Below are 144,179 nucleotides of genomic sequence, written 5' to 3' on the forward strand. Positions count from 1 at the left end.
TTTGCCATTAAAGATGTCTTGAAAAGCCTAATGCAACTGTTTCCAACTGTGCAGATTAATGTGTAGATATATAGCAACTTTCAAATCTGGGAAATTCTCATTGTCAGTAAAAACAAAAAAAACTAGCCTAATCATGTCAGTAAACAAAAACAAGCGGTCCAGATATGTGATGTCATCAGTGATGTCATCAATGACATTTGTGATGTCATCTTTCATGTCCTGGGTGCTAGTCTTTCTGATGTTTTTCGGTTTTACTTGTAACCATAACGTCCCTTGAACAAAGTTTTTTAATTGAATTTCATAGGGTTTTACCACTGTACCCTTAATTTCCTACAACTTACTAAAATCATACTTACCCCAATATAGCAAACTTTTTGTCCAATTTACAAAGTTTCACCTTAAAACGTTGCCATTCTGTACCTTCTAGCATCATTTTAAACATTTCTATACACTTTTTGCAACTTTTTCTGTGTTTGTCGATGTTTTCAAACATCTGACGTCATTGCAGACTTTCCGGACAGGGTAACGGGACCACGCACCTGTGTGCGGCATGATGACGTGTCTGCAAATGCACCCTGACTTCATGAGCAGGTCCCTGCTTTGCGTACAGTTCAGAACTGCATTTCCTGTGATTTAGGAACTTTCAAGCTCAAAATGTACCCTTGCACAGTTCCTACACCTTTTCTTACTCATTATCCATTAATAATCTAGCACAGAGTACATACTTGGCATCAGCTATTACCATCCCTTCCCCTTCTGCGGACCAAACCCAGATATCACTATTTTGTGTACCTACTTTTTGGTCATTTAAAAAATAACTGGACAGATGTACACCAAATATACAAAAGCACGCTTTCCGGACCATGCTGCCACTGCTGCCGCAAATTTGGTGAAAATCCATCCAGCGGTTTGGGCTGTAGGCATGAGCACCAAAAAAATTGTTCCATTGGGTCTATGGTATGAATCAAAAATGTTGGGTATCCACCCTATAACTTTGCCCCACCCTCTTGACGAAACCTCACCAGACTTTGCAGAATCAGTCTGACGGGACCATATACTTCTTTTTGAAAAGTTTCAACTTACAACTTTGCCCCCCCGCCCCAGGACGCATCCTAACCAAACTTTGCAAAATAAGTACATGGCGCTCTCAGAATGATTTTGTGAAGTTTGATGCAGTTTCGTCCAGCGGGGGCAAAGTTATAGTGATCGTGTTAACATTTGGGAAATCCTCATAGACACAGTGGAATCATATTTGCTTGCCCCTACAGCCTAAACTGCTGAATGGGTTTTCACCAAACATGCGTGAGGATCAGCAGTTTGATCCCAAGAGCATACTTTTGCAAATTTGGTGCAAATCAGTCCAGCATTTTTTTTACAAATGTTCTAAAAAAGGTCCCACAAAATTGGTGATATCTGGTTGCGTTATGTGGACTCATTACCTGATTCAAAGTCCATGGGCACCCCTGGGCCAATCAAGGGGTTCTTGGTGTCCATAGAATTTGGCAGGTAAGCATAACACCTTGCCCCTTACCCCGGTAAGCCTTGCTAGCAGAAGGTTCACTCCATATTGGAAAACTTCAATTTCGGTAAGTATGCGCCTGTTGTCCTGAGATTGCCAATATACATTCTCTTGGAATCATACAATGAATCCCTGGAGTAGAACACACTATTGCCTGGACTGCGAATGAGATGGTCATGTTAAGCTGATTCATCATGTCCCTCCCCATGATTTTAACGGGTGTTTTATGGGAGCATAACTGTGGCAAGGACAGGTTGTGTTTTCCGATAGTGATAGGTAAATCATCAGTAAATGGAACCAAATTTATAGCTCCAGAAATTCCTTTGCATTCAAAGCATTGTCTGACATTGGAAATCTCTCCTCCCTAACACAGGACTTGATCACCCCTGTATCTACAAGGAAGGTAAATGTCTTGTCACCTATTGTTACCCTGACTTGTGCTTCCTCTTTTGAGTCAGGTGTAACAGATAGGATTGAACACTTCATGTCAGTCCGTAGGCTCTCCTATTGTGGGTAGAGGCTCATCCCCATCCCTATAAAGGGTTTCCCCCCACTACAGTCCCACTCCCTATTCTAGTCACGGGTGCCTGTACTCCTGCATTGGTATTCCAGGTTGTCATGGAAGTATTCTGTTGTATTGACATATGCAGTTGATTCTGACATTGCTGTGATCGTATGAGTATTTGCTGGGCCTGTGCCGGTGGTGGTTGTGCTTGAATTGGCGGCTGCTATATGGTTTGCATTCGCTGTGTGTGAGTCATCTGATAATGTGTGTAATCTTGGGCTCTACACTGTATGGTGGTGCATATGCTATCCCCCTCATGGACCCTGCCAACTCTGATGCATCCTTCCTCTGCTTCTACACACTTGGGCAATTCGTCACATTTTCTCACATGTCCAACCCTGCTGACATGCTCCCCCAAATCTAGGGGTTCCCCCATTGAATCCTGCTCCTTGTGAGGCCTGAACCCTAACCCCTCTACATTGTTGAACAGCCCCCTTACTTATGGCCAATAATTATATTCACCCCTTCCTGCCCAATTACCTCCTGCCATTATATGTCCTTGCTGTGAATCTTGTGCAACTCCTCCCTCTCGAGTTTCAACAAAGCGCCTTCCATGGAAAACTTTGATTGCTTTTTCTGAACTAGCTTAGCTTCTTCTTTTCTTCTCTGCTTAATCTTCTTTCTCACCTTTTCTTTCACTAGTCAACAATCGTGAACTATTGTCAGTTGAATCTCTGGCCACGGTTTTGCCTCCATCCCCTCTAGTTTCTTCAATTGTCTGTGCATTTGCTCGGGTAACCCTTGACAAACTATGTGATAATAAATAGCTATGGTTTTGTCCCACGGCTCTCAAATTTTGAGACACCAACACTCTTGAATCTTCTGAATATACGCAACTGGGTCCTAATCGTCACACAGCTTGCGTGTCATTATTGCACTCATGTCTGATGTGTCTGAGTGCTTTTCATACAGCCGTCCTGCAGTTGTTAAACAGGGCTCCATCATGTGCAGTGTTTTTCGCAGTCACTCCGGGATACCCGACTCGTCTCCAAATATTGTCAATATTGTTCCCCAATGGTGGCTGCAAGGGGACGTTTGCTATCGGCCACTGCCAGTGTCATCCCTGAAGTCCTTCTTTCTAATTCATAAATCCTCGTTCCCACCCCCGATGTCAACGTTGACAACTTACATCTTAAGTTATCTTTGTCCATTTGTGGCCACGGTATATGTATTGTGGATGCCCTTCACTAATAATCGGAATTGTGTCACTCGTATTTTATCTCAGGGTTCAGTAAAACTCTTTATTTTGATAAATGAGCCTGCCAGGCTCACTTTCCTGCATCCTCGAATGAGCCTGTCGTGCTCACTTTCCTGCATCCTGGCAGCGTCCTTAATCTATTTGCACAAGGGGTCATTTCTTCTACACTATGCAATTGTTTCTTCGGCCACTTGGGGTGAGCCTAGGGTTCGGCTGGCTCTACTTCTGGTTCTTCTATATCCAACCAGTCTATTCCTCTTTATAAATGTGCTCCCTCTCCTGCCTCATACTCACTTCCATGTCTGAACATATTGTTCCACAGTTGGAATCACTTTCTTTGTCCTCTCTATTCTCAAAGACTAGTTGTTTCGGAGGGTTTGTTCAATCTAGTCCCCTCAGCGCCAGTTCCAATAGACTCAGCTCTCTAGCTGGAGATCTTACTATGCTACCTGTCACCCTATGGTTGTCTCCACTGTCCCTTCAGTCCCTATATAGCTTGCCAATCCTCCTGCGCATTGCCATTCCTTCATCTTCACCCGGAAGAGTAGTATTCCGCATTTTGTATTCTGCCTCTCAAGTGTGCCACTCTAAACTTCTCTCGTCTGCCCAATCCTGTCCCATACCTTTTACTCTCCCTAGAAATATGCGCTCCTTAACGAGCCTTCACACTTCTTTCCACCATCTTACTCGTCTCTGCTCTATCTTCCTTTCACTGTCTTCTCCTATCTTCTTTGCTTTCTCTTCTTCTACTTCCCTTTGCCTTCTCACTCTCTCTCTATCTTCCCTCTCCCTCTCCTTTTTGCTTTCTTCGACTTCCCTCCTTATTCCTTCCTATCATTTCTTCTCTCTTTCTTGGTTCAACATATGCTGTCTTTCCCCATCTTACACTTCTTCCATTATTCTGCCCCATTGCCTCTTCCTCTTTCAATTTCCTTCTCTGCTGTCCCTCTGATTTTCCCTTTTCCCTTCGTCTCTTAGCTTCTCCATTTTCATCCTTTGGGTCTTCCACATCTCTTTCATCCAGTTTGAGCAATATTTATCCTCCCACCCACTTATTTGGTGTTATAACTGCTTCCCCTATTTCCTTCAGCTTGCATTTGTTTCTCTGCATTTTTTGCTCTGCCTCAGTTAACGTCACCTGAATCTCGGAGCGTTTGCTGTATTCATTGCGCATGAGTACATTCTTTTGACATCTTCATTACAATAAACTGGTGGCACACATTTGGGGTTAGTATACCCTGCCGCTGCTTTTAAGTCTTTGATTGGTTAGAATCCCTGCCCTTTGTTCGACCGATCAATGCTCTTTGTTAAGCATCCGCCCTTTTTGGGGTTGCTCTTCCACCTCATCCCCAAACTTTTTCCATAACTCTAAAATTGGCAATTTCTTCTGCAATTGTATTTTCCTTATATGCAGCATGTAAGAATGTGGTCATGTTTTGCAGCAGTGCTTTCGAAAGACTGCCCTCTTGGGGGCAGGGCAAGAACATCTTATCTTCTGTCGCCCTGACCCACTGGGCATGATACTTTTAGATTCTGCCCTTATACCCTGGCAGAGAGAGATGTTCACAAATGTACAAGAGGATTGTCTACACCTATAATGGCATTTCATGCTCTTGTCAGCCGATACTTACTGTAAAGAATCCCTCTTAGCTTCTCATACCTCACGCTTTCTTCACTCTCTTTTTTTCACCACTATTGTCCTCAATTCTAACCACTGTCTGCAGCTTTCAGCTTCAACACCACCAGTTCAGGCATGTCCTCCGAACGCCGCCCCTACTCAGAACTCCTCTCCTTGGGTCCGGTCCAAAACTCCATGCTCTAGAATATAAACCACCTATCCACAAAAGTCTTGTTTTTCCAACTGAACCCACCTTTCACCTTCTCTGCTGGCGCCAGCAATCCTTATACATATGGGTGCATCCCACAGGACAACACAACAATATTCCATACCCAAGGTGCACGGCTCTCTTCACACTCTCATAGCAAGGTAACCTCCTGTATTTTTTCTACCCCACCACTGTGGTTTATCAAGTAGTTTTCCTTAGCCTTTGCCAGAGGATAACCAATAATCAAAAATCAATACCCTGTACCAAGGTTTACTCAAATATCCCCCAGAACCCTTGTCTTGGGCTATCCTAATCTTCAATTTTCCCCATATGTATATCATCAAGAACCCACCCTCATTTGTCAGATCAATGCTCTATACTTACTTTCTGTAGATTGGCTGAGGTCTCCGATATCATTCTTCCCCCAACTAGCCACTCACTGTCTGGTCTGCGGGCGCCCCCCCCCCCGCGGGCATCAGGCAGGATTTTCTCCCAGGGAGCTCCAGTAGACCGTCTTTTATTGATGCGTGATTTTCTTCAGTCTCCACGGGTCACCACCTCAGTCTTCAGGCTTGTGATAGGAAGATACAACAATTCCGGGGATCCTGGCCAACCATCCAGCTCTGCCATATGTAATGGCAGGCTGGGAATTCCAACCCCTTAAGTAGACCAGGTAGGCCAGAAAATCCCACACCCAATAAACGGAAGAGTCAAAGCAAATGACAAAGGCCTGTTTTATTTGTCAGTAATATAAAACAGGGACAGCCATATGTATCAATCCTCAGAGCTCTCAGCTTTGTCGAGCATGACAATGGTTTAGAAAAAAACAGAACATTCGTCATCATTGATCACATCACGATCTTGGTTACAAGAACCTATGAGGTGCGGGCATTCGTTAAGGGAATTGTTTACATATGGAAGCTATAGAGGTTAGTCTTTTCATTGGCTATACTTTATCTGATGGCTCCATCTGAGAACACTCACTAATAATGTGTCACCTAACTTCATATAGGTCCATATGTCATGACTTTAACGTCAGGTTGTAGACAGTGTTTTAGCCTTTATAATGATGCAGCGAAAGTAATTAGACTTTCTTTTTTACTACATGAATTGTGTTTTTGTCTAACAAATTGTTATTAATAAAATTGTATTTTTTGATTATGTGACAACTGTAGTTTTGATCTAATTATTACTGTAAGCTGTTGGTATATGCTAACTATCTCTATTGTCAAAATAATTAGAATTGAATAGGACAGGTGTTAGGCGGAAACCTGTGCAGTTCCCTCTGGGACCACTGCAAAAGATTTAGGACTACAGGTGTTTGGCAGTAAACCCACTTGTTAGCAGTCTGTACCACACAGATTCACTTGGTAGCTGTGGCTGAGCAGTCATACTTCCCTCAAGAAGAGTTAGGCAGTATGTGGAGTATACAAAATAGGGCAATCTACACGGTAGAACAAGCAAACACGGAACAAGGCTTCGGTGTAAAGATATAAAGGTATTTATTTATAACAGCACATCTATAGAAAACACTCTGGCACTAATACGGTAAACAACTTCAATTACAATTACTATACGAAGAAAAAGATCAATCCCCCTAACAATAGTTCGACAAGTCTAGGTTTACCAGCATCACTTATTTGCAGACAGAGGTGTATGCGTTACCCTATATGGCACTCTAGTATTCGTTAGGACGAAAGAGAAAAATAAGGCAGGTTATGAAATCAACTCGGCACCAATACTTTACGGACAAATGCAAGGCAAGAAGACAAGAACCACTGTAGAGTCCAAAGTTCAGAGGCCAGGCCCACTCGGAGAGAGGCAAGGCGATATGTCCCAAAAAGTATCTTAGTGGAAATGCGTTCGAGTCTTTGTAGCAAATTGTTATCGGCAGATTGGGCCAGTTCAGAACAACACGCTAGAGAAAGCTTGGAGGCGACCCTATGGATAGGCGAGGATTAAGACACCTCACTCTATCCGGCAACAAGGGAAGCCAGGCGGACACAGTACCTTGATTGTGGAGAGACAGCTCCGGCGGGGGCAGTTGTTCCTGGTGGTGGATGCACGTCCGGTCTTTGCCAAGAGAAGAGATGATCTTGTCATCGAAGGAAAGTTGAAGATCGTTGCACCACCAGGGAAGAGACCAGCCGCGGAGTGCACCTTCACAAGGCACCACCTTTTTGTCGTGGTACAGGGGTAGTGGCTATCCCGTTGCCGAGGTGCTCTGCATGGGCAATTCGACCACTGCGTCTTGAGGCGAAGAAAAAGCAAAGGGGACTGGTTGTTCCCACCAGTCAGGGGAAGAGACTCTCCGGCGGGGAGATCTCCTCTGTCATCGGGAAGTGGTGAGTCGGTTCCGCAGGGCCCGACCGGAGGTGTCGTTGTTGCAGGTCGGCTCAGCTTTACCCTTGTCGGATTCTTAGGTCCTGTGGCGACTTCTGAAGATCCAGTCCCAAAAGCCCTGCTTTTATGCAGAAAACCCCCATTCATTCAGCCTAGCTGTCACTCATAACACGCTAAGTGGTGAGCGGGGAGGCTCACCACTTGGGCCAATCACACCAGAGTGCGACCGGAGTTGGCAAGGCAACTCGGTCCAGGGTGCCTAAACCCCCTCCCACACCCCTGTGGTAACCCAGACAGAATGGCACCACTTTGGAGGGTCTCTGTACAGAAGCCCGCCAAAAGTGGAACAAAGGGCTCAACCTTTGGTTTAGGAGTCACAGAGACGAACACAGACGCCATTTTAAAAACCGAGTTCTGGCAGAAAATACCATCCGATAGACTTATTTAAGATAAGTAAGCCGGTGGTATGTTACAGATTAACGAGGAAAAAGTATCAATCTCCAACAATGGGAAGAATCCCATAGGGTTGCATTCGGGGTCGAATATAACAAATAGTTTCCACTGCCACCAGCCAAAACTCGATGAGGGGGGACGGGACAGTGCCCCCTCGAATAACAGACCCAGGAGTAATCGAATTACCCCTACTAGTACGTCCACAATAGGATGGTTTGTACTAGTTCTGTTAGTAAATTTAGTTCTAGTAAAGCCAATGGTGACTTTACCTGCCCGGGGAGACAGTAGTCAGTCCCCGGGGATGGAGTCTATGATGAAGGTCCGCTAGGACGTCCCAGTGCTACGGCACGGAGGGTGCGGTGTAACACACATAGCAAAACATATGAGACCGTATGGAGTAAAAGACCCCATAGCCCATAGAACACATTGACATTCAAAGGAATTACACACATTCATGTCCAAGAGTGGGAGAAAAAGAGTCTCACTCTTGGCAGGATGGAAAAAACAAACTCCAGAAATCCAGCAAAGCTGCTGGGGGGCTCACTAGGTTAGGAAATTCAGCCTAAACAGAGAATTCTCCCTAACAACAGGATGGACCGTCTGACAATAATTTGCATAAATACCTTACTGAATGGATAATTAGTTCCACTCCGGCGCCTTGACCCCCATGCAAAATTCTGTCACAAACACTGGATGTTATGCTTTGACTCTGGGCGTATATGACCGCCAAACACTGCCACCAAACTGCCCCGAAAAGCATTGGCAACCTTAGCCAGTGGTGGGATTTTCCAGCCAGGGTACAGAAATCAGCATTTATCCTTTACACCTGGAAAGGGGGGGTGGCCTCCAACGTTGTGTACCAAATCCCACCATACATTTTTAGATTTTTAAATATGCGTTCTATGTGTTTTCCCACTAGAATCCACTTAGAACTTCTGAAAATGACCTCTATTTACAAAAAAAGTGAACAAAAGAGTTAAAACTGAAGAATCTCTCATGTCCCATTTCGATTCCTATTTAAGGTAAGCTCTAAAACAATCAATAGTACTGCCTAAGTTATTCATAGTAATTCGGTTTTATCTGACAGCAGTTTGTCTAAAAAATGCAAATTTGCATTGCAGGTCGCACAAGACTAAAATGTTAGTCTAAAGCAGACCCCTAGGATCAACCCCTACTTGACTCAGGAATACACCCCCTTGGACAAACTCTAAACTATTGGACTAGGTAATTAATTTGCCCAGACTAAATCAATATAAAATAAGATTATTGTGATAACACAGGCAATAATAGCTGACTTTCACTGTTTTTATCTTTAATACCAACAGCTACAGTTTGAATGTGACAAATCTGATGTTGGAAACGCCACACAAGATTAAAGATTCAAAATGACTACTGTTTTTATAATATTCTCTGTCTTCACTGTATTATCTTTAATAACAGCGACATACCACCTGAAGAAAGTTCCTTATTAGTGCATGAGAACTGAAACATGTTGAGTTCCTACTTCTAGATAAGAAATTTCTAGTTGTAAATACACTCTAAGAATAAAAGCTGAGAGAGGGAAATATCGGCCAACTATCCCTATACCCCTCTATAGATTCCCTCGACACTCACTAATAATGTGTCATCTAACTTCATATAGGTCCATATGTCACGACTATAATGTCGGGTGGTAGACAATGTTTTAGCCTTTATAATGATGCAGCAAAAGTAATGAGACTTTCTTTTTTACTACATGAATTGTATTTTTGTCTAACAAATTGTTATTAAGAAAATTTTATTTATTCATTATGTGACAACCATAGTTTTGATCTAATTATTACTGTAAGCTGTTGGTATATGCTAACTATCTCTATTGTCAAAATACTTACCTTACCCAATAAAAGGTAGAGCAACTACTTAAGTAGTACCATTTGGATTCCCTCCTTTTTGTTAAATGGTTCATAGTGGCTAACGGTCACGGGATACCTTCATAGAGTAAAACTGCTGTTAAAAGACTGGACCTTCTTTCTTGAATGCACTGAGAGTAATTTTACAACCTCAATCTTACAATCCGAGTATAGTTTACACTATGCAGGTCGGAATTCTAAAATATAAATATGGCTGAAGATAAAACTCTGGGCTACAGTGACAATTATGCGACGGCACTTATGAATGCCATCTCCATTATTAACAACAGCGAGTTAGAACAAAATAAAGGCTAAAGTAATGAATGGGATGAAATCTTACAATTAAGAAAAAGACTGATAAGAACAGAACTCCACGGAGCAATAATGCTCAAATACTTAAAAAATAAGACCTTACCACAAGGCCTAACAGTCCTCAATGAACCCTGTTTGTTCCTCGACAACCCTAAATTCAAGCTTCAATGGAGCTATATAGCTAATCGCTGTGGCCGAGATTGGCTCATTCTTGTTATAGATAATGCCAAGAAGTAGCTGAAAAAATAGAAATAGACCTGACCAAAATGGAAGTAGAAATTAAAAAGACCATATCATTGGATAATGTAATAAAAAAGGCTAGAAGAAATCGAACAAGAGATGAAAGAATTCAAACAAAACAATACCTTAGAACGGATACAACGCCTAAAAAAAGAACTTACTAGATACACCCACGAGAGAGCCTATCCCTGTACCCAAGAAGGTTATAAAACTGCAGGACAGCAGAGTAAGAGACCTCAAAACTCCAACCGTAATCTCCGAGTCCATTTTCGAGTGACCTCTTTTAGCTCAAGCAACATCAGCAGTGATCCTGATGATGAAACCGCAAATAACACCACACCACAAAGAGGACAAGGCAATACAAAAAGAGGACATGGCAATCGTGGGAAAAAATCAAGTAGTTTTTTACAACAAGGCTGCAATCGGGGCAACTGGACCAACAATCAGCGACAGACACGGAGCGGCAATTGTTCCTAGTGAACCTTTCCAAGTACAAACTCACGGCAACAGAAGAACTAGTCCTTAATGAAGGTTGGCTATGTTATCACTAAAAAGCAAGACCCGTTCCTTTTTCGTAACGACTTTTTCAAGCTAATGGGGAAAATTCATCTGAAAGAATTTTTTGCTGACACTACCAATGAATTGACTACTACATCTATAAAAACTATACAGGTTTCAAAAAATCCCTCCCAATTTTGTCCTCCGAGTTATACAAACTCTCCTGAGTCTATACTTTTTGAAACACGAGTGCTAAAAGAAGTTGAACTATTAGGAAGTAAAAACCAATCCAATATTTCATAATCTGAGTCGCGATGAACAAGAAGCACTCAATAATCTTTCCAAAAATGAAAACATTATAATCAAGAGGGCAGACAAAGGAGGAGGTATAGTTATACTAGATAAAGATTACTATATAAATGAATGCCTTAGTCAGTTGAATAACAGTAAGTACTATAAAAAACTAGCCTCAGATCCTACTACTGAACTTCGAAAAATGATTGAAACAAAAGTTGGAAAAGCTAAAGAACGTGGATGGATCAGTCGACAAGAAAGCACATTTCTTACTAATCCAGATCCCTCCATTCCAACTTTTTATTGTCTCCCAAAGATTTATAAGACCTTAATCAAACCACCCGGAGACCTATTGTAGCTGGAATTAATTCGATTCTTGAGCCTTTGTCTAAATATGCCGATTTTTACCTTAAAATGATGTCACCCAAATTAAATCATACTTAAAAGACACGAAGGAAGTGATCAATAGATTCAAAAATCTCCCTTATGATACTAATACACAGTTCCTTATAACCCTTGACATAGTTGCATTATATACTAAAATACCGCAACATGAAACCATTGAAACTCTAGAGGAAATACTCCTCACACGCCTTGATAACAATCCAGTTCCAACCTCATTCATACTTTGGTGTATAGAAATATACACCAAAGTATGGCATTTGGCAAGACTCAGAAATTCAAGCTAACCTGTTTTTGACATGGCTAAATCAATGCAACCGTCATCTGCAATTCACTATGACGATACATAATTAAAAAATAAACTTTCTAGATATAACTATCTTTCACAAAGAAGGGTCATTATTAGTAAAGCCTTATCATAAAGAAACTGACAAAGACTTGCTTCTGCACTAACAAAGTCATCATGTTAAACACCTTAAAGATAATTTACCTTACGGACAATTTCTTCGTTTAAAAAGAAATAGCAGTACAAGGGATGCATATGAGGAAGAAGCACGAATACTTTCAAAAAAACTTCGGGATAGGAAATATCCCAAGATACTGATAAAAAAGGCAGCAATAAGAGCATATAATAAAAATCGCAAAGCCTTACTAGAGAAAAAATTAAGAAACCACTAGACGAAAGAATAGTGAGCGTTAATATTTTTACCAATCTAAGTCTCTCAATCACGAATATTGTTCGAAAACAATGGAAGATCTTCCAACAATCTACCACCAAATTACTGTGCCCCCTTTTCGCATATAGGAAATCCACCACAATAGGTAATTGGGTAAGTAGTAGCAAACTCAGAGTTAAACCACCTAGAGTTGAAAGAATTACAGAAACATGGGGACTTGCCCCCATTCTAGGTCACCACCCCTGTGGACATAGTTCAGTCTTTAAGTACACTACAAAGTCAAAGGAAGTTGACACTGGTCTAAAGACTCCCTGGTATCAGTCTAATTTCACTAATTGTAACACGGAATATGTTATATACATGATAACATGCCCATGCCAGCGTAAGTACATTGGAAAAACGATACGTAAGGTAAAAACTCGCATTATAGAACACAAGAGTTGTATAAAAAACAAAACCCTATTAGCCCCAATGGTTAAGCATTTCTTGGAATGTAACCATACCGGTGAAGATCTACGCTGGACTGTTCTCCTAACTATATCAAGGAACAACATTAACAAGAAGAAAAAGATGTTGCTAGAACAAAGACTCATCTTTTTAACAAAAAGCGATCAATTAGGGCTTTATGAAGCCATTGAATGGAATAAAATTTAAACCTATTTTCAGCAGCCACTCTTTATATATATAATAAGTAGTGACATCGCAATCCTTGCACTAACCAGATGCAGTATTTAACCTAGAAGGGCTTTATTCAACATCTAGTACAACTACGTCCTATTAAGTTCAATATCCTAAAGTTTGTTGGTTTTTTTATACTTGCCATTAAATATGGCATTTAAAGACAGCAGACTAAATACCATTTAGAGTCAACATGGGTACCAGAGTCATTATGGCTTTATAAAAAAGGCGGCTTATTAAAACTAGACCAATAAGGCACTATGAATCTAAATTAAAACATAGATTATCGACATAATTTGGTTCTAAACATGTCGCAAAAGCGCAAGAATTAATTACAGCCCATTTAAAAACACAAAAATCTGTGCGTGTCAACCACCATCCTATTCATAAAATATCTGCAAGTAAATGCGATACACTGTATAGACACACTGTCTGCGAATACAGAGAGCTCTTAATACGTGAGAACGGCACTCTAAGCCCAATAGACACTGATGAACACGCCCCCACTATGAGAAACCAGCTCTTAGAAACCCGTAGAAAACTATGAACACAAAGAAAGGACACTCACCACTATAAATATGACCATTTCAATATGGCGGCCGCGACCCGAATTGGATTAGACACGAGCCGGGCACTCGCGTGTACAGTTTTAAACTTGCAATGGTGATAACAAGCCTTTTCCGGACACAGGTAAGCGACTCCTCGGCATAGCCCATAAGGGGCCTAATCTCTGTAATTAAACGCCGCAATGGATCACTATCAGAGCTTTAAGCCGCTGAATTAGATAAACCAGCTATAGTTTAATGTAAAGTCAAAATAAACTTTCGAATGTTGTCTACTCTTTAGATTCGATTGTGACCTGGTACCAGACCAAAGATTTAAATAAAAACTTTGATGCCCGAATTAGAAGATACATTGACTAATACACGGGACTATAACGGAAGTGATTAAAAGCCAACTCCTACCCGACAGGTAGGTGCGGCTCAATAAGAGAAAATAGACTAGACAACTGTCTACGTTGTGTACCAAATCCCACCATACATTTTTAGATTTTTAAATATGTATTCTATGTGTTTTCCCACTAGAATCCACTTAGAACTTCTGAAAATGACCTCTATTTACAAAACAAGTGAACAAAAGAGTTAAAACTGAAGAATCTCTCATGTCCCATTTCGACTCCTATTTAAGGTAAGCTCTAAAACAATCAATAGTATTGCCTAAGTTATTCATAGTAATGAAGTCCAGTTCTGTCTGACAGCAGTTCGTCTAAAAAATTCACATTTACATTGCAGGTCGCACAAGACTAAAATGTTAGTCTAAAGCAGACCCCAAGGATCAACCCGTACTTGACTCAGGAATAGACCCCGTTGGACATACTCTAAACCATTGGACTAGGTAATTAATTTGCCTAGACTAAATCAAAATAAAATAAGATTATTGTGATAATACAGGCAATAATAGCTGACTTTCACTGTTTTTATCTTCAACAGCTACAGTTTGAATGTGACAAATCTGATGTTGGAAACGCCACACAAGATTAAAGATTCAAAACGACTACTGTTTTTATAATATTCTCTGTCTTCACTGTATTATCTTTAATAACATCGACATACCTCCTGAAGAAAGTTCCTTATTAGTACATGAGAACTGAAACATGTCGAGTTCCTACTTCTAGATAAGACATTTCTAGACTGTAAATACACTCTAAGAATAAGAGCTGAGAGAGGGAAATATCCGCTAAATATCCCTATACCCCTCTATAGATTCCCTCGACACTCACTAATAATGTGTCACCTAACTTCATATAGGTCCATATGTCACGAATATAATGTCGGGTGGTAGACAGTGTTTTAGCCTTTATAATGATGCAGAGAAAGTAATGAGACTTTCTTTTTTACTACATGAATTGTGTTTTTGTCTAACAAATTGTTATTAATAAAATTGTATTTTTTGATTATCTGACAACCATAGTTTTGATCTAATTATTACTGTAAGCTGTAGGTATATGCTAACTATCTCCATTGTCAAAATACTTACCGTACCCGATAAAAGGTAGAGCAACTACTTAAGTAGTACCATTGGGATTCCCTCCTTTTTGTTAATCTATTCAATTCTAATACATTGGCTTTCCGGAATTACAAAAGTAATACCAAGTAGTACTGATATATCACTCTGGCATTTTAGCATTAGGTGTATTTTTTATTATATATCTTTGCTCTTGTACAAGCACAAGGGAGCTTAGAGATGAGAGAACACCTGATATGGAATGTATAAGGTTATAAGTGTATATGGTTAGAGGGGGGAGGAAGACTCACATTGATCCCCTAGCTGCCGAGGTGTGCCCCGCACCAGTCAATATACCTCACCCTACTAAGACCATTCACCAACACCCTCTACCTCACCCAACATCTGCACCCTTCCTTTCGGCTGGTCGACAAACCGCACATTTGCAGATTGGTAAATCTTGCAAAAGCTCGGGCATCACCAGCCCACCTGACTCTTACCCCATGCTGTCATCTTAAGTATTGCCCTGCGCACATCTGAGAAGGTGACATGGGAAAACGGAAAGCAAACTCCATGGTAGAGGACGTCTACTGCAAATGGGCAAAAAAATACACTAAGCGGCATACAACAAGGAAATACAGTCTCTCCTTCATTCCTACCTAGAGGAAATATCTGGAAAACTGGAGGAAAAGATACAAGACTTTGAATAAGAAATAAGAGTCACTCATAAGGGCCACTTTTGCATCTACATCCCCCAAACCGGCCGATTCTGAATTCCCACCGACATTAGGCTCTGACAAGGGAGATCGAGTGAAAACACCCAAAGCAATTGGCTTGGCACTGGCCACAACAACTAACAACACGGTACTAGCTTGCACAGATTGCCCAAGATCACCTGCAACCTGTCAACCAAATCAAAAGGATAACTCAGTACATGAAACAACCCACAATTCGTCATTGCCAAATCAATCAGGGAATCATGATCGAGTGGGCATAAAAACCATGTTGGCACAGCAGGCAATAGTCCTGTCTCCAAGGGAGGCTACACAGGGTATAATTGCATCCTCCATGCATCGTGATCAGATGAGAGGCATTGATCCACCAGTGCAGCAGAGAGAAACTTTATCGAACTTAACACATCGCATGGCGAGACATTCAGAAGATGTTCCAGCACTTTTTAAAGATCCATTACAAGCCCTGAGATTTTTAATTTCCTAAAATGTAATGGAAAAAACAATAAGACTAACGAAAAAAAGATGCCTCTAATACAAAATAATTGCTTGAAACCCAAGAAGAGCACATGTCACAACTCAATGCCCAGCCACTTCAACTTATAGGAGAGACAAAGCTAGCAACACCAGCAAGCAATGGCCCAAAAATAATAATAGTGGGACAGTGTTAAGAACCCAATAGTGCTGCTAACATCCCTGTCATTAGAGGAGGAATGGTTTTAGATCAAACAGAAGGCTCGACTCACACAAAGATATGTCGTTTGGAATGTTAAACCTGCTAACGTTCAAGTCAAATGAGGTCAACACAATACATTTATCATCAGCGGCATCCCCCCCTCGTAGAAATCATAGTGGGTTTTGAACCTTTAACAAAGGAAAGACAAGAATCGACCACTGCTCTATAAACAAATCAATTCACTGTATGAACACGAGATTATGCAGCACTTATATCAACCCCCAATCCATACTCATGGCCAGTAGAGTAAATTGGGTTGGCACAACTAACAAGACGATAAAGGGGCATTGCATACTACTAACATTTGCCTCTAGGACTGTTGCTACTTATGTGTTCCATTCTAATCTGGGAACATCACGCCTACCAAATAGACCATGCATTGTACCGTTGGCTTCGTTTTATCCACTCAGCCCTGAGCTTTAATACAAGCTAAATACAGTTCGATTTACCACTAACCACCTTCACAGAATAGACATGAACAAGAAAGGAATTGCCCCTACCCCCTAAGCATTATTGCCCACTTCTGATCAAGTGCAAATGAACTTATAATCTTTACAGTACTTGGGAGGAAATGTAGGGAATATGCAAGGTGAGGGGGAGGATCTGATCCAGGGTCAGCTAACCACCAAAAGGAACAATAGTTCCCAGGCGGAATAATTACTTAGAACTGATTGAACCTCTCACAACATTAGAGGAAATAGATTGACTATCACCACTAATATTAAATGATGGCCCCGAAATAGAAAGGAATGCCTTAACAGACACACTGGGCCCTGCTTTAAATTCATTCGCAAAATAACAGAAATTACGTCAACAGAGATATAAATGGCTTATCACACATCTCTACCTTCTCTATTTTGCCCTGGATCATAGCAGGTGCATGGGGAAAACTAACTAACAACTCAAACAAATCACTTCTCATTAGAGATGAGATTATACTACTACAGGAGAAATGGGCACGAGAGTACCTGGTGTTGGACGGTTACTTTTTCACCAAATCTGGGCAAAAAAAAGGCCTATTGGTAATACCATGGAGGCATGGCCACCTTCTTCAAGGCATCTCTAGGCTGCAATGTAGTAAATCATGCAAGAAATTATTTTTGTTGCATACAAATGTTTGAATTAACTCCCCCATATGGCAAACCATTGTATCTAATAAACATGAATAATAGCCTGCAAAAGACTTAGAAGGATAACTTGTTATCCATAATTAAAAATGAAATGAAACAATTATTTTTACAAACAATGCTGAAACAATGTACCATTATATTCAGTGTGACCTAAACATAAATCCAGGTAATGGGCCCCAGCTGACCTGTACGACACAGCAGAACACATAGCGATGGGAATACCAGAACCCCAAATGACTGTCTCCAGTGTATGTGGTGAGGGCTTAAACTTCTATAACTGCCTTATAGATAAAAGGATGCGATCAATTGACAGCCAAACACGTGATGACTTTCCAGGTGCCCTCATGTTTCGGAGTCAAAGAGGCAGCTCAACTATTGATTACTTTTTAATTTCAGATAATCTCTGGAGGACCTTTTTAGTGATCATCATGCCTTAAATTTGAAGTTGTTGTGGCACTCCAGTAACCCTTATAACATAATACCCCATGTAACGGGTTTGGCGTCCATGGGTTCTACAACTATAAGACTTAAATGGGAAGCAATTGAATCTATTATGCATGAGAACATAATAACTGCAAATATTCCCTCATTTTTAATTCTATTAAAAGAAGATTTGGGCGTGGATGAAATTGCATCCACCTTTGCGACACTCTTAGCAAATATCACTCTACGATCTCTTGATCATTGGACCCCAAACAGAAATAATACCAGGGTTGTTTCAATGATCAATGTAGGGCAACCAAAACAGGTCCATTGCAAAAAACAAGGATTCTATCCATATTAAAAAAAGAATCGTCTAGAGCCATGCATAAAAGAGCCATCCTAAATAGAAAAATAGAGTTACAAAAGTAAGCCTGGAATGAAGTAGAAACAGCAGCAACAGAGGAAAACTCTAAACAATTGGAAGCTATTACTAAAGGCCCTTTACACAATCCGAAGACAACAGGCCTGGATGTCATGATTACTGATCAATTGTGCCTGAATCATTATCTAGAATTATATAAAAACATAGGACACACAGCGGATCCCCGTGGTTGTCTAGCAGGGTACAAACAACTAATATTAGGAGCACCTTGTTTTAACCCCCTTTACAGGTAAAATTCACAATTAAAGAGGTGAAAAAGGCATTAATTCTTCAAGCCCATATTAGGTCCCCAGGGCCTGATGGAATATTTGCAGACTATTACTAGGACATGATAGACCAATGGGGACCATTATTAACAATCCTTTTCAAAGCAATATTAACCAATAATTCTATTCCAGATACTTGGAGAAGGGCGATAATCATATCAATAACTAAAAAAGGTAACAGAGGCTGTCCAAAAACATATAGACCCATTTTCCTTTTAAACACCAGTTTTAAGATCTTTGGAAGGTGTCTCCTAAACACCTTGGAAAATTGGTTCACAGACAACCTAATTCTATCACCAATACTACTGAGAGTTTGTGAAACATGGTCTAAATCTACACCTATTGAGAAACTTTTTCTACCTTATTACGAAAGTCATGCGCAAATTTAGTAATGGCAGCACTGTAGCAGTTGAGTGTGATATCTGCTTTGGAAACTTGGAGGATCCACTTGCATTTTTCTGTGAAACGAACACCCAGATATTCCTCATTACGACCCCGGTGGTAGACGTGCCAGTAAAAATGGCATGGCTGCCGCTGGAGTTGTGTTTTTTTCCGCCATAAAAAGTGACTCCCCATTCCCATTCGAGTCCCATAGGACTCAATGGGAATGGGGAGGATGGTAGCACCAGCCCAATTCATAATGGTGCCGGTGGTGCTGTCAAAGGCTGTGAGTGGGTGCCTAAACGTCCGCCAGGTTACAAGGCACCTGGCCCACAAACTTGTACTCTGCCGGTCCGGTAACAACCGTGTCGGTAAGCTTACCGGCACCGTTGTCACCGGACCGGCAGGGTTGTAATGAAGCCCATAGTCTTTTACCTGTTCAGTAGGCTCACCCTTCAGTTTTAAACTAATTCTATTGGGCCCCTTTGTTATGTTTAGGAGAATGATTTTTAGTCCACATAAGGAATTATCAATTTTTTTCAGAAGTTTCAGATTAAAAATAACGGCAAGGCCACATGAAACAAAATGTACACTGTAATGAAATGTATAATCAGAAGTTTCATCTTTTTAATGTTTGCTGCAAACTTTTCCAAAACTCTCTGTATCTGCTGTTATTTTACCTTTTATTTTTCTCCTTTTCTCTTCATTTATTTTTCTTTTTCTTTTTTTTGGACTTAACATGTTTTTATTTATGATGTGATTGTTTTATGGAAATTGAATTCCTAATAAAGACAATTGAGGGACTGATAGCATATCTCCTATAAACAAGAACACCCACCTTAAGAAAAGTCTGCCTTCCAGACATGCCCATACTAGAATTTTTTGCAGCTCAAAGCTGGAGATTAAAATGTAAAAAAACACCAACATCATACAAATCTGCAACTGTTGAACTAGTGCTGGTGAGTTGCGCTTCGCCTTAAAGAAATCAATTCTCTTATGTCATTCTAATGGAACAATATGTGTCTATTTTTGTTGTCCTTTATTTGTTTTGGTTTATATAAACCTTTACAAACAGAATAGATAATAATACAGCAATTTAACAATTCCATAAAATACAGAAAAAGAAGGCAAAGCACATTCATAATATATACTTTCACATAAAACAAAGCTCTCCTAAGGCAAAATTCCTTTACAAATATCTCATCAAACAAAGCTCTCCTAGGGCAAAATTTATTTTGCTCAATATAATCACAACCCGAATTTAGCATTAACTTTGCCTTTTAGAGTTCATAAAAAGTTCATAAAAGCAGTACATGAAGAGATCTATTCAAGTGCACAAGCATTTTTAAGAAAAGCAGAAATTCTCCTTTTCTGCACCATTTTCAGCACCATTGATCTTCCTTGGAGCATTTCATAATACAATATTTCACAATTTACTTGCGATGTATCAGTTACAAATTGTTTGAAATATTCTTTTCTTTTTTACATTAATTTCGAGCACTTTAGTACAAGAAGATAAAGGGTTTCCTTTTCACCATCCATACAGCAATGCCTACAAAATGTATATTCAAATGTATATTCATCCATTATGGGATAACACATGTTTCTTATTTCCTGAGTATTTAGGACATTTGATCTAAATCTCATTAGGAAATTAGCTAATTGATCGGTCAGGATATTTCAAAATATACGTTTCGGGATCAGGGTACCACTTCCAAAGGGACACAGACTGTAAATATAAGCATGAATTTAGTAGTATAGCATTTTTCCCATCCAATCCCAGGCTTTTACCAGGGCTTTGACTTTAAAGGGTGTATCCAGCAGTTTTTGTAACAATAAGCCCATTCGGAATAATGTTCGCTCTACACTTTCATTCAAATTTATCATGAAATTCCCTTTTATATTGTCTTCTAGATAACTATATAACTGTTTCCGATTACCAAGCAAGCATTTCCTTAGTAAAGAAGCCTTTTTCCATATCATGCAACTTTGAAGAGAGGAAAGCCCATATCATACTATTTCAAAGGGAATACATTTTGGCAAAAAGTACAGGACATTTCTCCATATAATGCCTTCAATAGTCTTTAATTAAGGAATTAAAGAATCCGATAAAAGTAAAGTACAGGACATTTCTCCATATAATGCCTTCAATAGTCTTTAATTAAGGAATTAAAGAATCCGATAAAAGTTCCAAACCATAGCTGATACGTGGAATTATTTTCTTCCTATAAAGTTCTATGCAAGCATACAGAGAATATTTACCATATTTTCTTTCGATCATTTTTTACTGTTTGGCAGCATCCATTGCTTTCAATTTCAAACAATTTTTAATACATTTCTGAGATGGAACACTTGAGAACACATACCCCATAAATGCCAATGATTTCTGCATTTTAATTCTAGTGCCATTACAGTCCCACGAACATCCTTGAGATTTCCTATTGCCTTGCCCCAGATTGATTATTACTGTTTCCAATGCATTTATTTTCAATTTCAAACCCTTTATGCACAGAACAAATGCATTTATCAGGGGCTGTAGCCCTATTTTGGTGCTATCGAATAGCAGGAAATCATCTGCATAAGCACACCATGGCACAGTTAACTGACCCAAATTAGGAGAAACTAGACATTTCACATCCAAGAACTGCCCAACAGAAGCAACATAAGGATTAAATAATATGGCAGCAAGTGCACATCCCTGCTTTATACCATTACTTACTTTGAATGGAATTTGTCATACGTCCCTCATTATTTAGCCTAACACTAATCATGTATTTGAACACAGGCTAACCAGCATCGCAAGTAGGTCTGCATCTATACAGAGATTGAACAATCTTCTCCAAAGCGTGGACCTATCCACCATATCAAAAGCTGCAGACAGGTCCATTGATGCAACATACAAAGGGCCTTTCTTATTTATCTGGGCATTATTTTGTAGCTGTGTGACTAGCATCCCTCCATCGTCGGTTCCTATGTTTTTTTCTGAAGCCAATTTGCCTAACATCTAATAAATCATTGTTCTCAATCCACAGGAGTAATCTATCCAGTACAATGGAAGAAAAAATCTTGGCCTCAATATTCATCAGGAAAATTGGGCGATAGTTTGTAACACATATTCTGTTACCCTTCTTGAATATTGGCAGTATATAAGACAGGAGCCAAGCCTTAGGGATCGTCTCCTTTTCTATAACATCACTATAGAGAATATGAAGTATTCTAGCCCACAAATCCGGATTGTTTTTTAAGGTCATAAACAAAAGAATATTTGGGCTTGGTGTTTTAGACGCTTAAGCCTTCAGTATAAATCTCTTAACATTCTCTATAGATACATCTAGCTTCCATTTATGTAGATTAATCCTATCCGATTAAAAAAACATTGAGGTGGATTCACTGTATATAATCATAAAATGTTTAGACCAATCATCCACACTCAATTGGGTTCAGAGCCAATTGTAATTGGGTTTTTTCGGTACTATTTATTCGAGAACAAAAGGATCTCAAATTTGTATTTTGTATAGCTTTAAACAAAAGTTTGGCATCTTTCTGTTGTATACTTGCCCAATGATTTATTGACCAATTTCTATAGCCCTGTCTGCATTTTTTAATTCAAATCTTGATTGACTCTGTATCACAATTTAATTTCTTTACTAAGCGGATTTCTCTATTCAAAATTGCTTTGCTTTGTTTGGTAGCTAAGTCAAAATGTATGCTTATGAGGATGCAGCCATTGTCCTGCTATGCAATTCTTCAGGCAATGCTTCCCCAATAATTCTTCCAAATGTTCCAAAAACTGCTCAACATAATAGATCCCTTGTTTTCCCTCCATTGTTCTGGACTCATACTCCACTAACATTTGCTCATTGAATTTGTTGATTTTCCCAAGGTTCTATTTGATTCTAGATCCCCGAATATTGATCTCAACATTCTCGCAATTTCCAGTCAATTTGTCATCATTTTTTTTGTCCATGGCAGGTTACATGTTAACATAGTATGATCACTAAAATGTGTCTGTAAAACTTCCATATTTTCCATACATAGATAGATTTCTGTACTTGCAAATATAAAGTCTATTATTGAGGACTGGCCTCTTTCATTCCATGTTGGTTTTTCATTAAACATGGGATTTAGCCCCAACTTTTTGCAAATACCTTCCACATACTTCCTCTATATTTTTTACATTTATCATTAGATTTTCTGTCGTCTTGGGAGGTCGTTGCCCAAACCATGGAACTGTTGAATACATTGCAATTTGCACTTAGGTCCCCCTCCAAGACAATAGAACCACTCGGTATTTGCCCAAGCCAATCTTCAATTAGTCTATCCAATTTCATGATATGACTTTCAAGGGCACTATCATTGTACTCTAAGGCATTCCAGTAAATATTTACAATCATCAGATATACAGGACACCTTTCTGTGTATATTCTACATGTGACCACCAAAATGTAATCTTGAATATATGAATCCAATTCAAGGTGTATGGATTCATCATTTCTCAAGACCAAAGCAAGACCTCCTTTCGGACGACTCTTACTCCTTGCCTTGGCTTTAATGCATCAAATATCGAATCCATCCCACAAAATTGGCCCTGTGGCCCATGTTTCCTGTAGTAATATTAGGTCAAAGCATGCCAGTGACTGACAAACCTTCCTATTTACTGCTAGATGGGTGCTGCCCCTTGAATTCCATGATACCAGTCTAAAGTTAGCCTTTGAGCTAAAGGGGCTGCCCCAAAGCTTTCAACTGCGTAATTGAATCGCCAAGTCTCGCCATTCATTCATGTCTTTAAGTAGACCTTATCACTATCTTTGTTTTTCGTCAGGCAAATAATTTCTTTACATTCCATGTGTACCTGCATCTACAGTCTGTGTATTACTTCGAAAGTTAAAAATATCAAAGCCTATCCTTTGTAAGGCTCTCGCTTCTTTTAATACCAAGGCCCTAACAAGAGGTGAGGGAATCAGCAATCTTACATAGTCAAGTGAAGTCGATCCGTTTTATATCGGCTGATGTTATCAAAATTAGTTCAGGTATATCTGAAAACAGACTTAATATGTATGGTCTATTCAAGGACCTTGGTCCATCCCCTTCAAAAACATGTTGCATAATCAGACTAGGCTCATTTGGAAATACGGGTTTTCTTAAATAACTTGATCGTTCGGAGAATAATGATCATCCCACCTATTGCTAGTAGCTCTGTATCTTTGGCCTTCCCCCAATGTGTCCCCGTATAGCGAGGATCTTTGGTCTTGTGATTTCACAAGAGTGCTCAAGATTGATGATTGAATATTCTTATTTTCCACCGGGGGTTGCCCTTCAAGATTATTTTTAGTCAATATGTCCGCAATGATCTTTCTCAGTTCCATCTCTGATAACTGACTTTTTTCTTCAGACATGGTGTTAATCGATAGTGTATTCTTTACATTTGGGGGGTCACCTAATTCATGATTCCTTTCCATGCCGCCAGCAACTATACGCACCACTCCTGAAGATATTTCAATCTTACCATTTCATATCGGGGGTTGCCCTTCTGGGTTCTTTTTAGTCAATATGTTCTCGATGATCTTCCTAACTTCCATCTCAGATAGCTGAGTTTTTTCTTCAGACCTTGTATTAATAGATAGTGTATTCTTCACTTTTGGGGGGGATCAGCTAACTCATGACTCCTTTCAATGCCGCCAGCAACTATACTGGCCACTACAAAGGTGTTTAAGACCTGATATTTCCATTGGGTACCGATATGGATACTTGTCCCAATGTTGCCTCATTCAGAATCACATTGGATACTACAGGACATACGGCATAAACATTACTCAAGGCTGATTGCATAGTGGCACTCCAACATGGAGCTGGAGTAGAAAAATCTTGGCCCGCAGAGGTTGGTGTATTAAAACGTGAAATAGCGGTAGGGTTCTTAAAGATGTCAAAAATATCCTGTATCTTAAGTTCTTAGCAATTCTACCTGACATCTCTTTATTCTTAAGTGCATCAGATAGAGTGTTAGAGCTACATACATAGCCAGACTCAGTATCTCTTGTTACTGCTTCACCTCCTACCGATTGTGCAGATATTTCTTTCAATTCGTTCAATGGATCATTTACCAGTATCACATCAGTACTAAGCTGAGGACCAATTAACGCATCCCCCACCTTCAGATTCCTTAGGGATTTCCTAGGTTAGGTATTCAATACCTTTTGAGGCATGGCATTTTTACGTTGCATTTTTTGTTTTCTTTTTTGTACATTTTCACAGTAAAGTCACAAGCCATTTTACCTCCTTCAGAGTCTAATTCAGGTGGCCTATCAGTTGTGTCGGCATCCCTGCCTGCAGCTTCAAAAACCCGGGCAAATCGAATTTCTGGCACCTTTATATTTATATTATGCTGCTTCTCAGGTTCAACTATAACGGTATCAATAACAATAGACTTCTTGTCAGAGACTTCCTTGTCATTATCAAGTTCATCAACATTTCTAGTTTTCATGGGGGACATACTTAATCATGCGTTACAACACACTTCCTGCATGGAAGTTAACACCAGAAAGATCTCATTGAAGAGACGTAAGTGTGTAGGGTGTCCTGACCCACGTTTAAGCTACCCTGCTACAACATTTGGTGCTGTGGGCTTAGGAAATTCAAGATGGCGGAAAACCCACATGTGCGCCGAAATCCAGGAAAGCTGCGCAGTTGTGCGCACACCAAAATGGTTACCTAACTTGCCACCCACCAGCGTAAAGAAAGGTCTTTGTTAACAAAATCCACTGTTACTGATGTCAAAAAGTTGCTGAAATCGTGACTCATTGGACCACTTTAAAGATTCAACCCTTTTTGTGGGGTTCCACATAACCATCTTACTGTAAGGAGCCCCATCAAAACAATGTTAAGCCAGGATTTACTACCATGTAAGAACCATTCCTGTTTAGAATGCATTAATCCAAGAAAATCCCAAAAATGGGTGCAGTACCAGTACTCACCACTATCCAAAAGCCGGCGTTTTAAAACCCACTGTGTGTTTTTCTGAAGGCAAGCCAAAATGCCTATTTCAAACCTTGCAACATGTGCAAAATATTCACTGAACACCAGCAGACATTTGGCAGAATGGAGTTTTGTGTGCCTACAAAATCTGGGAAATGAAGAGCCCAAAAACAATGCTTATAACAAAAATGCTATGGAGTCAGCAGCTTAAGCCTAACTGAAACTGGATTTAAAACCACCAAAATCGAAAATGTTAAATTAAATGAGTGACCTATGCTTGGTGTCACATGCCTTTGTAACTGTTGAAATGTCCTAGTTTTGCACTTAGAATCAGCATTCTAGCTGCATGTGTAAAATTACAAGTTATTTTAAAAGCAACAAAAAGTTAGCTGAAGGTCTGGCTTAAGGAACTTGATTTTGCCTAGCAACGGATCCCATCAGGAGTGAAACTTGAGTCACAACTATGTTCCCAGGCCAATGTTCCTTTTGCTGCCCACACTAAGGATATGCCACCTATCTGATAATGGAATTTCCTGTGCTCTGCCAGAGAGTGAACAAAGCCCTCTCCACTCAGGCAAAGGTTTTTATTACAGACGTCGTAAAAAGTGGCTTCCTCCTGGAGAAGCTGGGAGGGGCACTGCCTGTGAGAAGCAAGCTGGCTTGGCAGAAACTGGAAAGACTGGTTTCTGTACCATGTGACCTGAAAAGACACACCCCTGCAGCAAGGATATGGTTTTATAAAAAGGGGGATAATTCATAGTGCGGACATGTGAAAATTTTATAAATGATACCATAATTCTTGTGATTTTTCTGCCCACAGTTTAAGACGTGGTAGGAACCGGTGGTATGTTCAGGGGGGTTTTAGCGGAAAAGTGGATATTACTCTAAATGTGTGCATGTTAAAAATCTGAAACTTCATCAGTTAATGTCCCTACCCCCTGCACACATGTATGTAAAGTTGGGTCCATGTCGGAAATTGAAAAAGCAGTTAAAAAGTCAATTATGTACACTCTTTGAATGCAAGCTCCGAGAATGAGCAGATTTGGACATAGACATGGCTAAATTCAGCCACACCATGTATATGTAATTTCAAACAACTGTGTAACTCTGAAGTATGGATTTTGATCATATATATATTTGGGTGCACAGATGATAAGGGAGGTTGTTTCAAGAGATCATAAAATGACATCAATCTGACTCACAGTTCAGTTTGCCAATCAAGCGGAGGAATGGAAGCCTGACCAATGACGAATGAGAGGGGCAAGTCTAGTGATGCAACACACACACCCATTCTCAAGAAACAGATAAAAGCAGAGAGTCAGGACACATAGAGACATTCAATTTCATCTGCCGCTGGAAGCCCTGCCGGAAAAATCCATACTTACCTCCATCAAACTCCAGAAAGCCAAACTAGAGACTTCAATCTATCCAGAGCAGAGACCAGACCAGAGAGAAAGCAGTGCTGTGCCTAGCAGAGACCAGACCAGAGAGAAAGCAGTGCTGTGCCTAGCAGAGACCAGACCAGAGAGAAAGCAGTGCTGTGCCTAGCCGAGACCAGACCAGGCGCTGTGAGCAGAATCCGGAAAGACCTGACCAGACTGAAGATCGTGACCAAGTCGCTTTCCTGTTCAAAATCTCTTGTGAGTACTTAGCAAAACTCAGAACACATCTCTTAGTTTAAATTCATCTAATTCAATCTATTTAACCTAAGTAGAACTGCCTCCTATCTGTCACCTGTCATTTCTAGTAAAATTTGTCATTTTGAAAAAGTGTGCGTTTAAAATTTACAAAACCAAAAACGACCTTTACTAAATTACTCATATCTCCGCAACCGTTTGGGCTAGAGACTTGCAATAACTTTCATTTGGAAGCTGAGATCCCAGGCTTTCCTAGGACCCCAAAACGGTAGAGATAGTCCTTGCGGTTCCTTTGTAATAGCGCTCGGCGCATCCGCGAATTTTGCCGCGATTTGCAATTTCTTCACATGTAAAAAAACTGCTGCTGCCTGATTTCATTTGCCAGAAATTCGTTTAACCTGCTAACTATCCCTGCATCATTGCTAGTGTGAGCCTGGACTAATATTAACTAGATACCACTCATCCTGAACCTCTAAAAGGGAATTAAAAGCGTTTAGCATATTTTTTTTAATTCATTGCCAGCACATATCAAAGCAATTTGGGCTTGTGATTTCAAAACTCCTATCTGTTTTCTGTTGTCTAAGCTTGCTGGATTGAACTGATTACATTGATTGCATTTTTGAGAGCTGTGTGCTTTCCTCCCATTTCCTTGCATTGCATAAAGAGGGGGGGAGTGAATAGCCAGAGAAAAGTGATTACATTGTTTTGTTGAAATCATATTGAGTATTTCTATACTGCATTTCATTCATTCAACCTTGCATCCATTTGAACTCTAGAAAGCATTTTGTACCACTTTCTTCTTTTGTTCCTATTTACCAGTGTGCTACCTTATCCATTTCATGTCAACTCATTAGTGATTATAAGAAGTGTGCTAGTGCCAGATTCTCCGTTGTTGATCTTTATCATATCAGATTAAGTGTGCTATTCAATTATTAATTTATTATAAAGTATCATATATATAGCTATTGTTTAAGTTATCAAATAAACCTTTTAAACTTGCAAAACAGAACTACTTCTTGGCTCAGTGGGGTCAGGGGGATTCCAAGAGAGGGGTGTTATATAGGGGTAGTCATCCAGAACGCATGAACTGGACCTAAAGATATCTCAATAAGGGTTTTCATTCAGTATTATAGACTAGGCGCTGACTTAGCTGTAGTGTTGAATTGAAGCCTCTTACAAAGTGGGGGCTCGAGCCGAGACGTTGGGTTAGATTTACCAGTTGTGCAGCTTAATACAGTGTGCTAACTGACGGGATACATACACCCGGTCGGATCACCACGCTGCATTACGCTGTGAAGCATTCCTCAAAAGGGACACTCCAAGAAAAGTTCTGTTCTGCAAAAATAAAATACTAACTTCTGTAAGTCAGGACAGAGACCAATCTCTAGAATGACGACCTTAGTAGACATGAAAATAGCCAGAGAGCACCTCTTGCATAAGCTATTTGTGAGAGGTGAATGGACCGAACAGGGCCAGGATGTGTGGTTGCAGGCCATCACACAACAGGTCACTGAAACAGGGTCAGATATATATAGAGATCAGGGTCCCTTACATGTGGCCCTGAGTGAACTATATATGGCTCCTAAAGCCAAAGAGGAACACAATAAGATCGCCAGGATAGCAGCATACCTGTACCTATATATGGGAGACATGCAGGATAGATGTGCTGAAAGCCAAAATCTGGCAAATAGGCAACAGATGGCATTACAGAAGGTCCAATCTGATCTGGACTCTTCTGAGCAGAGGCTGCAGAGGAGCCAGGAGTCAGAAAATGACAGCAGACTGTACATTACTAAAATAAAGGAGGATATGGATGTGCTGCAAAAGGAAAAGTCAGAACAGGATACTAGATTTCTGGCCCTGCAGAAGGAGCACCAAGACAGTTTGGACTCCTTACTGCAGAGCCAGAAAAAGCTGGAGCAACAGATCAATTTCAACAGGGCATGCACAGAGCAGGTAGCCACCCTGCAAATCCAACTAGACAGAGAGAAAGAGGAGAGCAATAAACTGATCCTGAAAGACCTGGATACCCAGGCAGAGTTTGATCAGGAGCGCCAGAAAGCTGGTGCCTTCCAAAGGCAAAGGGACGACCTGGCGGCACAAATGCAGGCTCTTAGTCAGGAAAGAGACGCCTTAGGCCAGGAAGTCTGCCATTTAAAAAGGAAAATGGAAGAAAATCACCTGGCCCACCAGGGACTGGGTGACCTCCAAAAAGAAAACCAGAACTTGCTAGAGCACACCAGGAGGGTGGAGGATGCTCTAGCAAGAAAGGAGCAGGCCAATAGGGACACAGCTCAGGAGGTAACCCTCCTGCAGCAAAGACTGGCCCAGTTCTCCAGGACCAACCAGGAAGCACAGAGGGAAAATGAGGCCCTCTGTCAACACAATGATAGGCTCCAACAGCAGGTAGCGATGCAGGAGAGACTGATAGAGTCGAGTAAGGCCTTAACTGAGGAACTGAAGGCACAAATGCAGGCTCTTGCATTGCAACAGGGAGCAGGGGCGGATAGAGATGAGGTTCGCTGGGAAATGGAAACTCCGGAGCATAACCTCAGGAGCCCTAGTACCAGAGGCCCTCATACCTCTCAGTCCCTGGACTCTGCCACCCCCATGTCCCCTGGCGCACATGAGCACAGGGCCACAGGGATGGCAGATTACTATCCAGCCAGAAGCATGGGGCTCATAGGCCAGTACCATCCAGGAATGGAGGGGTGGGCATCCGGGTATGGGCACCCAAGTACAATACAGTTCAGTGGGGAACCCCAGGAGAGTAGGCCCATTAAGGGCATCCTGAAAACCTCTGCCCAGTTAGGTCAGTGGAGGGGGTACCCATCAAATCCTGACAGCAAGGAGGAATCTGAAGACTCCTCTGAACTGCGCAGGACACAGGAGACCAGGTCCCCACATTCTGCCAGCCATTCCCAGGCTCGCAGAATCCGGGAAAACCTGGAAGAACAGACGGGAACCTCTGGGAGCAGTGCCTCTGAGTCCGACGAAGAATGGACAAGGGTTACCCGAACCAAAAAGGCCAATAAGGCAAAAAGGGCCTTGCTCAAGGACCCCTTAAAGCAGATTAAGGCGATCAGGAGCGTCATCACGCCTTACCATAAGAACGCTAAGTATTCTGTTTGGGAGCACTTAGAGTTGTTTGAACAAATGATGGAGACTTTCCATTTGAAGGACAGCCAAAGCTGCATTCAATATGTAAAGTGGACCTTCTCCCCGGAATACTCCAGTTTCTTTGCGGGGCTGGAGGACCAAAATCATTTAAGATGGTCCACCTATAAGGCGGCCATCCTGAAACATTTTTCTGTTCACAGAAATCCTCAAGAGGCTCGCAAGGCAGCCTACAATTTGCAATGTGGGGAGGATCAGGCCCCACAAGAATTTGTGCAGGAGTTAAAGCGGGCTTTTGCACAGACCACAAGAAGGGTGCGCACGGATAGCCGTGAATTTATAAACATGTTTTTCCATGCCTTGCCCAAATATATCATGACCCAGCTCGTGAGGGATTTTCACGAGAAAAGATCTTTAGACTGGGTCATTGAACAGGCTACCCGCATCTATGAGGTGCAGAAGCCCATAGAAAATAAAAGCAATGCCCAGAAAAACCCCAAAGCCAACAGCACCCCTGCTGCTGCCAAGGTGGCAGAGGTAAAGGTCACCCCCGTTTTGGATTTGGAGATGGGGGGGCCTAAAAACCTACCTGCACCTAATAATGCTAGGCCCAGAAGGTCCTCGGGCCAGTCGCAGACAGGGAGCCAGGGAGGCAGCCCCACAAATGGGGTCCCTCGCTCTCCTGACTATGTAAGTCCTCGCTACAAAGGTAACAGACCCATCCTGGGTTATGTGTGGACTCCTCCAGCCCAAGGGGGGGATCCAGCCAAGCACCTAACCCAGGGAACTTCCCTCCAAACTTCCCACAGGAGGGCAGAAATTTACCAAACCCTGGGCAGAACTTTTTCCCCAGATATCCACCCGACTTCCAACCCCAAAATCATCCATCCTTCTTTCCTCAATTCCCTGAGCCCAGACCACTGAATCCGGGAGAGGGGAGGCCAAGGGTGGAGGGGTACCAAAATCTTCCCAACCAGGGGTACTACCAGAGGAGGGACAGCTACCCTTCCCGGGATCAGCCCAGGGGAGAAAACAGGGCCCCGTATCAGCCTGAGCGGGTTTCCCAGTTAGAGCGCCAGGTTCAAAACATGGCGCGGGATATGGGTCATATACTGAGGGCACAGCAGAACCCTCAGATCAGCATGCCGGCGCAGAACGCACCCAACTCTGGACCTGGTGCTCCAGAACAATGACGGGGGCAGCACCCCGATAAATCACCGGTTCCCAGGGAGGAGGCACAAAGGGAAGGGGGGTGTAAAGCCTTGGAGGAAGCTTCCTTCCTCACTTGTAAACAGCCCCTGGAAACCCAGGAACCGGAAACAAAATCTCTTGCCCCTGAAAGTCTGCCTCCTAAGGAGCAGAGGGGGGGTAGGAGAAACAAAAGACCCAAACAGACTCAGTTTGAGGAGGAGGTACAGATCTTCCAATTTGAGGGAGAGGGATCCTCAGAGGATCCTGGGAAAAGGATCTTCTCCTTCAGAGAGGGGGGAACTCCTCCCAAAGAAAAATGGGTCCCTAGGGATGCAAATCCAGACTGGGGAGATGTGGAGACTGAGCTACCGCCGCCCACCATCTCATCCCAGAACCAACAGCAAGAAAATCCCCTGGTTCAAACCCATCCTGGCGACTGCCTCCAAAAAGGGGGGGGCGGCCCAGAAACTGAGCCAGGGGAACCCACAATGGCTCTGATCTCCAGTTGCAAATTTTTTCTTTCAGATTCCCAAGACTCTCCACAGAATTCTGCCCAAATCTCCTCGCTAGCGATGTCCAAAACCAGAAAATTAGCCCACCAGTTGTCCAAAAATGTACATTATCTGTGCCCCCTTGAGGAGAAGGAGGGAAGATATTATGCCCCGGTACAAGTACAGGGGCAGGGTACAATCTCAGCACTGGTGGACACTGGATCTCAAGCTACCCTTCTGTCCAGAAGGGCCTTTGACGAACTGAATGCAGGAAGGGGAGAGAATTACCAAATTCCTCTCACCTCTCTTCCTGGACAACTGCAGAACTTTGACGGGAAGGAAATTCCCGTCGAGGGGACGGCAGACTTGGACATTAAGATCGGGCGACATAAGTTGAAACACCCGGTCATAGTTGTGACCCCAGAGGGCACCCCTTGTTTACTAGGGAATGACCTCCTGAGAAGGTTGTCACCCCTAATAGATTGCGTAAACAAGGTCCTCTGGACTCAGACTAGCCGACCCATAAAATTAAAACAGAGTGTCAACCATGTTAGTTTAAACGGCACATGCCACATGGTTGAACAAAAATCTGACCAAGTAGAATTTCACTTCCAGAACAACCAAATTCCAGACGTGACGGTAATAGCAGTAGGACAACAGACTGGTGATGGGGGGTCCTCTCTATTTCTGAAAATCAACCTTCCTTCCAGTCTAAAGTGGTATTCCACGCTGGAAGGAAACACTCTGAAATTCTATACTAATCCACAATCAGAAACCCCCACTCCTATAGTCCAGAAAGATGTGAAATCAGCTCAAAGCCTGGCTGATATTCAGCAAATTGGAGAGCAGTTGTTCATCCCTGTTCAGTTAAATGATGGGAAGGACTCTGTTCTCGCTCGAGTGTGTGTGAACAACGGTAAGAGCTTCATCAGCGAAGCCATGTTCCGCCAACTCCCAAAAGATCCAGCCATTCCCACCTTCAAACTGATAGACAAATGGGAAATGGACCTGGAAGCACCTGACTCCAAACATCTCCTGCCAAGCAGGTGTATGCTCAAAATCTCCATTGGCAACAAGAGCATAGTCCATAATTGTTGGGTCGTGCGAGACGTCACTGCCGCCTTTTACTTAGGCAGTGACATTCTCAATCGCTTTGCCATTAGTTTGGACCTAATAAACTTCAAAGCTTGGTCCCGATTAGCGGATAATCCCATGGGCTTTGATGATCCAGAAAAAGCATTTAGGTCAGCTCAATTGCTACCTTATGCAGTTGAAATTCAGGTTAAAGAGGAAGTCACCATCCCAGAAAGGACCCGACAATTCTCCCTGGAAGTGAAAGTTAAAAGGGGACAAGAGTTGAAAAACCCTGATGCTTACATACATCTAAATGCTTCTCTCCAACAGCAAGGGTTGGGGGTAAACCCGACTCCATTAGTCAACATAGAACATGACCCCATTCTAATAGAGGTGGATAACAGCGACTTAAAGAGTATTACTCTAGCCGCAGGCACCATTATTGGAATGGCGGTTGATGACCGACATTTCTCCATTGATCTTGTAAATGAACTGTTAGGACCCATCCCCAAGGACTGTTTTGACAGTGACAGTGATGACAACGCAACACCAGACAGGATTTTTACCCGGCATGGGGGGAACTTCCTGGTGTACACTTCCTGCCCCTATGGTAAGGAAGATGTGACCTGTGACTTCAGGAGGGATGAGGTGATTTTCCAGGTCCATGAGGGCTGCCTTTCCCACCTGAAGCCTCCGGTCCAAATCAGCACTCTGACCAGGGACTTCTCCACCCAGCTGGAGGAGGCCGCGGAGATAGCCAAACCAGAAGTCTTTCCAGGCTTCAGGCAGATGGTGGAAGAGAGAGTCAACCTAGCTGATGCCTGTGTGACTCTGGAACAAAAGCAAAAGTTGAAACAAGTTTTCTTGGATTTCCAAGATCTCTTTGCGGTAGACTCATATGACTGTGGTCGCACCGACATCCACACCACAACAATCCCCATGGACCCTGGCATGACTCCAGTGTTTGTGAAGCAATATCGCTTGCCTCTCGCATCAATGGAGTCCCTTACTGAAATAATTAAGAACCTTGAGTCCCGGGGAATAATCCGTCCAGTCCACAGCACCTTCAATAATCCGGTGCTGGGAATATTGAAGCCAAACGGCCAGTGGAGACTCTGCGCTGACCTCAGGGAGCTCAACAAACGGGTCCACACTTCCCGATGGCCTCTTCCCTACATTGACCAAGGGCTGGCCCAGATTCAGGGGTCACAGGTATTCACTGCAATAGACCTGACCAATGGATACTGGACCGTGCCTGTCAGTAGGGAGGACCAATACAAGCTGGCTTTTACCTTTGGGGGCCAGCAGTACACATGGACCCGGACTCCCTTCGGATACCTTAACTCCGGTAATGAGTTCAATATTTTCCTACATAAGGCCATGCCCGACCTGGGTACGAGGGGTAACCTGGCTTATGTAGATGATGTCCTCATCAAAAGTTCATCTGTGGAGGAACACATAGCAGAGATCCGTTATGTTCTGACACAGTTGAGGGCCGCCGGAGCAAAACTTTCCTTTCAGAAAGCACAGTGGTGTAGAACCCGTGTTAATTTCTTGGGGCATGAGATTACTCCTCAGGGTCTCTGTCCCCAGGAAAAGAAAGTGGAAGCACTTCAGAAACTGAAAGACCCCACAACTCTGCGGGAACTAAGGAGCCTCCTTGGACTGACTAATTACAGCAGAAAGTTCATTGAGGGCTACGCAGAGATCACCAGACCCCTGATTCATCTCCTGAAGGGGGGGGTCAAGTGGGAATGGGGTCCAGAACAAGCCGAGGCAGTAAAACAACTCAAAAGAAGCCTCTCACAAGCGCCTTGCCTAGCTTACCCTGTCAGAAACAAGGAGTTCTTCCTGGAGACGGGGTTCTCTAATACGTGCTTGACGGCAGTATTATATCAAAAGCATGACAAGGTCAATAAAGTAATCTCCTATGCGAGCAAAACTTTATCCTCTGTGGAGGAAAAATTCAACGATTGTGAGAAGGCACTCCTGGCAACGGTGTGGGCATTGAAGAATTACCGCCCGTTTATCCAGGGGGAACACATCATAGTGGAGACTCCACACCAGCCTCTGCAATATCTCCAAAGTGACAGAATCCGGGCCGGAAATGTGAGTAATTCCCGAATTACTTCCTGGATTCTGTCAATGCAAGGCTTTCCTGTGGAGGTCAGATATGGCCAAAACAAGAAGAGTCCCCTCGCGCAAGGTCTGGCTGACTTGCATGATTGTGCCAGAGAAAACTGTCTCGAGGACGAAAGTCTAAAAATAAAGGACAACATGGAGGCATACCTTAATTCCCCCCACAAAGTCTTTGAAGAAGACAAGTGTGAGGGAATGCCCACTGTGTATGTGGATGGATGCTCTTACCATGTCGACAACAACGGGGAGAAAGAACTGGTGGCCGGCGTAGGGAATGCATGGGTGAATGAGTCCCCAGAACCCTCCGCTGGATACAAAATTGGTCCCCGAAGTAGTCAGGTGGCAGAATTGATGGCTGTGCATCAGGCCATCCTCACTGCTGTCCAGCATCAACTCCACGAACTGGTCATAATCACAGATTCGGATTATGTACGGAACGGGTTCGTGGAGCACCTGGTTAATTGGAAAACCAGAGGCATGTTATGTGCTAACAACAAACCCTTGAAACATGGGAAGTTGATCCAAAACATTGATGATCTGGTCACCTCGAATGAGATGACCATCTATTGGAAAAAGATCAAGGGTCATTCCAAAGTAGAGGGACCAGACAAAACTGGAAATGACTTAGCTGATCAGCTGGCCAAAACCGGGGCCATCCAAGGGGGTCTAATTGAGATTGAGTCCCTGTTGGGGGAAATCCAGGTCACTGCCATCACTAGGTCCCAGACAAATGCTCACAACGACCTCTCAATTGCACAATGGAGTAAGGAGACCCCTGATGCTGATTTGATTACTGCTCAGAAGGGGGATCGAATAATTGGTAAATTTTACCAGCACCTTGAGGACCCTGAGAACTTTCCCCTGACGGATACCGATTACATTGGGAAAGAGGACCTAAGAGTGTTGATGAAATGTCCCAAAATGTTCCGGATCCAAGACGGTTTGTTGGTAAGGAAATCCAAAGCTGGCCACGATCAGTGGGTGGTTCCTACCTCATTCCGAAGCCTGATGTTAAGTCACGCCCATGATGCGGCCACTGCCGGTCATAGGGGGTTTCACACAACATTGGAAATCTTAAGAGAGGTTGCATACTGGCCACACATGGGGCAGGACCTCGACCAGTACCTGAAGGGTTGCCTTGTGTGTGCACAATTTCAGCCATCATCCCTCACACACCGGGCGCCTTTACAAAAGAGGGGAATGACACTGCCATGGTCAGATTTACAAATCGACTTTGTAGGCCCTGTGATTCGCTCGGCTAGGGGGAATAAGTACATGTTGACCGTGACATGCTTGTTTACCAAGTGGGTGGAATGTCTCCCAGCCCCAAATTGCAAGGCAGAAACTGCAGCGGCCTTGATGATTAACCACATCTTTTCCCGTTTTGGTCTACCTCAAAGGATTGAGTCAGACAGAGGTAGCCACTTCATCAGTGAAGTAATGACAAAGATGTGGGAGATACTGGGGGTCAAGAGAAAGCTGCATATTGCTTATAGACCAGCTTCTTCTGGGGCAGTAGAGAGATATAACCGGACAATTGTGAGCATATTAAAGAAGTTTGTGGCAGATTCTGGGCCAAGTTGGGATATCCGATTACCTCTGGTCCTAATGGTCATCAGATCTACCCCTTCATCTGCAACCAAAATGTCACCATTTGAGTTGATGACTGGGCGCAAGATGGTGCTTCCGCAGCATTTGCTCTACAGGACCCAAGAGCAGACACTGATAAATGCCTCCACTACTCATGAGTATGTAGAGAATTTAAGGAAACACCTCCAACATGCTTTTGCTTATGCTCAGCGGAATCTAGAAAGATCGACTGATAGCATGAAGACCCATTATGACCTGAAAACTTCCAGGAAGGAATATCAGGTGGGAGACCGGGTCTATCTATACAACTTCCAAAGGAACCAGGCCAAGCAGCGCACATTTTTGCCTACATGGAAGGGACCCTTTGAGATCGTCGATAAGATCTCCCCTGTGGCCTACAAGATCCGCATCCCCAAAGGTGGTTCGGCAGAGGGGGAAGACAAGTGGGTCCACATAAACCAGTTGAAATGTTGCCATCCCAGGCACACTCTGCAACAACTGGAGGAATCCTCTGGAATCCTAGCGGGTACTGTATCAGACTAATTCAGTTCCAATCATAAAACCTACCACATCTAGTCTCTAAAATATTGTGATTTACATGAAACTGTCTCTAGTGATGCTGTTTTTTTTTTTCAAAATAAGAATGTAATATTTCGTTACGATGAAATGCATATGCTGCCCCACTATCTCAACAGTGGTGGAAAAAAAAATCGTCTATGAGTAGATATTGCCGCTCTTCCTTTATCATCCTAGGAGAGATGAAACCATGAAGGATGACCAAGAAGGACGATCCGGAGACCGGGAGCAAAGACACAACGGGCCCGGGGTACCGCCCAATCTTCCCATCAGGACCGGCGAGGAGAACTGATCGATCTGACCGGATGGAGAAGAAGATGCTGAACTGTGCCATCTACAGAAGAGGAAGAAGATTATGCGGACAGACCGGTGCGTGGGTCAAAACCCTTGGGCACGCGACTCCCCATCGACCCAAACTCAAAGTGCAGTCACGTGGGGGGGCTTGTAGGGTGTCCTGACCCACGTTTAAGCTACCCTGCTACAACATTTGGTGCTGTGGGCTTAGGAAATTCAAGATGGCGGAAAACCCACATGTGCGCCGAAATCCAGGAAAGCTGCGCAGTTGTGCGCACACCAAAATGGTTACCTAACTTGCCACCCACCAGCGTAAAGAAAGGTCTTTGTTAACAAAATCCACTGTTACTGATGTCAAAAAGTTGCTGAAATCGTGACTCATTGGACCACTTTAAAGATTCAACCCTTTTTGTGGGGTTCCACATAACCATCTTACTGTAAGGAGCCCCATCAAAACAATGTTAAGCCAGGATTTACTACCATGTAAGAACCATTCCTGTTTAGAATGCATTAATCCAAGAAAATCCCAAAAATGGGTGCAGTACCAGTACTCACCACTATCCAAAAGCCGGCGTTTTAAAACCCACTGTGTGTTTTTCTGAAGGCAAGCCAAAATGCCTATTTCAAACCTTGCAACATGTGCAAAATATTCACTGAACACCAGCAGACATTTGGCAGAATGGAGTTTTGTGTGCCTACAAAATCTGGGAAATGAAGAGCCCAAAAACAATGCTTATAACAAAAATGCTATGGAGTCAGCAGCTTAAGCCTAACTGAAACTGGATTTAAAACCACCAAAATCGAAAATGTTAAATTAAATGAGTGACCTATGCTTGGTGTCACATGCCTTTGTAACTGTTGAAATGTCCTAGTTTTGCACTTAGAATCAGCATTCTAGCTGCATGTGTAAAATTACAAGTTATTTTAAAAGCAACAAAAAGTTAGCTGAAGGTCTGGCTTAAGGAACTTGATTTTGCCTAGCAACGGATCCCATCAGGAGTGAAACTTGAGTCACAACTATGTTCCCAGGCCAATGTTCCTTTTGCTGCCCACACTAAGGATATGCCACCTATCTGATAATGGAATTTCCTGTGCTCTGCCAGAGAGTGAACAAAGCCCTCTCCACTCAGGCAAAGGTTTTTATTACAGACGTCGTAAAAAGTGGCTTCCTCCTGGAGAAGCTGGGAGGGGAACTGCCTGTGAGAAGCAAGCTGGCTTGGCAGAAACTGGAAAGACTGGTTTCTGTACCATGTGACCTGAAAAGACACACCCCTGCAGCAAGGATATGGTTTTATAAAAAGGGGGATAATTCATAGTGCGGACATGTGAAAATTTTATAAATGATACCATAATTCTTGTGATTTTTCTGCCCACAGTTTAAGACGTGGTAGGAACCGGTGGTATGTTCAGGGGGGTTTTAGCGGAAAAGTGGATATTACTCTAAATGTGTGCATGTTAAAAATCTGAAACTTCATCAGTTAATGTCCCTACCCCCTGCACACATGTATGTAAAGTTGGGTCCATGTCGGAAATTGAAAAAGCAGTTAAAAAGTCAATTATGTACACTCTTTGAATGCAAGCTCCGAGAATGAGCAGATTTGGACATAGACATGGCTAAATTCAGCCACACCATGTATATGTAATTTCAAACAACTGTGTAACTCTGAAGTATGGATTTTGATCATATATATATTTGGGTGCACAGATGATAAGGGAGGTTGTTTCAAGAGATCATAAAATGACATCAATCTGACTCACAGTTCAGTTTGCCAATCAAGCGGAGGAATGGAAGCCTGACCAATGACGAATGAGAGGGGCAAGTCTAGTGATGCAACACACACACCCATTCTCAAGAAACAGATAAAAGCAGAGAGTCAGGACACATAGAGACATTCAATTTCATCTGCCGCTGGAAGCCCTGCCGGAAAAATCCATACTTACCTCCATCAAACTCCAGAAAGCCAAACTAGAGACTTCAATCTATCCAGAGCAGAGACCAGACCAGAGAGAAAGCAGTGCTGTGCCTAGCAGAGACCAGACCAGAGAGAAAGCAGTGCTGTGCCTAGCAGAGACCAGACCAGAGAGAAAGCAGTGCTGTGCCTAGCCGAGACCAGACCAGGCGCTGTGAGCAGAATCCGGAAAGACCTGACCAGACTGAAGATCGTGACCAAGTCGCTTTCCTGTTCAAAATCTCTTGTGAGTACTTAGCAAAACTCAGAACACATCTCTTAGTTTAAATTCATCTAATTCAATCTATTTAACCTAAGTAGAACTGCCTCCTATCTGTCACCTGTCATTTCTAGTAAAATTTGTCATTTTGAAAAAGTGTGCGTTTAAAATTTACAAAACCAAAAACGACCTTTACTAAATTACTCATATCTCCGCAACCGTTTGGGCTAGAGACTTGCAATAACTTTCATTTGGAAGCTGAGATCCCAGGCTTTCCTAGGACCCCAAAACGGTAGAGATAGTCCTTGCGGTTCCTTTGTAATAGCGCTCGGCGCATCCGCGAATTTTGCCGCGATTTGCAATTTCTTCACATGTAAAAAAACTGCTGCTGCCTGATTTCATTTGCCAGAAATTCGTTTAACCTGCTAACTATCCCTGCATCATTGCTAGTGTGAGCCTGGACTAATATTAACTAGATACCACTCATCCTGAACCTCTAAAAGGGAATTAAAAGCGTTTAGCATATTTTTTTTAATTCATTGCCAGCACATATCAAAGCAATTTGGGCTTGTGATTTCAAAACTCCTATCTGTTTTCTGTTGTCTAAGCTTGCTGGATTGAACTGATTACATTGATTGCATTTTTGAGAGCTGTGTGCTTTCCTCCCATTTCCTTGCATTGCATAAAGAGGGGGGGGTGAATAGCCAGAGAAAAGTGATTACATTGTTTTGTTGAAATCATATTGAGTATTTCTATACTGCATTTCATTCATTCAACCTTGCATCCATTTGAACTCTATAAAGCATTTTGTACCACTTTCTTCTTTTGTTCCTATTTACCAGTGTGCTACCTTATCCATTTCATGTCAACTCATTAGTGATTATAAGAAGTGTGCTAGTGCCAGATTCTCCGTTGTTGATCTTTATCATATCAGAGTAAGTGTGCTATTCAATTATTAATTTATTATAAAGTATCATATATATAGCTATTGTTTAAGTTATCAAATAAACCTTTTAAACTTGCAAAACAGAACTACTTCTAGGCTCAGTGGGGTCAGGGGGATTCAAAGAGAGGGGTGTTATATAGGGGTAGTCATCCAGAACGCATGAACTGGACCTAAAGATATATCAATAAGGGTTTTCATTCAGTATTATAGACTAGGCGCTGACTTAGCTGTAGTGTTGAATTGAAGCCTCTTACAAGTGCTTCTTTAGCTCTTCCATAATCTGGGTATTTACATTTATGTCAGCTCCAATGATGACATCATCCTCCTTTATAGGGCTTAATTTTGTAGTTGCGAGTCCCTGCTCGCAAGTTTCTAAATGCTCTGATAAGCATAATAGTGAGATTTCTCTTGTCGAGAATATAGGTGGTGTCGAGAAAAGAGTGATTGGTATCACATAAGTGTTTGGTTGGTGAAATGGGCTTTGCATAATCGCTATTTTTGCTAACAACAGAATCCCCACCTCTTTCCTCAACATACAATGATTGCGAGGACTCATTTATGTCCTCCATGTTGTTCCCAGCCACTTCAGCGCTACGTACTCCACTATCTAAGGAACATTGTTGTGCGATTATCGTCAGTGTCGGAGGAGCCTGGCAGTGGTAACATCAATGCCTGTGCCATACTCATGAGTCTTGTTTTAGGCCCTACAGTAGTATACTTTCTCTCAATTCTTGACTGTAATATTCTTTGTTTCATTTCAAAATATCCCTCATAAGATAATTACTCATAGAGCAAATGAGCACAATATGACTTAAGTGCAGCAATAGTGTTGAGCACAGAGAAACAATGCTATGCACAGAAATACATTTTATCCCATGCCATTGCTATTATTTTGCCACAAGTACACATTCCGCTAAATACAGACAGAGGTATATTTACCAGACATCTCCATATGAGGATACAACTTTCCTGCGTCCCACACCCCCGCTGCACGCCGAACAGCCAAACAGCCTACTTGCGGGCCACTTTCAGGTGCAGGTCCGCGGTGCGCGAGCGCAACCCAGAAGTAGAGGGCTGCAGTGATGCGGCGCAGTCAAGGGGCAGAGATAAAATTGAGAAAGAGAAGTTGATTACACAACGCTACCTCCAGTAAACAAAACAGCAAGTAATCCAGGTACTCCTGCGTGAGACAAGGAATATAATCTAGGGTCATTACTTTGAGCACATAGTATTTCCTGAATCAGGTTTCGGACCCAATGCGACTTCAACACGCTGACGGACACAGTCCAGATTCACTCCCAACTGAAAAGAGTAGACAGCCAAACAGCCCACTTACGTAATGTTCAAATTACCTGTTGTAATTACTATGACCTTTCATAATAACTGAATATCCTTTGACACAATATATGTAACACCCCTGAGGACGACCAAGTGTTGAAACACGTGTCGGCTGTGAATTACAAAGCAAAATAAAGCTCAACTTTAACATATAGACATTGTAAGCAACTGTATGACATAGGAGAATTGGTTTATTTAAGGCTAAACTCAACTCACCGGCACTAGTTCAACAGTTGTAGACATTGGAAGGAGAGGTTAAGGGGAATTCCTCTAGGTGCTGGCGTTGCAGCTAACTAACGCAATACATAAACGGCAAAAGCGCACCAAAACTACTGTTACACCCCAACTTAATCCTGTCATACACATCTGTATTCCCTTATGTGTAGGAGTACCCTAATGCATATGCTCGATCATTTCATCACATAAGAGACCGGGGTCTGAAATCGAGGCACTCCTTGAGGGAGTGGACATGTGGGCACAGACATGATTCACAAAAGCATATTTCCTCCACCTTCTGCGCATTTGCACAGAAGGTGGTATAATAGCAGTGTGACCCATAGCCAAATTCGTCCTGCCAACAAGCATTTTTCTTCAATTGTAAAAGCATGACTGCAAAGGTTATGAATACTGCATTCAGTATTTTAGAGAATCTACAGGATTTAGAGCGCGTAGAATGATAAAAGACCGCTATGTCAAACACTGTTGAATTATTGCATAATGGTGTAATATCTGCATGTGCTATGTTGAGGGACAATGCATGAGAACTCCCAATGATTCCGAAAGAGTCCATGGAATTTCAGTTCATTGTTTACTCTCAAACATAAGTACTTTTATGCAAATGAATTTGTGGTTAAAAAACGAGAAACTCAATGCATCCGTTGGCAGTCCTAGTACAAACGAAAAAATGCAAAATACTGCTTATTTTCTGAAAAAATAACTATCAGTCCTCCTTCATTTGTGCAACTGAATCTTCGTGTGGGAGGAAAATGCAGTATGGTTCTTCTTTCTGCACACCATGACACAGAGGTCAAGCTTTGCTTTGAGCACTTTGCACAGAAGCACAACCCTAGGGCCTGGTGAAGTAGGCCTGCTCAAGTAGAAAATCCTTGTGATAACCATGACACATAATGCAGGTGGGATTCATAAACGATAGGCTGTTGGAGGGTAATATCATTGTCGAGTTAATCTTGTCTTTAAGGGGGATTCTTCCTCACCCCTTGTTGGAGATGTTGACTAAATTAAATGGTTAGAACAAAGAACAGATACGTTCTTCCTTAAATGCGTAGTTAATGGATGTTGTTGTCATTTGGAAACGGAATAGACATTAATGAGAAGGAAACTCACCTTGCGATTGATTTCTGTCTGGTCTGGAAGATGTTGCTGTTGTGTATCTAGTGTGTGTTGAGTTTATCCTTCTGAAGGCTATACAGGTTCCCCTTAGACATGTAATTGTACTCTTAGCTTGAATAGCTAGTGGGCTGAGCTGTTTGGTTAAGAATGCTATTTTGTTAAATTGCAGTGATTTATACCTAAATCATGGCTTAAAGAACATCATTTTACTGGGCACATGGCCATGATGCTCCCTCTTCCGCTCCCCACCACTCACCCAATGTTCTCTCCGGATATGCCTCTATACACATGGAACTCTTGGTGCCAGCCGGCTTGGCAAACCCAGTGTGCTCTCTTGATATAGGGATTGTTTCATGAAAACGAATCTGATGAAAGCCTCCACATCACTAGAGCCTGCTTGAACATCTCTCAAGTCTATCACACAACCACTCACCATCTAACTTCATCTATTACCATGCATTGTCAGTTCTAGATATTTCCATAACAATACAACTCTGCTATAAACCCATCTGTACTCCTCCGAGACCTACAATTGTGCTTACCACACTTGAGAAACATGCATCCATACCTCAACAACCATATGCCCTCCCACTGAACCCAATAGTTTTTCGACTGTGTTTTGGATAATTCTGTTTTTCTTGTTTTTCTTTTGTATCATCACCTCCCCAAACCTCCCCTTCCTTTCAACATTCTAAGGTCTAGCGACAACCTGGCAGGATCAAAATATGCCACCCTTCCTATAAGGTAAGGCACTGTGAGACCACCTTTGGGCCAGTCAAGTAAAGGGTCCCATAATGCCCCTCCCTGTCTCCGCTCCTCTTCAACTTATATGTTGAATTGCTAGGCCGGATCCTTAGCAAACATAACATCCATTTCCACCAATACGCAAATGATCTGCAAATATATTTCGAAATCTCATCCCTCTCACAACACCACATCCCCAAATGCTGTCTCTCCATCCCTTCCAAAATGGAACACCTCATCTGCCCACCAGACGCAAACCACCTGAGTTCACCCCTGGGCCAAAGAACCTGCCACAGACAACCTAGACATATCCCTATCCACACCTGTGAATTCCCTTGGCTTTACCACTGACCGCCACCTTTCCTTCACACCCCACATAACTGCTGTCATCAAAATCAACAACTACACCTTCTTAGAAAGATCAGAGACACCCTTCCTCCTGATGAAGTACACACCACAGTCCAAGCTGGACCATGCAAAGCTCTTCTTACTGGAATCCTCAGCAGCACCCTTGCCCCTGGAAGCCACACAAAACGCAACACATAACCCTTCACCTCCATCTCCCCTGCTACCACTTGTCTATCCTTCTCTTTCTATCCTATCCTGAAAACATTTTGTAACTTCTGAATCACCTCCCAACTTTGAACCTTCTAAGGCACTATGATACCCTCTGGGTAGAGCTTGCCATCACCAGAAATTCGAATAAAATACTGTGGAGATGGGCGCATTATTAATATTAAATAACATAGCATACATCACCAGATGCTAATTAACACCTAAAACAAGGTTAACATTTTCACAGACAACACAACACACCTGTCATGTATGGCTTCCATAGGAAGCAACTATATCCGTTGTGGCATGCTGTGATCGATGTGATACTGCTGTCATATTGCAGCATGGTTGTGCAGCATTGTCTCTGCCAGGTATTTGTTTGCCGTTTTGGGTTGCTGTGAGTCAAGTAATGGGAACCTACTGCTTGTTTTGTTGTATATGGCTGCGCATGCCTACCTCTCTATGCACATAGACAGTGTGTGTCTACGGGGGCAGCGCAGAGGGTGGACAAGGGAAGTAGGAAAGGTGCATAAACAACGTAAAATGGACGATGGGAATCGAGTGAGCTCATAGGGCCTCATTACGACCCTGGCGCTAAGTGTTTAACAGCGCCGTAAAAGGCTGTGGCGCCGTTAAACACTTGGCGCCTTACTACGAGGTCCCTTTGCGGGACCCGACCTTAACGGCTGGTCTACACCAGCCGTTAAAGTAGGGACCCGCAAAGGGACCTTGGTGCTAAGTACGGTACCGCAATTTGCGGTACCGTACTTAGCGCCTTCCCCATTCCCATAGAGCCCTATGGGGCGAAAATGGGGAAGGACCATGCTTCAATGGGGAATTACCGCCCCGCCAACCTTGGAATGGGGTGGTAATTCCCCATTGAACCATGGCGGCCCCGTTACAACACCGGCACCAACCATGGTGCTAATAGCGCCATGGTTTAGCGCCGGTGTTGTAATGAGGGCCATTGACTACTTGATGGGACTCAGAGCTCCTTGAATAACACTTTGCCCCTAGTTGACATCCACTTTGCTCATATTCTACATATTTACATTCTTGCATAAATCTTTTGAAGAGTGCTGTGCAATATTTACAAAAATATCCAATGGCAAAGATAACAGAGCTCCAGTGCTTTGTTTGAAAATCATTTATCATAACCGCAAGAAGGGGGGACTGATAATTCAAGGTATTTAATTGCCTGTCTTTGCTAACACATGCTGGGGCTCATTGCAAGTATGGATATGTGGTAAAAAAATAATATGTTCCCGTAATAAGAATGTATGCAACTTTTACCACATTTCCAGCCTGCAGATATGAAGTGATGTGGAGGAGATACCTGCAACACCTGTCTGATTGCATTGTTCTATGATGGTGCTAAAAACTGGAGGAAGCACTTAGCGTCATTTTGCAACATGTAATTAGGCGGATTTAGCCCGATTACCATTGGTGTTAACGGTAATTGAGTTTGGTGGTAATTACTTGGGAGATACTGCCAAACTTGCAGTAAGGCTTACTATCATCAGATTGACTGTGGGCAAGTGCCGATCATCCCGCAATGGCTTGCAACTCTGCATCAATGCCGTCACCTATAGTGCTGGCGTGCTATGCCAAAGCATCTCCCATGAATTCGATGATGCAGCGGGAAATCCAGGGTACTGCCGCCGTAACGTCCAAACAATATTTGCGGTAATCTGCAAAATATTATAATGGCATCGGAGATCCTTTCACCATCTGTCCTGCAGAAAACATTGCACTATTGTGGCACGCCATCATTACTGGAACCTGAGAACATGCATAAAACGCACAACGCTGTAGTAGGCGGAAGCCCTGACTCTCCTATTCCGATTCCGTTTCTTTCCACCCAACTCCATTAACGACCTTGTATAAAAGGAGGGGTTCCCCACACTCCCTATTTTACCTTCACTCTTCCCCTGTTCCCCGACACACGGTACACCTTTCCCACAAAAATCCATAGATGCCTTTAGCAGGCATTTCTTTATGTTAATGAAATGCACATTTTTGGTAACACGTACCTTAAAATACAAATGGTTAACAATGCAGTAAAAATTAAGCAAACCACGCGGTGGGCGTCATTATGAGTTTGGCGGTAATTCAGCAGTAAATTCTCAGAAGTACTACCAACTTGAGTAACATTACTGCCACTCACTCCTGTGGAATCATCACAGGGTTATGAGTGGTGGCTATATGGTGTAATTCCCCATTTTTGAAGTCCACGTGGTGATTTTTTGGAAAATACCGCCGGCGGCAATTCTGTCCTGGTAATTCTGGTAATGTTTGTTATTAAGGTGGATGATTTACCTCGAAATTTTGCTGGACCAACATCCCCCACTTTACCACCAAAACTCGAATTACGTTGTTATGGTATTATGGCAGTAAAGTAGCGGTAATCGAATTGCCACTACTTTAACAAAACATATTTACCAGGAACTCACTACTCGTGCATTTCAACCGCTCACTTGATATGGTACATGAAAGCAGGTTGCTTCTCATGGACTATTCTTTTTCTGCACACGTGCCTCGGTATGTGTGTTATGTCCCTTTGCAGTCTATAATGCATAACTACCACCTTCGAAATGGTGGAATATTCCATCTTTCATGCAGTGACCTCGTGCCGATGTTATGGAGGCGTCAGCTTTCCTACTAATTTAAGGTTACTGTCTCCCTAACAGCATCTTATTAATTCTTTCGCCGCTACACAAATAATAGTAAGAGAAAGCAAAAGGCCTTGTGGTCACAGGAGAAAAAGTCTGGCTCTAAACTATAGCAATTTGCACCCTGAACCCAGCTCATAATTCTCTGCATGGGCTGCTTCCACACCCGTTGATTTATATCAGACAGCGCCAAAGTGGTTTTGAAATGGCACAGCACCGAGACCTTGTGGTAAAGGCTAAATGAGGTTTAAAAAAACAAAAATGAACCCATTGATGGTAGAACTTCTTTGGACTGCCATTCTGGGAGAACAGCGCTAGTGGAAAAGCGTTGCAGGCACCCGGATTTGTTCCACATTCTGCCATTCGAACCTCTCTACCTCTCTCTCTCTACCGCTACTCTCTTTATTTCTATATCTCTCTCTCGTTATCTCGTCTCCTTCCTCACTATGACTATCCCTTTCTCTTTCACTTCCCTTTTTTCATTCTCCACAGTTTATAATTCTAGATATGAAGCTGTAGACTCAAGGACGTTCACGCCCACATGAACTCTTTTTGCATTTAACCTTTTCGCTCTTGCTTCACTCGCTTTCACTGTGTGTAAGTGGTTTATGTTTTGAATGTAAGTGTACATTAAAAAAATCTGGTATAATTAAGTTTGACACTCAGAGACACTTTAGACAGAGAAGTTGATAGCAACAATAACAGTCTTTGGGCCCAATTCATGGAATACTTTTCAGGGAAAGCAGGGAGTTTGCGGGCTATTCTGCACGCAAAATGTCCCCCTTTGCCGATTCATATAATCGACTTTGCAGGACTTTTCTGGACCTTGCAGGGACTGTGCGCTGCCCCAGCACATCTCTGATTGCATTTGAGCGCATTGCGTGAGACTTCTCGCAGAGCGCGGTTGGTGCCTGCGCAGAGATAAAAATATGGGCTGGAATATGCATACACCCCATTTTTCATGCAGAATGAGGAATAATGTGGGTGTGTTGAGGGAAGGAACACGCAAAGCAATGGCACGTCCAATCCACCGCAAACCCAACCAAATTCATGGATTCCAATGCGCAAACTCACGTAGGGAAAAGCCACACACACCTCTTTGATCCAACTGCCACATGATAGCAGGTGTAAAGTTCAACTCGCAAAGGATCCAATGCATTTAAAGCACGCAATACACACCACACAAATGTCTCACAGCCACAATCAATGCTGCAATAGTGGGAGCCATTGTATGGACACAGAAGGAGGAGGAGCATGCCCATGCCCCGCGTTTTTACGGCACGCACCACGCTCTTTGGGATGCCTGACAACCAGGTGCATGTCACGTACTGGTTCCCACCCCATGTCATCCTAGACCTTGTTAGGGAGTGGGAGCAAGATCTATCATCACCAACCATCTTCTCCAAGGCCCCTACCCACCCTAAAAAGGTTCTGCCAGCACTACCTTTCATTGCACAGGCTCCTTGCAGAGCACCACTGCCATAGTTGGTGGGATATCACAGGCCACACAATGCCACTGTCTCCACCAGGCTTTGCCCTGTATAACATCATGTGGGTGTCTGTGTAGGCACATGTATATGCCGAGAACACTGGAGGAAAGGCAGAGATTGTGCCAGGATATCTATGCGGTTGCAGAATTTCCACATGCATTTGGCGCCATCGACTGTACACATGTTGCGCTATGGCCCACCCGAATGATGGAGCACAAGTACCGCAATCGCAAGCACTGGCATTCCATCAACATACATGTTGTCTACAATGCAAATGGAGTGATCATGCAAATCAATAACAATTTCCCTTGCAGTATGCATGAAAACTACATTTACTACCAGTCACCACTCTACCGGGCCCTGACATCGGGAAAATCTGGCAACACATGGCTCATTGGTGAGTATGAACTGGCACACACATGCACGCATGCATGCACTGCTCCCTCCCTCCCTCCCCTCTCCCCTGCTGACCTAACTGTCTGCTGTACCGACTGGTTGCTTGGCTACCCTCATAGTCTCTCTGAGTCCAGGCTCTTTCTTGATCGGTCACCCTTGCACTGCCTCTGGACCTACCATGCACTAAGGGGCTGTAAGTGTAACCCTGCAGTCCCTTGTTCTCCTTGCACTACCCATAGCCGCGCTGCCCTGGCTGCACTCACTCAGAGCATTGCTGCCCTGTTTTCCCCTCCCCTCTCCCTTGCACTTCCCCCCTCCCTTTCCACTTGCACTTCTTGTTCTCGCACTTGCACGATCTGAATGACAATAGGCCTAGTAAGATCGGTCTTGTCCACCCTCTATCGTCCGTCCATTGTCTTGTTGTGCCTAGAATCACTTGTGTACCGGCACGTTATAAATGACTTATATCATATCATATAATTTTATCACAGATGCCCAGAAAATGTACAGTGCTGCAGTAAGAAATGGCTAGACTGGCAGCACCCAAAGTCCAATCTTGCCAGGTAGCAGGACTGCTTTATCAGACATGCCCAGTTAAAGATAGTCATACTAAACTGAGGAATGACTAGACTTGCTGCACCAAAATGACTCTCTAGCCACTAATACCACATATCATGCCTGCTTAGCCTGGACATAGACAACCATTATGATTTATGGCACAATCCTGCCCCCCACACATCCCCTCTCCCTCCCACCCCCTATCCCAACCTCCAGAATCAGCTCCTTGGCCCAGAATTACCTCCACTTCCCTCTTACTTATCCCAGAGCTTACGTATGAGGCTCCTTGCATCGTAGGTAGGTACTGGGATGAGGAAGAGTGGACTAGGAGTAATGAAGAGTACAGGTAGGTAAGTCAGGCTTTACCTCCATGTACCTCTACCTCATCCTAGTACTTGTGTATGAGGCATAATGCCTCATACACAAGTACTGCCGCATACATAAGTACTGAGACGAGGAAGAATAGGGCTAGGAGTAATGAAGATTACCAATAAGTAATCAAGGCATTAAATACAAGTAGAGGCGCAACACCATTGAGTGTGACTGGGCTTCAGCACTCCTCCCAGTGAAATTTTGGGCTATGTTGACTCGACTTGGCTGACCTTTAGAGCAGTTGCCGGAGAGAACAGGGCACATATGTTAAATGGCACCTGGGTTTCGCTGTTAACAAGGGCCAATCAATTACCAACATAAAGCATTTCACTGTTGGTACCTGCATGCAAATACCACATTTTTTAGGCAGTTGAAATTGTGATGTGGGATTGGTACTTGCATACAGGGGAGTGATTGGAAGGGTAGAGAGTGAACAGGAGACCACTCATTCTCACAGCAGTCCATAAGTCGGTGCTTTCAGACTTAAGGAGAGAGTTAACTGCTTGTAACATTGAAGCTGCACTAGAATAGTCTCATTAATATGCATAAAGAAGTTAGATGCCGCACACAAATAAGATTGCCCCTCCCCACCGCCCGTGAAGTTAGCGCCTCTCCCAACATTTGAAGGGTTAGCCCCCCCCCGAAATGTTGGTTTTGTTGCGCCCCTGAACACAAGCACACACACCATTCACCATATGCAGACACGTGTGCAAAGTCTAACCAGCCTTTTGAACAGTGTTGGCGCACTCCTGACAGTATTTTATTCCAAAGTTAGTGAGAAAAAGAAAGAAAAGGCTGCAACCTGGGCTAACTCAGAGGCTGGCCTGAGTCTTAATACTTGGAAAAAATACAAAGTCCTTGGTTGCGCTTTTGCTTAAAGAATGCAATAGAATACGTTGTTGTGTTTCTTCAATTTTGTTTATTTTTAGTATATTGTGTCAAACAAATAAAGGAAAAATTATGGTATATAGAAATCAGGTACGGTACATTGGTCTAACGAAAATTTCTTTGACAATCTAGTTCAGAATCACTGGTTGTCAATATTTATAATTCATAATTCCAAATCAATTCAAATCCACCGGATTTAATACAAATTGTAGCATGTACCTTGTTATTCACTGTTTGCCGATGGTTATTGGTGTTTCAAAATCTGATTTAGTTTCTCAGAGTCTCTAAAGGTTTGTTGCATGTACCTTGCACTGAGTTGCTAAGGAATATTGTGTGTACCCTCAACACGTTTTTCCCCGCTCTGTGTTGCAAGCGGTTCCTCAGGAGGTAAGTTGTCAATAGTATTCCTCAAAGTCAGAGAATATATTATCAATAAATGCTCAAATTTGATGATAAGTTTTGATAAACTCTTGATAAAGCTTCTTATATTGGATAACAATTCAAAAAGCCCCTTGCATCAATTTGCGTGAATTGCAACCTACAATAAAAAACAGAGCATACAGTTGTAGACCATATGCAGACTCAAATGACGGTGGGTTAAATAGTGAAAGGTTATACTCACTTGTTGCAAACATCTGAAAATTTGTAATTAACTGATGGAGTTCAGTCAGAAGATAATGGGGCTTAGCTCTTGGTCTCCTTTTCTAAATTCCTGGTAGTGAGACACTGTGGGCCTCATTACACGGTAGGCGGTGAGCCATGGCGCTATTAGCGCCATGGCTCATGCCGGTAAAATACCGGCACCGCCTTGGCGGAAAGGGGATTTACCGCCCCATTCCAAGGTTGGAGGGGCGGTAAATCCCCCTTCCGCCATTGCCCTTCCCCATTCCCATTTCTGCACCATAGGGCTCTATGGGAACGGGGAAGGCGCTAATTACGGCACCGCAATTTTGCGGTGCCGTAATTAGCTCCGAGGCCCCTTAGCGGGTTGGATTTTAACGCCTGCAAAAAGCAGGCGTTAAATCCCCCAACCCGCAAAGGGACCTCGTAGTAAGGCGGTAGGGATTTACCGGTACCGGTATTTTACCGGTACCGGCAAATCCCTACCGCCATCCGTGTAATGAGGCCCTGTGTGTCTATAAGGTAAAGGAATAGCTTAAGGTAATCCTGAAAAAAATCCATATTGGATAGTAACAGTGGACATTCTTGTTGATACATTCAAAATGCCCCAAAGTAAAAGGAAAGAAATGTGCCCAAAACCTTACTGTGAAAGCTTACCTGTTTAGGAGAATGGGTCTGCTGGGGAACATGTAGATGGTTCGATTGCCATTAATTTAGGTTCTAAAATGGCCGCTTTATATAATGCGCAATGACGCCATTGCGTCAAAATTTCACGATTATGTCATCGCGTCCACCATATGCACACATGCACACTCAGCCATCCATACCTTTAAGTGTGTACTCTTTCACTATACAGGCACACCCAGGCAGCCATGCATATATTTAAGTGTGGCACCCTCAGGCAGCCACCCATGCATTTAAGTGTGCACCTTTTCACCATACATTCACACAGGCAGCCACCCATACATGTAGGTGCGCACCCTTTCACCGTGCACGCACACACGCACAACCAGCAACCCATACATGTGTGGCACCCTTTCACCATGCACTCACACAGGCAGCCACCTATACATTTAAGTGTGCACCCTTTCACCATACACTCAGACACGCACACGTCATGGGGTTCAGGGGAGCCTTATTACTTCAAAAGGAAATTGGAGCTCATTACGGGTCCAGCGGTAACCGTGCCGGTTCTACTGGCGTGTTGCCACCGGAACTGTGAAAAATTACCGGCACCTGACTTCCCAGTCCCACCAGGGTATTCAAATCTGGCTGCCGGGAAGACAGGCATTGGTAATTTCATTAATCCCCATTCCCGTGGAGTCCCATAGCACTCCACGGGAATGGGGAAACGGAAGCACTGGTGCCGTTGTTAACAGTGCTGGTGCTTCCGTGATGGGTCTGCCTACCGTGGCCACTGTGCCCGGCAGGGTCAGACCTGTTGGGCACGGCGGACCCGGCAGGCAGATCTGTAATATGCCGGTCCGGAGACAATGGTGCCGGTAAGTTTACAGGCACTGTTGTATCCGGACCGGCATGGTCAGAATGAGCCCCATTGTTTCTTTTTGAAGTCACTCTGACTTCATTAAGAAATAATTTCCGTTAAGGACCGAACCATAACAGAAACTATTTATTTTTGAAGTCATAGGGCTACCCTCCACCCCATGGTATGGAGGCCTCCAGGGCAGGGTCTTCCATGTCATGGGGTGGGGGGACCCCTCTGACTTCAAAAAGAAAGTTTCTTTTTGTAATCCCTCTGCCTTCATAAGGAAATTATTTCTGTTACAGAAATGGTTTCTTTATGAATGCAGAGTGAATTACTTGGAGTACTTGGTACTATTAGAGTGGGCCAAATCTCAAAAAAACCTAAAGTAAACCACCATATCACATCTCCACGCTTACTCTCTTCTTTACACCACCACTCAACTAGAACACAGCGATGTTATGACACCATTCGGTATAGCTGTTCTCATACCATCATCTGCCTCATACTCCCCATCACCCTAATTAAGCACTGCTGGTTATACACCCCTTAGCCTAGGCGTTCTCCTCAGGCCTAACACAGCCAGAATCGGTCTGGATAAAAGCTGCCAGAACAAACACATGCTCTTGATCTCTCAACCACTACATCTACCGCTAGAAAGCAGCTATCACATGAATGCCACACCAGTTGCACACATATCCGGTGCTCACACGCACCATTTGACTCTCTCTATTCTCTCTACTGACTTGAACTTCGGTTCCCGAGGGCGTTCAACCTACCAGCGCCTTGAGACTATACCAATGGTACATAACGCGCTATATAAATGCAAAATAACATAACATAACATAACATGACATAACGTCACACACTGAACAACGGACCATGACAATAAGTGCCAATAACAACCATGCAAACATTTTTGGGGTTCAGTGCCTACCCGCTATCAACATTCATGATGACGCCATACAGGAATCCTGCCACACCAGCTGAGGTACGATATAATGCAGCACATGTGACCACACAGGGCATAGTGGAGAACCCTAGACCACTATGGTAGGGTATTGCTATATGCCCCACTAGTAGTCTGTAAAATCATTTTTGCAGCATGTATCCTCATATGGTATGATATGGCATTTATAATGCCCCTATAAACAAGTGTTTCAAAGCACAGAATGAAGCCACACAGCATGGCATACCAGTTGATATGCAGGTGGGACATCATCCACAAGCACAGGCACCCCCATTGCCCTTGGATGGCCAAAGGGCACAGTGAGAGGCTGCTCATAACCTTCTGGTGCAAACATACTTTACCTGAAAACCTACCCCTCTGGAGCACACAGAGTGAAGCCACAGCCGTGGTGCCATTCATTGATGATTTGGGGAATATCCTCTAAGTCCATAACAATACTCTTAGAATGTGTGTCTATGAGAGACAAACGTGTGTGTCCACTAGACATCATATAACATGCACCAAACACCATCACAGCAAATGGAAACACCATTATCCATTTTGTTGTCAGAAAAACATTTCAGATCTCAGCCCCTCCCAAATTATTCACATTGAGGAATGAACACCAACATGCGGGGAGTGCATAGGGCTGGACATAAGAGGGAGGGGAGAATCTTGTGAGTAGATGTGACTGGCAGGAGACACATGCATTGTAGAAGCATATAGTCAAGTGAAAAGAGCCTCTTACTTTGCAGAAGTGTCACGTACAATCCATTGCATAGGCATAATATACAGAACATGAACTAACATTGTATTCAACATTAGGCCTCAATCCTCAAAGGCTGTTTTGGAAACAAAGAACAATGAGGCCTCTTCTCTTGCTTGACTATCACTTTCCAACCCCCAAGCAAGGCAGGGAACACACACATACACATATATCAAGTTATAAATTTGTACAATTAGACAAGAATGTGTGCAGTCAAATGGGAGTAGGGCTGTGGCCAATTGTGAGGGTAGTACCCATGGGTGCCAGGACAGAGGTCCTCAGCTGGCAAAATATGAGCTCAGATTTAGGAAACCAATGCCCCACAGGATAATGGTCATCCCATCTTAATCACCTGATGCCCAGGGATAAAGCCCCTAAATTCTTCATGAATCAGATGGATCAGTGGGATATGCAGGAACCCTAGGCCTACCCCTTGGAAGGAGTGCCTGACAAAGGGGGCAACAGAATTTAGCAATGTACCAGGGAGAGCAAAGGGTGATGCCAAAGTCAATTAGATTGCAGCTGTGAGGCCTGAGGGGGTGCCTACGTGTCTGGGATGAAAAACAGTCGCCTTGTTTGCAAGGACTAGGCTGACCTTGAAGTTGTCTTGTGAGCTCATGTTGATGTCCAGTGCACATCATGTGGTTAGACCCCAAGATAGGGTGGTGTAATTTAAAGCCTAACCAATCATTTTACAGTGACCCAAGATGAAGAGACCATCACCCATGTGTCAAGAAGTCGGAGGATAAGATCAAACGACCAGTGGAAGACTGCACAATATGTGAATATAAGCATGTAAATAGGTGGTAGTCAATGAGAGTGATGGTAGAACACTGACATAAAATGTGTCACACATGACGATTTACATGGTTATAACTTGCTGCTTGCTTTGATTAAGAGTGAGAGCTCTGTGGCAGTGGACTAGTAATACCCTGTCGGCATTTTCCTTTTTGTACACAAAATAAAGCTCTTGTTCTTTCCCAAAAAGTGTCGCATAGCCTTTTTCCCTTGTGGGTTGTTAATTCAATGTCTGTCTGTTGTGAGAGTACCCAACATTATCCACAACAAAGCATACAACACAAGCAACAAAGTCCCTGACCACTGTCACATGGACATCACCAACTATTGTGCATGTAGACCCCCAACAACACACAGGCAAACACAAGTAGGAAGGCAGCACAAAATGGAAAACAGCAAGTAACACATATCAGCAATGCCCTGGCAATACTATGCATGTACCAATATACAGGTTGAGTGATCACCCCATTCTGTGACAAGTATGCTCAAAATACACATCGACATACAAGTAGTAATGCCAACTTTGAGAAATTCAAGTGCACTGCAAGAACGATGCACATCCCACCTCACATCTTCCCCATTCTGAACCTGCACCAATGGTACCGTCCAATGAATCAATGTTCCCTGCGTAGGTCTGCATACCACCCAACTCTGCTGATATGTCATATGCACACATTGTAAGAAGATTCAATTCAACACTACAGCTAAGTCAATGCCTAGTCTGGGATACTGAATGGAAACCCTTATTGATATATCTTTATGTCCAGTTCATGAGTTCTGGATGACTACCCCTATATAACACCCCTCTCTTAGAATCCCCCTGACCCCACTGAGCCAAGAAGTAGTTCTGTTTTGCAAGTTTAAACGGTTTATTTGAGAAATAAAACAAAATATAGATACCACGCTTTTATAATAAATTAATAATCGATATTGCCCTTATAAATATAATGTTAATCAACAATGGGTAATCTGACACTAGCACACTTCTTTATAATCAATGAGGAGTTGGTGTAGGATGGATAAAGTAGCAAAAATGCTTTTATGATTTCAAGGGAAAAGCAATGAGGAATAAAATGCAGTACAGAAATACTTGATATGATTTTAGCAAAAGATAAGATAATCACTTTTTCTCTGGAAATTCACCTCCCTCCCCTATGCAATGTAAGAAATGGAAGGAGATGGAAAGAGGAGCACACAGTTCTCAGGAATGCAATCAAATACTATACGAAATTCAGTTCCCCCCCAGCAAGCTTAGAGAAAACCGATATGAGTTTAAAAACACAGGCCCAAGTGCTTTTAATGTGGTGGCAATGAAGTGAGAAATATGCTGAAAATGCTTTTAATTCCCTTTAGGAGGTTCAGGGTGAGTGAGAGATACTTGGGATGAGTTCAGGCTCACCTTAGCAATGATTCAGAGATGGTGATTAAGAGGCAAACAAAATTTTAGCAAGGAAAGAAATGACTGCTGATGGTTACACGTGGCTGGATTTTTAACCAAATCGCAAAATGCGGTAAAATTCACAAGTGCGTGAATCGTGATTGCGGAAAAAGTATAAGGAGTAGGAAGTTCTAGGCTTGTTGGAAAGCTTAGATTCTAAGCTTTCAGAGGAAAGTTAAACCAAGTTCGTAGCCCAAACGGTTCCAGAGATATGAACGATTTTGTAAAGGTCATTTTTTGGATTTAAAGTAAACTCAAAATGGCAGGTGACAGCTTTGCAGCTGCAGAATTGACAAGTGACAACTTCTAGGAGGCAGTTCTGGTTAGATTAAAATAGTTTGAATTATATTACTTTAAACTAAGAGATTTAGTTTTGCTCCGTCCTAGCTGTACTCACAATATATTTGGAAGGTCTGGGTTGCGCCACGGATCTGTCAGGTTTTGGACTTCGGTTCCGGTCTCGCCATGGAAGGTCTCTGCGCACAGCGTCTGGTCTCTGCTCTGCTGGTCTGGTCTGGCACTGGTCTGGTCTGTCCGGATACAGCGGTCTCTGCACGGCTCCTGGATCTCTGCACTGGTCCTAGCAAAAGTTCTTGGCAAGGGATTCAAGCAGCTCGCCCGGCTGTGAGTAGCTTGCAATGATTTGAGGCCTGCTGCAGAGAACTCAGCCTGTGGTTTTAGGCCTCTGATTTAGGTTCTAAAGTATAAGTTCTAGGTTCTGGAGTATGTAGCTGGAGTCAGTCTGGAACTGGTATTTTCTGGATGTTGTGTGGTCCGGCAAAACGCTCCGCAGCAACTGGATTTGAATGTCCTCTCTAGCTTCCAGTGGCTCTTTTTATGTCTTTTGAAAGTGGGTGTGTGCGCAGCATCACTAAGCCAGCCCCTCTCTCAACTGATCATTGGTCAAGCTTTCCTCTCTTCCTGGATAGGGGAAAGGAAATGTGAGTCATGGTGATGCTGATTTATGGCCTGCAGAAAGGACACTCCCCTGTCAAATTGCACATACATCTATATTTGACCCAAATACATATTGCACAGATACACAGTTGTTTAAAATTACATGCACCCATCACATATCACATGAGGTATACTCTGTTCAAACTCTGCTCTTCCTGGGGGCTTGCATTCAGAAATGGCAACATTTTGCGCTTTTTAGTAGCTTTCCCCATATCGGATTTTTCTCCAAATTTATACAATTGTGTGCAAGGCATGTGGGCATTTAGATATGGAAGTGTCAGATTTTTAACCTGCATACATTTAGAGTAACAACATCTTTTCCGCTCGTAAACCCCCAGATCATACCACCCGGTCCTAAAACCTCTTAAAATGTGGGCAGAAAAATCACAAGAATTATGGTATCATTTAGATAATTTTGACAAGTCCGCACCATGAGTTATACATCTTTCTTAAAATCATATTCTGGCCAACAGGGGTGTGTCTTCCCAGGTCACATGTTTGAGAAACCAGTTTGCCCACTTTCTTTAAGCTCAGCCTGTTCTCAGAGGGGGCTGCCCCTCCTCGTTTCTGCCAAGAGGAAGCCACTTTTACGATGCCCCCAATATAACTTCTGCCTGAGTCAAGGAAGGGCTTTGTTCAAAAGGAAGCCATTTACGATCCCCCCAATAAACCATCTGCCTGGGCCCTTTGTTTAGTTTCTTGCAATCCCCTGGAAATTCAATCAGAGAGTGTGTGACCTCCTTTTGGCAGGAGCAACAGAATACAGCCAGGCCTTGGAATGCATTTGTTGGACAAGCCCCCACTCCTGTCGGGCAGAATTGGAATCTCTTTAAGCCAGTTTTTAGCTACATGTCATTTTTGTTCCCCAGTTTAAGTCAATACAATTTTTACATATGCAGCTAGAATGCTGATTCTAAGTTCAAAACTATGACATTTTCACAGTTACAAACTATGTGACACTCAAAAGTAGGTCACTCAGTTAATTTAAACATTTCGATTTTGGTGGTTTTAATCCAGTTTCAGTTAGGCTGCTGACATGCATAGCTCAGCCAGTTTTGTTATGAACATTGTTTTGGGCTCTTCATCTTCCCAGATTTTGTATGCACACATACTTCATTCTGCCAGATGTCCACTGGTGTTCAGTGAGATTTTTGTATGTGTTGCAATGTTTGAAAATAGGCATTTTGAGCTGGCATTCAGAGAAACCAAAGGTAATTTTAAAGCGTTTTTGAGCTAACAGGCGCTGCTGTTTTACCTTTGGCACCCATTCCACTCATGGCACCCTGGCCCATCATGCTTGCACTGGTGGGTGGTGAGTTAGGCAGCCATTTTGGTGTACGCGCAAACTGCGTGGTTCTCCTGGATTCTGGCGCACATGTGGGCTTTTTTGCCATCTTGGATTTTCTAAGCCCACAGCACCAAATGTTGCAGCATGATAGCTCAAACATGGGTCAGGACACCCAACAAGGCCCCCCCATGCGCTGCACTTTGAATTTGAGTCGATGTGGAGTCGAGTGCACAGAAGGTTTTGACCCACGCACTGGTATGTCCGCATAATCTTCTTCCAATTCTGCAAATGGCACAGTTCAGCATCTTTTCCTCCATCCGGTACTGATCGATCGGTTCTCCTCGCCGGTCCTGATGGGAATATTTGGAGGTACCCCGGGCCCCTCGGGTCTCTGCTCCCGGTCTCCGGATCGTCCTCCTTGGCCAGTCTCCACGTTTTCTTTCTCCTAGGACGACAAAGGAAAAGCGGCAATACCTATTCATGGACATTTCTCCCCCACCATTGATATAGTGGGGTGGCATATATATTTTAGAACTCAACAGATATGAACATGCACATTTTTTAAAATTAAGCGACAGGAACACATAAACTTGAGAAACACAGAATTTGATAGGCTATATGTAGGATAGTTTAGGGTTGGAATTGAATTACTCTGGAGCGGTACCCTCTGGGATTACAGAGGACTCCTCCAGTTGCTGCAAAGTGTGCCTGGGATGGCAACACTTCAACTGGTTTATGTGGACCCACTTGTCTTCCCCCTCTGCCAAACCGCCTTTGGGGATGCGGATCTTGTAGGCCACAGGGGAGATCTTGTCTATAATCTCAAAGGGTCCCATCCATGTAGGCAAAAATTTGTGCTCTCTTGCCTGGTTTCTTTGGAAGTTGTATAAATAGACCCGGTCCCCCATCTGATATTCCTTCCTGGAAGTTTTCAGGTCATAGTGGGTCTTCATACTCTCAGCTGATCTTTCTAGATTCCGCTGAGCATAGGCAAAAGCATGTTGAAGGTGTTTCCTTAAATTCTCCACATACTCATGAGTTGTGGAGGCATTTAATAAACGTTTGCTCTTGGGTTCTGTAGAGCAAATGCTGGGGAAGCACCATCTTGCGTCCAGTCATCAACTTAAATGGTGACATTTTGGTTGCAGATGAAGGGGTAGATCTGATGGCCATTAGGACCAGAGGTAATCGGATATCCCAACTTGGCCCAGAATCTGCCACAAGCTTATTTAATATGCTCACAATGGTTCGGTTGTATCTCTCCACTGCTCTAGAAGAAGCTGGCCTGTAAGCAATGTGTAGCTTCCTTTTAACACCCAGTATCTCCCACATCTTTGTCATTACTTCACTGGTGAAGTGGCTACCCCTGTCTGACTCAATCCTTTGAGGTAGACCAAAACGGGAAAAGATGTGGTTAATCATCAGCGCAGCTGCTGTTTCTGCTTTGCAGTTTGGGGCTGGGAGACATTCCACCCACTTGGTAAACAAGCATGTAACGGTCAACATGTACTTGTTTCCTCTAGACGAGCGAATCACAGGGCCTACAAAGTCGATTTGCAAATCTGACCATGGCAGTGTCATCCCCCTCTTTTGGAGAGGCGCACGGTGTGTGAGGGATGATGGCTGAAATTGTGCACACACAAGACACCCCTTCAAGTATTGGTCGAGGTTCTGCCCCATGTGTGGCCAGTATGCAACCTCTCTTAAGATTTCCAGTGTTGTCTGAAACCCCCTATGACCGGCGGTGGCCGCATCATGGGCGTGACTTAACATCAGGCTTCGGAATGAGGTAGGAACCACCCACTGATCATGGCCAGCGTGGGATTTCCTTACCAACAAACCGTCTTGGATTCGGAACATTTTTGGACATTTCATCAACACTCTTAGGTCCTCTTTCCCAATGTAATAGGTATCCGTGAGGGGAGAGTTCTCAGGGTCCTCAAGGTGTTGTTAAAACTTACCAATAATTGGATCCCCCTTCTGAGCTGTAATCAAATCAGCATCAGGGGTCTCCTTGCTCCATTGTGCAGTTGAAAGATCATTGTGAGCATTTGTCTGGGACCTAGTGATAGCAGTGACCTGGATTTCCCCCAACAGGGACTCTATTTCGATTAGATGCCCTTGGATGGCCCCGGTTTTGGCCAGCTGATCAGCTAAGTCATTTCCAGTTTTTTCTGGTCCCTCTACTTTGGAATGACCCTTGATCTTTTTCCAGTAGATGGTCATCCCATTCGATGTGACCAGATCATCAATGTTTTGGATTAACTTCCCATGTTTCAAGGGTTTGTTATTAGCAGATAACATGCCTCTGGTTTTCCAATTAACCAGGTGCTTCACGAACCCGTTCCGTACATAATCCGAATCGGTGATTATGACCAGTTCGTGGTGGTGATGTTGGACAGCAGTGAGGATGGCCTGATGCACAGCCATCAATTCTGCCACCTGACTACTTCGGGGACCAATTTTGTATCCAGCGGAGGGTTCTGGGAACTCCTTCACCCAGGCATTCCCTACGCCGGCCACCAGTTCTTTCTCCCCGTTGTTGTCAACATGGTAAGAGCATCCATCCACTTAGACAGTGGGCATTCCCTCACACTTGTCTTCTTCAAAGACTTTGTGCGGGGAATTAAGGTATGCCTCCATGTTGTCCTTGATTTTTAGACTATCGTCCTCGAGACAGTTTTCTCTGGCACAATCATGCAAGTCAGCCAGACCTTGCGCGAGGGGACTCTTCTTGTTTTGGCCATATCTGACCTCCACAGGAAAGTCTTGCATTGACAGAATCCAGGAAGTAATTCGGGAATTACTCACATTTCCGGCCCGGATTCTGTCACTTTGGAGATATTGCAGAGGCTGGTGTGGAGTCTCCACTATGATGTGTTCCCCCTGGATAAACGGGCGGTAATTCTTCAATGCCCACACCGTTGCCAGGAGTGCCTTCTCACAATCGTTGAATTTTTCCTCTACAGAGGATAAAGTTTTGCTCGCATAGGAGATTACTTTATTGACCTTGTCATGCTTTTGGTATAATATTGCCGTCAAGCACGTATTAGAGAACCCTGTCTCCAGGAAGAATTCCTTGTTTCTGACAGGGTAAGCTAGGCAAGGCACTTGTGAGAGGCTTCTTTTGAGTTGTCTTACTGTCTCGGCTTGTTCTGGACCCCATTCCCACTTGACCGCCCCTTCAAGAGATGAATCGGGGGTCTAGTGATCTCTGAGTAGCCTTCAATGAACTTCCTGCTGTAATTAGTCAGTCCAAGGAGGCTTATCAGTTCCCGCAGAGTTGTCGGGTCTTCAGTTTCTGGAGTGCTTCCACTTTCTTTTCTTGGGGACAGAGACCCTGAGGAGTAATCTCATGCCCTAAGAAATTAACACAGGTTCTACACCACTGTGCTTTCTGAAAGGAAAGTTTTGCTCTGGCGGCCCTCAACTGCATCAGAACATAAAAGATCTCCGCTATGTGTTCCTCCACAGATGAACTTTTGATGAGGACATCATCTACATAAGCCAGGTTACCCCTTGCACCCAGGTCGGGCATGGCCTTGTGTAGGAAAATGTTGAATTCATTGCCGGAGTTGAGGTATCCGAAGGGAGTCCGGGTCCAGGTGTATTGCAGGCCCCCAAAGGTAAAAGCCAGTTTGTATTGGTCCTCCCTACTGACAGGCACGGTCCAGTATCCATTGGTCAGGTCTATTGCAGTGAATACCTGTGACCCCTGGATCTGGGCCAGCCCTTGGTCAATGTAGGGCAGAGGCCATCGGGAAGTATGGACCCGTTTGTTGAGCTCCCTGAGGTCGGCGCAGAGTCTCCACTGGCCGTTTGGCTTCAATATTCCCAGCACCGGGGTATTGAAGGTGCTGTGAACTGGACAGATTATTCCCCGGGACTCAAGGTTCTTAATTATTTCAGTAAGGGACTCCATGGATGCAAGAGGCAAGCGATATTGTTTCACAAACACTGGAGTCATTCCAGGGTCCGTGGGGATTGTTGTTGTGTGGATGTCGGTGCGGCCATAGTCATATGAGTCTACCGCAAAGAGATCTTGGAAATCCAAGAAAACTTGTTTCAACTTTTGCTTTTGTTCCAGAGTCATACAGGCATCAGCTAGGTTGACTCTCCCTTCGACCATCTGCCTGAAGCCTGGAAAGACTTCTGGTTTGGCTATCTCAGCGGCCTCCTCCAGCTGGGTGGAGAAGTCCCTGGTCAGAGTGCTGATTTGGACTGGAGGCCTCAGGTGGGAAAGGCAACCCTCATGGACCTGGAAAATCACCTCATCCCTCCTGAAGTCATAAGTCACATCTTCCTTACCATAAGGGCAGGAAGTGTACACCAGGAAGTTCCCCCCATGCCGGGTAAAAATCCTGTCTGGTGTTATATTGTCATCACTGTCACTGTCAAAACAGTCCTTGGGGATTGGTCCTAACAGTTCATTTCCTAAATCAATGGAGAAATGTCGGTCATCAATCGCCATTCCAATAATGGTGCCTGCGGCTAGAGTAATACTCTTTAAGTCGCTGTTATCCACCTCTATTGGAATGGTGTCATGTTCTATGTTGACTAATGGTGTTGGGTTTACCCCCAACCCTTGCTGTTGGAGAGAAGCATTTAGATGTATATAAGCATCAGGGTTTTGCAATTTTTGTCCTCTTTTAACTTTCACTTCCAGGGAGAATTTTCGGGTCCTTTCTGGGATGGTGACTTCCTCTTTGATCTGAATTTCAACTGCATAAGGTAGCAATTGAGCTGACCTAAATGCTTTTTCTGGATCATCAAAGCTCATGTGATTATCCGCTAATCAGGACCAAGCTCTGAAGTTTATTAGGTCCAAACTAATGGCAAAGCGATTGAGAATGTCACTGCCTAAGTAAAAGGCGGCAGTGACGTCTCGCACGACCCAACAATTATGGACTATGCTCTTGTTGGCAATGGAGATTTTGAGTATACACCTGCTTGGCAGGAGATGTTTGGAATTAGGTGCTTCCAGGTCCATTTCCCATTTGTCTATCAGTTTGAATGTGGGAATGGTTGGATCTTTTGGGAGTTGGCGGAACATGGTTTCACTGACGAAGCTCTTACCGTTGTTCACGCACACTCGAGCGAGAACAGTCCTTCCCATCACTTAACTGAACAGGGATGAACAACTGCTCTCCAATTTGCTGAATATCAGCCAGGCTCTGAGCTGATTTCACATCTTTTGGACTATAGGAGTGGGAGTTTCTGATATTGGATTAGTAAAGAATTTCAGGGTGTTTCCTTCCAGTGTGAAATACCACGTTAAACTGGAAGGAAGATTGATTTTCATAAATAGAGAGGACCCCCCATCACCAGTCTGTTGTCCTACTGCAATTACTGTCACGTCTGGAGTTTGGTTGTACTGGAAGTGAAATTCTACTTGGTCAGATTTTTGTTCAACCATGTGGCAGGTGCCGTTTAAACTAACATGGTTGACACTCTGTTTTAATTTTATTGGTCGGCTAGTCTGGGTCCAGAGGACCTTGTTTACACAATCTATTAGGGATGATAACCTTCTCAGGAGTTCATTCCCTAGTAAACAAGGGGTGCCCTCTGGAGTCACTACTATGACTGGGTGTTTCACCTTGTGTCGCCCAATTTTAAAGTCCAAGTCTGCAGTCCCCTCAACGGGAATTTCCTTCCTGTCAAAGTTCTGCAGTTGTCCAGGAAGAGAGGTGAGAGGAATACGGGAATTCTCCCCCCTTCCTGCATTTAGTTCCTCAAAGGCCCTTTTGGACAGAAGGGTAGCTTGGGATCCAGTGTCCACCAGTGCCAAAATTGTACCCTGCCCCTGTACTTGTACCGGGGCATAGTATCATTCCCTCCTTCTTCTCAAGGGGGCACAGATAATGCACATTTTTGGACAACTGGTGGGCTAACTTTCTGGTTTTGGACATTGCTAGCGAAGAGATTTGGGCAGAATTCTGTGGAGAGCCTTGGGAATCTGAAAGAAAAATTTGGCAACTGGAGATCAGAGCCATTGTGGGTTCCCCTGGTTCCGGTTCTGGGCCGCCCGCCCTTTTTGGAGGCAGTCATCAGGATGGGTTTGAACCAGGGGATTTCGGTATTGTGGTTTCTGGGATGAGATGATGGACGGTGGTAGCTCAGTCTCCATATCTCCCCCGTCTGAATTGGCATCCCTTGGGACCCATTTTTCCTTGGGAGGAGTTCCCCCATCTCTAAAGGAGAAGATCATTTCCCCAGGATCCTCTGAGGATCCCTCTCCCTCAAATTGGAAGACCTGTACCTCCTCCACAAAGGGGGTCTGTTTGGGTCCTTTGTTTCTCCTACCCCCACTCTGCTCCTTGGGAGGCAGGCTTTCAGGGGTAGGAGATTTTGTTTGCGGTTCCTAGTTTTCCAGGGGCTGTTTACAAGTTGGGAAGGAAGCTTCCTCCAAGGCTTTACACCCCCCTTCCCCTTGTGCCTCCTCCCTGGGAACCGGTGTGTTATCCGGGTGCTGCCCCCCTCATTGTTCTGGAGCACCAGGTCCAGAGTTTGGGGCATTCTGCGGTGGCATGCTCATCTGAGGGTTCTGTTGAGCCCTCAGTATGTGACCCAGAACTCGTGCCATATTTTGGACCTGGCGCTCAAGTTGTGAAACCCGCTCAGGCTGATACGGGGCTCTATTTTCTCCCCTGGGCTGATCCCGGGAAGGGTAGCTATCCCTTCTCTGGTAGTACCCCTGGTTCGGAAGATTTTGGTACCCCTCCACCCTTGGCCTCCCCTCTCCCGGATTAGGTTGTCTGGGCTCAGGGAATTGGGGAAAGAAAGATGGATGATTTTGGGGCTGGAAATTGGGTGGATACCTGGGGAAAAAGTTCTGCCAAGGATTTGGAGAATTTCTGCCCTCCTGTGGGAAGTTGGGAGGGAAGTTCCCTGGGTTAGGTGCTTGGCTGGATCCCCCCCCTTGGGCTGGAGGAGTCCACACATAACACAGGATTGGTCGGTTTCCCTTGTAGTGGGGACTTACATAGTCAGGGGAGCGGGGGACCCCATTTGTGGGACTACCTCCTTGACTCCCTGTCTGTGACTGGCCCGAGGGCCTTCTGGGCTGTGACTTATTTGGTGCAGGCAGGTTTTTAGGCCCCCCCATCTCCAAATCTAAAACGGGGGCAACCTTTACCTCTGCCACCTTGGCAGCAGCAGTGGTGCTGTTGGTTTTGGGGTTTTTCGGCGCGTTATTTTTATTTTCGATAGGCTTCTGCACCTCATAGATCCGGGTAGCCTGTTCAATGACCCAGTCTAAAGATCTTTTCTCATGAAAATCTCTCATGAGCTGGGTCATTATGTATTTGGGTAAGGCATGGAAAAACGTATTGATACATTCTCTGCTATCCGTGCGCGCCCTTCTGGTGGTCTGCGCAAAAGCACGTTTTAATTCTTACACAAACTCTTGTGGGGCCTGATCCTCCCCACATTGCAAATTGTAGGCTGCCTTGCGAGCCTCTTGAGGATTTCTGTGAACAGAAAAATGCTTCAAGATGGCCGCCTTATAGGTGGACCATCTTAAATGATTTTGGTCCTCCAGCCCCGCAAAGAAACTGGAGTATTCTGGGGAGAATGTCCATTTGACGTACTGGATGCAGCTACTGCTGTCCTTCAAATGGAAAGTCTCCATCATTTGCTCATAGAGCTCCAAGTGTTCCCAAACGGAATACTTGGCGTTCTTATGATAAGGCGTGATGACACTCCTTATTGCCTTTATTTGCTTCAATGGGTCCTTAAGCAAGGCCCTTTTTGCCTTATTGGCCTTTTTGGTTCGGGTAACCCTGGTCCATTCATCCTCTGACTCAGAGGCACTGCTCCCAGAGGTTCCTGTCTGATCTTCCAGGTTTTTCCGGATGATTCTGCGAGCCTGGGAATGGCTGGCAGAATGTGGGGACCTGGTCTCCTGTGTCCTGCGCCGTTCAGAGCAGTCTTCAGATTCCTCCTTGCTGCCAGGATTTGATGGGTACCCCCCCACTGACCTAACTGGGCAGAAGTTTTCAGGATGCCCTTATTGGGCCTACTCTCCTGGGGTTCCCCACTAAATTGCACTGTGCTTGGCTGCCCATACCCGGATGCCCGCCCATCCATTCCTGGGAGGTACTGGCCTATGAGCCCCATACTTCTAGCTGGATAGTAATCTGCCATCCCCGTGGCCCTGGGCACATGTGAGCGAGGGGACATAGGGGTGGCAGAGTCCAGGGACTGGGAGAGATGAAGGCCTCTGGTACTAGGGCTCCTGAGGTTATGCTCAGGAGTTTCTATTTCCCAGCAAACCTCATCTCTATCCGCCCCTGCTTCCTGTTGCAATGCAAGAGCCTGCGCTTTCAGTTCCTCAGTTAAGGCCTTACTCAACTCTATCAGTCTCTCCTGCATCGCTACCTGTTGCTGGAGCCTATCATTGTGCTGACAGAGAGCCTCATTTTCTCTCTGTGCCTCCTGATTCGTCCTGGAGTACTGGGCCATTCTCTGCTGGAGGAGGGTTACCTCCTGAGCTGTGTCCCTATTTGCCTGCTCCTTTCTTGCCAGAGCATCCTCCACCCTCCTGGTGTGCTCTAACAAGTTCTGGTGTTCTTTTTGGAGGTCACCCAGTCCCTGGAGGGTCAGGTGATTTTCTTCCATTTTCCTTTTTAAGTGGCAGACTTCCTGACCTAAGGTGTCCCTTTCCTGACTAAGAGCCTGCATCTGTGCCGCCTGGTCATCCCTTTGCCTTTGGAAGGCACCAGCTTTCTGGTGCTCCTGATCAAACTCTGCCTGGGTATCCAGGTCTTTCAGAATCAATTTATTGCTTTCTTCTTTCTCTCTGTCTAATCGAATTTGCAGGGTGGCTACCTGTTCTGTGCATGCCCTGTTGAAGTCCAGTTGTTGTTCCAGCTTTTTCTGGCTCTGCAGAAGGGAGTCCAAACCTTCTTGGTACTCCTTCTGCAAGGCCAGAAATCTGGTATCCTGGTCAGCCTTCTCCTGTTGCAGTCTATCCATGTCCTCTTTTATTTTAATGATATACTGCCTACTATCATTTTCTGACTCCTGGCTCCTCTGCAGCCTCTGCTCAGAAGAGACCAGGTCAGATTGGGCCTTTTCTAACGCCAGCTGTTGCCTATTTGCCAGATCTTGGCCTTGAGCACATTTGTCCTGCATGGCTCCCATATATAGATACAAATATGCTGCTATCCTGGCAATCTTATTATGTTCATCTTTAGCTTTAGGGGCCATATATAGTTCACTCAGGGCCACATGAAGGGACCCTGATCTCCCCATGTATCATTATGTATTTGGGTAAGGCATGGAAAAACGTATTGATACATTCTCTGCTATCCGTGCGCGCCCTTCTGGTGGTCTGCGCAAAAGCACGTTTTAATTCTTACACAAACTCTTGTGGGGCCTGATCCTCCCCACATTGCAAATTGTAGGCTGCCTTGCGAGCCTCTTGAGGATTTCTGTGAACAGAAAAATGCTTCAAGATGGCCGCCTTATAGGTGGACCATCTTAAATGATTTTGGTCCTCCAGCCCCGCAAAGAAACTGGAGTATTCTGGGGAGAATGTCCATTTGACGTACTGGATGCAGCTACTGCTGTCCTTCAAATGGAAAGTCTCCATCATTTGCTCATAGAGCTCCAAGTGTTCCCAAACGGAATACTTGGCGTTCTTATAATAAGGCGTGATGACACTCCTTATTGCCTTTATTTGCTTCAATGGGTCCTTAAGCAAGGCCCTTTTTGCCTTATTGGCCTTTTTGGTTCGGGTAACCCTGGTCCATTCATCCTCTGACTCAGAGGCACTGCTCCCAGAGGTTCCTGTCTGATCTTCCAGGTTTTTCCGGATGATTCTGCGAGCCTGGGAATGGCTGGCAGAATGTGGGGACCTGGTCTCCTGTGTCCTGCGCCGTTCAGAGCAGTCTTCAGATTCCTCCTTGCTGCCAGGATTTGATGGGTACCCCCCCACTGACCTAACTGGGCAGAAGTTTTCAGGATGCCCTTATTGGGCCTACTCTCCTGGGGTTCCCCACTAAATTGCACTGTGCTTGGCTGCCCATACCCGGATGCCCGCCCATCCATTCCTGGGAGGTACTGGCCTATGAGCCCCATACTTCTAGCTGGATAGTAATCTGCCATCCCCGTGGCCCTGGGCACATGTGAGCGAGGGGACATGGGGGTGGCAGAGTCCAGGGACTGGGAGAGATGAAGGCCTCTGGTACTAGGGCTCCTGAGGTTATGCTCAGGAGTTTCTATTTCCCAGCAAACCTCATCTCTATCCGCCCCTGCTTCCTGTTGCAATGCAAGAGCCTGCGCTTTCAGTTCCTCAGTTAAGGCCTTACTCGACTCTATCAGTCTCTCCTGCATCGCTACCTGTTGCTGGAGCCTATCATTGTGCTGACAGAGAGCCTCATTTTCTCTCTGTGCCTCCTGATTGGTCCTGGAGTACTGGGCCATTCTCTGCTGGAGGAGGGTTACCTCCTGAGCTGTGTCCCTATTTGCCTGCTCCTTTCTTGCCAGAGCATCCTCCACCCTCCTGGTGTGCTCTAACAAGTTCTGGTGTTCTTTTTGGAGGTCACCCAGTCCCTGGAGGGTCAGGTGATTTTATTCCATTTTCCTTTTTAAGTGGCAGACTTCCTGACCTAAGGTGTCCCTTTCCTGACTAAGAGCCTGCATCTGTGCCGCCTGGTCATCCCTTTGCCTTTGGAAGGCACCAGCTTTCTGGTGCTCCTGATCAAACTCTGCCTGGGTATCCAGGTCTTTCAGAATCAATTTATTGCTTTCTTCTTTCTCTCTGTCTAATCGAATTTGCAGGGTGGCTACCTGTTCTGTGCATGCCCTGTTGAAGTCCAGTTGTTGTTCCAGCTTTTTCTGGCTCTGCAGAAGGGAGTCCAAACCTTCTTGGTACTCCTTCTGCAAGGCCAGAAATCTGGTATCCTGGTCAGCCTTCTCCTGTTGCAGTCTATCCATGTCCTCTTTTATTTTAATGATATACTGCCAACTATCATTTTCTGACTCCTGGCTCCTCTGCAGCCTCTGCTCAGAAGAGACCAGGTCAGATTGGGCCTTTTCTAACGCCAGCTGTTGCCTATTTGCCAGATCTTGGCCTTGAGCACATTTGTCCTGCATGGCTCCCATATATAGATACAAATATGCTGCTATCCTGGCAATCTTATTATGTTCATCTTTAGCTTTAGGGGCCATATATAGTTCACTCAGGGCCACATGAAGGGACCCTGATCTCCCCATGTATCTGACCCTGTTTCAGTGACCTGTTGCGCAATTGCCTGCAACCAGACCGTTTGTTCCTGAGGAGTCCACTCACCTCTCACAAATAGCTTATGTAAGAAGTGCTCTCTGGCTATTTTGATGTCTACCAGTGTCGTCATTCTGAAATTTGAGTTCCTTCCTGACTTACAGAAGTTTGTATTTTATTTTTGCAAAACAGACCGTTTCCTTAGAGCGTTCCTTTGAGGAGTACTTTACAGCGTAACACAGCGTGGTGATCCGACCGGATATGTGTATCTGGTCAGCTGGCACACTGTATTAATCTGCACAAATGGTAAATCTAACCCAGAATATCCCGGACGAGCCCCAGCTTTGTAAGAAGATTCAATTCAACACTACAGCTAAGTCAATGCCTAGTCTGGGATACTGAATGGAAACCCTTATTGATATATCTTTATGTCCAGTTCATGAGTTCTGGATGACTACCCCTATATAACACCCCTCCCTTAGAATCCCCCTGACCCCCCTGAGCCAAGAAGTAGTTCTGTTTTGCAAGTTTAAAAGGTTTATTTGAGAAATAAAACAAAATATAGATACCACACTTTTATAATAAATTAATAATCGATATCGCCCTTATAAATATAATGTTAATCAACAATGGGTAATCTGACACTAGCACACTTCTTTATAATCAATGAGGAGTTGGTGTAGGATGGATAAAGTAGCAAAAATACTTTTATGATTTCAAGGGAAAAGCAATGAGGAATAAAATGCAGTACAGAAATACTTGATATGATTTTAGCAAAAGATAAGATAATCACTTTTTCTCTGGCAATTCACCCCCCTCCCCTATGCAATGTAAGAAATGGAAGGAGATGGAAAGAGGAGCACACAGTTCTCAGGAATGTAATCAATCAAATACAATACAAAATTCAGTTCCCCCCCCCAGCAAGCTTAGAGAAAACCGATATGAGTTTTAAAACACAGGCCCAAGTGCTTTTAATGTGGTGGCAATGAAGTGAGAAATATGCTGAAAATGCTTTTAATTCCCTTTAGGAGGTTCAGGGTGAGTGAGAGATACTTGGGATGAGTTCAGGCTGACCTTAGCAATGATTCAGAGATGGTGATTAAGAGGCAAACAAAATTTTAGCAAGGAAAGAAATGACTGCTGATGGTTACACGTGGCTGGATTTTTAACCAAATCGCAAATCGCGGTAAAATTTGCGAGTGCGTGAATCGTGATTGCGGAAAAAGTATAAGGAGTAGGGCTTGTTGGAAAGCTTAGATTCTAAGCTTTCAGAGGAAAGTTAAACCAAGTTCGTAGCCCAAACGGTTCCAGAGATATGAACGATTTTGTAAAGGTCGTTTTTCGGATTTAAAGTAAACTCAAAATGACAGGTGACAGCTTTGCAGCTGCAGAATTGACAAGTGACAACTTCTAGGAGGCAGTTCTGGTTAGATTAAAATAGTTTGAATTATATTACTTTAAACTAAGAGATTTAGTTTTGCCCCGTCCTAGCTGTGCTCACAATATATTTCGAAGGTCTTGGTCACGCCACGGATCTGTCAGGTTTTGGACTTCGGTTCCGGTCTCACCATGGACGGTCTCTGCGCACAGCGTCTGGTCTCTGCTCTGCTGGTCTGGTCTGGCACTGGTCTGGTCTGTCCGGATACAGCGGTCTCTGCACGGCTCCTGGATCTCTGCATTGGTCCTAGCAAAAGTTCTTGGCAAGGGATTCAAGCAGCTCGCCCGGCTGTGAGTAGCTTGCAATGATTTGAGGCCTGCTGCAGAGAACTCAGCTTGTGGTTTTAGGCCTCTGATTTAGGTTCTAAAGTATAAGTTCTAGGTTCTGGAGTATGTAGCTGGAGTCAGTCTGGAACTGGTATCTTCTGGATGTTGTGTGGTCCGGCAAAACGCTCCGCAGCAACTGGATTTGAATGTCCTCTCTAGCTTCCAGTGGCTCTTTTTATGTCTTTTGAAAGTGGGTGTGTGCGCAGCATCACTAAGCCAGCCCCTTTCTCAACTGATCATTGGTCAAGCTTTTCTCTCTTCCTAGATAGGGGAAAGGAAATGTGAGTCATGGTGATGCTGTTTTATGGCCTGCAGAAAGGACACTCCCCTGTCAAATTACACATAAATCTATATTTGACCCAAATACATATTGCACAGATACACAGTTGTTTAAAATTACATGCACCCATCACATATCACATGAGGTATACTCTGTTCAAACTCTGCTCTTCCTGGGGGCTTGCATTCAGAAATGGCAACATTTTGCGCTTTTTAGTAGCTTTCCCCATATCGGATTTTTCTCCAAATTTATACAATTGTGTGCAAGGCATGTGGGCATTTAGATACGGAAGTGTCAGATTTTTAACCTGCATACATTTAGAGTAACAACATCTTTTCCGCTCGTAAACCCCCAGATCATACCACCGTGTCCTAAAACCTCTTAAAATGTGGGCAGAAAAATCACAAGAATTATGGTATCATTTAGATAATTTTGACAAGTCCGCACCATGAGTTATACATCTTTCTTAAAATCATATTCTGGCCAACAGGGGTGTGTCTTCCCAGGTCACATGGTTGAGAAACCAGTTTGCCCACTTTCTTTAAGCTCAGCCTGTTCTCAGAGGGGGCTGCCCCTCCCCGTTTCTGCCAAGAGGAAGCCACTTTTACGACGCCCCCAATATAACTTCTGCCTGAGTCAAGGAAGGGCTTTGTTCAAAAGGAAGCCATTTACGATCCCCCCAATAAACCATCTGCCTGGGCCCTTTGTTTAGTTTCTTGCAATCCCCTGGAAATTCAATCAGAGAGTGTGTGACCTCCTTTTGGCAGGAGCAACAGAATGCAGCCAGGCCTTGGAATGCATTTGTTGGGCAAGCCCCCACTCCTGTCGGGCAGAATTGGAATCTCTTTAAGCCAGTTTTTAGCTACATGTCATTTTTGTTCCCCAGTTTAAGTCAATACAATTTTTACATATGCAGCTAGAATGCTGATTCTAAGGTCAAAACTATGACATTTTAACAGTTACAAACTATGTGACACTCAAAAGTAGGTCACTCAGTTAATTTAAACATTTCGATTTTGGTGGTTTTAATCCAGTTTCAGTTAGGCTGCTGACATGCATAGCTCAGCCAGTTTTGTTATGAACATTGTTTTGGGCTCTTCATCTTCCCAGATTTTGTATGCACACATACTTCTTTCTGCCAGATGTCCGCTGGTGTTCAGTGAGATTTTTGTTATGTGTTGCAATGTTTGAAAATAGGCATTTTGAGCTGGCATTCAGAGAAACCAAAGGTAATTTTAAAGCGTTTTTGAGCTAACAGGCGCTGCTGTTTTACCTTTGGCACCCATTCCACTCATGGCACCCTGGCCCATCATGCTCGCACTGGTGGGTGGCGAGGTAGGCAGCCATTTTGGTGTACACGTAAACTGCGTGGTTCTCCTGGATTCTGGCGCACATGTGGGCTTTTTGGCTATCTTGGATTTTCTAAGCCCACAGCACCAAATGTTGCAGCATGATAGCTCAAACGTGGGTCAGGACACCCAACAACATCCAACAGCAATGTCCCCTTCAATTGCAGCAACCAGTCTCCCCTGCAGAATGCCTCAGTATGGAAAAAACACAAGGTCAGGGCAGGTAAAACATCCATACACCCAATTACACTGTAAAATGTGCCTGGCTGAGTTTCATGCACAAATGTAAATGATAACTCCCCTGCCACCCATCACCATGTGTCCCTGCACCCATGCAGTCAGACCCACACACCTCAGGCAAATGCAATTCAATCACCCAACACACAGACACCTTCCCCACCCACAACACCTACACTGCCTGACCCCCATGCATTGAAGTACCAGGTACTACTTACCCCTTGTCCTAGTGAGGGGATATTGTGAACACACTGATCTGGCTTGAGTCAAAATGACACTGAGAGGACTCATAAATAGAGATCACTGAGAGTTTGGAAACCCAGGATCCCCTTGGAAGCACTCCCAATGCCACAAAATGGCATACCATGATTAATGTGGCATCGGGACAGTGCAGTAAATACTGGCAGGGGTGCCAATGATGGAAAGTCCAAGACAACGGAATGCAAATATCTCATCAATTGCAGTGAAGACAGGATCTGGCACAAGGCAGCTGGTCAAAAAGGCTGCAGTCATACAGGGTTGCAGGGCACAGAAGTAACTAGCATAAAAGAGACAAGCAAACAAGAGAAAGGAACGAGAAAGAGTTCAAAGGGACAGGATTGAATGGGGACCAATGTACGGGGAACTGAAGGGACCGTTGAGATGCACCAAGCAGCAGTCAACATGCAGCAAAATATATGCTGGTGTGCCGTGCATTGAACATGTCCCCATGGTAAACAACACCACCCGGACAATGGCATGTGCTGGTATCTGTGGTGAACATCGCATCCTGAAAATGGCCTCAAATAATTTGCTGTATGTGGATTTGTCTCGAAACACCATCCCAGAATGGGCAGAAGTACCAAGAGTGGACTGCCAGCGTGAGTAGACATGACATGAACAGCTGAGTGAATAGGAAGCCACATAGCAGGTAACACACATGCAGAAACTGCAAGCAATCACTCGCTAGACTCCTATCACTATGTGCCCCAACAACCATGAAATCGGACTGGCCACACTCATGACAACACACCAATATACATCCTACAGTGACAGCCAGCCTCACAACAATCCCCCTGCAAGCATTACCCCCTGATTGCCATGCAAAAATAGCAAGCATACAACCACCAGTCTACCATCAACATGTGTTACCGCATCCATGAAGCCAGACCTGCTCACTTCAGTGAAAGGAAAGAAAATGCCAGACTCCCTGCCACAAACAACACCACAAGTGCCACCATGAGTGCCTTTGATTTACCTGCACAAGGTACCAACCTGTCTGGCACCCACAGTATCCCACATGAAAAAACAGTCTGAACTTGTGAAGACATGCGTTGCATCAATGTAAAGATACTGGACAGCCATGTCAATTCCCATATCGAACAAGGAAATAGCCATTGACAATCCGGTGTCAACGTCTAGAAGTACAAAAAACCAAGCCTCCTCAACTATCAACATACCAATAGCAAAACTCCCTAACAGAGAAATCACTGGCAGCGAAACAAACAGATTCTATGTCAAGACTGGATGCTCGGATTATGCTTCTCTTCCATATTTACTGTGCAGCAGCAAAGTACAAACCAATAAAACATGAAACACAAAACTCAATAAAAACTACGATAACCATGGTTTTAGAGTCTTTGTAGTTCTGTTCTTATTGGTCCTCAAACTTACCATGTGATAATCTCAACCAATCATCGTGTTCCTTGTCCAGAGAGAGATCTGCCACCAAGTGGTTGTTTCGAAAAGCGGATGACCCTCGAGGAGTTGGAGGTGGAGGACTGAAGAGCTTGAGAAGGAAGATATTTCTGAAAAGAAAGCTGGAGATATTTTGGTCCCAGGCCACAGAAGGCCATGAGGACAATGCAAAGGGTCTTGAATTTAATCCTTGCAGCCACTGGGAGCCAATGGAGAGATTTCAATGCTGGAGTGATACGATACCTGGGCTAGAGGCCAAGGACAAGTCTTACAGTACTGTTCTGGATGAGTTACAGAGAATGGAGAGTAGAGGCAGGTAGATTTAAAAATAGGCTGTTACAGTAGTCAATCCTGTAGAGAACCAGAGCCCTGGAGACAGTGAGCTTCTGGGGGAAGGAAAGGAAAGGAAGAATACCTCTGAAGAGGTGCAGTTGGTAATTTGACTTCTTAGAGACGTCAGAAATGTGAGGATGGGTGTCTGATGGGACAATGTTTGAAGGACTGGGTTTTTGAGGATGTGGCAGAGTAGAGGGTTCTAATGGTGATCTACATTTAGGGGTCTGTGCATTGGGCTATAGGGAAGAATGTATTGGCTCTGCATATCTGATGCAGTAACCGGGTGTCTGGTCATTAGATGATGTGGTTTGGTTATCTGACACAGTGATTGTCTGTCTTAGTGTGTCTGATGTGATGTGAGCCAAATGGATGTGGTTGTAGGTGTCCAGTTGAGTTTGACTGATGGGGTGAGATGAGAAGGTGCCTGTAATGGAGTTGTTTGGTTGGAGTGTGTTGAAGTCTGGTGAGGGAAAGTGGCATGTGCTGTGAGGGTTGCGACTATGTAAGTGTCCCGATGTCTTATAAGAAATTGGGTTTCTGATGGGATGCCTGGCTAGTGTAATGATGAGGTTGTATAATTGCTAGGATGGCCTAATGTCTGAAGTAATCTCAGCTTTGGCAGGCAAGGAAAGCCTAAATATTATGTTCAAAAACCAACACCATTTGGGAGGTTCTCAGTGAGTCATGTTTCTTTGCATCTGAGCCTTGAGGTTTTGAACATTCCGAATGCTCTCAAGGACACTGCACTGTAGAGAGAGCAGTGGACAACACCACCATGTGGAAAGGCAAGCAACAACAAAAATAATAAGTGTATGTGTAATGGTTTGTTTTGAATGCATGTGTGTGCGTGTGTATGTGTGTGTGTGTGTGTGTGTATGTGTTTGGGCAAGAGATTTTAAATGAGTGTACATGTGTGTGTGATTTTGTTAATACAATGGTTTCAAGTCTTTTTAGTGGGATAGGGGGAAGCACCTTTGGTAAGAAGAGGTTTTCAATCGTTATTCTGCCACTGTGGTCATCATCAGGAAAGTGGAATATACAGATATTCTATGATAATGCTGCTTGACATTGAACATTTTACAGCATAAAAATCAATTGCGGCACAACCATGTATTTATTGCTGCATTTTTGCAGCACAATTTATATTGTCTGAAGCTGATAGAGATCCAGGGTGTAACAAACCCAGGTTTCTAGAAAGAGGCAGTGTGCATGAGGCTGCAGGAGAGCCATGTTGTAATTTTGTGCACCTTTTGTATGTGGGCTCTGCTATCAATTTAATAGTAAGTTTCCAGATGTCCCTGGCTTGATAGAACAGTGTTTTTTAAAACGTTTTTTGTTTAATGTGCAGGCCTTTTTTGTACTGTTAATTGTATTGATCGTTATCAGTTGTAATATTGCAAATGTTCCCCTTATATATTCTCCAGTCGCACTTAGAACCTAAACCCTACACTCACCAATGCTTCATCATAACTTACGCTCACAACACTCGCAATCTGTCAATCAAGTGCACACTCACTTGATATGTTCTGACTCAATCTCCCAGCCATGCTCTCAACTCACATTTTATGCGCTCATATTCCTCCTGCAGGCCAAGAGTCCTTCATTTTATTTACTGCTTCTACACCTCACATTCTTTCTCAAAGTCCATTGAGCTATCGCCCATAGCTTCTCCCAATCTGCACCTCACTCCCCCTTTCTGAGGCAGTGTTCCCCTCTAGCCCACCACCCTATACCACCACCCCTCCCTGCTTTCTTGCTGACTGATTCACCTCTTTCTCCACTGCTTTTCCTTTGGTGCACCACTCCCTTTCTCTCTCCTCCTTCCCCTTCATATTATTACTATGCAGATTTATTTTTATTTTAAAAAAGGTTGTTTTTTTACAAAAATGGCTGATTTTGCGTTCTTTTGAAACATAGTAAATGTTGCTGTATTTATGATACACGATGGAAGATGTGATTATAATGGTAATATTGGCATAGAACTGAGCACAGCCAGCATGATCAAATATTAAAGAGAGCCTTGCTACCATATACTGTGGACAGAGACTGCATCAATATAAGCTTGCCACAGATTACTATTGGGGACCAAGTGATATGTCAAGATCAATGCCTCAAAGTTTAAGAATTTGATTAGGGATTGTATACATGGGTGGGCACATCTAAATATAGCCAGGATCTTCCCCCAAAGAAACTGCAAAACAGATGATGGCCTTCTTACACAACTCTCTTACACTGTCTTTCCAATTCTCATTGTAAGTGGCCAGGTGTCAGTCATCATCATTCCAAAGCCCCAGATAAGTTGCCTCACTCCTCTTTAAGGATACATCCTCCATGATATCCTGCGTACTTCTGCTCTTTAAATCCAGGGTGTGGGCTGTCCTAGGTCTCATACCTAAGGACTAAACTAGTTGTGGATGTTCTGAAGAACCGTTTGATAGCCACACTATACTGCACTGATGATTCCCTAATAAGAGTGAAACATGTGTGCAGTCTTAAGAGCTGTCTATCTTGGGTTGAAGAAGCTATGTAAAAAATAGCTTTGCCCTGTAAGACAAAGACAATTTTCTGAGCTAAAGTCGTGCATTTGTCTGATTTGCATTGGCATAGTGCTGTGTTCATGTGGAGGTCAGCTTCCAGTGACGGCTACTGGGTGGCAGTGTGGCATGCATAAATGGCTTATTCTGCATATTGAGTAGAAAGTTAAGTTAAGACAGAATTAAAATGACTCACGAAATTGCGCGGGTGTGGTTAGTGACAACAATGTCTCCATGGAGTCTTCCCCCATAGTTGCCCCTGATGATATACATTTTTGTTGCTTTGTTTATTCCTGTTATAATATCATGTATCTGCTCATGAACTGTGAATGTAGCGAACTCTGAGTTAGGTTTCTATCAATTCCCCCACCCCGCTACCCCTGAATTTCCTGAGTTTTATTGTGATGAATCGGACCATTTTAACAAAACTTTCATCATGTATTTCTAAGATGTTGGTATGCTATATCTTCTCTAGGGCCCACTAGCCATTGCCTTTGGCCAATTAGTAAAAATGATCATGTCCAGTTTCTCCAGCCTATGGTCGGGGAACATAACTCCCTAACTTATAAATAGCCAGACCCAACCGTCCCTGGCCAATGGCACTGACCTTCAGCCATGTCCACTTTCCACATTGAAACAATTAGTCAAAAAGACTGTGGCCCACTGTCACAGTCTACATCTGTTGCCCTTATCTACCTTATTAATAAGCATATCCCTCTGGCCATGGCCTGTAGCCATGCCACTATACATGATGAGCCAATTAGACAAAAAGTGCCTCATCCGTTTGGCCACGGCCTTCGGAAAAGGCAAGCAACCCAGCATACAGTCATGGCCCATATCCCTTTCACTAGTAAATAATCTGACCCCCTCCCCCAGAAAATACGCATACTTTTATTCTCCTCTGTTCTTTTTCGTGGTAGTTTCCCTAACAAATTAGCTCAGTCATCATGAAGACTCCTTGTATTACCTGGGTAATCTTTCCCGCGTGTATCCAGTGTTTGATGTTTATCGCTGCAATGAAAAAATGCTTGCAAATGTAATAGTCTTCCCCATACCAACAACTACCCTCCCTGTGTACCACTCCCACTTTCTAGGTCCACTGACATCACCCTATGTTAATTGAGAGTCATACAGAAGGGCCGCTAAGGAGTCCCAAACCATTAGCCAAATGGTATGGTGGAGAGAATGGTGTATGGGATGGATGGTTCTGAAATGCTTCTCCTTGGTCTAACTTTTGCTTTTCCGTGTTTGTATCATGATGTTTCATGGCCATCTTAGTTCTGTGGTCTTCTTTTCGTTTGTTAACCGTTATTATTGGCTTACAAGTGGGAACTTGTTTCATACTTCTTTTTTAATTAAGCAGTAGTCCCAAACAGGGGGCTTTAATTATCTGGCAGCCATTGCCTCCCACACATCAAGGGATTTACATCTTAGCAGCCCAGAATAGATACAGATTTGAAACTTTAAGTTGAGAAACGAAGCAAATGCTCGAATTTTGATTTAAAAAATACAAAATTAAATGTTGACCATGGACGCAGGGGGGAGGGAACTATATATACACCCTTCTCCATTTTTAGGTTGGCATTGTTGCAGAGGCTTGGACAGTCGGACTGGTCGTGAGAGGATGGTGTTCGGCGGGTACAGGTGAGCGGAAAGCTTGTGGGATGACAGATGAACATAAGCCTTTGCTCCTGGAGGCAAGATGTTGTACTCCCACTGATTGGGGCTAAGGCAGATAAAATATTGATGTAAAGCCCAAATTCTGAGCTCCCTATTTGGGTGGGTGGTGCAATTATGTCAACTTCCGGCTGCTAATATTCTTTACTCATTATGATTTAGCAATTAACCTTTTCTCCATGTTGACTTAACTTATATCAGCCAAATGCAATAAACAATAGAGAGATTGAAAAAACAATCGTGGTACGAATTGAACTTATCATAGATATTAAAGTTCACATCTACTTCATCCTCACCATCAGCAATTCCCCTCAACTTAGCTTGTGATGTATTGCATAGTTATTGACGCAAAAAAGTAAACAAATAAATACATAATGTTCTTGTGTTCCACAATATAATTGAAGTGTAATTATTTTGCGGAGTAACTTTGAGTAAATCAGACATTCACAGTACTCTGATAATTATTTACATTAATAAACATAAGAAACTAGAGTTTTCAGATAAACTATGCACTAATAGACCATCATCACCTTTTAAAATAAACAACCTATTTTGGTGTTTTATATACACTGGAATCCTATTGAATCCACCTGCGTTTTTACACTTGCTAAAAGCAAGCACGTTCCATAGGAAGCCATTTTAAATGCTGCTTGCCATGAGAAAATGGTAGGCTGCAGTTAATGAATGTGTACTATAAAGTGCAAATAGTAGGCATAGCTGCATTTCCACCTGGTTTATATTCCTTTTTTTAACTTCATAGTGCAAGTATCAACGATGACAATGGGTTGCTCCTTTCTGTATGATTTACTAGGTCCTGGAAAAGAACATCCACTGCCTCCTTCTGTGTGTCAAAAGGGCTGGGATGCAGTTTCCTGCTATCAGAAAAGGATGTGAGACATGTCTAGGGCTGGGTGTAAAGCTGGGAGATAGAAGCACTATCACCTCTCCCTCTGGGTGTGAAGAGGGCTATCAGTACTTGGAAGGATACGGTGCTACTTTCATGAGCGAGAATACACATATAACCCTTTTCTCTGCTATCACTCTGATGACACCCGCCCTTTCTCTGACAGAGCTTCCTTGCTGGCACAGAGAAATCAAGTCTTAAATGCCAAGAAAAAATGGGCGCTAGAAATATTAGATTCTAACATAAATGCTTGTGTTTACTTCAATAATAAGGGCGGCCCTATTAATAGTTAAACATATAATACCAAGTTGAAGTACTTTGGTAACTTAGAAGCACTCATTAGAATTCGTCCCAATGACTTCAAGAATACACGCAGTGAGAAAAGTGCCATCCTGTAGGGGTTCAGAGATGTAAGTGACACAGCAAGCAGAGTAGTCAGAGTCCAACAGTTTTGATTCATGCATCATACATGTTCTGAGTGTTTGGTCCTGCTCAGTTGTAGCACAGAGCATAACCTGTATATGACAAAATGGTTACTGCTCTGTAGGAGTACTGGGATGACTAGTGGTTGCTAAAATCCTACTCAGCTCCACCCTACTAGTAAAGTAACAGTGACATCAATCATAAAGATGAAACAAGGACACCATGAATGGTATTCCTCCGTCACCTCTTTAAAGTAGTATGGGCTGAGGGCAGGCTTTACTCTTCAAGCAGGGTTTGAGCCGGTGAGGAAGCATCTAATATAATAATAGTACTATGGCAGCAAAATAAAAGAAATTCCCAAAGAAGGTTCTATAAAAATAGAAAATGTTAATCAAATTAAAAGGAAAGATAAACGAATAAAAACAATAACAACCACAAGCAGCTAGTGTATAAAAGGTGATGGGGTGCCGACCCACTACTGTTGCCCACTTTGGACGAACGGAGGCCAGCCCAGTGAAAAGAGTGAGTGCTCCCAGACATTCCTGGCCTTGCTTCAATTGACATGCTTTCCCTATGACAGTTTGTTCCTTCGTATGCATGCTGCATGAGCCATGCAAGGCAGGGGGCAGGTTTTCCCCCAGCCTTGGACAACCCTTTAAGAATGCATGCTGGGAAACTACTCATCTAAATGGTGCTTAGGTGGCATGCCTGCACCTCCCCATACATTTAGGTCCTCCACTGCTTATTTCCTCAAGAAGCAGGATGCTCTTTATGCTTCCTGGTTCCAGTGTGGGAGCTGGAGGGTCTTCTCGGTCGGGGGTGTCCAGACCGGGTATGCAGGTCAGAAAAAGCTCAATGTATGTATGTATGTTTGTATGTATGCATGTGTGTATGCATGCCTGTGTGTGAGTGTCTCTGTGTGTAAGTGTGCGTGTGGATGATAGAGTGTCTGTGTGCATGCAAGTAAAAGAGACAATGTGTAAATGCAACAATGTGCATGCACCATTGGTTGAGCCTCTGATTGTGGCTGTGAGGATGGAGGGTTGAGCGGCTGCCAGGACATTTTTTTCGTTTTAACCGTGACATGCCATCTTTATTTGGAAGCAAAGGTAAAGTAAACATCATAATGTTATTACATGGCAAAAATCTATTTATGGGAATCAAGGGTAAAGAAACATTATGAGTGATATTAACTGGCAAAAAGGGCCTATATTGGTACTACTTGATATATTCTATTTTGTTACTGTCAGATGGCATTTTTTAATGGACATCAAGACTAAAGCAAACATGATAAGCATTATGACGTGGCACAACTGGTATACTTTGGTGTAGCCACTTAAGCCACATATTCTTCCTCACCGTGGGGCGAGGGCAGGAGCCCCCCCAGCACCCCAGCCCAGCAGAGAAGCCACGAGACCACGAGCAACACGGACAGGGCCTGTCTGACCCTGTCCCCACACGCCGCCTGACCCACGCATGCCGGGCGCAGCGCGGGCTGAAACCGAGGCTGAGCCTCGTGAAAATCAGCTGTAACCGCCGGCAGGCGGATCACGCCGGCGGCCAGCGCAAAGGCCACTCTAAGGCCTGTTGAGAGCCTGCTCACCCCCTCATTCACTCTTCCTCACCGTGGGGCGAGGGCAGGAGCCCCCCCAGCACCCCAGCCCAGCAGAGAAGCCACGAGACCACGAGCAACACGGACAGGGCCTGCCTGACCCTGTCCCCACACGCCGCCTGACCCACGCATGCCGGGCGCAGCGCGGGCTGAAACCGAGGCTGAGCCTCGTGAAAATCAGCTGTAACCGCCGGCAGGCGGATCACGCCGGCGGCCAGCGCAAAGGCCACTCTAAGGCCTGTTGAGAGCCTGCTCACCCCCTCATTCACTCTTCCTCACCGTGGGGCGAGGGCAGGAGCCCCCCCAGCACCCCAGCCCAGCAGAGAAGCCACGAGACCACGAGCAACACGGACAGGGCCTGCCTGACCCTGTCCCCACACGCCGCCTGACCCACGCATGCCGGGCGCAGCGCGGGCTGAAACCGAGGCTGAGCCTCGTGAAAATCAGCTGTAACCGCCGGCAGGCGGATCACGCCGGCGGCCAGCGCAAAGGCCACTCTAAGGCCTGTTGAGAGCCTGCTCACCCCCTCATTCACTCTTCCTCACCGTGGGGCGAGGGCAGGAGCCCCCCCAGCACCCCAGCCCAGCAGAGAAGCCACGAGACCACGAGCAACACGGACAGGGCCTGCCTGACCCTGTCCCCACACGCCGCCTGACCCACGCATGCCGGGCGCAGCGCGGGCTGAAACCGAGGCTGAGCCTCGTGAAAATCAGCTGTAACCGCCGGCAGGCGGATCACGCCGGCGGCCAGCGCAAAGGCCACTCTAAGGCCTGTTGAGAGCCTGCTCACCCCCTCATTCACTCTTCCTCACCGTGGGGCGAGGGCAGGAGCCCCCCCAGCACCCCAGCCCAGCAGAGAAGCCACGAGACCACGAGCAACACGGACAGGGCCTGCCTGACCCTGTCCCCACACGCCGCCTGACCCACGCATGCCGGGCGCAGCGCGGGCTGAAACCGAGGCTGAGCCTCGTGAAAATCAGCTGTAACCGCCGGCAGGCGGATCACGCCGGCGGCCAGCGCAAAGGCCACTCTAAGGCCTGTTGAGAGCCTGCTCACCCCCTCATTCACTCTTCCTCACCGTGGGGCGAGGGCAGGAGCCCCCCCAGCACCCCAGCCCAGCAGAGAAGCCACGAGACCACGAGCAACACGGACAGGGCCTGCCTGACCCTGTCCCCACACGCCGCCTGACCCACGCATGCCGGGCGCAGCGCGGGCTGAAACCGAGGCTGAGCCTCGTGAAAATCAGCTGTAACCGCCGGCAGGCGGATCACGCCGGCGGCCAGCGCAAAGGCCACTCTAAGGCCTGTTGAGAGCCTGTTAGGAGCCAGGGGCCACGGACCCTGCCCTCACCATTCCGGCCGCAACAGCACACAACGGACTAGCCCCTGAGCCGAGGAGCATCTTCTGCTACACACGGTTCGGCCGTGCTTAGATCACCCTGCCTCATCGAACTCCCTCAAAGGCGAGGGTTGACATCTTTTCACAGCCAGGTATGCCCATCGTGCACACTCATTATTGCCAGCTGTACGGTGAGTTCTGAGGCGTAACGCTTCTTGAGTCTCGCCCGACCTCGTCAGATTCTTCCGCCTGGCCCAGCAATGGCGGGCGCATAGCGGCACCAGAGCGAGGCTCTGGCGCCCAGAGACCACTGTATTATTGCGTAGTGCCTTATGGTCGCCCAGAGACCACTGTATTATTGCGTAGTGCCTTATGGTCGCCCAGAGACCACTGTATTATTGCGTAGTGCCTTATGGTCGCCCAGAGACCACTGTATTATTGCGTAGTGCCTCATGGTCGCCCAGAGACCACTGTATTATTGCGTAGTGCCTTATGGTCGCCCAGAGACCACTGTATTATTGCGTAGTGCCTTATGGTCGCCCAGAGACCACTGTAGTATTGTGTAGTGCCTTATGGTCGCCCAGAGACCACTGTATTATTGCGTAGTGCCTTATGGTCGCCCAGAGACCACTGTAGTATTGTGTAGTGCCTTATGGTCGCCCATAGACCACTGTATTATTGCGTAGTGCCTTTATGGTCGCCCAGAGACCACTATATTCTGACATCCTCTAGGCAACTAGCGCCTTGCACTACTAGAACCATCGCTGCTCAGTCTCGCCTCCTTCCACGTGCACTACAGAGTATTCCAGCATGCTACCAGGGCTGCACCACCAGATTAGCACACTACTACTCATAGGCGCACTCCTCGCCAATGCAATATATGAACGACACTATCTACACTCGTGCTTACCTAGCTCCAGCATCATGATGCAGTCCAACACAAATTCGACACCTCACCCCAGCCCCAACACCGCGCATCCTCACACCTCTACACCTAATAGCTGCACCAGACTGTGCAGACTGAGGACACGCACACTACCTAGGTCCTTCTCATCGCAACACATCCCAGCATCACTCAGAAACTATAGATTAGGTTCTCGCACATCTGTCTCTCACAACTTTGTGGGTAGGATTCCCCACATCCCCACACCGTGTTCCAACCTCACACCCACCACTATACCATCCACCCCACCCAACTTCAAGCTGAAAAAACAAACGAAACAGCGGCCTCCCAACAGAAGTCAGGTAGCACCTACACTCAAATGCGCATTACTTAACACTCGATCGCTCACTGCCCATGCCTTAGAAATCAACGAGCTCATCTCCAGCTTCGACCTAGATCTGCTAGCCATCACAGAGACTTGGCTGCATGAAGCCTCAGGCCCCGCCATTACCCTAGCTGTACCAGTAGGCTACTCCATCCTTAGACAAGACAGATCTACAAAATCAGGGGGAGGGGTTGCCATAATCTATAAAGACATCCACCATATCAGGCCCACACCCCACACATGGGAAGGGAATGCAGACATACTATCGGCCAAACTATCCCTCTCTCACAACAACACCATTAACATTCACGTCATCTACCGGCCTCCAGGACTCCCAACCGATTTTCAAGGGCAAATTACGCATATTCTCAGCGAAAACCTAAAAAAATCCACCAAAACCTTACTCCTAGGTGATCTTAACCTAGGCTATAATGACCCAAAGGACAAAACAGCAACCTCCTTCCTCAAGGACCTCTCCAACCTAGACTTCACACAAAAAATCCTGACACCCACCCACTCCAAAGGCAGAACTCTTGACTGGCTGGCCGACCATAACTGTAACTCCTCTATCACATCCAACACATTCCTCCCTTGGACAGATCACAGCTGCATACAATTCTCTATCCCTACGTTACCTACCAGAAAAACACCAGTACATAAATCCGCCACCCTAGCCAGAAGCTCCAAAAAGTTAACTGCAGACAATCTACTCCCCCTTCTCAACACCCCATGCCTCGCCCCTCCTTTCCCTCAAGATCCTAACATCCTAGCAGACATACTCAAGGATACGCTCACCAATGCTATAAACTCCATCGCTCCTCTAGAAGAGAAAAAAGAAAAAAAATCCTTCCACTCAAACGCATGGTTCACAGAGGACCTCCAAGCTCTGCGTGACAAAAAGCGCCAAGCACTTAAAAACTGGCAGGCCAACCCATGCGACATCACCAAAGACTTATTCAAAGTCACTGCAAAAAAATACAAAACCGCCATCTTCAATGCCAAATCTGAATCATACAACCGTCAAATACTAGACTCAAAGTGCCACTCAAGAGAACTCTTCTCTATCTTTAAAGAGCTCACAGTGCCTCCCACTTCCTCTGACGAGATCATCAAGGATGAAGTCTGGTGCAACAGTATCCAAGCCGCCATGCTCAACAAAATAGACCTCTTACAAAACAAAATCCGCGACCACTACAATACCTTGCCAAAACAGAGTCGACACTTAGATTCCCAATCCCATAGCAAAACCACTAACATTCCCAAATTTGCCTTTAAAGAAGTTTCAGAACTAGAAGTCCTGGACATACTGAAACATCTGAAACCATCGACTTGCAAAGCCGATACATGCCCCCCTAAATTAATCAAGGACTGCGCTGAACCACTTGCCCCAATCATTACCGCATTCATTAATGCCTCATTCAAGTCCTGCTCTGTCCCAGACAGTCTTAAAGAAGCCTGGGTGCGCCCACTTCTAAAAAAGCCCACTCTCGACCCCACGATGCCTAACAATTACAGACCTATAACAACTGTCCCCTTCCTTCTCAAGATTCTAGATAAAGTGGCACACAGCCAAATCCAACTATACCTCGAATCTAACTCCATCCTAGGCACCAGACAGTCAGGCTTCCGCAAAGGTCATGGAACAGAGACTGCTTTGCTGGACCTAAAAAACCAAATAACCAAGATATTGGACAAAGGTAAACCCGCCCTTTTACTTCTCCTCGACCTCTCTGCGGCATTCGACCTAGTGGACCACAAGACCCTCACCTCACACCTCTCCCACTCCGCACATTTCTCTGACCAAGCCACCTCCTGGATAACCTCATTTCTTGAAGGGAGGGCCATGAAAGTCTTTTCAAACATTTCGAGCGCAACACCATCCATAATACACTGCGGTGTCCCTCAAGGCTCCTGTACAGCACCTACGCTTTACAATCTATTCACTAAGCCCCTATTCGAGAAACTTGATGCACTTGGGATTGCCTACACCAACTACGCCGACGACACCCAAGTGCTCCTCCCTCTATCAGGCTCATACCACAAAGACGCCCTAGCTCTAAAACTCATATATGCCACCATTCAAGCCTGGATGGCCACTAACGGCCTATGTCTTAACGGGGATAAGACTGAAATCCTTATCCTCGGCCAAAAATCCACACTGGCCAGGCTAGACAGCTGCTATGCCAATTTCAACATCGACAACTGCACTATCCCAGTCCTATCCTCTGTGAAAACGCTAGGGGTCTACATTGATGCAACCCTGTCCATGGACAAACAAGTTAGTGCCATTGTCTCCGCATCTGCACTAAGCACTAAACTCATCAACGCCATTAAACCATTCCTTTCCAAAGAAAACTGCCTTTCAATAGCAAGAGCTACCATAGGCGCTAAACTTGACTATTGCAATGCACTTCTAGCCGGCACCTCTGAAAAAAACCTAAACAAACTCCAGGTCACCCAAAATAACGCTCTAAGAGCAGCATTAAACATCTCCAAAAGGGACCACATCTCACTGGCAAGGCAATCAGTTCACTGGCTCCCTGTCAAAGAACGCATCACCTTCAAGGTACTGACTACTACCCACAAATGTATCCACCACACTGCACCATCATATCTCTCAGACACCATTCTCAGACAGACCTCATCCAGACCTACCAGACTCTGCTACACTAACCAACTCACTGTACCACGCATCCACAAGATTACAGCCGGGGGGCTGGGTTTCCCCTACATAGCACCAAAACTTTGGAATAATCTCCCCCACGCTCTAAGAGCAGAAGGCTCCCTCACAGCGTTTAGAAAAAAACTCAAAACCTCTCTCTTTAACTAAAATTCCTCTACCTACTGCCATTCAGGCACACACTGCTAACTATTGCTACTGCCCAAACTGTATGCATGTATGCCTCTGTATGCTGTAACTAAGACGCGCTTTCCCTGTAACCAGCGCTATTCTGTAACCAGCGCCACGATGCCTCAGGGCTGATTCTGTGCGCTTAACAAATGCGAATAAATAAATAAATAATAAATAAATATTTGTACTCTAGCATGGCATTTTTTACTGGTAATCAACGGTAAAGCAAACATGATACATGTTATTATGTGGCTACACTGGACTACATGTGAGATGCCACTCTGGATATACTTTTCTACTGTGGCGTGGCATTTTATTTACTGGGCCTCAAGAGTAAAGCAAACAAACAACATATGGTTATAATACCGCTAGAAAAGCCAACATGTGTTGTAATCTGAACGTATTTTAGTGGCCCTTATGAGTAAGGCAAACATAAGTGTTAGTTAATATGTGGCAAAACTGGACCCATTTTGCACCGGTAGTCTAGGGGAAAGCAAACATGATAAGTGATTTAAATTGGCTAGACTGTCCCTCTTTGGTGCAGCAAGTCTGGCATTTTTACTGTGCCATGACATGTTTACTGGACGTTTAGAGTAAAGCAAACCTAAGCATTATTTTAAGGCTAGAGTGGCCCACATTGGGGCCACCAGTCTAGACATAGTTGGCGTTCTCTATGATGACATTTTTACCGGCAAAGCAAACATGAGTGTGTTGTTATGTGGGGATACTGGCAAATATTGCCAGAGGCAGCATGGACATGCTTTCATATTGTATCTTTACTGGTATTATGTTCAGAGCAAACATGACTATGTTCTTACATTAGATTACACACACATATATTGATGCAGTAATGATGGATATGTACTGGAACAGATAGCATGAACAGGTTTTTTATATTGGCATATATTTTGTTAAAAGACATCTTCAAATCACTAAGAAAATACTCCTGTGCACTGTTGGTGATTTGCATCTTTTGGATATTTCATGTGTTATCCCTCAACACCAATTGCAATCTGTGTGGCTTTTTACACCATTTTTCAAATTAATTGTTCTGCAAAATGCACCATTTTAAAAATGTTCTTGGGGACGAACCCCTCCAAACTTCCCTATCTTGGTTCGATCAGACTCCCTCACAAAGCTGGTTCCTCGCACATATTCTTTGGAAACATTTACACCCCACCAATAGAACAATTCACCAGCCGTCACTGCTTAGAAACAACCCCGGTATACAAATACACAGACTATGCAGGCTTGTGGCAGAAAGGGGCCCTCTGGTATTAAGACAGCGGTATGCAGGCATGTGTCTTTGCAACAATGTACGATTTAATGTATATGAATTTCTTTAAAAAACAAATCAGGCCTTCTTAATTGTCATAAGGATTCATACAACAATGCCAGAGTGACAGAACCACTGTAGATGGCGTAATTTATTTTTTACGGAGGCATCAAGCCAGTCTTCTGTGCCCTGTCTGGTGTGTGCAAATGAGTTGAGGGTGGTTGTGAGATGGTCTGATGGGATTCAGCAAGGCTTTGAAATATTACAAGCAGCAATAATACTTGGCACGAAGAAGTTTGGGATGGGAAGGTGTTATATGGGCTGACTTCCCTCTCAAGTGCTTCAAGCAGATCTAAATTGCACAGAGGCCCGTGTGGTGCTGTGACATGCTATTGGGGTTGCCTGCAGAACGGTAAGTTCTTCATCTGCACTTCGGAGACAGGAAGGATTCCATGTACACTTGCAGGGTTTGCCACTTCAGGCAGAGTCCTGAATACCCATGTTCAAGTAGGAGGCATGCTTTACAACAGCAGGTCCTTGGTGTGCTGTGAGACCCTGCACTGGGTCCCTGATGAACGGTGAGTAAACCTTCTACTCTTCCCAGACTGGAAGGTTGCCAGGGACACTTCTGGGGTTTGCTGCTTCAGCAGGCAGAGTCCTGGGTACCAGTGTCCAAGCATCAGGCAAGCTTTTCCCACCAGCAGGCCACTATAAATTCTTCCTGAAGTGGGTAGTGGGAGGGAGTTTCTCTCTCCTTGGAAATGTGTATATTCACCCCAGTGACTGGGCACTAGACAGAGAATTTACTACAACAAAGTTCTGGTGAAACCCACTTTAAGTTGTTTGAAGATGTGTCTACAAGAGGATTCCATTAAGAGGGTTGCCTTGCCTCCTTTTATAGGCATTTGGACATAGTAGATTGGTCCATTCCGGATCCTTGCGGGGAGGTGTCAAACCTTCTCAGCAGAGAGCCAAGCGAGACTGAGGGATGGGCAAAGCAATCTGTTGTGGGTAAACCCTAGTCCTAGACAGAAAGATGTAACTGTTCTGACAGTTTCAGGAGTCACTGGAAACCAGTTGCTAATAAAATGACATTTACTGGGTGGTGGCCAATTTAACTGTATTCTCTACCAGGCCACTACATCAAAGCAGATACAGCTTTATATGTACATTTTACAAAATAGCAATCACCAGGCCTTGGAAATGCAGTTTTTTTATTTTCTTATTTGAATCATGGGTGGCAACTATTAAGGATGGTTCAAAGAAGGGAACAGAACACATTGTGCTTCTGAGTGTGATCACTCACTGCTCTCCTTTCCGAAGCTACTCAACAATTCAGATCAATAGTTAGATGATTGTAATAGACGAATAGACTTCAATTCAAACTGTATTGTGGTAAATCCACTTTCTTACCTTTAATTCATGAGGCATGAAGTGTGCCTGTCTATTAAGTGCCTACATTTAGGATGCCAATGGATTTCGGACTATATCCTTCGTCAGGGCTGTAAGGCACTATTTAACAATCATCAAAAAATCAACATCCACAGGTTCATACATATTATCACAGTAATATAAGACAATTGGCCAATCAATTATTGCACAGTCAGTTTGCATGTATAATTCAATCACAGTGCATATAGTAAAACAAAAAAACAAAAACTATTGCACATACCCTTGGTCCATTGATCATGAGGATAGCTCAAACCAAAAATAAAAGAGGACGGAATGAGTCAAAATGTCTTGTAATTCCAACTTACAATGTTCATTCTGAGTCGTTATAGTTAATAGCTTTGAAATCGGTACCTGAGTTGGTTGGCACTATGTGCGGCATTGGTGCTTCATCCTTGGAGCATCATGTCTCTGAATTAATCAAAAATAGCGTGTGTTAGATGTACATATCCCCGATCATCTATATAAGTTCATCAACGAAGTTGGTGCCTACCTGCCAGACATGTGGATATTTGTGAAAACAGTAGCTTGCACTCCGCAAAACCAACATGCGTGATGGCTAGTATCACTAATCTGTCCATTACCAATGCAGAATCTATCTTGATTATTCTGTTTGCGCCCCCATATGTAGCGGTGAAGGCAGCTTACCTGAATTCCTCCTTTCCCTGGTTGAATGCGCACAACTATTAAGGATGGTCCATGAAAGTAGGAATAATCGGTATCCCAGCAGGCTTTTTCAAAAATGTACATGTTACTTTGTGGCTGCCATGTTGAGAAAACGGATATCAGAAGACAGATCCCAGAAAAGAGTACACATATATACTCTAATATTTCTTCCTGGAGCATTTTGAAAGTGAGGCCTGATTAGCAGAGCTAACTTTCTGCGAGGGAAACACTGCATCATTAACATAGTAAACATCACAAATAGCTTCTCCTTGCACACCCTCAAAGATGACTTTTCCTCGCCCTTTTCGCCCACGTGTTTCACTTTTTGGGAGTCTAGGGCAGCTGCCAGGCAGGCAGGCATCTCTTAGAAGAGCACGACTTCCACAAAGGCCAAGGTCTGTCAAAAATACTTTTCAGGGGTTTTCAGTTCTTTTTTTTTAAAGCATGTTTTTTCGGTTTTAGTGTCGCCATCGAGTTTTATTTCTGCACATCTAGCCGTCTGTCACTCCAGTAACCATCGCTCAATCATGTAAGACTCGTTAAAATATGTCCCTTTTTAGAATTAATGGGCATCAATAATATATTTAACAGGCAGCTATTGCTGAGAATGTTCCAGAATATATGTTGCAGTTTCACATGAAGCAATGTTGCTCTTGCAATGTAACTTTAGGTGTTTATTTGCCCACATGTGGCAGTGGAAATTAATGTGATGGAATGATTTAGGAAGAGGGCGAACCTGGTTTGAGTTCTTACAACGAGGTTAGTTTCAAACTGCATCACATGTTATTATATATTTAGGTTTTGGGAAACAATTGCCGATAATAACATTATTTATTGTGATATAAGTACAAAAGATAAGAAAAGGAGATATACAATTAAGATTATGTACTGGCAAATAAATAATAATATAAACAGCCAAAAGTTAGATAAAAACGTGTTTGCTTCTTCATTGCCATTTTGAAAAACATTTGCATATAAAAATGACGGCATTAGTTTACGGTATCATTAAAAGAGACAGGGCCATATCGTTCTTTCCCAAACTGATCAAACAATTTAGATAACAAAAATAATCGTTCAGTTCATTAAATTGGACAGGCTAGAATAAAAGATTCTGGGGGCTTGATTTACAAAGCATTTTTCAATGGGATTTTCCAATTGAAAAAATATTTTGTAAGTCACGGTCTACACGTTTACAGTCCATAATTACAAAGGGGGACATTTTAAGTGCCATGGTGTTCCCACAGAAAGTGTCAGTGAACCTGCAAGCGTCTGCTGCCCTCTCCATTAGATTATTTGTATTTTTCTGGTTGGAGTGCTAAAAAGGCATGGGATTCCGGGCGGTCCTCGGTTCCCATGCCTTTTTACATCCCAAACCGATAAAATGCAGTAATTCTGACTGCAGGGTGCGCGCATGGCGGCTGGCTGTGCAGTGCCTCCCTATTCAGTCTTGAAGTTATAGGCTGGAGGTTTTTCTGGAAGGAGCAGTCCAACAGGCAGAAAGGAGTTAATGTTCTGTGACCTTTCTGCATCCGGAAAATACATCCAAAATGGCACACAATGTAAAGTAGAGTTGCTCTCTCTGGCTGTTATTGACCACCGTACTCAAAAGGAGCCTCGGAGTCTGCAGACATGTTGAGTAAACCTCCCAGTGTAGTTGAAGCTTAGAAATTGTCTGGGTTTAATGGAGAAATAATTCGAAAATTAGATTGTACTAATTTCTGAATTTTTTGAGCTAGAGCGCCGGTATTAGCGACAGTGGCTTTTCTTGATTTCTCTTCCTGACATGCAATTTTGCTCTTGGCTGATTGTATGCTACTGAAATGTTGTACTAATATGTATAGGGGCTAATTTTATATGAGGACCTCATCCTCCAGAAAGGGCGTAATTTCCATGTCTTTTGTCCACCACGACCAGTACAGTTTAACATTCCCACAAAGTGGGTTCCTGATGTGTGGGGTTACAATGTAACCCTATGGATTCAGTCTTCTTTTAGTTGGCAGAAAAGTCAAGCATGAATCCATCTGATTCCAAACCTCTCCACCGCATCATATTTAGATACAGACATATGCTGGGAGTGTTCGTGCACATAGCGGACAGACACGTGCAGTAGACTTTATCGCCATGCCAATTAACCATTTTGGGAATCCAATGCAAAATGCAATTAATGGAACAGAAGGAGGAAGAGAGCTTGTCCCTGCCTGATTTTTTTTTAACTTCTGTGTCATTTTGCACATCACTTCAAATAAAAGGAGGCGAATGTGTAATTATGTAAGTGTCTTGGTCCATGCAGAAGTGCTCTCCTTTTTGGTGATCTGCTGAGTAAGGGTTTTGCATACAGTACATATGATGATAAACCTAATTTCTAAGCCAGGAAATAGTATACAAATTGGACCAGATAGAACAGAGCACAGGTTTGTAGCAATCGTCTTATTTATTTAGTAATTGATTCTATCTATTTATATTCCTGGAGGAACAATGCTATTTTGATCACAAAAGAACATATACACTAGACACAAAATCAGATTTGACAGGAAGCAGTGAACTTCTTACAATGTTGTGAGTTTGAAGGGCATTCCAACCAGGTTGTAGGTGGGGGGGAGTAAATGGAACAGTCATCAAGAACAATACATAAGTGGACATAAATAGATTAAGGACAACCCACATTAGACATTTTTAAGTGCAGGTAGTCGGTGCAGCAAGGTGTGCCCGGAATCTGGCCATGATGGGTGACGTGCTTGAGTGGAGGCAGAGAAAGTTAGGGACAGAAGCAGGTTAGAGGCAAGGGAAAAATGTTAGCTAGAGGGCAGATGGGAGGTAGGTTACAGGGGTAAATCGGAGGTGAGGAGGTAGGATTTTAGTTTGGTTTTCAACAAATCCCTGTTGACTGTTTCTCCGATGTCCGGGGAAGAGAATTCCATGCAGGTGGAGCAAGAAGACAGAAAGAGTGGAAGTGAGAGGAAGCACAGGGAAGGTGAGGAGCCACAAGGTTAGTCAAGGAGGCAGAGCAGAAATTACAAAAAGGCTTGTAGAGGTGGATAGAGGAGGATAGATACAGTGGTGCCTTACCATGGATAGATTTGTGAACTAGGAGAAGAAATGTAAATGTGGCCCTGTTTTGCATCGTCATCCATCCAGCCTGGTTAGGGTACAAGGATATAGGTGTGATGTGAGAGAGTTCAAAGAGAGTCCTGTTAGTGAAGTTAATGATCTTGTAGAGAGAACAGAAAGCATAGCTGGAAGACCAAAGAGGACGCTGGTACAGAGGTCCAGTATAGAGAAGACAGAAGTGGTTAAGAGATGCTTGAGTTGTTGAAAGGAAGGAGGTGCCTGATTTTCCTAATATTTAGGCGGTGAAGGCGAGCTGCTTTGGCAGTATTGGGATGAAAGTAGAGAAGGTGTGAGAAGAGTTATAGATGATGCTGAAGTTTCGAGCTGAAGAAAAGTAGGGGAGAGTATCAGGTGGGAACTAGATAGGCAGAGGAAGAGACCAGAGAGAGCATTTGGCAGAGAAGAGGAACACCTCTGTTTTGGCAGAGTGTAACATCAGAGAGTGTGAATCCATCCAATATGTAATGGTAGCAAGACAGTTGAACATTTTGATAGAGAGATCAGAGGAGAGTTCAGGAAAAGAGAAGAAGATTTGGGTGTTGTCTGCAAAGAGTAGATATGAGAATCCAAGGGAGGAGACTAGTGCACAAGAGCAGAGGTGTAGAGTGCAAAGAGGAGGGGATCCAAGACAGAGCCATGTGGAACACCAAAAGTTAGAGGAGTGAGTTGAGAGACGTTGTTGCTCCAGGAGACAGAGAAATGGTGTGGTGCCAGGTAGGATTCAATCGCAAATCCCAAGAAGAAAGAGAGTATTACGGAGATCGGAGTAATCGACAGTTTCAAAGGCAGAAGAAGGTCAAGGACAATTAGGATAAAGGATAGGTTGCAGTGCTTAGCAGAGCCAATCAGTTGGACACATTCATAAAAGCAGTTTCCGTGGAGTGACATGAGCAGGACTCTACTTTTAGGGGGCCTTGAATGTTATGGATGTCTAAGAAATTGGTAAGATGGTTGAACAAAACCCTTTTGAGCATTTCGAGCAGTGTGAAGGAGAGACACAGGGTGAAGTTAGACAGTAGGTTCGGGTCAGCCCCTTGCTTTTTTTAGGAGAAGGATGACTCTGACTGTTTTGAAAATAGAGGGAAAGCAAGCAGAGTTGAAGGATAGGTTGAAGAGTTCAGCAAGGTGAGAGGCCACTAAAGTGTGAATAGGCTTAACTAGCTGAGGAACAGGAGGGTGTGATGGGGCACAAGAGGGGTTAACCTTTATCAGTAGAGATAGAAACTCTTCAGTATCAGTGTGACTTAAGTCGGTGCAATAGGTAGAGGATGATGGTCAGCAATGAGGGTGAAGTAGAATTCCATGTTCCTTATATTAAGCTAAGAAATGGGAGAGTTCATTGCAGCGAGGTAGAGTTGCTTGTCCTCATGTGAGTGGGGATAACTCTATTTGCGCAGCAGCCAATGAATGCCTGTGCAGAGAAAGTGTATGAATGGGAGGGCCAATGGCTGAAAATGCTGAAATGTAGGGGTTAAAGTAAGCAGTGGGATGTGAGAGGAAAATTAGTCATATAGTAGGGATTGGAAGCTGGAGAAGACAGTGCTGCTGGAAGGGGCATTAGGTGTGTAGGAGAAAGGTGAGAACCTCAGGTCAGAGAAAACGGGAGGAATGGCAGAATGTTTATTTTTCCTTATAGTAATAGGTGAGGCAAGTGGTGAGGTGATGCCAGAGGGTAGAAAGGAGATAGTGGTGAAAACAATTCAGTGATCAGACAGAGATGTGTGACTGAGGTTCAGATTTCTGAGAAGTGTTTGGAGACAGAGGGTTAACGTCACCTATGAGAATGAGGTGATGTTTAGTGGAAAGAGAATCAAGGAGTTGCCCATGATCAGCAAATAGTCCAGTGGTACCAGGAGTGTGATATATGAAGATGATGTGAACAGGGTGAGCCAGAGCAATGGTAAAAATGGGGAATTCAAAAGAGGTAGGAGAGAACATGACATTGGAGATTTGTGAGGCATTGAGGTGGGAAGAGAGTAGGTGTCCGAGACCTCCACTTCTGCCAGTCAGTCAAAGAGAGTGAATGAAGGATGGTTTGATGTTGTGCAGGGACACCAGAGTGCCAATGTCAAATGGAGAAATCCAGAATCCAGTGATAGCAAAAAGGTGTAGAATAAGAGAGCTTGGGTGAAAGTAGTCCATGATAAAGGATGCTTTGTTGCATAAGGAAGAGTAGAGAAGTTTAGTCTCAGAGGAAGAGAGGTGAGGTGCTTAGGTGCTAGAAGAGGTAGGGTTAGTTCATCGGCTTTGTTTGTTAGAAGTAGGTAGACTAGAGATGGAGTAGTGGGGGTTTTGAGTTGTGATTTTTATAATAGGCATAGGAAAGAAGGAAGTTGTAGCATGATTGGATAAACTGTAGAGAGAGGTGAGTATGAGAAGCAGCAGGAGGAGCAGAAGTGAATGCATTATATGTTAATAGCGCAGTGTGGAGAGACAACACAGTAATTAGGAGGTTTGGTGTACTCATAGGTGCAGCAGGAAGGAAAGCAAAGGATCACAGGCAAATAGGCAAAATGGCTGGTCTTCACCCTTAATAGTTTCACCCTTCGCTGGGATGCCTCTGGCTTGATGCCCCTAGGACGTTCTGAAGATATGACACATGTTCTCATCACCTGAACACCTAGTCCATCTGTGTTTGGTCTCTTAGCTATTGTCCATGGCGTTGCTGGGATGAGGTGATTTCTTCCTGATTTGTGTTCCCAGAGGAACCTCTTGTGGCCTTCAGCTGGAGAACGGGCTGATCCAAGATGGCTGCAGAAAGTGATGTAACTGATCCCGTATGGCCACAAGAAGTGATGGCACTAATCCAAGATGGCCACTGGAAGTGAAGTCACCGATGCAAGATGGCTGGTGGAAGTGAAGTTCCCTCTCCGCCCGCCGCCGCTCCACATCTATCTGCTGGCCCAACCGCTGCCACACAGAAGACACTCCCAGTACTGGGTCCTGCTGCCCCTCGGCCGATGCCTGCTCCCGGGGTGTTGATGGCCCCAAGCCATGATGCCTCCCATGCTGAGCCTGCTGCTGCCTCCAATGCAACTGCCTCTGGCACCACAATGGCATCCAGGCGGATGGAATCCCCCAGCGTCGTTGTTCATGTGCCCTGTTTTTTGATGTCTGCATGTCCTCCATTTGCTGGGGTCAAGCTGGTGGGGTGGTCACCCCTGCTGGACCTCCGACTCCCGACTGTGGCAGGGATGTGTTCTCTACCAGCCTGGCCGCTGGCTCAGGTGCAGCTCCACAGGGAGCCCAGGTGATACTTGGGCGGGAAGACGGCACGGAGGACGCCTGGCGCATAGGGGGTTCAGTTGAGGAGGGGGTCGCAAGAACATCCCGCAAGAGGAGGAACCCAGTGCCGACAACCTGTCCTAGTAGTTCGACATGCTCAAACAAGTATTCAAAATGACGTGCATTGTCCTGGCGAGAAACCTGCACGTCATCCCGAATAACATGTGCACGCAATGCCAAACCAGCTAGGATAGGCTCAACCCGGTCATGGATTGCCATGTCCGCAGGGAGAGGAAGGCCAGTTGTTGTCACGCATCCCCTCCCTGAAAACGGGTCTGGATGAAGGCATCCCTGCTGGTGCCGGATGATGCAGTCACAGGATCGGGGACAGGACTACACACAGGCACCTCCGCGGCGGCCTGTGCTGCCTCCTGTCCATGCCCCTGGACTGCCCCACTAGCACCAGAGGAATCCCCCCTTCCAGGCTCCATGCGTGGGGCTGTCACGGCCTCCTCCTCAACCAAACCCCCCACCAACCTGGATGACTCTGTGCCATCTTCCTCCATAGGCCCCTGTGGAGGCTCAGCTGCCCCTTCTGCTGCCGAGGAGTCCACCTCCAACCTCCTCTTCTTGGACCTTCACTCAGCAGCTTCGGCCATGGAGGCGGCACCAGACTCCTCACTCGAAGAATATATGATTACCTGGGAGGGGAGCTGGGACTTGTGTCTCTGGCTGGCGGTGGCATCCCTGCCGCTGTGCTCCACAGCACCGTCTCCGCCCTCTTCATCAGTCGACTCTGCAGACAGGGAGAGATAGAACACAAGCATCAGGGCACTGTACAATGGTCTGATACACACATGACAGTTGCACATGAGTGGCAGTGTCAAACTTCACAGATGGCATCACACTCCCCAACTCTCATATCATTTGAACCCACACACATGCACAAATAAACTGGTATCGTGCAACAGGCATCTGCATCCATACACACGTAACTGCATGAACAACCAAAGGTTGGCATGACTTCACAAGCAACATGGGGAGTGCCGATCACATGCACACATGCCACCAGACAGACATGCATTTGTACATCTCCACCACCTGTCACATTGCAATCATCGGGAACTAAGTCTCATCTGCCAATCAGGTATCGGCATGTCAGGGTCACATGCATCCATGGCGTCTAACAGTCACACACATGTCAATCACACACACGCACATGTACACCATGCACATACATGAAAGTGGGACTAGCATCCATGTGTCACACCCCAACCATGGCATAGTACATACACAGAAATGCAAACATGTGTGCATCGCCACATGCAGTTGGGCATCATGCATTGGAACACATACACCATTGATGTGCATCACACATGACTGGACTCACATGCAACAGGGCCATGTCCCTGCACACAACATACATACATGGCCATGTCAGACATATGTCCAAGCTGCACACTCCTGCGACACCTCAACATGCACTGTGTGGAATGGGATAGCCCAGACACTCACCGCTCGACTTCAGATGGGTCTGCCTCTCTAGGACCTGGTGGTGAAGCACTGGGTTGATGCGTTCGAGGACCCTCATCTGGTCGATGCTAAGTTGTACCTGTTGCCCCCTACATCTGCTGCATGCAAGAGGTGCCGGGCCTTCAAGAGGGTCCTGGATCTGAGGTCCTCCCAGCGCTTCTGGATGTGTTTCAAGTCGCGGGTTGCCACCCCCTCCGCATTGATGGCAACCACGATTTCCAACCAGGTCCTCTTCCATCTATCCTTGTTGGTGCACATAATGCCCCAGGACTTGCTCCAACAGGATGCCAACTTCTGTGGCTGAAAAGCTGACAGCCCTCTGCCTCTCTGGCTGGGGGCTGCCAGTGGTCTCAGATGGTGTTTGCCCCGACATTGCAACCCCCGAGGAAGGTGTGGGTGGGCAACTGGGTTCTGGGGCTGGGCTGTGGAGCGATGGAACAGCAGTCGGGAGTCTTCTGTTCCAGCAGGGGTGGTCACAGCAACTGGACCCCTGCAGATGGCTATTGTGCAGGCACCAAATAGCAGGGCATGTGGCCAGCAGGCAGGCATGCAGCAGCAGATGGCTTGGGATGCTGCTCGGGGCTCTGGGGGGCAGGAAAAGGGCCTTATGGGCAGGAGCGTGGTCTTCCCTGTGTTGTCGTGTGGCCAGCTTGATGCAGAGTGAATCTGCACGTGAAAAAACAGCATATCAGCGTGTAATTTGAGGAAAGGGCCTAAGCGCGTAAATTACGTGATGCGGGCAGGTGTTTCCCTCGGCACGGGTGCAGAGTGAATCCGCACGTGTAAAAACAGCATGTCCGCATGTGAATGCGTGTAATTTGAGGAAGTGCCTAAGTGACGTGAGGCGCGCAGGCTTTTCCCTTGGCACGGGTTAAAGGTGAGCGCAGGCCAGCAGTTCGCTGTACGTGCTTTTCGTGGAGACCGACGTGTGTGTTGCTACTTCTTGTTGTTTCACGCACCATCACTTCACAGCAGATCGAGGACGTACCTCTTCTTTTGGCGGGGGTCTTGCCTATGCGTGTTTTTCTTTCCCACGCTAGTCAGACGGTGAGTCGCGCACGCTATTTTTCCCACTGTGAGTCCCCCTGTTTATCACATACCCGTTTTTGAGGTCATAGTAGACTGTGTGTCCCACGCGTACGCACTTTTTGTGTCCCTGGGTGCCACCGCATACTGCGGGAGGTTAATTCCACACATGTGGGCTACTGGGGGTTACGTGCATGGTTTTATTGCAGATTTGGGGTGCTTGAGCGTTGTGTGACCCATCATTTTCTCACAGGGGTCAAATACAGCCTTGCAGGGCACATGGGTGCTGTTTACATCACGTACCCCACCCCCTTCACCCCAATTGCCCAGTTCAATTGTCATGTACACCTACCATTGGCCCTAGTACATCTGTGCCATGGTTGGGAGGCCACAAAAGGTGAAGGGCACCTCAGTTGGGCGTCCTCCACATGGTGGGCGTGGTCAGGGATGTGGCTGGGGTGACCAGGGAGTAGGGGGAGTCCAGGGTGGCCAGGGTGGCTGCAGAGGGGGAAGAGGCAGGGGTGCGCTGTTCCAGCAGGATGTTCTGCAACGTGTTGGTGCAGTCATGCCACCACCCCCTGTGGCTCCGGGAGATGCAGCTCTTGCATCTGACACTGGCGCCCATGTGACCTGGCAGTCAGTTTCATCTGCTGCCATGGGCCCAATCTGCCAGCCAGGACAGTCTCGATCACAGACCTTGGCACAGCGGCTATTGCTGCACTGGGTCCTGTCAAAAGCACCCAGCAGCCACTGACGCAAGTCAGGGCTTCCATCCTAGTTCCACCTGGCACTCCCTTGGTCCAGTCCATCAGTGCCACTGCCCCTACTCATCAGGGCAGCATTGGCCAATCAGGGTCCGTACCACTGCCCAAGAGGAGGAAGGTTGCACCTGCGCAAGAGGCTGGGACCCCAGACATGACTCTGGCCTCCAGCACGTCGAGGAAGAAGCCTTTCGGCAAGCAGGAACTGGACTTCCTTGTGGGTTACGTGTCGGAACACGAACGCAATATGCTAGTGGGCCCAAATTGCCATACTATGCCTGCCCAGCGTTGGGAACACTGGAAGCATGCTGCGGATGGTGTTACTGCATTCGGATATGAGGTGTGCACAGCTCAGGACTGTAAAAAGCATTGGGATGACCTCCAACGCTGTGCTAAGCAAAAGCATGCCTCCAATTATGCCACGTCTCGGGTGACTGGCATTGGGCCACCACCTGAGGAGGAAGAACTCACTCCGCTGCGGGGTTCATCCCAGCCGAATTGGTCGAAGGAGTGGGAGAGATGCAGGATTTTGATGCCCTGTCCGGTGAGTGTTGTTGCGTGTTTGTCCAGCCCATGTGTGGTTTGCTTGTGTGATGTGCTGTGCTTGACTGCCACTACATGCTTTGTGTACATGGTTCTAATGTGTGAGTCATGCAATGCTTCACTAATGCGTGCCTGTTGTGATGCATGCTGGACATGTGAAGCAGACGGGGACTGTCCTCATCACCACACATGCACCCTACTCACATGCGAGTCACCCGGCTGCCCCTCCGGTCCATGTTTCACCTCACTGACTTGTCTACATGTAGCCTGTGGTGTCTTTCCACTCAGCACTCGGATTATGACATGTGTGTTCAGCCTGTATGCGGGTACTCCACGGGGGCATGCTTCCTTGCCCCTCCGCCCACCTGCACCTCAATTGCACCATGGTACTGGTGGGTAACATGTTGGACTACTGCTATGGTCTGTTCCATGCTCCTGTGTACATGCACACTTCCCCCTGCGAACCAGCCAGACACATGCTGTGGGCTAAATGCTTTGTCCTTGATGCAGGGTGTCTCACTCGGACTGTGCAGATGGCAGATGCTTCCCGGGGACATGAGTGCCCATTCATGCCCCATGTGCATTCATGCATGCCCCTATGTTTCCTTGGCAGGATGATCATTGTAGTACATGTCCAGGATTACATACTGTTAGGGAGAATTCTCTGTTTAGGCTGAATTTCCTAACCTAGTGAGTCCCCCAGCAGCTTTGCTGGATTTCTGGAGTTTGTTTTTTTCCATCCTGCCCAGAGTGAGACTCTTTTCCTCCCACTCTTGGACATGAATGTGTGTAATTCCTTTTAATGTCAATGTGTTCTATGGGCTATGGGGTCTTTTACTCCATAGGGTCTCATATGTTTTTCTATGTGTGTTACACTGCACCCTACATGCCGTAACACTGGGGCGTCCTAGCGGACCCCCACCATAGACTCCATACCCGGGGACCGACTACTGTCTCCCCGGGCATGTAAAGTCATCATTGGCTTTACTAGACCTAAATTTACTAACAGAACTAGTACAAACCATCTTATTGTGGACGTACTGGTAGGGGTAATTCGATTACTCCTGGATCTGTTATTCGAGGGGGCACTGTCCCGTCACCCCTCGTCGAGTTTTGGCTGCTGGCAGTGGAAACTACTTGTTATGTTCGACCCCGAACATAACCCTATGGGATTCGTCCCATTGTTAGAGATTGATACTTTTCCTCGTTAATATCTAACATACCAACGGTCTACTTATCTTAAATAAGTTTATCGGATGGTATTTTCTGCCAGAACTCGGTTTTTAAAATGGCATCTGTGTTCGTCTCTGTTACTCCTAAACCAAAGGTTGAGCCCTTTGTTCCACTTTTGGCGGGCCTCTGTACAGAGACCCTCCAAAGTGGTGCCATTCTGTCTGGGTTACCACAGGGGTGTGGGAGGGGGTTTAGGCACCCTGGACCGAGTTGCCTTGCCAACTCCGGTCGCACTCTGGTGTGATTGGCCCAAGTGGTGAGCCTCCCCGCTCACCACTTAGGGTGTGTTGATTGACAGCTAGGCTGAATGAATGGGGGTTTTCTGCATAAAAGCATGGCTTTTCGGACTGGATCTTCAGAAGTCACCACAGGACCTAAGAATCCGACGAGGGTAACGCTGAGCCGACCTGCACGATGACACCTCCGGTGGAGCCCTGCGGAATCGACTCACCACTTCCCGACGACAGAGGAGATCTCCCTGCCGGAGAGTCTCTTCCCCTGACTGGTGGGAACAACCAGTCCCCTTTGCTTTTTCTTCACCTCAGGACGCAGTGGTCGAATTGCCCGTGCAGAGCACCTCGGAAACCGGATAGCTACTACCCCTGTACCGCGACCAAAAGGTGGTGCCTTGTGACGGAGCACTCCGCGGCTGGTCTCTTCCCTGATGGTGCACCGGACTTCACTTTTCTTCGACAACGAGATCCTCTCTACTCTTGGCAAAGACCCGACATGCTTCCACCACCAGGAACAACTGCCCCCGCCGGAGCTGTCTCTCCACAAACAAGGTACCGTGTCCGCCTGGCTTCCCTTTCGATCGGTTCGAGTGAGGTGTCTTAATCCTCTCCTTTCCGTTGGGTCGCCTCCAAGCTTTCTCACGTATTGTTCTGAACTGGTTCAATCTGGCGATAACAATTTGCTACAAAGACTCGAACACATTTCCACTAAGAGACTTTTGGGACATATCGCATTGCCTCTCTCCGAGTGGGCCTGGCCTCTGAACTTTATGATCTATTGTGGTTCTTGCCTTCTTGCCTTGCATTTTTCCCGTGAAGTATTGAACTGTGTTGATTTCGTAACCTGCCTATTTTTCTCTCCCGTCCTAACTAATATTAGAGTGCTATCTAGGTTGAGGCATACACCTCTGTCTGCAAATAAGTGATGCTGGTAGAACCTAGACTTGTCGAAATATTGTTAGGGGGATTGATCGTTTTTTCTTCGTAGAGTAATTGTGATTGAAGTGTTTGCCGTGATAGTGCCATAGTGTTTTCCATAGATGTTCCGTTATAAATAAATACCTTAATATCTTTACACTGAGCATCGTTGCGTGTTTGCTTGTCTTACTGTGAAGAATTGCCCTATATTGTATACTCCACATACTGCTTAACTCTTCTTGAGGGAAGTCTGAATGCTCAGCCACAGCTACCAAGTGAATCTGTGTGGCACAGACTGCTACCAAGTGGGTTTACTGCCAAACACCTGTAGTCCTAAATCTTTTGCAGTGGTCCCAGGGGGAACTGCACAGGTTTCCGCCTAACACTGGTGTACAGCAGTGGGATTTGTATCGAGTATACAGTTTAGAGTGCTTTTCGACACTTTAGGATAACTAACCACGAAGCTTAGCACCAAAAAGCAACTTTCAAAAACATGTCATGTGAAAATACTGAGAGTTTGCAAGCTCTCTGTAGGCAAGAGAATCTTTCTGTAAGAGGCAAGAAGTTAGAATTAATAGAGAGATTGCTGGCGAACCAAAGTCTGGGTACTGGTTCAGAGGAACCAATTTCTCCAGCAACTGTAGATAACAGTGATGGCGTTGATCTAAATCGTAATTCTGATGATAGCGATGAAGAGGCTGACGAGGACGGAGAGGCTAACGAAACTGTCTCCCCTGCTCCTCTACCTGCCTTACCAGCTGTGCCTACGGGGCCCATATCAGGTCCCACATGTAACCCTGCTTATTTTGAACTTGAAAAAATTAAGCTCAAATTAGAATACAAACGGTTCTTGGTTCAATCTGAACGAAACCAAGAGCTCGAGTTCAGACGGATGAATGCCCAGGCTGAGCAGAAGCAAGCTGAGTTAAGACTCAGGGAAATAGAACTTAATCACGAGTTAGAGATGAAAAAGTTGTCTATAGAAAATGCTTCTCTCTCCTCTGGTTCCTCTAGGAGCTCCAGTCCCAAAAGACCCCGGATGCCGAAGGAATTAGTGGGTATGTATGAACCAAGATTGGATGTGTTGGATTGGTTAAAACTGTTTGAGTACAATCATGGGCTCCAAGACATCACCGGGAATGATTTACTTCCCTGGTTGTTCTCCAGGCTCCCTCCTGTTGCGACTGATGTGGTAATGGAGTTGGGGGAGGCGGATAAGACGGATTACGAAAGTGTGAAACTAGCTTTGATAGCTAGATTCGGGAAGACTCCTTCCCAGTATCTTAAGAGGTTTAGAACCCTCAAAAAGCATGATGGTACCCCTTGGGCTACCTGGGTGAGTGAAGGGTTGAAAAACTTAGAGGGATGGATTAAGGGTTACAAAGTGAACACTTATGAGGGTATGAGGAATCTTTTTTTGTTGGAGTCTATTTATGATGCCTGTTCTCCTGAGCTCAGAAAGCACTTGGCTGATTCGAAGGAATTGGATTCCCAGAGGCTAGCTAAGGCTGCTGACTTGTGGGTTGACATATGACATTAAAAAGGTATAAATTTGGGAAACTTTGGGTACACACACAATTTTTAATGTGATTTTATGTTTTTATAGATTGCATTAAGGATCTAGTTTAGATCCATACCCACCAGGATTGGAGGGGACGTTTTACTCCAGAATTTCAAGAAGAGCTACCCCTGATGAATGTCAGACATCTAAAAGTCAACAGACAGAAACATGTTGGGTTATTATTAGTATGCAAAAGATGATTTATATACTAATGTTTGTATGTCAAACGTTGTTTTAATGTTGTATGTTTTTTTCATTTTATAGTTGATATTGTGTATGTAATTGTCCCGTTTATTGAGAACCTGGTTTTAGGGTTATTCTCCAATCTGTGTATGATTTAACACAGTCTTTTAAATGATATTGATTTTTCTACAATGAAATAATGTTTTTTTACTGATTTAGTCGATGTGTGTGACACCTTCTGTTTTCCCATTCAAATGTGATTTTTGAACTGTTTTCTTCTATACTATATATAGACTTGTGGGTTGCCAACAGGGCTACTCATAAGGATTCTGGGGCAACTCAGAAAAAGGATGAGGGAAAACAGCCTAAAAAAGACTCAAAAGAGAATTCGAATAACTCAAATTCCAAAGAGGGCCCCAAACAAAACCAGAAGGGTAAGCCACCGGGAAAACCACAGCAGAATAGTGTGTCTTCTGGTGCCAAACCGGAAGGAGGTCAGAACAAGCCACCATTCCAAAAAGCGTTCGGTAAATGCTTTGTTTGTGGCTCGACTGACCACGTGAAAGGAGATCCCAGATGTAAGGGTAAACCTTCAGGGGTCCAGCTTGTCTCCTTAGCCTTCGCTCCAGAGGAGGAAGTCCAAATGGCAAGTGGAAACTTTCTACTGCTAGCTGACGAACCCATTGGAGTCTCAGCCAGCGTTTCTTTAGTATCTCTGGGGTTGTGGGAACAACAGAATTTAGATGTCTATAATTCTATCCCCGATAATACTAAAGAGTATTATAAGGACAGTGTCCAGGTGAATGGTCAGGAGACTCCTGCCATTAGGGACACTGGGGCCAGCATAACTGTGGTGGATACATTGTTTTTTCAGGCTGAGGATGTTGCTAAGGTACCCAAACGCCTCACCAAGTTAGCTGGAGGGCCTGTGCAGATGCTTCCCCAATTACCAGTTCTCATCCAGTGTTACGACATGACTGTGAAGATACCTGTCAGCATACAGAGTGAGGTACCAGGATGCGTACTGTTGGGTAACGATTTGAAAACTCTCGGAGTTGTATCGCATACTCCCAGACCTCCTAGTAAACGGTTACAGGAGCTAACCAGACCCGCAAGAGAGAGGACCATGCGCGGTACTCTCCAGGAGATGATGAAGAAAGAGATCACTCCTGCTCCACTGGAATTGTCGGCAGCTGTCTCCAAGAAATCAGAAGCGAAAGGGAAACCTAAGACTTCTATCCCGAAACCAGCAGCCAGCATTTCAGTGTAGCCAACACGGACTTCCCCGCGGTTGTCCAAAGTTACACCCATAACTCCACCTCCAGCTGAAGCTGAGAGGGAGGTACAACCCTGTGTGGTAGAATTAGACTCTGAGGAAGAGCTAATGGAAGGCCAGGAACTCATTGGAGATCTGGATCCTGTTGACCATCCTGAGCTGCAGTCTTTACTGGCAGAAGGTGGACCCAGCAGGGCAGACTTCAGTAAGGGACAGAGAGAATGTCCAACTCTGGAAGGTCTTCGCCACCAGGCAGAAGCTCAGGCCGAAGGGCAAGAGCCTGGGAAATACAGGTTGCACTGGGAATATGGCCTCTTCTACAGTGAACCGACCGAGTCTGCACCTGGAGACTACAAATGACTTGTAGTACCCCAAGAGAACAGACCACAGTTCTTGCAGTTAGCCCACGCGATTCCTTTGGCTGGTCACTTGAGTTTCAAGAAGACTAAGGAAAGGCTCTCTCTCTACTTCTATTGGCCGAAGATGGGGGCCGAAGTAGAGTAACACTGCAGGAGCTGCCACACCTGCCAGACCTCTGGTAAGGTTGGCTCCAAGAATATGGCCTCTCCCAGTTGTGGGAATCCCGTTTGAGAGAGTAGGGATTGACATCGTTGGTCCCCTTGATCCTCCAACCTCCTCAGGCAACAGGTTTATACTTGTTGTAGTAGACCATGCTACTAGGTATCCTGAGGCAATTCCTATGAGGACTGTTACAGCTCCGGCTGCGGCTAAGGCCCTCCTTGGTATTTTTACTATGGTCGGGTTTCCTAAGGAAGTAATCTCTGACAGGGGGTCAAACTTTATGTCCCACTACATGAAAGCCATGTGGAAAACCTGTGGAGTTACTTACAAGTTCTCAACAGCTTACCACCCACAAACCAATGGGTTGGTAGACCGGTTCAACCGAACCATGAAGAGTATGATAGGTGCTTTAGAAGAACCCCTTAAGCGTAAGTGGGACCTTCTACTGCCATGCGTTCTCTTTGCTTATAGAGAAGTCCCTCAGGAGGGAGTAGGTTACTCTCCCTTCAAACTACTCTATGGTCATCCCGTCAGAGGTCCATTGGCCGTGATTAAGGAGGGGTTGGAGAGTGCTCCTTCCCCCAAGGCAGTCAGAGTGACTGACTACGTGATAGGTCTCCGGAGGAGAATGTCGCACATGATGACGGAAGCAAGCGATAACTTGAAGGCTGGACAAGCATTGATCAAGAACTGGCACGATCAAAAGGCTAACATGGTTGAGTTCACTCAAGACCAGCTCGTTCTCGTTATGATCCCAACAAGGCAGAGGGCCTTGCAAGATAAGTGGATGGGACCCTTCAGAGTTGTGGGTAAACTCGGAGAGGTTATCTATCTGGTGGACTTGGGCAATCCCAAGGAGGCTCCGACAGTCTTCCACACCAACCGCCTTAAAGCGTATGTCTCACGACCTGATGTAGGAGCGTTGCTTCTAGCATCATCCGAGGAAGAAGAAGAGAGTGAAGCTCTTCCGGATCTCCTCAGAGGCTTACCTTTAGACGAACAAATTGAAGGAGTAAATCTCTCCTCCAATCTGACACCCGAGCAACAAGAAGAGTGCAAATCCATGTTGAATCAGTTTGCCTCCCTGTTCTCGCTTTCGCCAGGCTTGACCCCTTGGGGCCAGCACGACATACTCACTGGTGACTGTCTGCCAGTCAAAAGCAGAGGATACAGAATGTCAGAAAACGTACGAACCCACATCAAAGGTGAGGTCAGCAAGATGCTTGATCTCGGGGTAATAGAGCCCTCTACTATTCCATGGTCTAGCCCAGTTGTGTTAGTACCAAAGGCCGGATCTAAAGAGCTTAGATTCTGCATGGATTATCGAGCTCTTAATGCAGTCACCAAGACTGATGCCCACCCTTTGCCAAGAACAGATGAGTTGGTGGATAAACTTGGCGCCGCCAAGTTCCTCAGCACATTTGACTTGACGTCAGGCTATTGGCAAATAGCCCTGACAGACCATGCCAAGGAGAAAGCTGCATTTTCTACCCCCGTTGGCTTATACCAGTTTAAGGTAATGCCTTTCGGATTGAAGAATGCACCTGCTACGTTTCAACGGATGGTAAACCAGGTTCTGAATGGGATGGAGGACTTCTGCATGGCATACTTGGATGACATCGCAGTGTTCAGCAATTCCTGGGAAGAACATGTAACCCACCTGAGAGCTGTTTTGCAGGCTCTTGGACGAGCCAATCTGACCATAAAGGCGAGTAAATGCCAAATTGGACAGAGTAAGGTAGTCTATCTTGGACATGAGGTAGGAGGTGGAGAAATAAGGCCTTTGCTCAGTAAGATTGAAGCTGTGCAAAATTGGACAACACCTACTACTCAAACCCAAGTGAGAGCCTTCCTATGCCTCACTGGGTATTACAGGAATTTCATAGAGAACTATGGGACCATAGCTTCTCCACTGAATGTCATCTCCTCGCCCAAATTTCCTAAAAAGGTCAAATGGAACGAGGAGTGCAATCAGGCGTTTGAAGACCTGAAAAAGGCTCTTTGCCAAGCCCCAGTACTCAGAGCTCCTGATTACCGCCAACACTTCATTATGCAGACAGATGCTTCAAATGTAGGAATAGGTGCCGTACTCAGTCAACTGGATGGGAAAGGTAGGGAGCACCCCGTTTGCTTCATCAGCCGCAAGCTGAAGGATCCTGAAACAAGGTGGGCAACAATCGAAAGAGAGTGCTTTGCTATCGTGTGGGCTCTGAAGAAGTTTAGGCCGTACTTGTATGGTTCTACTTTTGTCATTCAGACTGACCACCAACCCTTGAGATGGTTAATGCAAATGAAAGGGGAAAACCCAAAACTATTGAGATGGTCGATCTGCCTGCAAGGGTTTGATTTCACCATTGAGCACAGGTCAGGATGTCACCGCCAAAATGCTGATGGTCTCTCTAGGATGTATGTCATCGACTAGAGGTATGAGATTCATCCAGGAGTGGATTAAATCCTCCTGTCCCTTAGTCTGGGCGGGGGCGAGTTTTAGGGACAATTCTCTGTTTAGGCTGAATTTCCTAACCTAGTTCCCCCAGCAGCTTTGCTGGATTTCTGGAGTTTGTTTTTTTCCATCCTGCCCAGAGTGAGACTCTTTTCCTCCCACTCTTGGACATGAATGTGTGTAATTCCTTTTAATGTCAATGTGTTCTATGGGCTATGGGGTCTTTTACTCCATAGGGTCTCATATGTTTTTCTATGTGTGTTACACTGCACCCTACGTGCCGTAACACTGGGACCCCCACCATAGACTCCATACCGGGGGACCGACTACTGTCTCCCCGGGCATGTAAAGTCACCATTGGCTTTACTAGACCTAAATTTACTAACAGAACTAGTACAAACTATCTTATTGTGGACGTACTGGTAGGGGTAATTCGATTACTCCTGGATCTGCTATTCGAGGGGGCACTGTCCCGTCCCCCCTCGTCGAGTTTTGGCTGGTGGCAGTGGAAACTACTTGTTATGTTCGACCCCGAACATAACCCTATGGGATTCGTCCCATTGTTAGAGATTGATACTTTTCCTCGTTAATCTCTAACATACCAACGGTCTACTTATCTTAAATAAGTTTATCGGATGGTATTTTCTGCCAGAACTCAGTTTTTAAAATGGCATCTGTGTTCGTCTCTGTGACTCCTAAACCAAAGGTTGAGCCCTTTGTTCCACTTTTGGCGGGCCTCTGTGCAGAGACCCTCCAAAGTGGTGCCATTCTGTCTGGGTTACCACAGGGGTGTGGAAGGGGGTTTAGGCACCCTGGACCGAGTTGCCTTGCCAACTCCGGTCACACTCTGGTGTGATTGGCCCAAGTGGTGAGCCTCCCCGCTCACCACTTAGCGTGTGTTGATTGACAGCTAGGCTGAATGAATGGGGGTTTTCTGCATAAAAGCAGGGCTTTTGGGACTGGATCTTCAGAAGTTGCCACAGGACCTAAGAATCCGACGAGGGTAACGCTGAGCCGACCTGCACGACGACACCTCCGGTGGAGCCCTGCAGAACCGACTCACCACTTCCCGACGACAGAGGAGATCTCCCTGCCGGAGAGTCTCTTCCCCTGACTGGTGGGAACAACCAGTCCCCTTTGCTTTTTCTTCACCTCAGGATGCAGTGGTCGAATTGCCCGTGCAGAGCACCTCGGCAACTGGATAGCCACTACCCCTGTACCGCGACCAAAAGGTGGTGCCTTGTGACGGAGCACTCCGCGGCTGGTCTCTTCCCTGGTGGTGCACCGGACTTCACTTTTCTACGACGACGAGATCCTCTCTACTCTTGGCAAAGACCCGACGTGCATCCACCACCAGGAACAACTGCCCCTGCCGGAGCTGTCTCTCCACAAACAAGGTACCGTGTCCGCCTGACTTCCCTTTCGATCGGTTCGAGTGAGGTGTCTTAATCCTCTCCTTTCCGTTGAGTCGCCTCCAAGCTTTCTCACGTATTGTTCTGAACTGGTTCAATCTGCCGATAACAATTTGCTACAAAGACTCGAACGCATTTCCACTAAGAGACTTTTGGGACATATCGCCTTGCCTCTCTCCGAGTGGGCCTGGCCTCTGAACTTTATGATCTATTGTGGTTCTTGCCTTCTTGCCTTGCATTTTTCCCGTGAAGTATTGAACTGTGTTGATTTCGTAACCTGCCTATTTTTCTCTCCTGTCCTAACTAATATTAGAGTGCCATCTAGGTTGAGGCATACAACTCTGTCTGCAAATAAGTGATGCTGGTAGAACCTAGACTTGTTGAAATATTGTTAGGGGGATTGATCGTTTCTTCTTCGTAGAGTAATTGTGATTGAAGTGTTTGCCGTGATAGTGCCATAGTGTTTTCCATAGATGTTCCATTATAAATAAATACCTTAATATCTTTACACTGAGCATCGTTGCGTGTGTGCTTGTTTTACTGTGAAGAATTGCCCTATATTGTATACTCCACATACTGCTTAACTCTTCTTGAGGGAAGTCTGACTGTTCAGCCACAGCTACCAAGTGAATCTGTGTGGTACAGACTGCTACCAAGTGGGTTTACTGCCAAACACCTGTAGTCCTAAATCTTTTGCAGTGGTCCCAGAGGGAACTGCACAAGTTTCCGCCTAAAACATACGTATCATGGCATTTCCATGCTCACTCTGGCCCAGTCCTGCATCACAGGCATGTTTAGGGTATCATTGTGTGTGTGGGGCACAGGCCTCCCCCTGTTGCAGGCCCACTGACTCTGTTCAACTGTTGCAGTGCCTTCTGCATGAATGGGTGTACTACTGAGGGTTCATCATGTGTCCTGCTTACTGTCCCATTCTCGTCTGCTGTCTGAGATGATGCAATTGACACTAGCCAACACTGTCTGCCAATACACATTTCTCTGGTCAACCTTTTATTGCCATGCAATGCCTCCCTGCATTTTCACTAAGGGGGTGGGGTTACCTGTAGCCATGCAACCCAGTGCATGCACATTGCACACGATGGCTGAACTTGCCCTTACACTGCTGTCTTGTTTAGTGATTGACATCAAAACATACTTGTTGATGTAGATTGTTGGTAACATACACATGTTCTGCACTGCACCCACCCACTTCTGAGCCATGTTACACCATTCTACATGCCTACTCACTGCTGCAATGTCGAAGGGACCTGGCATGTATGTCAGATTTTCATTCCTTCACAGTTATGAAACACACTAGCACAGGTGCATCCTGTGACACATGTACTCTATATTGGAACACCCTAGCGGGTGTATAGCAAAGTTGATAGGTCAATCTGCTGGCTATACTAACTGGCATAGGCCGCAGATTGATTATAGCCTGCCAATCAGGTTGTAATTACTGTAGAGCTGCCTGCACATGTGTATGTGTACACTTTCACATACATCAAAGCAAGCAGCGTTGAAGCTGCTTGCTTTGCTGTATATGATGCTGTTCATATACATCATATCCGTGTATATGAACATGGGTGTATTTGAATACTTTTACATATACATATGCAAGCAGCTTCAACATTGTGTAGTGCAACATTGATGTTACTTACTTAGGTGTGTGGAAGTGTTGATTTACACATGGGTTCTCAGCAGCATTTTTGCTGAATAACTAATATGTCATTATTTTATGTGAATGCTGCTGAGATTTCAGCATTGCGCCCTTTATTTTCAACAGGCACAATCCTGACTATCATGCAGTACGTGTTCGGCCAGGCCCACTTAGCAAATCTGGTGGAGCCTGGGCATGGTGATTTGACACACTGAATAATGTTTTTTGCCACATTCAATGCACAAAGTGCTGAATCAGGCCCTGAAGGGTGTTCGGGAGGCTTCATGGACCAGCATCTCAAACCGAACTGGGCGTTATGGTCCCTAATACCTCGTTGTAGGCCCTCGCTTTGCTCAGGACATTCACTATGTCTTCAGGGCACATGACGCCCAGTATGGGCCAAGCTGCAGATGGATGTAGCTATATTGGTGACGATGATTTAGTGATGCATGTGTACATGCATATTACGTGTGTCATGGTGTGTTTTGATTCACTTGCAGCTGTGCCCATTTGGCTGTTCAAACATGCTTATGCTACGTGCCATCTCTTTGTTGCCATCTGTCATTTGTGCCTGTGATATGTGCCTGCCAGAGGTGGTGTGTGATGGAGATGATATATTACATTCAGTACATGTGTAGGCTTCACAATTTACACACATCCATTTCCGCTTTCGGGATGCCATTTCATATCAATGCCACTGGATGCATGCCGGAATATGAGTTGTGTGTGACATGTCTCCTTCATGTGTTGGCTGTCAATGTGATGTATATGTGTGTGTGGGTTATGTGCTGCTGACATGTGTACTCATGTTTGTTTTGTTCACGTTACAGGTGATGACGCAATGGAGTCAGAGGGTGGTGATGTTATTCCAGACACAGGGTTGTTTTAACATCAGCAACCCGGCACAAGTGGGGTTCGTGGGGTGGTAGACCACGAAAACCCACTTTTGCTCCAGACAACCGTGTCCAGGGCTGGCAATCAGTCAAGCTCTGATGATCACTCTGAGCACAATTTTGAGTTGGATGTGCATCATGTCCATTCATTGCCGGTGAGTAATCCTGATGTGGATGATCTTCTGTCCGTGACACCTGCACTGAGGGACCAGGCAGTGTTGGATCGTCCGCCTGTGGTGGTCCTGGACGCACAGTCACACTCCACACCAGTTGCTGATGTGCCTGGGGCATCATGTCAATGGAGGGATGTAGTCCTGCAGCCGTGGGCGGTGCAAATCCAGCAAGGACCACGGCTGCTTGGGTCCCACAGGTGTAATGTCCAGCAACGCGGTGGCCGTGCGCCACCAGGGTATAATGAGTGAGAGCAATCCATGTATGCCAGTTCACAGCAACAGGGGGCAGCTATTGATAAGATCGCTCAAGGCATGGAACGTGTGGCCCAAGCCGTGCTCCCCCCTAATAGGCAGGTGGAGCTCCAGCACCAGGCAGCGCAGTCCACGCGCCGCTCACTCAGGCTGAGAATGGCAGCCTCAAACAGGGCACGCTGGGCTGAAATGGTGTCTCTGCGCTGTGGCTCAGGCAGAGGCACACAGGGAGGCCCTGAGGGAAGAACACTGATCCCTCAGATCTACTCTGGGTGTGCTCAACATGACCCAGAGGCAGCAGTCAGAAGTGAGGTTGGAGTAGCTTGAGAACACCATCTCGGCTGAGCGATGTGCATGCCGGGAGGTGCTCCAGATGTCATGTGAGGCCATGCAGGCAGAACTCCATGTTACCCGTGCTACCTTGCAAGAGGAAGCACGCGTATCACGTGAGGTGCTGCATGCTGACCTACATGCCATTGCCACACAGGACCAGGCTTACCTGACCCGCATGCTTACTGCCGTTGAGGGACAAGCTGCGAATAGGCGTGGTCAGGCAACTGTGCCACGTCCACCTTCTGATTTCCATCCATAGGGTGAGTAGGACGACAAATTATCTTCCACACAGGTCGGGGCGTACAGGCTTTGAGCCCATGGAGGTTTTTTTATCTCAACATCATTGCATGTGGGTGTTGCGGTATACCCTGGACCTCCCCCCTCCTGGATGCCCCACCCTCTGGGTCGTATGTGGCCATTTAAATTTAAATAATATTGTTTGTCTATCGTGCATTCATGTGACGGTGTGGTGCTTTGTGGCTTTTGAAAGCATCCACTGTATGTTCCAGCTGGGCCCATACAAGCTTGTCTCTTGTATGTGTTTGTGGCTTGGGGTCCAGACACATATGCCACTCCTGTTTCCCCTTTCCATGGGCTTGCAAGGATGGTTCAGTGTGACAGCAAATTACACAAGGGCATTGGGCTTTCATCATATCTGTGGCCAATCTGCTGTACTACTTATGTATACACCCCTAGTGGGGATTATGGGAACCACAACTCACGGTCCAGTCCTCACCTGAGATGTCCGCCTAGTCTACTTCCATTTGGAGGGCACGTTGTATCTGTCTTCCCTCTTGGACTTCGCTGCAGCGTGACAGCACAGTTTTCCCACTGGACTACAGCTCTTTTACTCATTTTTCATAGTCTGGTGCCTTTGGTCCCTGTTTTTCTTCCTGCTACTGTCCTTGTTGCAGATCTGTCCGCCCGTCTCTCAGGCAGTTATTTCCACGTACTCGTACGCTGCCTCTGTTTGCCTCGGTACACTTCTGTACCACAGCATCTCTCTCTCTCTCAATCTCTTTCTCTCACTTCTCCTATCTTTCATCTATTCCATCCATACCTTTATGTTGACTTCAGCCTTTTACCAAAGCTATTCAACTCTTCTGCCTCTTAACTTGCTGTCAGCTGTTTCCGGCAATCTCACATTCACTCTGCCTTTCCCTTTCGTTTTTTCTTTTTATTGGTTTCGAGAAACCTTTAAAAAGTACAAAACAGGGTTGCAACGCAACAATAGAACTCACACACTCCCTCCCAAACGCCAGCGTCTATGTCATAGATTTCATCAATTGCACAAGATTTCCTGTCAGATGTAACACAGGATCCCTAAAGCAGCAATTGTTGCCATTTAAGATGTCGGATTCAGTTCAGCAATACACGTTTTCAGTTCTTTCACAAACGTCACTAACCCAAACATGAGTTTTCCCTCTGAGCCCTCGAACATGGATTTCCACCATTCATCAGCTGAGTAGGTTTGTCACGCCCAAAAAAGAGTTACCAACAGTCTGGTTCATAGCGATCGAAACTTCGGACAAAACAGAGTTAGATGTTTAAGCGTCTCTGTAGATTTTTCACAGAAGTGACAAGTTAGGTTAAGATTTGCTTTCAGGTTCCAGATTCTAGTACGATCTTTAGTGAGAGAAAGATTGAGTCTAAATTGTAAGAAGAGCAGTCTAGAGATTTGGTCTGGCGATTGGAACAGGTAGGGCTGTAGTTTGTCATACGCTCTTGCTTCCAAGGGAGCATCCTTCATAAGGGAGGAGCTTGCTCTGTCTGAGCAGGTTTGATGCCAGTCTGCTCGCCATAACTTTAACTTTGCTTTGTCAGGGTTTTCCAACAGAGTCGTGATCTTTATGTTGTTTGCGTCAAGTATATCAAGACATAGTTTACTCCATTTGGAGAGAACCCTGTAGTCTGGATCAGTATTTGGTTTATGTAAGATTTTGAATTGTGGTGCTGGGTTAGTCGTAATTGTCTTCCTGTTGAGTGTTAGTAGATTCCAACACACTCTAGCATGTATGGATATCAAGCCCAGTTCATATCTTATGTAACAGGTAGGGCAACCCTTAGGAAGATGCAGGGTTCAAGACCAAAAGCTGTTTTCTAGTGTATTCCATAAGTCGTGCGGGCATCCAAGCATGTTTTCTGCACCATAGATGAGTGCCGGAACAGCCTTTATAGGATAGGCTTTATTGTAAATTTTCCAAATTTTTTGTTGATGATGGCCGCTTGGCAGGCTAGCTGTTTACATTTCTTTTTTGTTGCTTCGACCCAGGGACTGTCATTTATGTTAGAGCTTATCAGAGAGCCCAAGTACTTGATGTGGGACGATGTTCTTAAAGTTGTTTTTTCAAGATGCGAGGCCTTTTTCTTGCTGCCCCCGTTTTTAGTTGACAAGTTATGGAGGATCAGTATTTCGCATTTTTGCTTGTTGATACATAGCCCATTTTTGCTGACGTATATTTCCAGGGCATCGAGCTTGCGTTGAAGACCAATTGGTGTGGCATCTAAGAGGATCAGCTCATCTGCGTAAATAAGCCAGCCAATATGCGTTTTTTGGGAGGAAACGCTGCCACTGCGTTAAATGTGTCTCCATTATCTGAAATAAAGAGATTGAAGATGATGGTTGCCAAGGGGCAGCAATGTTTCACGCCTTTGTACGTTTTGATTGTTGATGATAAGGTACCTTCCTTGATCCAGTCTGATTTTGATGGCCGTGTTGGAGTGAAGTTCTTTTATTGCGGTGAGAAGGCCAGATGGGCACTTCCAGTTTTCCAGTTTGTCCCACAAAGTTTGACGGTCTACACAATCGAAGGCATGGGAGAAATCAATTGCTGCCACGTAAATTTGAGAATTAGTTTGGATGGTTTCCATTTTTAATAAGTTCAGCAAAAGAGTGTTAAGGCCACATCCGATGCCTTTCACAAAGTTAGCTTGCCGACAGTCAATATGGTTGTTTTCTGTTGACCAGTGCAGCAGCTTTTGTTGTAATTGGCTTGCATAGATTTTTCCCAGTAAGTTGAGAAGGGCAATGGGTCGGTAATCTTTTGGATCAGACCTGTTGCCTTTTTTAAAGATGGGTACAATGATGGCACTTTTCCACGATTTTGCGGTGGCACATTTAGATGTTATTCTTTCGAACAACGTGACGCAGAAGTCTGCCCATGCATCAGGATTTAGTTTTATGGTATAGTTTGTGAGGCCGTCAGGTCCTGGGACTCTCAAAGCATGAGATTTATTTATTGAACTCAAGATGTCGGCTTTGTCAAACTTCAACTCCCAAAGCACCAGATTTTCAGAGTTCCCATCAGTTTCAACTTTGTTAGTGCTGAACATTTACGTATAGTATTGCACCCAGGTGTCTTCCGAGATGGGTGAGGTTTGTAGCGCGTCATGAGGAGCGGCAAGGTTGTCAATGATGCTCCAGAATTCGGAGGAGTTCTTGTTCTTGAGTTTTGTCAGCATCTCCTCCTAGTCGTTCAGTAAAAGAACCGCGTTATGAGCCTTACTCCTGTTCTTATATTTCTGAATTACAAGTTTTGTTTTTTACTCGGTAATGACCTGGGTCTTCACGAGATAACTTTCTTATCTCACCACGCAACTGACGTTTGTGCTGCATCACTTGGATATCAAACCTATGTTTATGGTGTAGCTTACGTTGTTTAAGGCCCTGTTTGTGTTCCGAGAATTGAGACCGAAGGTGCTGGTATTCTATCATGTTGGGTTCTAACGTCAAACTGCATACAATCAAGGTAACATCGATAGTTCTGAGGTTCAGTCTTATCCTGCCAGAACGAAAGGAGATAGCATGAGGCCATGTTAGTTGTGTTAGGGTGTTTTGGATGATAAATGTCATCTTCAACATCTCATGGTCACTGTGTTCCATCTTGATGACCTCTAGGCGACTGGCCTTTGGTAGGAAAGATTCAGAAACAAAGAAGTGATCCAGTGTTGAGAACTGCTGATCTCGGTTCCATGTAGGATTAGCTGGAATATCACCAAACAGGTTCCCGTTGAGAAGTGCCAGCTTGCAGGAATCCATTTTTGAACGCCATGTCTGGGCCGCTAGGTCATTTGCCTTCCTTCTGTGAGACTTTATTGCAGCATTGGAGTCGAGGTTCAGACAGTCGATGTTTAGATCTCCACAAATTATTATTTTTGCGGCACATGAGGTTTGCAGTATCATATCCACAATGGTGGTCACATCGTCACGCGGTCCAAGTATCATAACTTTGGCAGTCTGAATGTAAGGAGAGACATTGTTCGTCTCAACAATTCTAAAGCCAGATTATTTTTTTACAGCGATTAAGAGCCCAGCCATTGGTCTTCCTTTTGGCTGTTTGAGCACGGGATTTAGAGCTATCTCAAAAATGGTAAGATCGGGCATTCTGATAGCCATGTTTGCTGTAGACATACCAAGTCTAGGTCATGCATCCATGGTGTATGAAACAGGTGGACAAAGCCACGCGTCTTCCATGATCCAAATGTCATAGACAGGCTGTCTAATGGTTCCTGGCGTTACTTGCTCTGTTTCTTATTGAGGGCAGAAGAAAGCCATGCCCATTTTCCACTGTCAGATGTACAAATTGTTAAGTCCTCCTGAACAGCTGTGTCAGAGTTTCCGCCCCTGCCCTTGAAAGTTATTTTTATATGCTCATCCACTGTAAAGTTGGCTGTATCCGTGATTTAGTGTGTGGAGTTGGTCTGAGGCAGGGATAGAGACTCTTGGCTTGCTTGAGCTCTTTCATTTGTGTCCATTGTAGAGGACCTCACAGGTTTTTGGGGGACTTTGAGACTAGCACCATTGATTGTGGGCTCAGGGGACGAATCCACTTGAGGTGTAGTGTATAGTTCAAATCCCAAAGACTACAACACCGGTCCTGCTTCCAGCAATATATCCCGTATGATTCTTGATGCAAGATGCAAGGTCACTGTATCGTTTCTTTTTTCCGAGTGAAATTCCACAATTTTGAGGTCATCCGGAAGAATCATTTGGAAACTAAGTACAAGATGGAAAAGCCTAGTTGTGTAGAGACGGTTCAAAATCAGATTGTCAGAGGAGTCCACACTTTCTATAAAGAGAACGTTTTTGTGATTTTAGAGTTTGGTATGTCGCGTTTTCGTAGAAGTCTGGATTGCATCGGGATGTGAGTGCGAGGGTGAGCTAAGTCTTGCGTTAAGAGCCTTGTCAGCTGGTTTGAAGGCTCGTTGGCTTTGTGGAAGACAGGAGTTACCTTAGATGTTTGAGTTTCGCAGTTAAATGCAGGAGGCTTCCTAGCCACAATTTCTGCTCGCTTTTCCTCCATTGTCATGAAGGGGGTACCCATGTATAAGTTCTTATTAGGAGCCAAGGTGGCGGGTTTCACTAAAGTGCAGGTTCTCTGGCATTTCGGTGGTGAAGGAGCTCTTGGTAACTCAGAGAGTAAGGGCTTAACTAGGATATTGCTACTTGTATTTGATGGAGCAATTTCTGTCGATTCAGAGGCTAAGCTCTTTATCGGGAATGCCTGCTCGGTTTGAGGGTCCTCTTCTTCGTCCTCGTATAACCAGGCCATGTTCATCGTTCTGATACATGTCAGTAGCAGTAAAATCAACGTTTGAGTTTTTAGCTTCACACATCACTTTTGGTTTCTGAGAATTGGGTTCCTTAAATCCAGTATTATTGTGCACAGTTAGGTTTACAGTTTTTATGTTGTGCAGGTATTTTCTGCAACTGTTCCCACGCCGCATTTTAGTAGCTGGTTGAATTTTGGATTTGCTTTTGGTTGCTTGTGTTTTTCCAAAAGCAACGGTGGTGGTTAGAATCACTGGGTGTTGTGCTCCTTTAAAGATGTCAAAAATCCCTAGGTTCTTAGAAGAGCTAATGCCTGCCAGGCCTATTACATCATTGCCGTCTTTTGCACTTTTAGCAGTAGTCAGGGGGGAAAAGCTCAAAGATGAGGCCGTTTGAGGATTTGTGAGGGCAGGATTGCTATTTTGGCGACTGTTTGCTAATGCTTCACCAAAGGCGGACATATCCTTCAGTGCTGAGTCCTCTGCGGAACCATCTAACGCAGCTAGATGAACATTTATAGGGGAGCCTGTGTGGAGAAGGTCAGCCAGGCCACTGGCACTAGCTGTCGTTTTTTTGTTCATGGATCGAAGTTCTTTAGATGTCGAGAAAGCTGCAGACGAGTTGGATCCTGAGGGCGAGGCAATCTTTGTGGTTTCAGTAATAAGCTTCTCAATTCCTGTCGAGTTTAGCGGGGGCTTGTTGAAGCAGCTCGACCTGTCTTCAGCATCCACCATCGGAGCCGCGGACACATTCGGCACTGGGTGAGGGAGCCCAAGTAGCTCTTGCGTGTCTAATGAGGCACAAGGTATAGAAGGCGTTGCCATCATTCCGGAGTCAGTTGCAACAATCTTGGGATTGACAGTAGTTGAGACATACACCAGTTCTTTATCTTGTGAGTCAGCGCCAAGAGGAGGTGACTCATTGGCGCTTGTTTGCATACGGTGTTCAGGCTTTGTCCTGAAGAGTTTCAGTGCTTCTTTAGCCACTTCGGCAAGAAGTCTTTTGTCTTCGTTGTTGTTTTTGGTTTGGCCAGAAATAGTGTTTATCATGGACTCCATTTTGCTGCCTAAAATAGTTAGATCTTCTTTGCAGAGGGTACCCTTCCTCTCAACATCAGTTAGTTTGGTGTTGAGAACTGCAGTCAGCATTGTGAGGTCTTTGATGTTTTCATTAATGTGTTTGTAGAGTTTAATGAAAGGCGCAATGGATATGGCCATTGATGCCATAATGGTCGCCTGAAGGTCGCTGGCCAACATTGAGTCTCTAGAGGTCATTGCGTTCCTGTTGCTGGTTGCCTGTTTGTGCAGGTGATGGCATATCCTTGTCCTGATTTTTGGGTAGGGTCATTGCATTATTGACGAATCAGTGAATGAAGTGTCCGATGAAGAGGAGTCTGTGGTCAGGTGGACAGTGGCCCTCGAGGTTTGCGGTCCAGGTTCAAGCGCTGGGGGCACAATGCCTTTTTTTGGGGAGCACTGAACAACTCGAGAGCTGTGATTCGGCTTTTTCCTCTGTGAGCATTACAGCGTGGGAGAACTGCTAGCGCAGTTCCTCCTGCGTTTGGCGCCGGCACTGTCTCTTGTTCAAAGTTTTGCCGCAAGTTCAGGACCTGCAGCCAGACCATAGGTTGTGTTCGTTTGAGGGGTACAGGTAGGATTTACATAGGCTGCAGTTTCTGCTTGATGACTTTGCCAAACCTTGTTAATCTGTGTTAATCAGATAACAACTTGTCAGCAATGTCCAGGGAATTGCGGCGGCTTTCTGTGATATGTGCAGGAAGCATTACGCTTGTGGATTATAGATAATCTGCCGGGAATAAATTTGGAAGGAGCAAGGCATATGGATTTTCCTGAGGGTCAGAAATCTGTATGATATCCGGGAAAACGTCACCACTGTAAAAGCCATCAGCGCTCTCCTGGAAATTAGCCGAAGCGCTAAGATATATTGAGCGGCCGGGCTTGGGTGTAACAATGTGCGAGGCCAAAACACAATTGGAGATAAAGCATGCTCCGTGCTACGGCCCAATAGTGCTTGGTTGACGATGCGTGTCTGCTCCGTCAGCTCGTCCGAGTGGGAAATAGAGGGGCAATGTTCCAGAGAGTCCGCATTGTCTGCTTCAGTGTCAGAGATGATGTGACGCCCTGCATCCTCGTCGCAGGCCAAGACCGCGACTCGAGGCTTCACGGCGCCCTCCATTAATTGAGCTGGAATCATTATTCCTGCCGGTTCAGATGTTACGCTTTGTTTAGGAAGGGTGAGTTTGGGGTATGTGTTAGGGTTAGTAACTTTAATGGGCTTGGCGTTCGTCAAGGTCTCACTTTCACTTTCGCTATTAGTGTGGCTCGTTTGCAAAGGCGCACGAGGCATAGAGTCTACGCATTCTTCTACATCTACATCTGAAACTGCAGCATCCTGGCCATAAAAGTGCTGCAGACTTACTTGATCTTGGCGAACTTGGCGTTGCTCTGAAGCTGGTACACGGGATGCATCCTGCAGTTCTTCGCAGGATTTCTTACTTTTCAGTTGCACCAGTGTTTTGAAAAATGTCTGCGCTGGGACTGGGATGTCTGGCGTTCTTGGTAGGTGGGCCAACGTCACTTGCTATGAGCAGGAAAGGAGAGGAATTGGGGAGGAGGCAGGAGCTGATCAACTGCTCGACTGCCTTGGACTGCTCAGACTCTGCTCTGACTCCGCGCCCGCTCTGTGGGGAGATCGAGTCTTTAAGCCTGTACACACCCATCAACAGCAGGGGCAACAGACTGTAGAGGGAGCAGCACACCAGCTCCTGCAGCTCCTCAGACTCTGCCCTGACTCCGTTCACGCTATCAAGGATTGATTGGGTTTCAGCTTAACCGTCCAGTTGTGCCAGCCTCCTTGGTTATATTCTACTGAACTTTCAGCTCTACCCATCAGTTGTGGCATCCTCATTGATTAATGGTTACTCAAATTCCTACCCATCCTGTTGAACCATTCTCCAACTGTGCAACCTTGGAAGTAATTCTATTATTCTGCTTGCAAATGTACTGGCCCATATTCTACAACTTCAAGTCATTGGCCCATATTCTACAACTTCAAGTCATCTACTGGAGACTCTTCCAGGGTTTTTTGGTGCCTAGAGGCTTCTTCCCTGGTTGGGGGTTTGGCTCCTTAGAGTTCTCTGTGATTTGGTATTTTTACCGGTCAAGGTTGCCTCTGTGGGGGCTAGACCCTATTTATATGAAAGGAAGAACAAGGAAACCAAGGGGAAGGGGGGTCCTGAAGCCAGGTAGATTAGAAGGAAGAAGGTCAAGGTAAAGCGGAAATGAGGGAGGGGCTTTCGTTGTCGGAAAGTACGCTTGGGCTACAGTGATTGGTCACTGCCTGACATTGTCAATGTGGGGTACTATGTACATGATGTGTTCTGCTGGTCAATGGCTGTTCCTGTGCTGGGTTTACTTTTCAGGTGTCAGGGGATTGGTGTGGTCTGACACACTGGGGTGTCCACATGGCCAATATTCACATGTGATGTGTACAGGACACTGAGGGTCACTTCATTTTACATGCATGTATTGAGTGCATGTCCCTACTGACACACACACACTTACACAATGCACCACCACACATACAACCACCCATCCATGCCCACACATGCACACATATTGCCTTCTCAGCCATGCTGTGTCCCTGCAGTGCATGATCACTTACAATTTCTGGATCGTGCACATGAGTCACTGGGCAATTTTGGTTGCTTGTCCTTTTTTATATGATGCTCAAGGTGTATCCCCAACACAATGGCCACTCTCTGTGCTGTGTGCTGAGCGGTGTGTTGCAAGGGACACACACAGCACACGGTTTTGTGATTTGTGAATTTGGATTGGGCAATGTGCATGCCAAAATGCATTTTGCCTTTTGTTGATGGTACCGCTGGTGGCATGCATTTGTTTATGACTTTGTATGTGTGGGAGGTTGTTGGTCAGTCATTTCATCTGATTCCATGTCAGGTGTGATTGTGGTAAGCCTGTTAACATTTATCACGTGGCACTTTGTGACTAATTTGTCATGTGTTGTGCATTTGGTTTGCTCTTTTGCTGTTGCATGCCATGTCATGGTGTGGCCGACGAGGGTAATGGGGGTTGGGAGGGTTTGGGTTTGGGTGACATACCAGTGATTTTAATGGCCTGTTTTGCAGGGGGGTGGTGTGATATGCACCTTGCATGTGTTCCTTTTGGTCACACTGGATTGGTCATGTTTAAGTAGCTAGGGATGCACACAATCTGGCACTTCCGTGGAAACATTCTCAGGGTGGTAAGGTTGTGACAGTTGACTGTCTCTTTGTCATCATTGATTGTCACCTGGTATGTGCCAGGCCGGTGTGCACTCCGCAGGGGTGGGAGTTTAGGTGGAAAATGTGGCCACAAGCTGGGTCCGAGCTGCCTCGCCACGTGCCCTTTCCCCTCCCATGAGCAGCACCTGTGCGTGCGGTTGGGGATGTGGGGGCACCACCATGTCCACCGGTACACCCCACCGTGTTGCAACACTGTGCAGGACACATGCTGCCACAATGATCCTGCACACTACTGGGGGTGTATATAGTAGAAACCTGCCAGAGCGGTCAAGGGAGAGGAAGCGTATGGGCTGCGTTGTATCTTACCTGGGGTGGTGCGGTGGGGTTCCGTATTGGCGTCATCAAGTGGGTGCTCAGAGGGTAGGCACTGTCCCCTGGGGAGGTGAGGATGGTTGTCATTAGTTGGGTTTGTGCATTTGTCTTTGTGTGACATGCATGCATGTGCACAGACATTTGTACTCACCAATGAGCCATGTGTCACCATGCTTCCCATCTTCCAGGTCCCGGCTCAGGGTGGACATTCTGTATATGAAACTGTCATGGGTAGACCCAGGATAGTTTGCATAGACTGAGGTGTTAATTCCCTTGACAACACATACAACCTGCACGTTCATGGAATGCCAGTGCTTGCGGTTGCGATAGATGTGCTTAGTGGCCCTGGGTGAACCTAGGGCCACATGGGTGCAATCGATGGTACCGAGCACTTTCGGAAAGTGTGCCACCGTGTAAAAGTCCAGGACCACGGCCTGCCTTTCTGTGGGTGTTCTGGGCATGTATATGTGCCTGCAGACTGAGGGGCCTGCAGTCATGATTGCCAACACCTGGTGTAGGCAGCGTGACTGTGTGGGCTGTGAGACACCCCCAACTATGGCAGTTGTCTGCTGAAATGACCCAGTAGCCAAAAAATGCAGGACATTGAGCACCTTTTCCAAGGGGCTCAGTGCTTGGGAGCACAGGATGGGTGATGTGAGGTCATCTTCCCACTCCCTAACCAGGTCTAGGATGATATGAGGTGGAAACCTATACCTGCCATAGACCTCGTCATCAGGCATCCCAAAAAGGCTGGTCCTGGGAAAATAAATGTGGGACCTGGCTATTCTCCTCCTCCTGCGTTGTCCCATGATTACTGCTGTGAGATATGGGACATTCATCGTAGCTGTATATGCGTGTTTGTTGTTTGCGCTCACTTTTATACTGCGCAGGGCCGCTTCCACCTGCCTTTGTGTGGCGGACGTGGTTATGCCTGTTTGTGTCTTTTGGTGTGCGCTGGTTTAACCTATTTGATTCCATGAATATGTGTTGTTCGCGCGCGTGTGGGCATCCATGCATTTCCCAGCAGTACTTCCCCAGTTATGACCTCATTTTCACACGTTGTTCCCCATTCTGCGTGTTCCGCCCCCCTTTTTGCTGTGTGCGCTATACATTGTGCGCTTCCACTGTGCACGTCGCACATGGCGTTTGGGATGTTGCAGTGACCTGTTCGCCCGTGTGCGCCACACGTGGTTTCAGCCCAGCTACCTGGAAAAACATGCGCACAGACTTCCATGAATCGCTTGCGTGCAATTTGCACGCGTGCGCTGGATTTTTCTCGCTTGCTCCACCGATTTCGGTGCACAACTATTCCATGAATCGGCCCCTTTGTAGGTTCTTTTTCCAAAGTAATGTTGTTTTTGCACACTTTTTTTATTTTTTATCATGTTACATCATTAATATCTTTGTTAATTTTGAAAAACAATCATATGGGGGCTCAAATGGGAATGGGGAATGGTTTTCGAAATGGGGACTTACCGGGTCCGCATGGGTAGAAATTTTCTGGTAAGTCCCTATTCCGAGGAACCGAACCCGGACCCGAGTTAGGAGGCAGCCATGGTGCTAATAGCACCATGGCTACCTCCAAACTCGAAATGACCCGCATTGACTTCATTTTCTTCATTATGACATTGGATGTGACTTAAACTGGTTCCACCTTTCATGCAGCCACAACGCATCCTTTGTGCTGCCCCCTTTGGAGTCTGGATCCAGATGTTTGGAAAACCTTGGTGTTTATTATATAAATTAATAGTAAAAGTCTAGTAGCCTCAACAAATCAATATTGACTCTCCTTTGCCCTGAGAGCTGGAGACAGCACTTTGCTAATTAGACAGGCTTGCCACTGAGTTCCAGTAAAGTGGTAGTCGCCTGCAAATAATTTGCTCTAGTGAGGAACGAGGTGCTTTGGTGCAACATAATAATCTAACCACAGTTTATAAAACCACTTGTGCACTCTATTTGCCTATTCTTTTCTAGAAAAACATCGGAATTATCAAGCAAAGCAAATGGGCTGGGGTGTCATCAATTAGATGTTTTTTTTTTCTTTTTCTGATGTGAGTTATTTAACTCGAGGCCTGGTGCCAAGACTCTGTGATTTCATTCGAGACATCTGCGCTGCTTCCCGCCCATTACTGTGTCTCCTGTATCGCTGCTTGAGATATCACCACTCCTTGGAAGTAGGACACAGGAAATGCAAGAAAAAAAAGAGCTGAGATCATCCTTTGGCGATCGTGACTTTTTCACACAGAGGGATGCAGAGAATATTAATAAATAAAACTCCCGCACATTTACAGTGTCTATGTTAATGCCTTTTGGCTGCTGTAGGCTTACGGTATTTAGAACATGTTTCAGTAGCAATGACTCGCTGCCCTGAAAATTACAATATGAAATGTTGCTTCTTGCGCTTCTCGTGTGTCTATGTTTAAAAAAAGCACAACACAACAATAACATTTGATCGGCTTTCGGAATACCTCTTTGCAAGGCATGGTTGATCAACATATTTCTTAAAATGAGTATCACGTTTATTAATGGCCGGAAATGCCATTCGGCCATCTTTGTTTTTACGGAAAGTTCTTTGAGGTCACATGTTCTAGAGGGCCGAGCGCATCGTGTGAAGCCACAGGAGTCTGGGAGGTCAGCACTGTAGAAAGAGGCTTAAGATGCATCTCAAAATGAGGTAACTGAGTTTAGAATCTGGAGGTCCAGGCACAAGGTCTGACATGGTGCTTGTTTTTACTTCTTGTTATCATCAGAAGCCAGTGTATCACCTCCAGTGGGGTTATGATGTTGCTGTAGAACTTCATACCAACTACGAGCAGATGAACATGGATTTTGACTTCCTGGTTTTGATACACAGTCTTCTGCGGAGTGCTGTGTATATGCTGTTGCAATAGTAGGTCGGTTCACTAAAGCGAAGCAGTGAAATGGTGTTAGTCATTTGATAGAGGAAGAGGATCTGGCTGAACAGGCATATGTGAGAGAACCCATTATTGGGAATTGCATTCCCCTGGAATGACAAAGGAAGGTTCTGGTTGAGTTGCATGATGCACTGGCTTTGGTGGTGGGTCTATTGTGTGCTGTCAGCTGTACGATCTGCACTTCTCATAAGCAGTATTTTGGATTTATGGTCATTTCAGCAGAGCCAGTGCAGTTTCACCCACTCTAGGGCTTAAATTAAGTAACGTGTGGCTGTGTGAGGGACTCAACATGCCTTGTCTATGGTATGGTAAACTTTAGGAAACACCAGCATACATATGTGGTCCAGCGCGCACAGTTTCAATGAGACACATCAATTAGACCATGAATATAATGAAGAGGGATGACAAAATAGAGCAGATCCTTGGGCTACTCTACCGGTCATGTTTGTAGTTTCTGGAGCGGATACATCCCAGCTGGCTATTCTATCTCTAGGTCTATGTACAAAGGTTGCAAGTCAAGTATTTTAATCCCTCTGATTTCCATTCATGTCTTAAGGCAAACAATCACTATTTTGCTGGCAATGGTATCAAAGGCCACTGATGAGTCACATACATGAGTGTGTTGTGATGGGGAACAGAGCAGAGGCACAGAGATCTACAAGGGGTGCATTACTCCCCTGCAGTTGGGAGAGAACCAATAGTTGGATGGCGGTTCTGACATCTCATGTGTCACTCTACAGTTTGATTTCCAGAGGAGGGACTTCTGTTATGAGGTTGTGTGGCATGTCTTGAATTAGTCATGAATTTGAGGTCACTGCCGATGAAGAACTTAATGGGCTTTTCCTGAGAGCTGAGAAGTGATGTGAATCTAGATGAATTTCTGTCAAAGAAGTCTGGATTTGGGCTTGATTGGAGGTGTTTTCCCGTAGGATGTATTTTGTCTTTCTGGGGTCCAGTTTGGAGAAATTGGTTGACATTCAAATCTGGATGTTAGGTAATTAGGGCCCCATTGTTGTATGTCATGTTTGCAATTTCCCATGAGGTACAGCAGTGTGTCAAGAGGGGATAGGTCAAGATATCTGAAGACAAGATTGATCCTTGTGGGTGTCTAAAGGTCAAATGGAGAAATTAATTTCAATAAGCTGGCACCTGTCTATGATGTATGAGGTGAATCATTGCATGCTCATGTTGTCAAACCTCATGCTGGAAGCACAGTGCTTGACAATGCCTTTGTAGTCAACTATGTGGAAGGCAGCATATAGGTCAAGCTGGACCACTTGGCCAGAGTCTACAAGGTACATGTTTTAGGGCATTGTTGATGACCTGGAAAGTGATTGTTCCAGTGCTGCAACAAATAAGGAAGTAAGATGGGTTGGGCGCGCACCCAAGAGAAGTACCCGGAAGTACCCGCTTGGCCGCATTCCCTGCCCCAACCTGCTATCATGGATTTGGACTAATTATACCTGATCAATGGCACTTTTAAGAGCATACTAGCTCTTTAACTGCTGGAGCCCCGCCTACTTTCTGTGGCTCGCTACAAAAGGCAGCACGCACACGCAGGAGCACACACACATTCAAGCGAAGTAACTGGAAGTACCCGCTTGGCTGCACTCTCTGCTCCAACATGCTATCACGGATTTGAACTAATTATACCTGATCAACGGTATAACATTATCTTCACTTGCTGACTGCAGATGCAATTTACTCTTTTTGGAAGTATTTCATACTAAATCCCTGCTTCTGTTTTCTATTTAGGCACTTTTAAGAGCAAACTAGCTCTTTAACTGCTGGAGCCGAGCCTACTTTCTGTGCCTCTCTACAAAAGGCAGCACGGGCACGCATACAAACACACACACCCAAGCAAAGTACCCGGAAGTACCCTCTTGGCCGCTTTGCTGCGCTTGTCGCGGTGGTGCGGCTAGGCATTTCTTCCGTAACTGTACTTTCGCGTGTAGATCGGGGCTCCCAGCACTGGTATCTAACATTCTTAGTTTTAGGAGGTTACTTCGGAAACCCCTCCATACAAATAAGGCATTTGCAGTTTGAATTATGCAGAGAGGCTCATATAATTTGACAACTGGCATGCCTCCACCAGCCCTCATTTTCAATAAGGCACAATTGAAATCTGCAGCTGCTTGTGGCTCTTGGAAAGACTCAAAATATTCATGCTCAATGCCACTGTCACGTTCCATCAAAAAATTGACGCTGTCTGCAAATAAACCAGTTACGGACACTGCCATACGTTCCTTTTGCAAGGACCTGGACTCAAACACTGGACCACTTTCTGCTTGCGCTGTTGAGTCTTTTAGCCACTTGCATAGTACAACCACAGGTCCGCTCAATCCGTCGTTAGATCTGCAGCCTGCAGTGGACCTAACCAACTTCATCATTGGTCTCTTGCCTCAAGTTACTGCCCCCACTTTGGGCGTTTCCCCAGCTAAGTTTGCCCTGTCAAATACTGTACCATCTGGTTATAATCCACATATTTCTATTACCAACAGTGCATTATTGAACAATGTTGTTACTGCTCCAGATCCAACTGTCGATAATAGTGTAAAACAGCCAGAGCCAATTGATATGCGCATGATTGATCTGGAGCTCAACGGGTCATGCTTCTCGGTTCTTGACTCATTCAACAATCTTTCTAGGTCACCAGACCTTTTTTCTGATTATAGTCATTCAAATTCTGCCTTGGTAGCCTCATACTCAGCCCCTATCCCCCGCAAACCACGCACATCATCACTCCACCTCCAGTCTCCTAAGCAATCTGAAGCTTCCTTCAAACTGCTTGAAATCACTCTCAATGCCATGAACCTTGCCATACTCTCAATGACCAGACTCTTTGATACCTTGGACGCTAAACTTATGCATCAGGCTGCTCAATTGGATCGAATTCTAATCTGGCAAAATAACATCTCTCTCCCTCAAAGCCTTGAAGCACGGGCCCATGTTGACTCAGCACAATCAATCACTTCCATGACTTCTGTTTCATGTCAAACCATGACTTGCATGTATGACACAAACACTCCCAGTTTATGATTGGGACTTAAACCTTCCCAGAACATGACATCTTTGCTTTGTCATTTTGCGGATATTATTCATGACTGCTTGGTTAATGCACCAAATGTGGCTGCAGCAATCGTCCCTTCTGTGAAGGAGCATACCCCTGCTCCACCTCCCCACCTTAGTGAAAAACCAGCATACATAATTTTTCATGTGAACAAGCCACTCTCTGAGGTTTTTAAGCCTCTCCCTGATCCTCCAACAAAAAAAACAAAAAACCTCAAATTGGTAAAAACATCTACGACAAAGACTAAGCAATTTATTAAATCTTCATGTCAGCCTAAGAGAGCCTTATCCACAGCTTTAAAGGCTGTGACACAGAAGTATGTCCGATTAGCTCATGACAAGAAAATTAAATCCATTTCCACTACCAAGTTGCCTATTCCGACCTATTCTACACTTGACAAACTAGTTGCTGCTGCTACAGCTGCCTCTTTTGACGTCTTGGACTCCCAACCACTCTTGCTTACTCCTAGTCCACCACCCGAGATCACAATACCCACTAACCTCCCGCTACAAAGTTCTGAAGATTTCCATCGGCAAGAAATTCGGAAAGCAGTCGATGCCTACATGGCTGCACCACCATACCAAAAATACATAATCGCATCCCTCTTCACTCAAGACCCTGAACGTTTACTTACCCAACTTGCCCCAACATCTCGGGTGAGTACCAATCATACTGTTGCCATTAAGAAGGCTCTTTGCCCAAATTTCAAGTAATACCCTTACCAGCAGGGTCTTTACACCCTGGGTGAGTTTTGATCCCACTATTGCAAACAAGGGTAACCAGTGCCTGAGTGTAAGTTCTAGTTATTCACATGAGCAAACACCCAGGGTATCAATCACCCCTGATTTGGCCCCACACACTTCCGATGGTACTCTCACACTAGCGTCTCTCATGCCGGAGATACTACGATTGATATATACCGCCTTAATGAATAAACATGAGTTAATAGACCCCTCCTTAGCCAAACCTATTAAAAAGCAATCCACCTCCTCTCTTGTTAAAAATCAAACGACTCGCACCACAAAGCGCCCATCTCCCTTCTCTTTGCTGTTCTTTTGTAGACCGTTGCCATTCACCCAATATGATCTGAATCGGCAATCAATCATGGAAATATTCTCCGAAATGCCACCTTTGGAAAATGTTGCCTCATCAGACATCGAATTGGTTGAATTCACTCAAGAGAATAAACTATATTCTGTCACGATATGGATGAAATCTCGCCTGGTCCAAAACAACATATGGTTAGCCAAATCACAACTTTATTCCATTATTTTATTCTTATGACTGGCTTGACTGTTAAAATCAATTCGAGTTCTGGGCGTGATCCATTCATGCCACAATACGCTTTGCTTACAGCTTTGAAACCATCTCAAATATTATCAGAGCAGGTGGTTACAAAATGTTTCTGCAAATTAAATGAAACCCTGCGATAACTAGACCAAGATCTATCACCTAGCTGGTCTCCTTGCTTAGCTGGAATTCCAGGGGCTTCAAACACTTAATTAGCAACCATTCTCTCGAACTTAATAACTATGACGTGATTCTTCTACAGGAGATGTGGCTTACCTCCTCTCCCATATGGGATAATCACGACATACACCTGAACCTAGCTATTGAAGCTACCTGAGGTCGTCCATCCTCAGGATTGCTAGTCGCTGTGAAAAAACATCTTTATTTCACCTCTGAGCCTTGGGCTTCCGCAAATGCCTTCATTCAGATGTTAAAATTGCAAGTCCATGAGATGGCCTATGTGTTAGTAAATGTTTATTGGAACCCAACTTGGATATCCGATGAACGCTTCCTTCAAGATCTCATTTATATGATGGAACTCATAGCATTGGATCCTAACATCACAAGGATTATAATTGCGGGGGATCTAAATCTCCACTGTTTTAGTACCAGATCCCCTCATATTGGCGGAAGGCTATCTAAATGGAATCATTTTGTAAAAGCGTGTAATTTGCAAATATTACACAGCTCTTTCACAGCCGAAATTCCACCGATTCCAACCTGGCATAGGGGAACTAGTCTTGCAATCATTGACTATATTTATGTTGAGTCTGTGCTTGCCACTCAGGTCATGGATTTTCGAGTTTTGTCCACTGACCTGAGTGACCAGAACATGCTTAAAATGGCATGGACTGTAAAGAACTTGCGTGTTTCTGTCCCACAGCAGTCATCCAAGGGACATCTAACAGTTCACTCCAGTCGCAATAGATTATGCTGGTCTGAGACCTCTTTGATTCTTTTCAGCAACCATCTAGTGTCAGAAATTCATAAGAACCTTAGCAGCATCACAGATCAAGTTATATATTGTGATCTGATCCAGCTGTTTCAATCTAACATGCATTAACAAATTAAACCTGTTCCGCAACTACGTGCATACAATCAAGAGATAAGAGAATGTAAAACCTTATATCGATCCCAAAAACGCTCTCCAATCTCAAGGGGTTACAGAACGTGACTGGATCACCTACTATTCACAATTATATGCACACCCGGCAGCAAAAATAAATACTTCCCCAGCCACTGAACTAACAAGGTTTCGTCTAAATTTTGATAAAGAAGGTGTTTTGTTTGATATCCATAAAGCAAGCAATTTGCAGGCCCAGGGTCCGGATGGCCTTTCGTACATTCATTTCAAACAAGATCTGGAAATCTGGGTAGATGTGCTGTACAACATCTTTAATCATGTCAATACCACCCAGCAAGTACCCCACTCATGGAAGCATTCTATAGTTTTGCCCATCTACAAAAAAAGTGACCACTGCACACCCTCCAGTTATCGTCCTATTGCACTCTTCGACGCCCCTGGAAAAATCTTCTGTCGAATCATCTTGCAAGACCTGAATAAGTGGTCCTCAGACATGTATATGAGGTCACCCCTTTCAATCAGGATTTGTGGCTGGTTTAGGGACCTCACTCAATCTTAGTGCCTTAAATATGATCAAGTCACACTATGCCACGCGGAAACAACTGCTATATCTAGCCTTTGTAGATTACCGAGTGGCCTTTGATTCCATCAACCGCCAACTATTGTTTGAGAAACTAGCCTGCTACAAATGCCCTTGCTCGCTTCTCACTCTAATCAAACTCTTGCATACTCAAACAACTATGCAAGTGAGACTCACGCTAGAGGGCCTTCTGTCTGCATGTTTTTCCACTGTCTGGGGTCTCAAACAGGGATGCATACTGGCCTCCATTTTGTTTAATCTTTTCATTTTAAACATGAGCGAAACATTCACAGCCATTGTGTCAGATGCCCCAAAATTGGGTCTACAACATATCGCACAGCTTCTTTATGCAGACGATCTTGTCCTGCTATCTCAAACCCCAGAAAGGTTACAAAATCTCTTTGATAGTTTGGACAGGTACGTCCACGACAACAACTTACTTATCAGCACAGACAAAACCCAGGTTGTTGTTTGCAATGGTGGCATAAAACACACAATCATCTCTAAATATAAGTGGACGTTACAACGGTCAGAACTCAGGATAGCAATGCAATATAAATACCTAGGAGTGCCATTTAACTCGACGTCAGATGTAATTGTTGGACAAACTTTAGATCTAAAACTAACAACTTTAATTTCACAGGCTAAGGTTCTGATGTATAGATATGGCAAATCCTCCTGCACAGATGTAATGATGTTTTTCCAACAAAAAGTTGTCCCAATTCTCTTGTATGGAATCGAAGCAGGATTAAAAGAGCTCAAAAGATGTGGGATCTTCTTGAGGCGAGATTTTGGAGACGAGTATTAAAACTTCCAAACTGCTCGCCACTACCAATCATACGTTATTAATTGGGTTCAGCTTCTTTACATGCTCACGTTTTATGGAACATGATTGCATTTTTGCGTAAATGTTTGTTGGGTCTCCAAAATAATAACATCCTGAGTGTAGTTGCACATTATCTTTTGAAATCTGACCATTATTTCCCTTGCAAATGGCGAACCTGTGTTCTGGATGCCTTATCAGATGCCTCCATCACACTAGATCTCCTAATAGAGAACCCTATTTGAACAAAGAATAAACTATTTGATTTTGATTGGATAAGCAATTGTTCCAAATGCGAGTCCTATAAAGATTTTAATGGGGCTTTTTTGGGCACACAAGATTACTCAACATTGCAGATTACTTAGTAAAGTGTCCAGCCCGCCACATCCGCAATCAATACCTGCGTTTCAGGCTAAATCTATGGCCTACAAATGTTGTGTTAGCAAAAAGAGGTCAGATTTCAAAGGACAAGAATGTTTGCTGGTTTTGAACCGATATTTTACAACAAGAAACATTACAGCATCTTATCGTAGATGGCCCTGCCTTGGCAAACACAAGTCTTCTATACTTTAAAAATGTTATCCCAATCTATCACTCTTTAGACTCCAACTCTATATGGCAGTTCATCTTTTCCAACACCAGGATAACCATAAAGATAGCTGTAGTCCAGTTTCTTGAAACAATTTTTCCATCATCGCTGCCAGAGAAGACCCTATAATATATAATATCCTATATTGTATGTTGTATCTAATGTCTTCAGCTTAATTGATATTATCCCTATGGTCACGCTACTGCCAAATGTTTAGCCAGCAAAACACCCTTATGCTTTTCCTCAGATGTCAGTCATTTAAAATATGTAATGTCTTGTGTTGTTTGATATGATTTTCTGCTAAAATGTTCTTGTTATATTTTATATAATGTTGTCATTGCAACAAAGAACTGCATTGATATTTTATCTTGTTTGTAACAGAATGTTTGGTTGTTACCTTTGCATAATTTTGTTTAATTTAAACAATTTTAATATGCATCAATTATGCTGATTTGAAAGGCTGATATTTTCAGCCAACCAAATAATAAAAAAAGTAAGATGGGTTGTCCCTGAGCATTGTGTGTGAAGTCATTCTCTCCTGGAAATGTATGACAACGTTATTATCATTGATTTTCCCTATGAAAGGTAGCTGAGTGTTTTGCTGCAGTGTGTGGGTTTGTTTGCTTCAAGGTTTTATTTCTGATGCATGGGAAAGACTTGGCCAGTCTTCAGTGTGCTGGGGACAATGATTTGCAAGAAGGAGGGAAGGATGGTTCTGGAGTTTCAGAAATTATTTTCTTTAAAAAATATAACTGTGTTGATATGTGATTGTTCTTCCAAAGATCTGGACTTGAAACCTGTCCATATAAGTGTGTTACTGTTGAATGGAAGGTAGTTTGCCATGTGTTTGCTGCAGCTAATGTGTTCCCTGAAAGTATGTATCATGCCTTTGAAGATTCTGTTAACTGCGTTGCAGTTTGTAGTATGATGGGTTAATGTAGGTTCCAGACATGGGTCAATGCATTGCTGGGAAGGAAGCTGGGTTGAACCTAAGTGGTTGGTAGATCATGTGGAAAGTGCCTTTGTGGGCAACACTAAGAAGTAGCAGATGAGTAGTTCCATAATGGGGAGTATGCATGCCCATGAGGTATCTGGAATTAGTGCAAAACCTCCTCCAACCTGGGCAGTGGTCAATGTGTTGGAAGCTGCATATTGTGTGGATGAGCACAACGAGGACATATGCAGAACTGGGGATGAGTCAAGTCTAAGCAATTAAGAAAGTGGAACATCTGTGTGTGTGTGTTTATATATTGTCAGTGGTAATGGTGACAAGAAGTATTGAACAGTGGGAGTTACTGCGAATGATGTTGCATGGATGTGTGTCTGGAAGTGATTTCAAATGGTGATGAGTAAGTTGTGAGTGAGGTTGTGTGGGCTGCAGAAACATGGGTGCTATGTGTGAGTAATTTGTGTGGAAGTGTGATGTTGGCCTGTGGAAGGGTGAAGGTTGTGTGATGCAGATGGTGATGGCTTACCTGGAGCAAGATGAGCCGACTCCTGGACCATGTTCCTGTTTTATTGTCACCTGGTCATATGGCCAATGGTTCAGACAGACTCCAGATGAGTAGGAAAGTATTGGCCCTGAAGCTATGTGGATTCCATGTCTCTGCTTGGTTGTGGCTTGATCATGTGAGCAAGATCTTGGCAATAAGCAAGTGTAATCTGTGTGTTGGCTGAAATATGATTCTAGGTGTGAGGTGTGGCCTGAAGTGGCATCCAACCTGCTGACAAAACATGGGCTCTATATAGTTCTTGGTGTAACTCCTGTCCCCGCTTGGAACACTACTGGATTGGGACATACTCCCACAGCTAGGGATTTGCATATTCTTCAAATGGACTACAGTTGTTGAGTTTTTGACTGATTATCATTCCAGTGCAATGGTTTTGCATCTTAACATCTTGTTATGCATCTTAACAATCTTAACAATGGCAGTCATCCATAAGATTGCATGGCTCTGCATGGCAATTTCAACCCCGACACAGCTCCTTGAAATCACTTTCATGCCAGTTCTCTATCTCAATTAATAACTCAATTACATTGCACCTTATTTATAGGCCACAGCAAGGGAATGGCAACTTCATTGATTACTTTCTAACTTTCTCTCCTCTGCAACAGTTTCCTACTTTAGTATTATCATCCTCTGAGATTTGAACATCCCGACTCCCACCTATGTGACTCCCTATTCTCTGACCAATTATATGAACCTTAAACAGATCATACTGTCCCCCATTCATGTTAAATGTCACATGCTCAACCTGGTCATCACCTCCTTCTCCATCCTCTCATGCTCAAACCCCATTCCCCTTGACTGGACCGACCACACTGTAATCCCCCTTCTCATATCACACACAAAGATGCCTACACATGTCAGGACAAAGGCACAGAAATGTCCCCCATCAAATGGAATGCATCAGCCCTTCTGGATACATTTAGTCCCCCTTAACAAAGAACTAGTGGATCCTGACAAGTCACAAATATCTAGTCACACCCAATCATAGCGTCAGCACCCTGGTGCACACAAAAGCTCACTGAAAACAAGGGCTCTCTCAGATCCCTTGAAACATGTTGGAGCAAGGACCAAAACTTAGAGTATCTCTAACTCTAACTCATTACAACTAAGGATCAAATCTCTACGCTCATTGGTAGCAGTGTGAGTGAGCCTATTTTCAGAGACATTCTTTCTTTGTCTTTTCTCACAAATCTTTGACAATTTTACAAAACGGATAGATAACTGGATCTCATTATATGATATTTTCTCAACACATTCAAAGACTTTTTTCACCACATTCATTTTATTCCTATTGATTTATATCTGTTTCCATGTTTTAAGGGATTTCCTAATCTCAAAATGGTAATATCTTAATCTAAAATTACCATCCTTTGGAAGTAACCATGCTTAAGAATATTTGCGAAATGGTGGGAACCCATCTACTGATAGTGAACACAACCAAACAACTTGTTCTCCGGTGTGACTAAGTGATAAACCATGCTTTACATCCTAGTAGCTTTCACAGAAGAAAAATATTCATTTTGCTGTGTTTCTTTTTCAGTAGAGGGGCTCTCAGAAATGTTCAAGGTTGGAACAGTTGGCTTTTCATCTTAAGTAAGAGGGGTTATCTAGTCATAAGAACCTTGCCTTTTTTTGCCCGAGAGCATGGTTCTACAACCTTTGGCTCTACAGATGTTTTGGAATAAAATTTCAATCAGCCCTAGTCTTCAAGGTCAATGATATAGGATCCTGTGAGTAATATTCCAAAATAATTGGAGAGCCGCAGGATGCAGAGTGTGTCCTAGAGAGGCACAACTTTGCCTGAATGATGAAGCCCAACAAGGCACAGACTCTTCTTAGGGAGTGCTGTTTGTTCTGTTGTTCAAAGGAGAATGGCCTGACATTTAGATGATGGACTGTCCTGGTGGGCAGAACCTGAATAATATGTGAATGGATATTTCTCCTCTGCGAATGATACAGTGAGGGTATCCTCCTTGAGAACAGACCAGTTTGATGTATTTGTTCTCAGTAGATGGACTCACACACTTTTGGTTCATTCTAAATTAAAAGAGCAATCCAATTGTGTACCCCTTGTTCTTTGTGATGATTTGGAGAGAGCTTAAACTCGCCGATGACACCCAACCAGGTAGAAACACATGCCAGAGGTTGCTCGTGTTCAGATGAGAATTGCCTAGAACTGGACTGTCCTTGTGGGAGGGATCACACTGATCTGAAATATGGACACTTCAACTCAATGAACTGTACGATGCGATAAGACGTGATTGTGGATTCCACTCTATCTGGTCTATCTAAGAAAACAGAATATTTGTCTGTGTTTGTTCTCAGTATCAGAGTTTGGAAAGCTCAAGGTTAAACCATAAATTACTATGGTAATCTAGTTATTAACACTTTACTCACTGTGCCAAAAGGAAAACACAGCTTTACTTCACTGACACCTAACAAGGTAGAGATATGTCCATGGGGTTGTTGTTAGTACTAGGGTTCAGTGTATCATTTCCCTGCATTTTGGTGCAAAACTGTCCTTGGTGGGATCAGACTGATATGCAAAAGGATATTACTCCAATGTGAAAGGAATAGTGAGCTAGGATATTGCTGCAAATCCTCATGAGTTGGATCCCTGCCAGAAAAAAAGGTTATTTGGCTATCCACACTCTCAGTAGAGGGACTCCTAAGATTGTTCAAATACTTAAGAATGTGAAAAAGCTAATGCTTACTTTTGAATTGCCAATCATTCATTTCTCAAATGTACACCTTGTCAATGTTATTATTAGTTCATTTCACTAGGCTTCCATGTATGGTTGCATTTTGCGGCATAACATGCAATTCTTCTTGAGAAGGGCCTGGTATCTGTAGGTACATTTAATTTGTCACACCCTCTTTTCTGCTCCACTTTCTTGGAGCTCCACAGAAAAAAATATTTCCTTACTCTGGGCTGCTGTTTAAATGAGATGAAGGCACAGGAGACTATTTTACTTTTTGATGTTAGCCCACTGGTTACTGTAAGGGCGCAGAAGTATGAGTCTGACACAGGGGTGGCATATTGGTTGGCATAGAATGTTATTTACAACAGCAAAAGAAAAAGAAAAACCTAGCTTGCCCTATTTACTACGATGGGTTGCCTGACCTCAACAGAAATACTAAGTACCCAGTCAGGATGTACATTATGTAAAATGTCCACTGTCCTGTGTCTGAACCTGTATCAGTCCCTTACACTTTCAAACTAACTAAAGAAAAACTGGATGGCTAATTAATTCAGTAGAAAGACCCTCTTATTCTGGATGTAGAATCCGAGGCACAGTTCTTGTGAAAGAATATGTATTTCAATGTTCACTGATTGAATGTTCAGACCAACTTAAAGAAAACACTTGCCTGTTTCCATTTGGGTCCCAGACTCTGTTGTACACTGGCGGGGCTACCCAGCTTTCATATGGGTCCCAGACACTGTTCTTATGCTTTTGCAGGATGCCTGTTCCTGCTTTACTTAGTGCCCACTTGGACAGACCTGTATATTCTCTTGCCAGATACTATCGCACATAGATTTATTCCCAACTTTCAAATCAGCGTGTATAATTCCTCTGTCCTCTCCTTTTGCTGTTTGGGGTATATTTGCGTGCTTAACAAAGTACATATTGAATTGTATAATTCCTCTGTTATTCCCTTGTGCTCTTCTGGATGTGTTTATCTGGTTTACAAAGTTCATATTAAATTATTTAATTCCTCTTTTATCCCTGTTTGATTTTCGGGATTTATTCACAAGGCTTTTTAATTCATTTAGCTCCCTCAGTGACTCAATAACTAGCACAACCCTTTCCCTACCATTGGGAAGTCTTGGGCGGTCTCCAGTCTCTTCTGGGGGTGGTGTGGAGCTTCTCAGTTGCTGCCGCGTTCACCTTTCTCTTTCTCATAACTCTGCAGCTCCAGACTCTCCCTCACGTCTCTTTCTGCTTGTGTCGTCATTCTCGGCCTGCTTTCACTGGTCTTGCTTCCTTTGTCCCTCCTGCCAGCCAGGGCCACCTCACATGAACCTCTCCTCTTGGACAGTCACATCCTTCCACGTCCCAGCTTCTAGCCTTTGGGTTCCCTGCCATAGAACGAGCATCTCATTCCTTGATCCTCCAGGGCTGTCTTGATGTTCGATTGAGTCCTTCTTCCCTTTTTATGATTGGGGCTGCCTCTTGACAACTGTACCCTGTGTTTGGTTCTGGAGTAGGCTTTGCCTCCTTGTTCCATCTTCTTCGTCTCAGTGGTGTCTTGTATTAAGCTTGGTTAAGTCTCCCTCTTCCTCGTCCTAGTATTTTCAATGAGACCGTCTACTCTACTATAACATATAGAGGCATGGGGAACCAGAGGGACCTGAGTGGGGATAAGGAGAGTGGAGACACTAAAGGGGTCAGTGAATACCACGGTCTCCCTGGACCATCGTCAATGGTCCCATTAGGGGTTTCTCACCACATGAGATCCACCCTCTGAGCAACCCTCAACCAGGGGAACTATCGGGTAGCGGGCTCACCACCCTGGATCCATGGGAAGGGGCTTCCCCCATGGAAGAAGTGACAATACTCTGGGATTCATCACATGGCACAGAGAAACCATTTTCTCTACCTTCATATATTTACTTATTTCAAATGGAACCTTCTCTGCACATTCATGTGATTCAGTTTGCCTAAAGTTCACCCTCACAAACCATATTTTAATTTTGTTTTATACTCATCTACAGGCCACCTCCTGGAAACATGTACTTTCACAGATTGCATTAAAACCATCAGTCTCAGCTACCCCATGCAAACCACCCTCAGAGACTAATCATGATTCAGATTATCCATGCATCAAAGACACAAACTCCATACTAGAAAGCCTACTCCTTATTCAACTGTTAAAAGGATCTGCCTATTCATATGGACATAGTGTGGATTTTATTTTCTCCCCATATTCTTGTTTAGGTTACAAATTGCTTTGCTTTACCTTGCCTTGCAACAAACACCATGCCACAGTTTTCAAGCCTCATACTACACACAACACACAGGTCTGCAATATTCCTCTTCATCCTTTCAGTTGTGCGCTCCGGGAAAGCACCATTCAGACAGACAAAATTCCTACTCTTGATGTCAACATTATGTCAGCCTTTCCTCTCTTTCTAACTTGTATATCAAACCCTGTCCGATGACATTTCAATGCAATTCATTTATTGGCCCCTCCCATATCTTTTGCTACATCTTCTTCAAAGTCCACTGGCTTCCCTCATAGCCCAGTACCCTCAAAGTCTGCAACAGATCACTGAAATGTAAATAGGGCAAAATACTGGCTCCTGATATGAGCTTAATTTATGAAGAAACTAAGATATTATTCTGGAGCCACCAAAATACCAAAAGTGTTTACTAGTCTAACTAACTAATAAGATGGGCACAGCATAATGCTGCTAAATGTTCTGCAAGTGAATACGCCATTGCTGATCAGTGTCAAGAGAAATCTTGTAAACTAGAAACGTACTTATAAAGACAGGTCTATTGATTTTGCCTAAATTCATTATTCCTCCCGGTCCAAATGACCTTTGCATCTTCAAGTGCTTTCTTGCAACCGGGTTCCTCATTAGATCTTTGCCCATCCAGTCTTGGCAGAGAAATTATCTAATCTATTGCAGTGATGGACCTTTCCTACCTAAACCTCCTACTTAGAAATCTGCAACTTTTCTCACAAAATTTAAATTGTACCACATAAAACATCAGACATCAAATATTGTTTAGCTCAGTCTTCATCCCTGACAAAGTTTTACCAAAAAAACAATATGTGGAAGGTTTTCAATTAAGCTTTACAACTGACAGTTCTCTGGGCAACCTACCTCACTGCATTTTTTTTTACCAGTATGTGTCATTGCTTAATGGCATAAACCATATACAAATAGATCTGGTATTGTCACAAATGGAAGCTATATAGCTGCCACTGCTATCCCAAGTCCCCTCTGCACATAAACACAAGCAAACAGAGAAATGTTTAAGCCTCTTGCAGAATGGATGCGTGGTATCTGTTCTGGTTGCACTGCCCCTTTTGGGGTGAGGCAAAGTCTGATATGCATAAGGTCTTTCTGCTTCTGCAATGGCATGGCAAGCAGCACAAT

Source organism: Ambystoma mexicanum, chromosome 2q (assembly GCF_040938575.1).
Source record: "Ambystoma mexicanum isolate Mex_15411 chromosome 2q, UKY_AmexF1_1, whole genome shotgun sequence".
Classification (NCBI taxonomy): domain Eukaryota; kingdom Metazoa; phylum Chordata; class Amphibia; order Caudata; family Ambystomatidae; genus Ambystoma; species Ambystoma mexicanum.